Source organism: Dermacentor silvarum, chromosome 4 (genome assembly GCF_013339745.2).
Source record: "Dermacentor silvarum isolate Dsil-2018 chromosome 4, BIME_Dsil_1.4, whole genome shotgun sequence".
Classification (NCBI taxonomy): domain Eukaryota; kingdom Metazoa; phylum Arthropoda; class Arachnida; order Ixodida; family Ixodidae; genus Dermacentor; species Dermacentor silvarum.
The window spans coordinates 74,472,319-74,594,214 of record NC_051157.2 but is presented as its reverse complement, the minus strand read 5'-3'; the positions used below and the strand labels follow the sequence as shown (position 1 = coordinate 74,594,214).

The window sequence follows — 121,896 nt, the reverse complement described above, 5'->3', positions numbered from 1 at the left end:
GTCTCATGCCCTGTCATGCTTAGAAACGATGCCCACGCTGTTCTTGGCTCGGAGTTATTAAACTGGCTTTTAGCGTGTTTGGCGTATTTCGACATGTGTTGTTGCTTAATTGTCCTCAGACAGGCTAAACGCACTGTGCGCGAGTCGGGAAAAGCCGACTTCGCTGTACTGAATTAAACTACACGCGTTGTTTGATGCAATTATGTTCATCTCGACGTAATGGCGGGGCGTAAGTAAATTATATTAGATGCATAGAGTTACATCTCCCTGTACTCGAGGGGAGACTCCCACGCGTGGGATTACTCTCCTAGTCATCATCATCATCACCATCGTGTTTGTGATGTTTAAAAATGGCGGCAGAGTTCAGGTGAGTGCATGTGGCAGTCATGCTCTTGGCATTATTTCAAGTTTAAAGTCCTCTCTGTAATGCTTATTCGTGTTCGTGATGCAGGCTACTACAGTCTCGGCTTCATTTGGCTCAACGCCAGGTACAAGTTATATTTTCCCCCCTCGTCCTTAAACAGGAAAATAACTGTGTTACACCTGTCATCCTTTTCACTGTATCAGGGACCGTACGAAAGATCTGATGGGAGAGAGCTGAACGAGAGAAGACCAACGGCTTTAAACATAGGTGTGTATAAAATGCGGAAGATCTCTAAAGCTAGTCTAAATAACAAACTACCTACGCACTTTTCAGGTTCTATATCGACCGCTGACGGATCAGCGCTTGTTAAGATGGGGTGCACAACAGTAATCTGTGGTGTGAAAGCGGTAAGCGCTTGAAGTTAGATCGGCGGTGCATAAACTGCTTTTGTCACTATTTATGTTTTTTTTTTTTTTTGCTTGCACTCTTACCTTTTTTAAAGGAACTTGCTGAACCGGCGGTCACTACTCCGAAACAAGGGTTTATCGGTAAGTCCGGCGGGGTAGCGACACAGTTGTTTTCCGCTCACCAATGTGCAGTGTTTGACGAGTTCCTCCCACTTCACTGTATCAGCTACCCACTCCTTTTTCAGTTTCCTGGCATAAAGATGGTAGCATTTTGTTAAGACTCTTAAGCAGACCTTGTTTCTTGTAGGCTTCGGACTGGACCTCTATTTTCATGTCGATGCAGCCTTTGTCTCTTATTACGTGGCTGTGTAGCGTTAGTGTTTACGTTGTATCCTTGGCACGATTTTAGAGGCATTCATTATTGCCTGTGTGTAGCCGTTTTCACAACTTATGCAGTCAAGCTCTATTTAGCTGGTAATTACCTCAGTGATTGGAGGTGGCCTGATTTTAGAGATTGTTGGTTACAGCAACTGCCAGGCACATGCACAACTGTGCCTACTGAAGTGAGACTCCCTATTTCATTAAAATTGACTGTTATTACCGTGCAGTGCCAAATGTGGATCTGCTACCTCTCTGTTCACCAATGTTTAAGCCAGGACCTCCAAGTGAACAGGCCCAGGCTTTAAGCAAGATGATGCTCGACGTTCTGACCAGGTGATCATCACTGTCTACCTTTTTCTTTCATTTTAGAGGGTATGCATCTAGTAACCTTTTGAAAAATCTTCTATTGCAGTTCAGAAAGCGTAAACCTAGAGAAGTTGTGCATAGAGGAAGGAAAGGTACGAGTTTGATGGGCTGTTATCAGCAGGCTGCATTGACCTGTCTTGGTTGTAGTTGTCAGTGTGTTCATAATGCATATCAGGCATGCAGCTTTCACGATTGTTTCATTGATATTGAACTTCTGTTCTCTTTTTTTTTTCCCAGCTTTCGTGGTGCCTTACTGTTGATCTGACGTGTCTGGACTATGATGGAAACATGGCGGAAGCATGCATCTTAGCTGCCACTGCTGCACTCTGTTCATTAACGCTGCCCAAAGTGGTCACAAGCGATGGTGAAGTCAATGTGTTACTGGAAAGAGAGAAGGTAGATATTAGCGATGGTCCCCTGGCAGCCACATTTGCAGTCCTTGCAGATGATACTATTGTGGTTGACCCAACGCATGAAGAAGAATGCCTTGCTGCAGAGACCTTCACAGTCGTCTTGAATGCTGATAACAACATCTGTGGAGTTCACAAACCAGGCAAGTTGCTTGTTGTATGTCATTAAAATGTTAAGCCTAGTGTGTGTGCATGTTTTACCAAGCAATTTTGTTGCCTTGTCATCCGAGGGTGGCAACGTGGTCTTTTAGAAACACTTATACACAGTCCAGTCACATTAATGTGACCACTTGTCAAAAGCCAGAATAACCACCTTTCACAGAGCAGACTGCTGCGAGACGTGCAGGAAGATAGTCAATTAGGTTCCTGAAGGTGTTCGCTGGGATGTTGAGCCGTGCCGTGGCCAGCAGCGCTAGATTACGCGGTGGAGGATCCATGGTGCGAACAACCCGATGGAAGGGTCCAGCCTGGACCCTTCTGGACAATGGTTGCAGGGTGTTTGCTTTCAAAGGTTTCATGCCGTATACGCCAACGTCCATCTGTCCAGTGGAGCATAAAACGTGATTCATCGGAAAACGTCACTTGTCGCCACTCAGCGGACGGCCAGTTGCGGTACTGGCGTGCAAATTCCAGCCTTCGTCGCTGATAACAGCAGTCGGCATAGGTGCATGAACCAGGCGTCTGCTGCGGAGGCCCAGACGCAGCAACGTTCGCTGAACAGTAGTTTGGGAGACACTGTTGGTAGCCCCTTGGTTCATTTGGTCGGTCAGTTGCTCAACGGTAGCACGTCTGTTCGCCCGAACGCATCTCCGCAGCCGTTGTTGACCTCTGTCATCTATGGCCCATGGTGCACCACATTTGCCACGTCGCTGATTTTGGACAGTCCCATTAAAAAAATTTTTTTTACTTGAATATACTGCAGGCCCTTCACGGCCCGTGCAGGAGTGGTACAGAAACGATATACTTTTACCACGGCGGCACGTGAACAGTTCACAAACTTAGCCGTTTCGGAAATGCTTCCACCCTTGGCCCGAAAGCCAATGATCATGCCCGTTTGGACGTCGGATAAATCGCTCCGTTTCTGCATTATGCCAGTGATTGCAATTTTTCCAAAGCCCTCACACACCCTTTATATACGCTCAACTGCACTGTGCTGCCACCTGCTTTCTGTGATTGGTTATTTAACGTTGACGTTGAAAGTACGTGGTGGTCACATTAATGTGACTGGACTGTGTAATGCTCTGTAGAAAACTTTATGCATTTACTAGCTAAAAGAATTCAATCCAGGTACCCCACACCACATTTCAAATATTTTACACTCATTTAGGTGTGTGGCTCTTGACAAACGTAGATAGCTAGTAAAATAAAAAAAGTTTGTATTCTAGCATTCTCAGTGACATAGTACATGCTGGTTGTGAACTGGCGAGTGACTAGAGCTACATAATGTTTGGTTTGGCTTGCAAGTACATTACCGAACCACACTCATGTTATTCACCTAAGGCTTGTAGAACTTAACGCCGGTGCTGAACTCACTGTCTCCTTTCCATGCTTCATAAGTAAATTAGAGCTCTGAGGGGGTCTCCTGTAAGTGTCCACCTAGTGGACATGTCCATTTTGTCTGCTGCTGAAGTTCTAATTGGCTGGGCCAGGGTATGCGTCGGAAAGATACAGGTGCCCCCTGCCAATCAGCACATCAGCAGCAGATGAAATGGCCATCTCCACTAGGTGGACATTTAGAGAATACACCTCTGGGCCCTGGCAGAATGGTGCATTAGTGACCTATAGACCTCTTACACCACCATACCCATAGGTGCCACTGTATTAGGTCATGTGACAGCGCCCATCATTGAGCGCCTTCTGATTGGCGTTTTCTCACCTGTTTACAATGGCCATGGCAGCCTGAGGCACAGGTAAGACAGCCGCTGTTTCGGCCACTACGGTGAGCAGCGAGTGGGCAGACGACACATAACTATAGCTGCAGAGGCAGTGTAAGTGTACCTTTCATTTATCCGTTCTGGCTGCATTGTAGTCTGTGCAAGCTTACTGGCTGAAGGTGACATGTAGCAGCCTGATGTTTGCTTTTACCTTTTTTATTCTATTCATTGTAGCGGTAGACTTGAAAGGCTGTTACGGCCGTGTTCCTGTTGTCGTTAACTGTATATGCTACAACTTCGTTTGGGAATAGGCATGTATGCACGTGCAAACAATGCCTGTTTGCAACCTGCTCTCAACATGGTGGTTGGTTCAAGCTGCGTCATTGTTGACGCAACACTGATAACTTAATTTCGGAAAGATTTTCTGATTCTTTACCAGTGTAGATTAAAATGCATTTGCATATGCGTGGACAAAAATGTTGCAAGTAGCCGAGCGATCGCTCACCTGCTGTTTGATTTGCGGCGTAGGTAGAAAACTAGTGGTGCCTGCCTAATATTCCATGTTTGAGTTTGCTCCTGTGGAAAGTGAAGCAGCTTGAGTAAGTCGGTCTCTCTTGCGTGGGGCGGACGTGGCACCGACGTGCATGCTTATTGAAGATAAACATACAGTGATATCTTGTGCCAGGCGCAGCTGTTGCTGCAGGCGTTGTTAGCCTGGAAGTCATTGCCAGCAATCGGCTATTCAGCGCTGGCAGCCGAGCTTGTGTTCGCCTTGTCAAAAAGTGTGCATGACAAACAGTTGTAAACATGAGCACTCCTTGTGAATCTGAAGTGGATGCTCACACACCGTCTCATACCACACCTTGAAGTCTCTGACGCAATTTTTGCATTTCACAAAAGATCACCGTCTTCCTTCTGCTCTTCCACATTTTACAAAAATAGTACCATAGTACTAAGCGAATTGAATTATGTGGTTTTACACGCCAAAACCACGATTTGATTATGAGGCTTGCTGTAGTGGGGGACTCTGAATTAATTTCGACTACCAGGGGATCTTAAACGTGCCTCCAATGCCTGGAACACGGGCATTTTTGCATTTTGCCCATCGAAATGCGGCTGCTGCGACCGGGATTTGATCCAGCAACCTCGTGCTTAGCAGTGCAACGCCATAGCCGCTAAGACATCGCAGCGGATCAGTACGAAGCAGTCCCCGGACTCTCAGCGAAACGTTAGTGGAGTGGCCGGCAGCGGCTGGTGCCTGCTTGCTCCCAATTCAGAAGGCATTCACTGGTGGCACGCCTGTAGTGGCCCCTAGTGTGCTGTGAGCAGACTGCTCTCTCTAAAAGGTCTATATGGTGTGGTTTACAACATATGAAAAAAACTGAAAAGCCACTTCATTGTGCCTTGAATGTGCAGCCACAGGTACCTATCTGTGTAACAAAATGGAGAGAGTTCGTAGAACGTTCATGCCAGCACAGCTGTTTTGCAAGCATAGTAGGCCTGGAAAAAAAAAAGCATTGGTTCCAGGTTGCTATCCAAAGATGATACGGTTCTTATATGTGAGCTGTAGGTTCAATGTATTACATATTTATTAACATTTATTCTTCAAGTATGAGGGATTTGAGAAATGTGTAGTGGTAGTGGCTGTTTTCACACACAATGAAAAAAGCTGCTGTAGGAAGAAAGACATTTTTTTGTGGTTTATGTTGCATACCCCTCTAATGTGTCTATAAATTATAATTTATTGAGAGTGGAATGCAGTAAATCATCTACAATTCTCACCTCCCCACCACCACTGTAATGCCTTTTGGTAATGTGGGTAACAGATAAAATAAATAATAAACACAGCCACTGCAGTTTAGTAATACTTCTTGGCAGCTCCTGCAATAAAGAATGGCTGGAGAATCTCAAGTTGGCTATTCCCAGCTAGGTTTCAGTGCATATTTGTGTTTTATGAACCTAGACAGAGAATCTCTGGGCGGAAGCTTACCTTGTGCCAAGAACTACTAGTACAGTTATATCGTCTCATGCAGTGATTGGTACTCTTGGGTTTTTCGGAACCCACTTCAGCAACTAGCGATATGGACTATATGGCTGCATTTTTTTTTTCCAGGTGGCTTTGCACTCGGCACTGACCAGATGTCCCAGCATGTGGAAATTGCAAGGAAGCTAGTGAAGGACACTCGTGATTTGCTTTCTACAGCTCTGTCTAATGTAACTCAGTGCACTGTATAGAAGCAAACCGTCGAATACTAGTTCAATGTGAAAATAAGTTGTAAGAAAGATTTATTTCAGTGACAATCAACCTTTACTGAACATTAAAAATGTACACATTCAACGACAGCAACACTCAGGAAAAAAAAAAAGCATTGCTTTGAAACACTTCATGCAAGTTAAAAACTATTCTTTACACATTTCTTTTGTATGTACATATTTTGTCGCCACCACACACACCTCTACTGGGCAGCCTGCAGGGTTTGCCCAAGAAATACCTTTACAAAATTTGCAGTGTGGTGGTAACAAGGGAAATTATAATATAAAGTGTGCGAAATCCCTTGTTAAGTAAAAACAATGCATCGAGAAGAAAAAATAATGCTATCTACTTCATAAAAATCTCCTTGCCTGCTGAGTGGCATGATCAGTTTCTATGTACAACACTGGAAAGTCGTTTACAAAGGCAGCAACAGTGCTTTGTAACAGCAACAACACTTTCCCTGGCCATGTCTCAGTTTTGGTTGCCAAGATGAAGCATATTCAACACAACTGTCCGACGGCCTGCAGATGTTAAAATTTCCCTAAAAGTGAATATATACTACAGAAGACCACCCCCCAAAATGCAGGAACGGACTAACAATGCACTTCGTGGACCAGTTCCGACATGCACTGAAACTGTGGCTGGTTGCAAATTTTAAAAGTTTCCTAAAAGTGATGTAGAGAAAAAAAAAATGAAATGAGACATAACATAGAGGACCACTCCCCTCAAAATGCAGGAAGCTATGTGCTTGGTGGCCACTCTGAAGCAGAAAAGCATTCGCTGGAGATTTATGGTGTGCTAATGATGCATGGCATTTCTGCTGAAATGCACAAAACAAAGGAAGGCCTGGTTGCGGTTATGTTGTGCATGCAACCTAGAGGGACTTGGCAGAATTAAATGTATGCAGCCATAGTTGAAAAAATTGTGAAACTGGCCGCCTTTCATGCCTGAAACAGAACGAAAGGGGAGGGACCTGCTTACCTAAATAATAATAATAAACAAGGTAAAGACAGCCTGCTTGAAAAAACATCACAAATGTTATAGGCCAACTGCAACAAAATTTTAGACCGCTTAACAACCCTAGTTTCAGACAGCAAAATTTTACGTATGAAATACGAGCGGATGCATTCCTGGAAGAAAAGCAAACACCGCCAATATGGCTTGCTGAAAACGACGCAAACCCAGAACGCCGAGAACCAGTGTGGCTCTCCATGGCACAACCTCCATGATTTGGTGGCACCCACGGTGCGTCGAAAATCTCGGAGGTCATGTTCTGGGATTTGTGTCGCATCTGCTGACCACGAAGTCCATGTGTCATCTGCTATTTAAAGGATGTCAATAATAAAACTGGACAACTATCAGCCCTGATGATTTGCCAAGATTGCTTCGATAGTGTATAATTATATAACCAATTATAGCCAAAGTGAAATTTTGTTGCAGTTGACCTTTAAAAATGGCTCTCGAGGCATCGCTACGAGCAATGCTATGTTTTGCCGGACTTTTTGCGACTGCGTTGCCTCGCAGCAGCCCCACCGCCTCCGCCAGGCTGCTGAGAAGCTGCACTGTGCGCTTGAAGCTGCAGCTGCTTTTGCAGGGCCATTTGCAGCTGCTGATTGTGCACAGTGGTTGGTCCTGCGTGTAAAGAAACCATTGCATGGTCTGTAGTAATGCAAACAATTTAACCGTTGTGTCATACATGTTAGCTTTGGCGCAACATGGACGAATACAAAGATAACGCGGTGTGCCTAACCCTTTCAGTGCTGTGCCCGAGCATATGCACACCTCTGGCTGCGCCCGAGATAATTTGTGAACGTGAACCATCCATAGAATGGTTGTGCCATCTACTCAGGGTAGAACTGAAATTTAGGTTTTGTTTTATTCATGGCATGACAAAGCTTATCGACTGTTGCTGTTGCTCGTGTTTTTCCCTTTCCAACATGGCGGACCGCTGCAAACAGCCCGCACATCTTTTTTTTAACAATGAAGCAATTAAAAAGCTTTGATTTACAGGACATCAGTAGTAATTACGAAGCATCTTCAGGGAAAAATTAGTGACAAGGAGGCCATGTTGCCAAAGAAACACTAAATATACAAATTAGGATTATTAATACACGTGCCCTAATTGCCCTTTAAATTTTCAAACTTAGGAATCAGTAAGATGTTATTGAATTTGCTACACTTAGGAAAAACACCTGACACCCAAAGGGTTAAGCACACTGTGCTATCATCATCTTTGTATTCATCTATGTTGTGCCTGAAGCTAACATGTACAACTCAACACATCGCCCAACAATGTGTACTAACTGTTGCATACAGTTGCGATACATAAAAAATTGGCCCCGTGAGCAATCTGTGCATGGATCCTAGTCTTGCACACTGCTACAAAACGGTGACTGCAAGTTCTTCTAAAGCCAGATTGGCCGATAACGGGAGATGTGGAGCTCAAAAACAGCAAAGGAGAAATTGCTTACAGTATGCTTGTAAGCAAAGTATCCTGGAATAGCTTAAAAATGCATAGTTGCTGTTTATTTCTTCTCTCCTCGAGTTAAATATTTAATTTAAGAGTTTTCTTGGACTGAAGTAAAGGAGTGCAAACAGGATGGAAGAAAGTGAGGTGGCACAAATATAGTGCAAACTTCAACTAGGCTATTGGCTAGTTGAAGTTTGGTCTTTCGCATACCTTTATTTTCATGCTCTTAAATGCCCAAGTGGTGGTGATGGGACTATCGTTATTGCAGTTATGGTTTTACTACAGAGACAGTTTAAAACTTTACTTTCACAAAAATGGGAGAGAGGTTCAAACCTGGCAAGAGTGCTCCTATGTTGATAGTCACAGAAGCAAAGGAACATTCCAAGGGCCCGATCTCTTCCACATAACACCTATATACATTAAAACCTTGTTAATATGTACCCCCTTGATAAGTAATTCCAGTTTAAATATAGTCTCGATGAATCCTCGACCCTGTCGCTATTGAACTTAAAGGTGCCCTGAACCACCCCTCGGGCTTGGTGGAATAACATAGTCCGCGGGTAGCATATGCTGCTGTGAACATCTCAGCCAAGTTTTGCTGCCATACACAGTGCATGGAGCTCACAAGCGCTCAGAGCGCGGTCACCCTTTCTCTCAAACACACTCTTTTTAAAAGAAGCCTGCTCCTCCTTCTCTTCTGGGCACTTTATTTCGTAATAAAGAAACTTCCCATACGCAGCTGCTATTGGTAGCTGTGGTTAGCTACGTAGCGTACATACTGCAGCCGCCGCGGGGTGCTGCCACGAGTCCACTGGCTAAGTGCACTGCGGCTCGCTGAGGACAACCGCGTTTAGCTTACGTTTAGCTCGTCGTAGGCACCAAAATCGAAAGTCATGGCGTCTACGTTAACATCCAAAATGAAATTTAACCTGCGCACCATGGTGATATTTAAAAGGCAGAGCATTGTGGGCACGCCCCACTCCGCCGTAGCCTTCGCAGTTCAAGGCATTGAAGATGGAACGGGAGCACAGCAGAGGCCATTTTTGATTGCCAATAACTCCTCTTCTGCTGAACGCGTTGAAGTCCTTTTTGTGGCTAAGCATTTCTGAGATATCCTATTTTTCACTTCAAGTGCCATTCTCCACTCCCGATAAAAAGTGGTTCAGGGCCCCTTTAATGCATTGGCTGACTGCTTAAGCCGTAGTCACTTACCGCATGCCAAAGGGTTAGTGCGTAGTATTTACTTCATTTTTTGGTGCGTAAGAGCCTGGAGCCAGGGAAATGTGTGCGCAAACCATAGATAGTGACATCAAAACATGGTGGTCATGACGTGTTTCCTGCTCCCATAGCTTCTGGCACTTCTTGGTTATTCATGATGACGACGTGGAAGTTGGTAATGGCCCTTCCGTTTCCCACGCAGCGCGTGCATTTACCGTCATGACGCCGTTTGCAGAGAAGTGGAGCCTGACAGAGAAACTGGCTCGCGGCCTTGCTTAGTTTGAGGATGCTGTCGTCGTTGCAAGGCCGCCACGGCAGCAAGTAAATTCTTGCGGCCTGATTGCAACTAAAACTTGTCTTCGTGTGTGTTTCGGTGAGAATTAAGACGTAGTTCTTTTCTCGCCAGTAAGTCTACAGCCGCTCATCTGCCATTGTCGGTTAGTATAATTAGCACATTGCAAAGTGCGCACCTGATCCATGTTTCCCGTCAACTACGTATTAACAATGTTTTACTGTACCTAAGAAAGTATACGGCAGCACAGCTGTCGCCGTAGCTCAATAAGTAGAGCATCACGTGACATGCGGAAGATGTAGGTTCTGCTCCCGCTGCTGATAAATTGTTCACTTTACCTTATCATTTCTACATTTCAATTAAAAACCACGCGTAATTCCCCCTATGCTATTCTTGGCTTCATTGTCTTTTCACTTCCTGCGGTTGGTACTAAAAAAAAAAAAAACTGAGCCCCTTGGATTTACTTGTTCTTCCCACCCTACAATGTTAGATCACTTAAGGGAGTGCATGTGCAGACATCACACTACGACCAGCAATCGCCCATAATCTTGCTTGTTCCAATTTTCCTCTGCAGCACAAAAGATCATTCACGGGAGTTATTGTACGTAGCTTACTCCTTCCAAAATCTGACATTGTCCCAATCATGACTGTAAGGCTGACATTTTTTTGTAACATGCAAGATTCCCTTGGGAATTACCAAACCAGAAAACTCAAATGTAATGGCCTATTACAGGACACCAGTTTCATCGATGACGACCCATCTACATATTTAGTTTTCGTGTCACTCTGAGCTGATGCGGGAAGTCTGAACTGGGCACACTGTCATCTAGGCAGTTTCCAGAGCTCTGCTTTGTGCCATACAGTCAAACCTCGTTAATACGTACCCACTTAATGTGTAATTGCGATTTAAACGTAGTCGCGTAGATTCACCCACCGAGCCCCCATTAAACCCCATGTATTGGCTGACCGCTTAAGCTGTAGTCGCTCATTGCCGACCAAACGGTTAGTGCATACTACAGTTAAACCTGCTTATAACAAACCTCCATATAACGAATTCCTCGATATAAATAAGTTTTTCTATTCCCCGCCGTTACTCCATAGAATTCACTGTGTTTGAGACCTCTACATAACGAAGTGGCAGCGGGAGACCCCGTCGAAATAACGAATTTTCCCCGCCGACAACCTAGAGATTTCGCCCCAAATTTAGTCATTTTTGCGCGAGCAGCATTCGGGAGCACCTTCTCTGCCGCGACGGAATGCGAAGCGGCGGCATCGCACTTAGCTGCGCTCGAATTCACGGCGACTGCAGGCGGGCGTGACCTTTCCACCTCCCTTCATTCAAACCTGATCCCGCCGCTTGCTGCAGCTGGCCTAGCTCGCCAAGCCGGCACTCTCCTTTTCCAGTTGATATTGCTGAAGAAAGAAAAAACATTATTTTTTTTTGAACGCGCTGGCAGCGCCACTCTTTGGTTACTGTGCAAGTCTCTGCGCTTCACTTCACTAACCTGGCACTAGGTGACACTATAGGGCCGTTTATAGTCCGACTTAACGCGAGCGCGCACGCTACGCCACGTTGGCGAAATCGACCCCCTCTATAGTCGAACGCACCGGCGCAGCCAATGTAACCGGCGGCTTCCGATGCGCCCTGATGGGCCCGGCGCCGAATTAACTCCTGACCCATTCGCGCGTTGGTTGTGCCGACTGCACCGACCCACAATGCCATTTCGTGCGAAGAAATAAAGGCGCCCACGCCGCTTTGCCGATGGTCGCAGACAGCCGTTCAAAGCGGCGCGCGGGCTTGGGATCGTTCTGCGCATGCTCTGAAGACAACAGCCGACGACGGCGCACGCGTCGGAGTATAGAGGAGATAGTGTTCGGCTGGCGCAGCGCAACCGGCATAGCGTGACTGCCCGCAAACGACGCTGGCCCGCGCGCCGATAACGTCGGACTGTAACGGGCCTTATACGACGCCATCGGTAAGCGGTAAGAATCGAGTAAATACGGTAAGCGTTTCTTTTTCAAATTTTCGTGCCGAACCTGCATATAACGAAATCATCTTTATAACAAAGTTTTTCAGGAATTTGTCAATTTTGTTATATCCAGGTTTAACTGTATTTTTGTTTCTTATCTACACGCACAGGCACAAAATCGGCAAAATCTCATGTGCGCTGACGTTCGATTGCCGTGTTGCGACACCCGGACGACAGTCGCCAGCGATAGTAAACTTAAAACATGGCCACCATGACGTATTTCCTGCTCATACAGCTGTTGCAGATTTCCGCGCACAACAGCATAGCCTTCGACATTTGCTCCCGGTAACGTGAAGAAGCCGCTGGTAGGAGGTGCGAATTCGCTCTCGCCGTCAAATTCAAGTAGTAAAAGCACAGAAGCACATTTTATTGCAAAGTGCATTTCTGTCGCCACCTTGGACGTCGCTTTGAGGTTCCGTATAAAGTCCAAACTACATCGTCGCCGCGCGCCATATGCTGTATGTGCGAGTGAAAGCTTGCGAGGGTCAGTCGCGTGCGCGAGGGAGAAAGGCGGGGCGGAAGCGTGCTTCTTCTGTTGCGCGCGAGGCACGGTGGGGGAGGTGAGAAAGGGAGGGGTTTACTTTGGCGGCAGCCGCGCGGCCTCCGTATCTTAAAAGCGATCTGCAGCGTGGAAAATGTGCGTGCCCTCGCAGGCCTCATCTTCATATCTACAGACAAAGTGCAACTAAAGCCGGTAGCTTCGTATGTGCTGTGCTTTCGACGTCTAAGTCGCGTTGAAGCGAAAGGCAGCACGCTCACTGCTGCTGCCGCGCCTCCTCACTCCAGCGTTTTGAAAGTGAATTTCCGCGGTCATCAAGCGAGACGTGTTAATGTTCACCTGCGCACGCATTATACCGTGCTTGTTAATTTAGTTGGTAAGTGGGGCCTCATGGACAAACTGGCTCGCGGCCTTATCGAGTTCGAAGATGCCATCGTCGCGGCAAGGCCGCCCCGGCGGCAAGTTAAGATTACCGATTTTTTGCTGCCTACCCGCAAATAAAGCCTGTCTGAGTGCGTGTGTTTGAGAGCATCGTGACGTAGTTCTTTTCCGGCTGGTAAGTAGCCGCTAAACTGGCATTGGCGGTTAATTCGTACATAGTTTAGTGCGTACCTAAACGTCGTTCCCGGCCAACTATGTATTAATGAGGTTTGACTGTACTGGACTGCACCAGGAGGGCATGCAATCTTTTTTTTTTTTTTAACCAGAATGAAAGTGCAGGAAACGTCGCCACTTGACAGCAGTGGCATTTACTTGTTTTCATATACCGAAGTTAAGTAAATCAAACCCAAGAACTAAAAGAGCACACGAAGTCCCAGTGTGGTCGGTGAAGGAGCATCACTAGTTCACTAGAAGTTCACTAGGTCACTAGAAGAATAAGAAGGAGCGTCACTAGTTCAGTCAAACATGCATGAGGAGAATTAAACAGGCACACAAGGTTCCAATGTAGTAAGAGATGTACTATAGGCCCACAGACAGGAATGACCATGCGCACATTTTTACAACAGGTTGGAACATATTCTACTACAGTCACACATTGCTAGACACAATGTACTTTTGTGAACTCTATAAGCAAGTGTATTATGCGCATCAGAGTGGCTCGAATCGAAACTGACCTGACTATTGTGGGCTTCAGTAAGCCTCGTGGAAAGAAATTTATTTTTCAATAACCTGTTTCTGAATTGGCACTAGGACGTGGTTTCGGTTTCCTATCTGATTGAAAAGCTCAGGCAATTTACAGGCCAATTTTTTTTAGAAGGAGTATGGAATTCACACATTGTGAGCTGCCTTTCTCACTTTGAAATCTGTAGGCTGAACATTGGCATCTTTGATGGGAGATAATGTGTCTTAGATGCATTCACTGTCCCCTTAGCGCTGCCAAGACATGCTGTAGCAACTGGGGTCACGATTAGGGTCACCATTGAGGTCAGGCATGTGTGTGCTGACCTGTCAAGTTCTAATAATCCGGCCAAAGCCAATTTCAGGATCAAAATAACAAAAGAGTGTATGGGCACTAGGAAAACCTTCAATCGAGATCACATTGGTTAACTGAAGTTTAATTAATGGAAATGTACAAGGGCTATGATTGACTCGCACACAATAGTGTGCAGTATAGTAATGGTGACTATCAAGACAAGGGGCACACAGCTGGAACTAGCACAAAATTGGATACATTAGCAAGTCCACAAGTATTATAGGCTGGCAGTAGAACACTGAGGCATGCGTGGCTTGGGTGCAGCTAGTGCAATTTCTTTGTGGGTATGCATTCTGACAGCAGTTGGTGCAGAATATTGAAAAACCTGATGCCTACCTGTGGCATTGTTTACAACATTAGACGCAGCTGGGGCCATCTGTCGAGGCAGCGTCCCAATCAGTGGCAGTGTCTGTTGGCCCCCTGGAACCTGCAAGCAATACACAAGGACGATGTCATGTTTGGTGGTGTTTTTTGGCGTGCAGTTATTTTGTTTCCCTCTTTAGCATGTGTGGCATGTTGAGCATATGTGGCATGTCAGCCTGCATGGCCTATGCCACATAAGCTGATAAACTTGTCAAATTTGCATGTCGCAGCAATTCAAGTACTTAACGCAGTGCAACCAATATATTGAAGGCCTCAACTCGAAAACCTCCTCTGATCTAGGTGGATTACCGTATTTATTGGATTATAAGGCAGTCACGATTATAAGGCGAGGGTGCAGTTCGGGAACCCAAGAAAAAAAAAAAAAAAAAAAGAAACCTCAAGTATGCAGACTAAATAAGGCGACATATAGTAGCCGACGGATTATTCAGACTCGGCAGGGATCGCCTGAAATGCTGAATTACTAACTCAGCCAGAACGCAAAATGGCGACCATGAAATGGGGGGGGGGGGGGGGGGAGCTACACCACATGTAGTGAAAGTTATCTGCAAATTTTGCCTTTAGGTGTGGCTTCACGGCATAGCAGCGCGCGCTGCCGTAAAGCCAAACTGTAAGGAGAAATTTGCAATGCCGTCAAGCCACACCTAGAGGCAACATTCGCGTATAAGGCGGGGGGGGGGCGACTTTGAGGCTATGGATTCTGGAAAAAAATCTTGCCTTATATTCGAATAAATATGATAGTTTTAATTGTACTTGTTGCCGTCTTGTTTTCAGAGGTAATCTGAAGTAATATTTGTTGCATTCTTGCTCTGACCAGCTGCTGTGGTTGGTTGGGTAAAGTTTGAATGTTGCAGTAAACTGTGTGAACACACAGGCATGGCCATAAGTTGGAGGCCCAATTAAGCAAGGTTGGTTCCAGCATTTCCAAATCACTTTTGCAGTGAGTGTAAAAATCACTATGCAGAAATTTGTGCAAAAGGGAGAAAGACACGAACAGAGCACGACACAATTATTCAGCGCACTTCATGGAGTGCCAGTTGTTTGCTAGCACTATGAATGCTTCACTGGCACTAGACTTCGTATTTCATTCGCATGCCTCAATCTGCAAACTACTGTGCGAGCGAGAGTTATCTCTATGTTTAATGTCTCTGCCACAGGTGGCACTGTTTGCTGAGGAGCTGGTGGTGCTGTAAAATGGGTGCACACTGGCTATCAGTCTACAGGCCTATACAGCTGAGCCTCTATACAATGAACACTGATACAATGAAGCAAGTCTAAAATATTTCTTACTGATATTTGCATGTAACGAATATAAGTCCCCTTGAGGAGTGTGCACAATTGTGCATGCCAATATAGTGCATCAAAAGCAAAAGCACCGACGAAAATAATGATATTTAAAACATGTCATACACACATTGAAATGCTTCTGATTAGACGTGCGCTGCAAGTTTGAATAATATGTGTAAAGTGTTTTAGTAAAATGAGTTGGAAGGTAGACGGCTGGCCGTTTGCTCTCGGTGTCAGTATGCTGTCATGTAGCAGGTTCCCTTTGTTTTTCAAAAGGCGCCTTTTTTGAGTGTCTGGATAGGTGCTTACTAAGTATGCCAGACATGAAATAGTCTAGTTCTCAGATCTGATGTTTTTGTAGAAAGTTCCTGCATGGAGTCCACACTTTGTAAACTTGACAAAACACACTGAAGAATTTGAAATCCCATTCTGCAGCTGTATGCTTTACACAATTCGAAAGATGCAAGAAATGTGGTGAAGCTAAATTTTCAATCGGCAGAATAGAATGGAGCCAGAAGAGGACATGCTTATAAGCAATACAGGATATTGACATGCACACATTGTTTATCTCTTTCCTGTCACTATTTTTCACCAGCTAAATGCTGTTACAATGCTATTGCTTGGCACAAGACGCCTACTGTACATGTATCGGAACCTTCCTGAATGTTGTCACCAATTCTATAGCAAAAAATCTTGTCTAATCAGATTGCCTGCCAACACAAATAGCGGTGTACAGTGGAATCTCATTGATACAATTCTGCGTAATACGTTTTTCGGGATAGTACTTTTCTTTTTTTTCCCGATAATATGATTTGGTTGGATGATACGATTTTCAGATGATACATCTTATTTTCCAGTTCCCGTGAAGATTGTATCAACAAGATTCCACTGTACATCCTGGAACGCATGCGATCGCCAGCAATTATGCTGGAATGTGTAATGAGTCGTATCAATAGCCAATGCATTTGACCCGTAGATGACCGACAACTATGCTCGCGACTATCGTTGCGCTTTGAGTGTCACTTGTTTTTCTAGGCACAAGTTCACCACCCAAGAAAGAGTTCAAATTTGTGAATCACAATTTTGGCACAGCCTTGTTCTTCACCGTCGGCACAACGTGACGGTAATAACAAAAATTCTTTTGCATTAGATATGACTTCCTTATAAATAAGGTTCGACTGTATCATTTTACTGGTTGCTTTTACTGTCCTGGGACAAAGAACAGCCTCCCTACCTGGAGCAGAGAGACAGGTGTGGGATTGCTGCGGACGGCCTGTGGCGGGGCAGCCTTCAGCGTGGGTGCCACCAGCTGGGCTGTCAGTGTTTGTGCCCCAAGGGTGGCCACTGTCAGCGGCATGGAGAGCACACCTGATGCGGGGCTCAGCACCGTTGACACTGGGTTCACCATTCCTCCTGCACAACACAGGTCACACATAAGTGGGCAGTGTACCATATTTTATTGCGATAGCAATTATATGGACACTTCAACCGGATTTCTGCCGTCGCCGATTTCTGCCGATTTCAACCCGTCGCCGTCGCCGTGAGGTTCCCTATAGATAAAATCTTCGCCGCGCGCCGTATGCCCGAGGGGAAGCGTGCGGGGACGCGCGCTATCACGGAGAGCGAACGCACTCAATCTCCCACGCGCAAGCAAGGAAGCGGGAAGCCAGCGCCGGAGGGAGCGGGGGGGGGGGGGGGGGGGGGGGCACTTCTACTCTGCCAACAACCGCGCTCGTCGCTCGCTCGCACCGTCGCTTATCTCCACACGGCTCTGACCTTTATGCGCCGTGCATTCGCCGCTCAGTTTCCGTTGACGCGATAGACCGCACGTACCTTCGCCCGTTGCTGCGGCGTATGCGCTTGCTGCCAGCGTTTTGACAGTCGTTGTCTGCAGTCATTCAGTGTGATCTATTCATGTTTGTTTGTGCGCGCTCACACCACGCTTGTTCAATCAGTTAGTAATAGTCGGGCCACATTTTCCAACGCACGCTACACATGCAATGCTGCCCGGGTCGGCAGTGCAGCGCTACAGGTGTGTCCCTTCGCACGCGCTGCCCACGGGAAGCGCTTCTCATCAACACCACCGTTTCACACGCGCCTTCTCGTGGTCATCGAGTCTCTCTTCATGTCGGTCTACTTACGCCGCAGCACACCTGCTTACTTAATCAGCTCATGTTTACTACAATTCATATTGCTACCAAAGCCGCTCACCTTACTTCGTATGACATTGCTGTGTTGCTATCGCATTCATTGCTTCGCCCTTAGGGCGAAACTGTGACATTTTTTGTGAATATACTAATGTGGGGTATGACTTTGAGAACTAAAGGCACATTACAGTGTAGACCGCTTATAACGTAAGTCGCCGGAGTCGCGAATATCCGTACTATAACCAGTACCGCACTATAACCAAAGCAACAATTTTCAAGGCCCGCACAGATGCAAAACATGTGCACCGAGCCGCCACGCGTATGCGACAGTCGAGGAATGCAGCTTAAACGTTTGCATCGAATTTACAGTCGAATCTCGTTAATTTGAGCCAAATCACACGGCGGCGCCTCCGACCGGCATTGCTCCGGCACCGCCATAGAGTAAAAGCTTAGGAGAGACCCCTCAATGTTGCGCGTGAACAAAAAAAAAAAAAAAAAAAGCTGCGGAAATTTCACTCTCTCTCAAATAGCAAGGTCGCCGATTCTGCGTTGCGCCGGAACATGCGTGTACGTACCGACGTCTCAGCCATGCTACCATAACCACGCGTAGAAAATGGCAGTGAACCCTTCTTTCTCCTTTATGCTTCCTCTACTTTCTAGTCACGTGTTGACCTTGCACGCTGCGGCTATGGCGCAGAGAGAAGCAGCGGCGATGTCCCAGGCCGGCCAACGAAACTGCCCACGCCGGTAAACGCCCACTTCCCGATAACGGCGAAAAACGAAACTTCGGGGAGCTGGCGCCGGGCCGGCTGGAGCGGCAGCGCCTGCACGGCGGCGGGCACGCACGGTGACAGTCGAAAGTGAGGGAGCTACGAGGGAGGGCGAGGGGAGCCACCGAAGCGGCGGAGTTGCCGAGGCGGAATCCGCTTCCCTGCCGCCCTCCTCCCTCACATTCCACGATCTCCGCATGCGCCCTTTGCCGTGCTGTGCCGGCGCCGCCCGCTCCCTGAAGTTTTGTTTACTGCCGTTATCGTGAAGCGAGCGTTGGCCGGCGTTGGCAGTTTCGTGGCCCTCGCTCGCTATGCGCACTGTGATATTTCACGGCTCGCACTCGAGATTCTGGTCCCAGCCTCACTGGCTGTTCGTTCGCACCACGTGCCCTTCTCCTCCACTTCGTCTCTCTTTCTTCCTCGATTGGGGCGCCCGTTTGAGGGGAGCGTTCGCCGTCTCCGCTGACTTCCGTACTCCCAGGCAGCCGCACTGTAGCCGGTATTTCGTTTCCCACAACTGCACTATAAGCAATACGTGCATACATGGAGTGCTATGGGAAAATTAATGGGAGTCTGAAAAGACCGCACTATATCCGGTCCTGCACTATAAGCGGTTACGTTATAAGTGGTCTATACTGTATTACTGTTATAAAGGTGGCCTGATGCTGCATACAGTAGCCATGACCAAGAACTTGCCGAGACAAAAGCTGCTCTGTAAGCTTAGGAAATGCTGTAGGAAACAGTGAAGGAAATGACAGAAAAAAGAACTACATATGCAACTCTGCTTCTGGCAGCAAGCATTATCTATACTAGCAACAAGTGAAGGGCACCCACATTTCCTGTGATAAATACATTTCCACAAGCGCTTCACAGCAGATTTATGTCATTTACAATGTGATGACTTGGTATCACGATGCATAAAGATGGCTCACTCAGACATTTCCGCTGAGAAGTGGTTGAGGTTTATTATTTATTACACGAGGATTCTTGTTACATGCATAAAGAAACCTGCCTTTTCACCATCGTACATAGCATCTGAATGTTTGGAATTCGATACTTAACTTAAGTTCTCTGTGAAGCTTGCACAAAGTGGTGTGTCTCATCGCATTCCAACGTCGCCAACGCCAAGTTCTAGTTCATTGTGAAGCATGCACTAAGTGGTGCATCTAATTGCCTCACTGCACGTGTTTTGTGCTGCTAAACATGCTCCTACTATGCTGTTACTTATATAGAACTGCTGTGGTTCAATGATTAGAACAAGTGGCTCGCAACTGAACAGTCATGAGTTCAAAACATTGCTGGGAACAGATCTTTTTCTCTGAAACAAAGCTTTTTTTATACGGGCATTTCTGACAATCTTAGCCACATGAGTTCCCTCGAGTAACCCGTGCAATGCGCCCTTCCAAACATTACAATTTAACAGGGCCGATGCACCCATGCTAATGGAGACTGATTTGAAGAACATAAAATTAGTGAGTATATTTTATGTAACTGCACAGTCTTCTATAAATTGCAGGTTGTTTTGGCCCACACCTCAAGGGATTGGTTGCATTTCACTCGAGCCAAATATTATCGATTCATGCAAGCATTATGGTTCAACATGTTGTAACTTTGAGTGCAACATGAGTTGATGCATTATAGTACGTAAACTATTGCATAACAGGGATAAACCGGCATAACTAACAGCGACAAAAGACTGTCAGTGACAAACTTGTACAATCACGCCACTCTTCTGTGCATGTCATAGGTGCAACTATACTAACCAGAAGACACAATGACAGCAGATGGTGCCATGGTTGCCACATTTGTTGTCTGAGCTACGCTCGCTGCAGACTGAATATTCTGTACAGATGAGTCCTGGATCTGCAAAGAAAGCAAGCGTGGTCCTTATATGGTCAAAAACGTTTAAAATGCCTCATGCTGAGAAGTATAAGAGAGCGCCCCCTGACAATGTGATGTCAAAATATCAGTGCCCTGTATCGACAGTTAAAACACGGTGGTAAAAGATCAAGCTGACTTCAGCGATTCATGTGGCTCTTTTACTGTGACAGCAGTTACTTCTCCAATACACTTCCAACACCGCCTACTTATGGCAAAACTGCTGTGATCCTGCGCAATCTCGATGGACTGCATGCAATGCTGAAAAAAAAAAAAACAATGATGGAAACGAGTCTGGTGGTGGCACAATGATGGATGCCACTGCATTGCGAAACGGATGGAGCAAGTCCTGCTTCAAGCTCTTCGATGCTTTGCGCTGCTGTAAAACGTTGCATATTTTATCCTAATGCAGGCAGTATATACTAATGAAATGGAGGAATAGACAAAGCAGACCACATTTCTAGCTCTTGGCTGCTATCACAGTAACATGTAGAGATATTCAAATATTAGAAAGCGTTCCAATTCTTCCATTGAGCGAAATGGGCACTCTTGTTTACAGCTGCAAAAGGCGCAACTATGACTTAGCACCAGAGCAATATTTTCAATTCCTGCGAATAAGCTCCCCTAATCTATAGTAGCTGCTAAAGGTGCTCACTGCTAATTAATTCCTTATCTTGGTAGGCAGGCTTATTACTCATTTTCAGCTTAAGGGAGAGACACTGCTCTTGGGAATCAGAAATCGGCCGAAATAGCTTCTTGCGTTCCTTTGCTCCAGGTTAGTGTAGGGCATTTATTTTTGCTTGATTGAACTCCTGCATCATCCTTGATTGATAGAGTCTTTGCCACAATCACCATGAACATGCCATGATATGTTTTTTTGTTTTCTCAAAAGAGCACTTCCGAGGGTGTCACAGTTTTGGAGTGATGACATCTCTGGCTCTACTAATCCTATCACAATAATTCTTTTTTTTTTTTGTCAGAAATGTAGACAATTGGGGAATGCAGTAGGTTTATAATATGAACACATATTATTACAGAAATTTTCGAAAATAATAATTTGTCCTGGGTGTTACTATGGGTTTAAGAAGTTTTACATGCTATAACAATGGCCTGAATTGGTCTAGAGCGTTAATTCTTGTAGCACTGCAAACTCTGATCATTCAACATCATTTTGATATGGCAGTCTCTTTCATAACAACCAGCATTTCACAGAGAGCTCACCTCCAAACTAGCTCACACAAAATCATAACTTTCTCTATATTTTAAGAACTAGTACTTGTTGCACAGGAGTATCAATTGCATATTTGAAATCAGTATGTCAAAATACATAGGTAACACAAATTTGATCAAAATGCACCCATAAATAAATTTTGTTTGAAATGTTTTTTAAGTGGAGTGTCCCCACTTAACTCTTTCCGTACCGCGCCCATTGGGCATGGTTAGCCCTCTATCGATGGTTTGAAACGCCGCTTTCGAGACCATCCACGCCGCTCACGGACATACTGCACTATTGGACGTGAAGGAGGAGAACTATATTTTAGTTTTCTGAGCAGTTTGCTTTTTTCCCGCTAGGCGATGATTTTTAAATGTGCTCCAAAGTTTCGCGTTCGTCAAAGGAGAACGAAAAAATGGCCCCCTGCTATCGATGGTTTGGAACGCCGCTTTCGAGACCTTCCGCGCCGCTCACGGACACACTGCGCCATCGGACGTGAAATAGGAGAAACTATATTTTTGTTTTCTACCTAAGCAGTTCGCTTTTTTTCCCACCAAGTGGTGATGTTTAAATGCACTCCAAAGTTTCGAGATCGTCAAAGCAGAACGTGAAAATGTCCGGCTCCGGAAATGGCGCGCGCTTCATGTCGCCATTCCACTGCCTCTGCGGCTGATATTATCGACACATCGAATAACAGCGAGTCAGAGGACGCTGACTTTTCGTTGGACTTTTTGAGTCTGAAAGCGACGACGACGCAAACCAGCTCGGAACATCGGTGGCCGCAGCCCGGCACGCCCAACTGTAGTGCTTGCAGTTAAATTTTTGTAGCGAAATACCTGTTCAATAAAAAATTTAGATTTTTTCGGAGATAGTGCCTAATAGACGGCAACACATTTTGCATATCTCATACTTTTTGTAACATTTTTTTCTTAGTAGATACAAGCGTGTCTTTAGAAACTTTGTTCAATTTTATCGCACAATATTGATTTTAACAATTTATATCTTTTTTATGACATACATCTCGCTAATAAAACTTTTATGCGTGAAAAGTGCATTCATTTTGCTTTTTGTTTATGTATTACATTAAATATTGAGTGCAGTAGTTCCTTCAGAAAAAAAAAAACATCTGCCATAACATACAAAAAACACCTATTTTCCCCATGGTAGGGAAAGAGTTAAACACACACATACACAAGAGGAAATATACAGGGTGTTTCATTTTAGCTGCACCAAATTTTTAAACATTGCCTGTGGCAGATAGCACAGTTATAATCCTTGATGTAAACTAATCGATGAGGCGGCCATTACTTCCACGAGAAATCAGAACGCCTAATTGAGTAATTAACATAATTACGCTAGTCAACTTTTTAATTAATGATTTTACGGCACATCTTTCAATCTACGAATTATAGCCTTTGAGTTCGCAAGGCGTATCCACTTGGAACGAATTCTCAGGACTGAACCAGTTTCGAGATATTAATTTTTAAAGTGTCCGACGAAATGTATGGGCGTTCCAGTTAACTTTTTGAGGAAAACGCTGTTTTATGCATTGAAGCACAAAGTTAACTGGAACGCCCATGTATTTCGTCGGACACTTTGAAAATTAATATCTCGAAACTGGTGCAGTCCTGCGAATTCGTTCCAAGTGGATACGCCTTGCGAACTCAGCGGCTATAACTCGTAGATTGAAAGATGTGCCGTAAAACAAATAATTAAAAAGTTAATTAGCGTAATTATGTTAATTACTCAATTCGGCGTTTTTATTTCTCGTGGAAGTAATGGCCGCCTCATCGATTAGTTTAGATCAAGGATTACAATTGTGCTATCTGCCACAGGCAATTTTAAAAATTTTGGTGCAGCTAAAATGAAACACCCTGTATGTGAAGCACTGAGTACATCTGAGACACATACCTGACCATGTAGGCTTCCAGTTGCTCCAACAAGCATACTAGATTGTGTCACGGGCACCATGGTCAGTGAAATAGGCACAGGAATAGCGGAGGACAAGTTCACGCCCGTCAGAGACATCTGCGTGAAAGATGAGCATTATAAACAACAAAAATTATCAGCTTGGATCCAGCTGAACATGCTTAATATCAAATGCACATCATTTTTTCTTTACACTGTAAATTATGATAATGATGGTGGTGGTGAGCCCTGTTTAAGCTTTGAACGGAAAAACCTATGTGCTGATTGTGTGATGTAACTGAACAATAAGTTCCCACATACAAACAAAAAGTGAAACCGGAGCTATACTCTATATTAATATACATGGAAAAAAGTTAGTTATTAAATCAAATTGTGAAGTTTGATGTCCCAAAATGGTCACAATGGGTTATAAGGAAATTTGCAGTGGACACATTAGGTTAATTTTGACTACTTGTAGTTTTTTAATGTGCACCCAAGCCATGGTACATGAGAGTTGCATGAGAGTTCCCCATCGGTTTACAGCCGCGAATCGAACCTGCGACCTTGTGCTCAACACAAATGCCATAGCCATGGAGCCACCATGGCGAACGGGGGGAAAACAAAAGTTCCCATGAAAGCTCTTATTTTATGTAGGTTGACAAAACTCTTTTATTTCTGTCAGTCACCATGGTGGCCTTGCAGCAATGACTACAGCCAAATTAAACCAAGCAGTAGCTCTCACATTGATGGATGGAAACACATTTACAAATGCTATGATGCTTAAATTTAAGGTTACGCAGGGTCGCTCACACAAGATATGTCATTTTTCTCATGCTGTGCCTTTTGCCCAGAAAAAAAGTGATGTAAGAGGCACTTTGTCTCATCTGCAATTGAAAAAAAAATTTAGACGAACTCATCAATTTACTTCCACATTCAATCAATTTCAAGCATGTTTAAGCCTAAAAAAATGCTTTGCCAACTGCTATTGTGACGACAACACCGATACATACAACCCTACTATGTGTTGCTAATTTCCAGCTGCTGAATTTCCAGTGCCAAAGTAATAATAATAATGCAATGGTGAGATAGTCTAAGCTCCTCCTAGTCACGCTGTTTTTTGCATTTTATTCTTCAGCTGTAATGGCACAGAACAAAAACGAGCATGGAACCCTACATAGAGCAGCTTGAGGGGACCACACAACTGTCTTAGGCACAGCCTAAGCTCAAAACTGAAGGCTGTAGTATTGTCAACTCGTTTGTCTAGTTAGTTTGCCAACTTGACTGTCTAGCTGAAGAAAAGCTATGCCCCTTCATCACTGAAATCCTAAACGCCCATAAGGGGCACGGTAATATTCAGACAAGTCGTATGAGCAAATGTGCTGAGGCCACAGTGGCCCTTTGACATCTTTAGAGCGCATAGTATTTACATTCAGTTTACATCAAACAATAACCAAAAACACTACTGCACAAAGCAGTCTACGAAAGCTGTCCTGTGAGTGCATTACTATTCTCCCCCACCACAGATTGCAGAGTCTTTGACAGATGGTAGGTAAAGCACAAATTGACATGCATAAATCAAACTTTATGCTCACTGAACATGCAAGGTTCATTTTGTTTTCATTCTGGTGGAAAAATTGTTCAAGCAAGCTTCCATTCAAAAGCCAAGCTTACCAAATTATGCAGGCCCACATTTTGAGGTAAGCTGAGGTTAGGAAGGCTGACCACCTCAGGTGACTGTGCTGCCAGTGTGCTTGAAATAGTGGTTGCCTGGTTTGGCTTGCTAGTAGCGTCATCAGGACACACTGCAAAAAAATAAAAAAGCCCGATGTCAGTTTTGCATTTGTGTTTTTCCTTGCAACGTTGAGATATCACTTGGGCATTCCCCTAATTTGTACTCAAATCCTGTGCCTCTTTGCTGAACAGCTTTTACGTGGAAATAAATTTACACCATTTTAATTGAGGACAGATCACTGCCAACAGGCACGCCATGGTGCCACTCTGCCCATTTCTGGGATCCATTAAGTGTTATGCTAGGAGCTGTTATGTTAGTATGAAATATTTAGTAGGGATGGGTATCAAAAAAATAACTTAATTAACCAGGACCTTTTAATGGATTAACTAATTGATTAATAGATTACCTAATTGATTAGATTTACATATGCATGTGAGCTAAGGAACTCAGCAGCCCAGAATCAATGACTGCGCTGGGCAGTTCCATTGCAATGTACCCCCCTTCACATGACGTAGTGACCCTATTAATACAATCGAATGAATATTCACATAAGCAATGCTCAAAATTGGTTATAACTTGAATGCCATTGTCAACGGTTGTCACTTTGTGCCATTGCAAGTCTTATACAATCTTTCGCTACAAGTGATGACCACTGTCAAATCATTAGCACAAACAAGAGCTGCGGAACGAGGCAAGTTCAACTCGGAGCCTGCGTCTGGCCGCTGCTTCACTGAACGTGAGACAACTCAACTGCATTACGTGCTTCCAGATGTCGTGAATAGTAGCCTATTTTCTTTTTTTGTGTGAATCGACGTAATGAGAAATAAAAAATTATCAAAATGATGCAGTGTGTGATCGTCGGCTGTTGGTTTTGAAGCACCGTATGCTACAGTTTCAAAGCTAAGCTGATTATGCCTAGCGGCACCCTTGGCACTTGCTTGGCACTGATCCGACAGCGGTGGGTGGTGGTGTGGATCACACTTCCCAGCATCATGACCATGCACAACTGGCGAACGCAAAACGCTCCCGCGGCCTCCACCACCACAAAATTGTAAGCAAACTAAAGCACAACATGAGCAAGAGCCCGTAAACAATTTCCCTGTGCTGTGGCAGTTATAAGAAAGATTGAATCTGCATTTTTGAATGAAAATATTTGAATAATAGCTCTTTGAAAATAAACTGACCTCAGAGATGAACCTGTCTTTTCTTTTACAAGTAAAGAACCAACTTTTTTTAGATTTGTCAACATCTGGCTTGTAAAGGTTTTGTAAAGGAGCCCACAACAATACAAACTATTCGCTTTGAAATTATTCGACACTAATTATATTTACTTCAACTTTGCTTGGAATCTAAAAATTTATATTTGCACAAGCCTATTAATAATTTCCCATATGCTTTACTTGGCTTCATTTGATTGTTATTAATAATCAACATAGCATCAGAGTTTCATCAAGGTTACATCGTGGGCTGTGAGGGACACTGAAGTTCCTAAAGCATGCATTGAAGTATGTGTCGTGCAGTCAGTTCTAATTATGCTCGTTTTTAAATGCGATAAGTGCATTAGGCAAGGGCAAGGAATGCAAGGAAACTACTGCCGCTTCAACATAAAGGTGGATTCTCTCACCGGTGTGACCAGAGTCAGGTTCCAGAACATTTATGTTCAATGGCTCTTTCCTGTGAAAGCAAGGAAGATGCACAAATAAATGCTTCAAGCTACTACCACAAAAAAGGTTCAGTACTAGGCATATTCTACATTTGAGATACCAGAATCCGATTCACTGTGACCGCTCAGTTTTTTTTTTATTCAACCACACACAGCGCCTAATTAAAGTACAGTATAGACCACTTATAACATAACCGCTTATAGTGCAGGACTGGATATAAAACGGTCTTTTCAGACTCCCGTTAATTTTCCCATAGTACTCTATGTATACGCATATCACTTATAGTGCAGTTGTGGGACACGAAATACCGGTTACAGTGCGGCTGCCTGGAAGTTCGGCAGTCAACCTAGACGTCAAACGCTCCCCTCAACCCACAAATGCCGTATTTACTCAAATCTAACGCGCACTTCTTTTCCGATAAAACAGGTCCAAAAATTGCGTGCGCGTTAGAAGCGAGTACGACCCTAAATCTGCATTACCATATAGCCGTCGACATTTCAATATGTCCGCCTCGCACGCGCGTCGAGCCTAGCTACCGTAGCTTCCTCCACGTGCTTAGGCAATAGTCTACCATCTGTCTTGATGTTCTCTGCGTCTGCTCTATCAGCATGAAGTACCGAGTTCATCATGATGCCACATTTAAAAGGAAAGTGATCATGTGTGTGGAGACGGACGGAAATCGGGCCGCATCACAGGCATTCGGAGAATCCGAAACTTGCGTTCGGGACTGGCGCAAACAGAAGGAGCGGATTTTTGCCAGCAAAACAATGCTGAACGGTTTCAGTGGACCGAAGCAGGACGTAATCTGCGACGATCCACTTCGACGATACGATCGCCTTGGCCCTATCTTGGAAGCAATCTCCGACAAGGAAAGTCCGCCACGCGCCATGTTTTCGCCGCTTATAGGTCACGTTAAAGCGAGAGACATGATAGCACGAAGGTCAATTCGCTCGCCGCGCTTCGTCGCTCGATCATTTTGACAGTTCGTTTCCGCGGTCAACGAGCGAGATGTGTTAATGTTTGCTTGTGCGCGCGTGACACTGTGCTTGTTAATTTATTTAGGAAGTGAACACAGAACCTGGAGCACGGTGACAGCGACAGCAGAAATGCACCTGGAGTGTCCATTACCACAATAAAATAGTTGTTTTGGTTATAGTGCCGTACTGCTTATAGTGCGGATATTCGCGACTCCGGCGACTTACGTTACAAGCGGTCTACACTGTACATACAACCTCAATTATTGAAAGAAATTGTTGTCCACGTGACTGTAGCATGAAGCTACAAAGGAAACCCATAATGGTTTCTGGGAAAAAAAGAAAAGAGCTTTGCAGTTGAAGAAAAATTCATTCTGATTTGGGGATCAAATCAAAGACTAATGCCTGAGCTGCTAACCAGGAGGCTAGCAGATTGCATTGCGAGGATGAATCAATCTACAACTCGAAGCACAGGGAACCTTAATTATTACATTATGCTCTCCATACAGACTGTGTAGCTGCTAGTTGAAGGTCGTGAAAAGCTCACCCTTGATATATGTTCATACCCATAGACAAATACATGGAGATCTGGCGCAAGATCGCGCGCTCAGGCTGAACCGACGGCAGCATGCGTGAAGCGGGGTTTGCGGGTACTGCGAATGCTCCGAACTGATGAATTTGCAGAACACAGCCTAAACTGACAGAGTCGCAGAGTCGAGGTCACACGCGCGCTATCTGCACTTCGCGATGACGGGCATCACGACGAGTTGTAAAAAACAACTACAGTCGAGTCCCGCTATAACGAAATTCACAGGACACGCGAAAAATTTTGTTGTGGCAGAACTTTGTCGATCCGAAATTAGTATGTATATACTGCATATATACTGCATATTTATGACAAAATCAGCAAGCTTGGCAAGCTTGCGCTTCCCAGAAGTTTTATTTTCAGAAATCAATCAGCCTGGATTTCTCACGCTTCACGGCAAGCAAAGGCGTTATGCGAGTGTCACAGTCCATTAAAAGAGCCATCGCAATGTCATTGTCATGGTCTCTGATAACTTTTCTGATGAGGTCAAAAGGATCTATTACTTTCAAAGCAGTCGCCGGAGTCAGAGTGTCTAGCTGTGTCAGAGTGTCTAGATGAAAACGAGACATTGCCATCTTGTTGACAACAGCAGCTGCAGCTGCCATTGTAAGTAAAATTGTTCTTGATGTGCTTCACCGGACAAATATCTGCTCTTTTTTTGCCTTTCACCTTTCAGAATTTTACTGAATGTAGTATGGGTGTGGTATATAAAGTTCCCTTTAGGTGTGGCCATTTCTACGTAGGGCAAAAAGGGCGGTGTATCCATCAGAGGCTAATGGAACATAAAAGGTCGTTAACCGGCGGATCGCCTTCTAATCTTTCCTTACATTGCCAAGACTGCCAAGATTGTAACTGCACGCCCGAGTTAGATGAATGCGCGATATTGTATACGGCATAAGAATGAAGATACGTGTCTTATAGTCGAGGCTTGGTATATCAATAATGGTGGAAGCGCGTGCGTGAGTCAGCCTTCGATTACCTTACATAAGGAAGAGATCAAATGCCTCAAGAGTTATCTCTCACGTAGACTGGCACGTGTACCCGATTGACACGTGGTGCGACCATTCCAGAACATGCGCAGGTGAGTTTTGTCTCCTTCTTTTTTCGCCTCAATGCTTCCTTAAGTTGATAGTCAGCGTTCGTGTTGTCCACGTCTCTTCTCTTGTGTCCGTGTCTGCACGCCTTCCCTTTTTTTTTGGATTATGCATTACTTTGTCAGTGTCATGCGAAGACAGTGGGTCCGTAAACATTAAACTTTCCATGTTTGTAAATTTATATGGATGCAAACGTCCCGCTCGCATGCTTCGATTCTCAGATATGCGCAGCTGCTTGGTCTACACGTTCTGCACATGTGCATCTTTTGAAAAATATCGGTTTAGTTATATTGCGGTACGATTATAGTGCGGACATGTGCGACTCCAGTGATTTATGTTATAAGCGGTCTATACTGTAGTTAGTTCTACAATGTGCCATCAGTGAAGCACTAGCACCCAATACAATGACCTCCAAAGTTCTTACAATGGTGCGTGGTTTGAAAAACCACACAGTCACACAGAGAATCTCAACCGTCTAACCAGTTTGGAAGGGCTTCAGATGACATCTGGCACCCGAAGTGCAAAGTGCTGAGTGTGTTTTGGACTATGTTTAAAGGGCAACTCCGTCGATTTTTCTATGTCAACAGATGTCGATGAAATTCGCTAGGTACGTTCATCTGCACACTTCCATCATGTCCTCAAATAAGCAGGTTTGAGAATTGCACAGATTTTAAATCACTGAGAATCACAGATTTTAACGCGGCAGTTTTTAATTGAAACTGATAAATATGGTGCATAGTTAGCGCCATGGAAAAAGGAAAATATAGGAGGGAGCATTACGTCACGCAGCCAGCCTTGGCAAGTGAACGCTTCGTGTAGCCAGCAGTGGTGACCCAACACGTGACGTGTTGGGCCACCACTGCTGGCTACATGTCGAGATTGCCTCTTGAGTCGAGATCATGGAGAATCGAGATTTGCCGAGACGTTTGGTTACCCGTAGTTTTTATTCGGTGCGTACTTGGCCGGCAGCTGCTGACATGCAGGAAGGAAAAAGATTTTTCCTTGTTTTTTCCTACTAGCCGCGCCAGTAGCCAACTTAAGTACACGAGCGACGTCACCATTTTGACCTGTGTCGTATCGGTAGTATCGGTATACCGGTGTATCATGAGCGTGCGGCGTGGCGTTATTGTAATGGCATCAAACAGGCGATGCCACAATGGTGCCGCTTTCTAACCAACAGTTGTGCTAGCTGTAGAGGCATCATCAAACGTTCAAGCCGGGCGGGGCTTCGGCATCGATGAGAAAAACGTCCGTCGTTGAAGGGGGCAATGGTGTAGTATCAGCGCACGGCGTGGTGTTATCGTAATGTCACCTAACAGGCGACGCCGCTTTCTAACAAACAGTTGTGCTAGCCGCAGAGGCATTGTGAAACGTTCAAGCCGGGCAGGACTTCGGCATCGATGAGAAAAATGTGCGTCGTTGGAGGGGGCATTGGGAGATGCTATTTGCATGTGCCGCAAGGAGGGATGAGAAAAACATCCGTCGTTGGAGGGGGTTGGCGGCAGAAGCTTCTTGCGTGCACCGCAAGGAGGATGACATTTACCCAGGAACTTTGATCATGGGCTCCTTCAAAAAGTGCAGCATCTCTAATGCGCTTGATGGTACTGAATATAGTGCAATGTTTGAAAATGGCAGCGATAAGGAAGATAGCAACAAGGCTAGCAGCGATGATGACGTAGAATGAGCTCGGCATGTTTATATTCAATAAACGCTGTTTTTATTTTGTGAACCCGGTCCTCACTTTTTTGTTCGGCCTACATTCGAGGTAACTTTTTTTTTTTTCTGGCTTCGAACTTTGGGGGGGTCGGCTTAAAATCGGAGTCGGCCTAGATTCGAGTAAATATGGTAACTGCCTCGAACAGCCTACCTTACCTCCTCCTCAGTTACAGGCTACATTGTGTATGACGTCAGGAGTGTTCCATACAGAGAGCATGCCGGGCTCATGCAGACGACAGCGTGGAGGAGCTGACGATCGTGAGCTAGTGCTTGGCGTGAGAAGTTGCTGTCGTGAGAAGTTGCATTCCCTGTGGACGCAGGCAAGTGATAGGGGGCAGTAAGTGGTGTTACGTTGTTGGCTGCATGAACTTCAGCCTTTGCCATCTGCACACACAGTTTGAGCTGATGCCAAGTGCGTTCAGCCGAGTTTAAGCCTAACACAGTCGCCAAGTTCGTGCGCTTACTGCTGGCGGACCTGAGCGACTGTCCTGAAGCTAATTAAGCCATTGGGATGAAGAAAATCGCTTCTGTAGTTCAGTTTTGACCATACGAATTTGGAATAAACCATTCCTCATTTCGTACAGTGCACACGCAAAAAGCTAGAAGCGACGACACGACGCACTATTAACATCCGCACGTTGCCGTTCTCGAAGACGGCCAGCTGCACTCGCCCGCGCTTCCCTAAATTAAATTTGACTATGTACATGGGTGTATATTTACGTAATAATTTTGTGCTGACTCATTATCTAGCTTCCAAGGTGCACTGTTTGCCTCGTATCGCAAATGGGCAGCAAGCGAAGACCCCTTCAATACTGCAGTGTTAACAACTGCCTCGTTCAGCTGCCAATGGTGTCACATAGGTGTTTCCATGCGAAAACTATGTGTTCTGTAAATAAACGATCACATGCACAAAGTCCTCATCTGTGTCTACTTACAGGGCACATTATGTGCATGAAGAGAATACGAAGAATGATAAGTAGGCAGCCATACTACGGCCTCCCGCTCGCTGTTTATGAAGGTATGTGGTCGCTCATGTCAACGTGACTCAGAGTGATGCAACAGTGCTTACATGCACAAAATCAGCGTGTTTTGCTATGTTCTGGCATTAATTGATGTCACCGATGAGTGGCTAGCATTATATCTAAAGCGAATTACGAGCGGTCGCTTTACCTGACGATGTAAACAAATGCATCGAATCGGTGCTTTGGACTGTCAGCTGCGTTCCTGCGGGATACAAATGCGGAAAGTCGTTCTCCACATCTTACAGCGAGTATGTGAAGCGCTTCCCTTAGAAGGGATAAAACACCTAAAATAGCAAGCAGCGCGTACAAAATCAGTGGTTAGGGCTACGCTTGGTCTTCATGTTGCAGCGGGATATGTTGCGCATGGGCGCTGGCTCTCGTGGTGGTGGGTTGAATGCGAAGGGCATTCCGTGGCTATTGAATTCGTCAGAATCATAGCTGCGACTGTTTGACAGATCCGAAGAGGTGGTGCAGCTTACAATGTCACCCGAAGGTCCAGCGTGGTCACGAATCAGCTGAGCGTCTGCTCTTCGCTAGTTTCGTTTGCCCCGCAAACGAGACCGGCATGCCTTGCACGCCCTCCCCGCCGGGGGAACACTTGTGACGTCACACAAAGAGGTTCGCTCAGCCGGTTGTGGTCAGGTTTCGGTTTCGTATTTCCGCTTTTTTGCTTATGTAAAATTATTTTCGAATTTGCGGAATAATTCGACTATCAGACGCGTGCAGGGGGGGGGTCTCAGAAACCTAAGTACATTTCATTACCTTGACATGGTCAAAAAATCGCCGGAGTTGCCCTTTAAGCCCAAAAATGAAACAAGCGGCACATATCGCTCATTGCTTGCATGCAGTCAGTGTTGATCGCACTTTAACAGTGATCTATTGACAAAGAAGTAGATGCCATAGAAAGTAGTAGAAAAAGTGGGAAATTGTGAGAAAGTAGTGGAACTTGCTATTGTTTTTCTGGAAGACACAAAAAATCAGTAGACCTACTGACGAATAAGCGGCTATGGCAACACTAGATGAGATGTGTGTGAATGATGTGCAAACCTGTTCTCGGCTGTAGCTTGCAGGGGTGGCGATTCACTGGGCTGCTCTTGTGCCTTCGTGGTCGGAAAAGTTGCCAATGATTCAAATTGTTCATCCAAGGCACCGTACAGGCCTTGGGTGTGGTTGACCACGGGTGGTTTGCCAGGGACGAGGTGGGTGATCTTCACAGCCTTGCGGCCCTCTTCGGTGAAAATCTCTCGGAACTGGTTCAGGTACCTAAAGTTGAAATTATACTCTCATGGCTTATGTCAAACAACTGCACATTATCTGTTGAATTCTTTTAACCCTTTGGGTGCCGGATGTTTTTCCAAATTGCAATAAATTCAATATCTGCCTAATTAACACAGGCTTTAACGCAGGCTTTAAATTCAAATGCTTTTTATTGGTGATATGTTGCTAAGCACATCAAAAAATATTAGATCTGGAAATTCAAACAAAAATTTGGATTACGATAAAGATATTAATAAGAACAATTTGTGTTCCTCAAGCAACATGGCCTTTCAGTTGCTGTCATTGTCCTTTGAATTTCTTCAACTTCTTGAATTTCGGCATTGTTAAAAAAACGCACTGGCTTTTGGCGCCGGTCCGCCACATTGGAAAACGAGAGACATGAGCAACTCTAATAGTAGTCAATAAGCTTTCGCATACCATCTTTCGTATAAAACAAAACCTACCTTAAAGCTTTTGTTTAACTAAATTCTGAGTAGATGACACAACGAGCCTATGCGCGTTTCACTTTCACAAATTACTACTAATCCATGACATCACAACGAGCAGGTACGGGAATTTTAAGGTGGCCATCGCTACCCATGTTCAGTTTTTTAATCTTTTATGGCTTATTAAGCACCCTCTCACGGCAAGACTGGCTTTCTTAATATATTGTAGATGGGCAATTTACATTATAATTAATTAGGGTTACATAATAATTAGGATTAATTAATTAGGCTAATTATAATTAATTAGGGTTACATTATAATTTATAGATTGAGAAAGCAAACACTCAGCTGTTAACTTCTAAGTAACTTTTCTGTACATTTTCTGTACAAAAACAGCCAACATTCACAAAAATAGTGAACTTATGGCAGTGCAAATGATGTCGATGGTGTTGCAGTTTAGGCACAATTAAAACAAGGGAAGGCTGGTTTTCACTTTCACCGGTAATACTCATTTTGTGTACGGCCTTTTAGCATATGTATTTACAATGCTGCTGCCATATAAATTTTCTGGATGGGACTAGCTCTTGGAGCATTTGTTTTCAACAATGACTGGTGTTACCGAAACAAATAGTAGGACATTGCAATGACAGGCAAAAATGGAAAAAATGAAAGGCACCTCATAGATTGTACGTACCTGGTAACATTGGCTTGAGTGCCAAGGTTGAATCTGCAAGCCACAAAATGTGTCACTGAGTTGTCAGAGCAACAGGTACACTAAAAACTTTACATGAAGAAAAATTTAAAAAAATGGTGCCCATAATGAAAGCGCTTTCCTCTCAAACCTACAATGGAGGCAGACCATTGCAAATTCTTGGTCTTTTAAAGAACTTGGACTCAGCAGTATTTTCATCGCTACTAAACAATAAGTATATAACAGAAAGTTGCCGCCATCAATTAATCATACCATCTGTACAATTTTATGCATGTTTATAACAAGGAGATTATCCACCAGAAATTAATAAACTACCAATGAGCATTAGGTGGCTTACAATGAACTTGCACGTAAGCTTTTTCATAGTCTAAAATATCTATGCAACTGTAAGCTTAATAGAGGCCCTAACATGCCTTTCTGGTCACACTGACTATGCAATTCTTATAGTAGTACATTCCATTTGTGATGAATTCATTAACGATGCTCCCTAGTTGCTTTTCGACCTTTGGCGCCTCTGTACTACAACCACGACAACAAAAGCTTGCTCCTATGTTCAGCATTTTTTTATTGATTCTAGCACTCTCCCTTGGCAAAGACCTTGTTTCATAATGTTTACTTTTACATCTGTCAATGTGAACTTTTGTTTCCAGCTTTCTGAACTCTTTATGCCCAAATATTCATAATGCAAATGACCACGTGTACTCAAAATCAGTATTTTTCTCTTCTTTGATACAATCAACTCAGATTAATTCAAACTTCTAATGGCCTTAGCACTTTGCCTGAACGGTCTAAATTTGAACAAAACTTTGTTCAAGTCAAAATTATGGCTTATTATTCAGCATGTTGGAATCGCAAAATTTCAAAATCGAATCTAATGCGAATGTTAGTACTATGGGAAAGCTGTCGTAGTGGGCTCCTACTACTCTCAATTGCGCGTGCCTTGCACCTTTTCTTGTTCACATGGGATCTAGCCGCTGGAAAACATATACGATTGCAGCTCGGCAATGTACAGAACATTGGTGCTAAAGATCGTGTTTTCCAGGAACGTATTGATACGGAACAGCCGCCACAGTGTGGTTGCACTGAAGAGGAGGAAGACGGCGTGTTCCCGATTGATACAGGGTCACCATCTTGGCCACCGTTCGCCTACGTGTAAATACAGGGTGTTTCAGCGAACACTTTCAAAATTTATTTAAGGTTGCCTGTGGCAGATAGCCCAATTCTAGTTAATGAGCTGGTCTACTCAATGAGGCGGACATTACTTGCGGAGACAATTGAAATGCATAATCGACTAATTAACAAAAAATTACTAATTAAGTTTTTAACTAATTACCTGATGGCCCTTATTGCAATTTACAAATTGTAGCCGTGGAGTTCGCAAGGCGGATCCACTTAGAATTAATTCTCAGGATGACACCAGTTTCGAGATATTAATTCCCGAACTTTGTGGAGAAATGCATTGGTGTTCCAGTTAATTTTGTGCTCCAATGCAAAAAGCGACGGTTTGTTAAGAACATAACTGAAACGCCAATGCATTTCTGCGCAAAGTTCAGGAATTAATATCTCGAAATTGGGGTCATCCCGAGAATTCGTTCCAAGTGGATCCGCCTTGCGAACTCCACGGCTACAATTTGTAAATTGCAATATGGGCCGTCAGGTAATTAGTTAAAAACTTAATTAGTGAATTTCTGATAATTATTCAATTATGCATTTCAATTTCTTGTGCAAGTAATGTCCACCTATTCGAGTAGACCAGCTCATGAGCTAGAGTTGTGCCATCTGCCACATTTTTTTGTGGCAACCTTTAAGAATTTTTGAAAGTGTTCGCTGAAACACCCTGTATATTGTAAATAGCCTTGTGCATCAGCTACACTTAACATTACTGTCGGAGGAGGACGTTCCCCATACCCGCCATGGAGCTTTGCAGTGGTCGCAATGCCGACAATGCCACTTCGGCTCATGCTTGCGGCCCTTCATCTACGCCAGCCGCTACGCCTGAAGCGATGACCTACATCACCATTCCCCCCCTCCCTCGGGGTCCTGGCGTTTTCACCGGAGTCGGCAGTCCTGATGTTGACGACTGGCTCCTCTTGTACGAACGTGTAGGCACCATTCACAGGTGGGATCCGACAATTACGCTTGCAAACGGTCTTTTCTACCTCGATAGAACTCCACGGGCATGGTTCCAGACTCGCGAAGAAATCATGAGCTGGATGTCTTCAAAGAGAAGCTCCGTGACCTTACTGGCAATCCGTTTGGTCGCCAACTCCATGCAAAGAAGGCCCTTGCCACATGCGTACAGACGTCGACCGAGTCCTACGTGTCATACATTCTCGACGTCTTGGTCCTTTGTAGCAACCTTTTAAGGACGAGACATATAAATACCGCTCAAAAATGCTTATGTTCTATTTAACTGTGTAAAACACACCGAGGATAAGCATAATGAACAAAACGATAAAGTACTTTGCAGAAACTTTTACAGCAAAAGAGGAGGAACACCAGGCAGAAAACTGGAAGTGGGCTTCACCCCAAGCCACCTATGCCTTGGTTAGGAATTTATAAAAACAGATCTCATCATATGTGGCCCATAGGTGTGCCTTTCATTTGTGTTATATCACAGGAGCAATACCACTGCAGCCGGAGATCTTGCATCAGTCTGTTTCCTCTCACTGTGCTGTCAAAAGAAAGTGAGTCGCGTGCCAAACTTCTTCCTTGTCCTGTGTTCCAGCTCTATACCAACAAATGATGCTTGCCGCCTGTCATACACTCATGTTGGCCAAAGACATTTAACCAGCAACTTCGTATTAAATACCTAAACTCAGCAAGAAAAAAATTTTTTTTTTCTGGTATGGTGCCTGTAGCCAACATTCATCCATAAAGAATTAGCCGGTAAAAAAAGAAATGTAACTGTATTAGGTAATTCTTTGTGTTCTCGATCGTAAACGTTGGTGCCGGGAAATCGTTTGAAGCAGGATTGTATCAACAAGTTTCTACTATGTCTCTTTTTACTTAAATTCTGAATTATAATGGGCAAGGCTGGTATAATGTGCAATTTATTTCCCTCTGTTTTATTCCTTTCTTCATCACTGCTCATAACAGGCCGATTGTGGTAATAAAGTAGGTGAAGCACAGCTCTGACCATTAACAAAGTGTAAAAAGGAAAGAAACTGAAAAGACTGAAATAGAATCATCAGAGATACACATTCTGGATTTCTTTTCTTGCTAGTTTGTTTTTGCTGTATTCTATTTCATGTTGACCATGCAAATCTTAGCAAGTGCCCCATGATAGATGTGTGCCATCTGCCACAGGGTTCTCAAAAGAAGCAACACTCACTCGCAGCTAGTGCCCTTGTTATGCCCTTCCCGATCAACATAGAGCCGGCCAAAGAACTGCTCATCGGTCGGCCGTTGAAGGATGGTGACACGGGTGAGCTTGCCCGTGCCTGGCTCTGTCTCCAGCACATACTCCTGCACTACCAGCGGCGTGTTATCCATTGTTGGCTCAGGGGGTTCTATGACGCGTGCCAGCTTCTCCACCTGCGTGAGCACATACACCAATGAACGATCACCATAAATATACTAAGCCATTGGCTGACGAAACATATTTGATAAATATTGTTACCCAAAGCTCTTCACCACCCTGCTACTCCCCTGCTTTCGACGCCTCTACCTCTGATTGCCACTATGCCAGTATGCAACAGTTAGTGCACAGTGGAGATCCGATACACTTCAATAATGCAGTGGAATAATTAGGAAACCTGTTCAGATCTGCTCTCTCCAGGTCATAATTTAAAGCATTTGGCAGCATTAACAATATTTTATCCATACAAATGATGTCGCAGCATTTGTCAAAAAGGTTCAATGTAAATGTAGCATCCATCCCAGGGTGAGTGAATGTGAGTGAACAAACTGTTCAAAGAAGCACAAGGTGTAATTCGTTGAATGCAAGAAGGCAGTGCAAGTACACAGATATCATAGTGCCATTATAATGGCAGGGGGCACATGAGCATTCAATATTGGCAAGGAAAGAAATGAAGAAAAAAGAAAGACCTTGTAAGATTTTGGCTGTTCACTCTTAAGATCTCAAAATTTGTTCGACTTAAAATAAAATTACTACTACATGCCACAATGAACTCAAAAGGGAAACACATACTTGAAGTTTACTATAACAAGCAAGTCAGTCAAACGAGCATGTTGGCGGCAACCACCGTTTCATAAAAAGGATTCGCCATTTTTGCATAGCTGTGTGTAGCTAATAATGGCAAAAAATCGTGGCTATGTGCATGCACATAGAGATACAGCTGCTTTCTGATAAACTACAGATGTCACTGTGCCATCCCATGTGCCTGATTAGTGTGTGCATTGCTAACACCTGTCTAGGCAAAAAAGGAGTCCAAAAATGTTCCTACACAAAGAACAGTCTCAAATACTTGATAGCATGCTGCCAGATGTAATCATGTACGTTTTCAGACTACCGTGATACCATACTATTAGGTACAGCAAAGTAATACATACCACAATGTTATCTTCAGATCCCTTCAGCTTTACATATGTCATTAATTACTGGTGTCCCGTGCCAGTGTCATACCAGCAATGAGTAAAGTGGCATGCAAATATTTCCTCAAACAGAGAGTCAACATTGGCAATAAAAACAACATCAAGATGACAACACTCATGCGATTGATAACACAGAATACAATTACCTCATCATTTGGGGGCACTGGCATTGTTGCCCTTTTCTGCATCCACACATCAGCCTGCAAGAAGATAAAACAGATGTAAAATGCATGACAAGCAATTTAATTTATTTACACACAAGCATAGAAGAGATCTACAATAATGTAACAATAATATTCCAATTATTTTCCTTTTCAATGTTTGTCACAGGTTCAAGCAGCACTTCACTTTCATTATCAGCATAATAAACTGGTCACAAGTGGCAGATGATAAGAAAGAAATAGAATCAATCACAATGAATCTTTGCATTTACCTGGCCCATTTTAGCCTGCAGCACTGAAGAATTACAACAGAGGAGTGGGTAGATGATTAGAAGGAAGACGTAATGCAGAAATAAACATATGCTAGAACATAATTTGAAGATGCAAGATTATAACTCGGAAGGAACAAAAACTAAATCTTGGGGCTGTTGCTTATCAATAGTGTCACCCACAAACCACTTGTGCAAAACAAAAAAGTATGGCTGTAAGCTCAGAAAATATCTTAATTTACCAACTGGGTAAATAGAAAACAATCATGTTAACTCTAATTAAATTGCTCTCTAATGTACTATATATATTTTAAACTCAGGATTAAGAAAAAAATATTGGAGACTGATATTAAAGTTATTAATTGTGGACAAATATAGTTTCTTGTTCCTTTACTTTTATTCCAGGATATTTCAGCATTGAGACTTTTGGGGAATTTATGTCCATCTTTCTCAATAAATGATTAGGCTATTCCCAGAAGACAAACAATAAAGTTAGCTCATAGGGAGCGTTTTCTAATTCTCATTCCTTTACAGACTGTTCATTTTTGCTAACAAAAATTAATGCCATCAGAAACATGCAGTAATTTCACTGTCCACACTGGGGGCACGGACAAAAAGGGGGGCACGACATGCGACTCAGTCCAGCACACCTGTTTCGAAGGCATGGTTGGTAATGGTGGCTTTGCTGGTACCCTCTTGCGGTACTGCACAATGAAGTCATGCGCCCTCAGGTATGGTGGTGTAGCACACTGCTCCAACTTTTTCCGACGATTGATGGCCACTTGGCTGTGTTTCCTTGCCATCCTATAACAAGAAATAACAATGAAAATTCTTGCCCACAGGCAGTTATAGTGTCCAACAAAAAGCCTCTCAGTCACCACAAAGCAACCTTTGAAATGTGTAAGGCTATGGCATAGTATTTGCATTTTATAATTGTTCTTTCATTAGCCTGTATTGGAAGAGGCACTGACGATGTAAATGTGTGAATCTGGCAAGTATGAAGAATGAACTTGAGAGAGTTGCCTAAACACAACAAAAGTGCAGAAACTCGTGTTAAGTGAAGGAAGCAAAACAAAAGCAGCGTGCAAGTCCGCATTATGGAGAATATTGCAAAAATAATTCTAGTAGTGCATGCTTGGCAAGTTACCAAGTTATCTTTGAAATGAGTGCTCGTGGCAGTCTGTCATAGAAACAGGCATTGCCAGTCGAGTTTTGACACCATGTAAAATGTGTCAGTGCGGTCATACTACTGCCTATGTACCAGTATAGCTGGTGCATAGGCATGACAGCATGATAGCTTTAATTTTCACTGGCAAGCCTCATCAAGACACACGATTGTAAAGGTTAGGGTATGCCATGGTCATGCAAGGCAAATCATAGAGCTCTGCTCTAACAGACATCTACAGCTCCGAGCTGAGGCAATTCTTAGATTATGGAAGGCCTGAAAGCTTGAAGCTATGATGTCGCATTAGGAGGCAGGTGTTACCACTGGCAAAGCGCATGCCATGGTGACATAAACATGGGCAAGTTTATGAGCATAGACGTAATTCGCTGCAGACGAGGAAACACTTAGCTGCTACTGCTCATAATGGGTCATCAACAAGCCCAAATTGCCACTTTGGTGATGCGCAAAGTAGGCACTATGTGGCACTGGTCACTCGTTGTCCCTCTAGTGTGATGCCACGACTGCAAGCTTCTATGTCTCTTACTATCTAAGAGGCAGTGACAGAATGACCATTCAGAAAGCTAAGCACCTGTTGATCATGTGACTGCTGAGGCGAGCCTTTTTGTGCTGCAGCCAGTTGGAGACGACAGCCACGCCCACTGTAGGCTCCAGGCAGAGAGGCTCCGCAGTGGCCATGACCAATGCCGCTTCCAGGTAGAGCTTGTCTTCGAGACTCCATGAGTGGCCATCGCCTCGTGCCACTAGCCCCACGTCACAGAGCACAGACTGCAAACACATCAACTCGAGCCTCTTGGTGTGCATTCAAGCCACGGTTAAGCTTGAATACTCACAATGGCAGAGATATGGCATAAGCAGTTGGCCATGTAAATTAACGCAGCAAAAAATTAAGCAGATCCAACACATATAATGGACGTTATGTAAAGCAAGGCTTTGTATAATGCTAGTGCTTAAGTTTATGCTGAAGTAGTGCTGAAGTCTCAATACACAGGAAGTTTTGCACATTTCCATTAAAGTACAGTTCCATTTCACAATCAAAACTCCTGTTCTTATGCATAGAAGTACGATGCTATACTTGTTGAGTCACCATGCCAACATGGCAGGCAAGTGCAATGCGGATAATAATTCACTATGAAAGCTGATGAAGCTCAAGTACAGTGGAACCTCGTTGATGCGATTCTGCGCGATACATTTTTCAGGATGAGACATTTTTTTTTTCCTGATAATACGATTTGGTTGGATGATACAATTTTCGGATGACACACTTTATTTTCTGGTTCCCGTGAAGATTGTATCAATGAGGTTCCACTGTATATGAGTAACATATATAGAATTGAGCCTCAATATAACGAACCTTGATTTAAAGATTTTTTAAAAGTATATTCCAATTCTTAGCTTCACTGAAGAGATCTCTTTAAATCGCAATCTAGCAAAGGGATAGTGTGCTGCTGTTTACATAAAAATAATGTCCTTGTGCACTGCACGCACCATAATCTTTTGACAGTTTGAACAATATTTCTCCTACATTAAAGTGAAGAGAAGATGAGAGTAAAGGCACAAAGCTTGACAATGGTCTCAGGCCCCTCAATTACAAGTTCAATAGCAGCATCTTACGAAGAATTAGCGTAAGAGCATTTGTGTGGGTATAATAGCATAATATACAAGGACATCAACAGCATATATGTACAGGTCATATAAACACAGCGATGCACAGATAGTACTGAGCATCCTGATCGCGTGCACAAAAGAACATTTTGAACATTATATTACATAATGTGGTATTAAAACAGACACTTGCCTTCATAACAAGCAACTAAGAGAGAAAAAGTAGTTGAGACAGACTTCATGACTCAAATGCACCTTTCTGTGGCTGTTTCGACTGACAGTAATAGGAAATTGAACGAAGGCACAGCTCTCATCCCCAGCTCTGAGGCAACTTTTGCTGCTCTTGCTGTACGAAAAATACAATGATCGTACCCATCTGTACATTTATCGCTCAAGCAGCATGAACGGGTCTGCAGGATCAGTTACTTTTCTTGTGAAAGTCACCACCGTAAAGTTTAAGACATCTCACTAGACGATATCGACAGCCACGGAGCTTACTGCTCTTCGTAGCGCCTTTTGCCTAATTCACAAGAAACCACCTCAAAGATGGGACTGTTTTCAGTGACTCCAAGGCAACTCTACATTGCTTGCTTTCCACCTTATGCCGTGGACCCTACGAACAACTAGTTATAAAAATCTAAGAGCTCCTTCATCGCCTCGTCGAGCAAGGACACAGCATCACATTTCAGCGGCTCCCTAGAAACTGTGGTGTAATGGGCAACGAAGATGCCGACGAAGCTGCTCGATCTGCTCAAGAAGATGGTGTGCAGGAACCAATCCTACTGTCAAGTACAGATGCAGCAGTGAAACTTCGAGTGCTTGCAAATGATTCCACACAATCATTGTGGAACACATCTAGTTTCTAGCACACACGTCTGCATCGACTGGACTCCTTTCTTCGACTTCGTCTTCCACCTGGACTATCCCGACCCGAGACAACAGTACTTTGGCAACTGTGACTTGGCATCACTCTTACAAAATCCTTTGCTTTCCGCATCAAAAGGTAAGATCACGTAAGATCAAAAGTAAGATCCGCAGTGGTCACGTGCAGCGTGACCACTGCGGCAGCAAGTAAACTATTGAACATTGTCCCCGATACAGCGCACACGGGCAGTCACTCGTGACCACGCTGCCCCCTCTTGAAGACCGGACGCTTTCGGAGTAGACAGTCCTGGAACGCTGGCCTTTACAGTCAACACACCACAAGTTGGTCAAGGCACTCTTGAAGTTTTTGCATTCGAGTGGCCTATTAGAAAGACTAGTTCTCACGGACGTTCCCCATCTCCTGTATTTTTTCTTCGTGCCTTTCCTTTATCTCTCCACTATTCTTTCAGTCTTTCATTTCCCCTTACCCTTCCCTCAGGGCAGGATAGCAGGCCAGAAATAAAACATTGATATGTCGCAAATCCTTTTACACGAGATCATATATATACCATAAATAACAAAAGAATAGAATGGCCTTTTATCAAACATTGCTATCGAAACAGCTAAATTTCAAGAACTTATACAGATTCATAACATCTTACTAGTGTTTGTTCTGTTTTATTCATGTATTCATGCTTTGTTTATGTTTCTATGTTATTTATCTTTACTGTGTCATTACACTGGCATTGTAATTTCAATAGCTTTTCTTTCTTTGTTTCTATGAAAGGTAGATTATTCCATGCTAGTATTATGTGACTCGTTCTGTTTGGCCCAATGTGCACGCTTATTCGATTTCACTTTTGAATTGTTTAGCATAGTTGCAAATTACAGAGTTCACACACCCCATGCTCCCCTCTATATAATACTTTAAAGTTGGTTGACTTTACGCTAATTCGATTTTACGCTAATTCGGAATGAGTGAATCTGTAGTCATGAACATCTGTAGCGTGAACTCACCTGAGTGGTTGGTTTTAGGAGAACATAGTGCGTGGAGAATGTGCCCATTGTTGGTAGACACCTCCTGTGGTCTCGCACTTCAACGACTATACAGCCGCTGTAGAATACTGGTGCCTAGTAATAAGGTAAACAAGACGTGCAAATGATAAGTGCATGACATGTGCTGAGGAAATGTTCACATTCTTTTCAGGTGTGCAAACTTTAGGCCACTTTGCACACCTAAAGTAAGAAAGCATGGCATACCTGAGATCTTTCCAAAAGGTCAACCAGGATAGGCGGAAGCTTTGGCGTGGGAAAGAAAATAACAAGAGTACAAGGGTATTGTTAATACATTTGAGCATACTCTTACTACTATACTACTGCTGTTACCGCCACTGCAAAAAGCCAACTGCAGATGCAAAGTAATACAGCAGGTTGGGCGATTTGGTTTCTATTAATAATCAGAGCAGAGCGCGCAAAAAGGGTCGTAGCCTCTATTATCTGCTGGGTTTTATTCTGACATGTATATACATCGTATGATTTCCTTAATAAACTTCAGTTGTGAGTTAGCACTCATCCTGTCATCTAAGTTTATCTTATCATCCATCTTGTCCTCATTCTCTTCTTGCACTCTCTACTTTCATTATGAACATGTGCAACACTTTACAGTTGGCAAAGCTGGGGCAAAAATAAGAAAACAACTTGCTAAAGCATGTTATATCATAAACTTTTTTTTTCTCTATGAGATAAATTTTTTGTGATAGTAATCCATGGTGAAAATTCTGTAGAAGAAGGCACAAAAATTAGCTTTAGGTGTTTATATGAATTGAGAATGACATTAAATTTTGTTGTTGATCATGTATTATAATTTCTTTATGATTAAATAAGGAGAACTCAGTGCAATTGAGAAGGTCGTATTGATGTAACTTAACCATACAGATAGAGTAAAAAGTAAATACCACATAAAGCACTCAATGTCATGTTCTTGTGCAAAATATTAATTAATCTAGGCACCGTGCACTCGTTCTGTTTATGCTACTTTCTTTTTCATTTCTGTGCGTGTTATGTGGGCCATAGAGAGAGTGTGCATCTTGTCTTGGTTAAGGGAAAAAATTAAAAATAAATGCACCATCTAGCTCAACAGGATGCCCCAATCAATGGTGTAAGCGCTCTGTGGCTTAACTGTGCAGAGTTTGTTGGGAATTTGTTGATTTGGTGTACTACAAATGCAAAGATATGAGTGTAATGCACACACGTGAACATATTCCACTTGCAAATTTTCACAATGTCGCGCATGAGTGCAGTTTCCCCCTAGTACCATGCTCCGCTAACTTTTCACACAGTCTTGCAAACAAGTGCGCTCCTTGGAGGGGAAGGGATTTATAAACAATCCAACAATAGCACTGACAACTTACCTCTTCGTTGTCGATATACTGAAGCAGTTCGCTTTCCTGAAGTAGTGGGAAATAAATAAATAGAAAAGATTGTCGAAACATGAATACACTGAGCAAATAAGTACTCGTTGCATTATTTGCTCATGACTCAATGACTACGGCTAAGGACTTCTACCGTAACGCACCTCGTAAGGTAATCGAATAGTTTCCGTTTCTGTGCCATTTCTGGTTTTCAGCATGAGTGAATAGCCTTCGTTGCCGGCGTAGAGGTTCAGGACGAGGCAATTCAATTTCTCCTTGGACACAAGCTTTCCCAACAGATTTGAGCCATTGTATAAATTCTGCGTGTAAGTGACGGTAAAGGAGACAAGTTGTTACAACAGTGAATGACACCAAGAAAACAGTGAATATTATCAACGTGAAATTGCGAAACCAACCTTGTTCCTCAGATTAAAATTGCATTCAGACAAATATAGTTCAGTTAGCTTCTGTTGCAACGATGGGCTGCAACGAAACCGAAATTTCAGCATTAAGGTCAGCAATAACTTGTGCACACGTAAAAACAGGTTAAGCGATACACTTACTATTTTTCTTTACGATGTTCGCGACTTAGCTTCCCAGGCTGCTGTTTGGCTGTTTGCATCAAGAGCTGTAAAATAGGACGTTTTACATATCCCACGAGGAAAGATGTGTGCACGCGATTAGATGCAAATTTACTTACGTTTGCCTGTTGAAGGCATGAGGAGATCGTAGTCATTGATGACATAGAGTCAATTAAATGGGTGATATGCGAAATCTAGGCGCATAAAAAACAGAAATTAACTGTCAGAAGGTTGTCTGACACGATGACCAGCGATCACAGTCACAAAGTTCGCGCGATTCCGTGTGAAAGCGTTCCAAGTACTCACCCGTCAGCTGATGTTTACACACACGCACTGGACTCGCTCATTCGAGCGTCCGTTTACCTTGACAAATGAGCACAAACACATTGTCTCTGATGAGCGCATCTTTGCGCATGCTTGCTAATATACACCTATGCTAAGATCAGCAGGACGTATACATAACGATGCGCTCCAGATCATTTTGAGCGCGTTTCGAGGAAACTCGCTAAAAAAACTCAGCTTCGCAAAAGCCAACTACGGCACCATTTTGACCAATGTCATCAGACGCTGCAAGAATCGCGGTCAAATTTTGTCTAGCGCAGTGTCTGCGCATTTAAAAGATAATATACCGTATTTAAAGAAATAATACTTTAGAATTATTTCAATTTATTTTTTAAACATAATAGGCACAGCTAAATAATACTTTAGCGTTTTGGCTTTGCTTGGCCGCGTTCGTCGGACGGAGCTCAGCAGTCAACAAACGTTGTGCGACTCTTTTTCGGCTGACTCTTGGAGCCGCAGCAACGGTGAGTGTATTGGTTTGGAATCTGTAGTAATCCTGGTTTAATTATGTTATTTAACTGTTCTCCTTAATGTGTGTTGATTATTAAAGCGCCTGTAGTTTGTTTAATGCACCGATTACCTCAATATTTAGCGTGTAACATTTATTATTGAACGCTCAGATCCACGCTACCTACCTTGGTTGAGACGTGCAGTAAACCTTGGATTTTGTGTGCTCTTCAGGATTTATCTTTTGTGGCACTGCAATCAACAGAGCTGCCGTGTGCATACTTTTACAGATGGCCAAGATCAAGGGCGAAGGGAAGCGCGAGAAGCGCGGGAAGTCTACGCTCAACGAAGTTGTCACGAGAGAGTACACCATCCATCTCCACAAGCGGTTGCACGGTATTGGTTTCAAGAAACGCGCACCCCGTGCCATCAAGGAGATCAGAAAGTTCGCAGAGAAGCAGATGGGAACCTCAGACGTCCGAGTTGACACCAGGTTGAACAAGTTCATCTGGTCCAAGGGAATCAGGTGAGTCGGCAGCGTATTAGCACGGCGACGCACGACCGCGCACGTCATGTCGGGTTAAATTTTCTTGTCGCTCGTACGTCTGAGCGTAGAGATCAAGTCCTGAAGTACTTGTGGCTGTCGCAGTTGGCGACTTTGACTACGTTACATCGGCCTTGATACTGATTCCAGCTAAACTGCGAGCAGACTGCTGCCAGCTTTGAAGTCTGCAAGAGTCGCCCACAAAAGACATTTTGTGCTGTTTTGGCTGCATATTGGTTTGTGAACTGCTGTAATCTGTAAATACTTTTCTTAGCCCTTAGGAATTTAAGGCTACCTTTGTCGTAATACAGGCATTGGAATTGTAGCCTTTCGGTTTCATTTGCCCTGCAATGAAAATGCCATCTCACTGTATAGAAGGATAAGCAATTTCAGTGGTATCATTTACAATTTTAGGCAGTCAAATGCTTAAGATGTGTCTTGTGCGTAAATCTACCTGCAGCTACACAGCAAAGTGTTGGAAAAGCGGTTTTTTTTTTTTTTTACTCTACCGTACATACCTTACGAAAGCTCCTTGGTTTTCCTAAAGGAGGAATCTGGTAATGCTGTCTGCCTTTTCTTCTCTTGGTGGCTTTTGCAGTCTTTTTTTTTTTTAACTTGGGTCAAATCGTATTGAGGTTGTTTGTCTGTCCTTCCTTTTTGTGTGCACCCGAGACACTTGGACTCTCACTTTGAGGTGTTCGAGAATATTACGAGCTGGTGCCAAAGAAACGGCAGGTGATAACTACCTGACTGCCTTTGTGAAATGTGGGCACCGGGATTTAACACCTGCCCACACAGTTGCTGTAATCTCCTCACACCTTTGCTGGCCCATTGGGAGAGTGAGTGGCTTTGTCGGTGTGCCCTCCTAATCAGTTCTGTTAACTTAGCGACTACATGTCCACGGTGTCTCAACAGGTATGTTTGATTTGTTATCCCTGACTGCCCATTGCTGTCCATTGTGCTGCTTTCACCCAATGAGTGTTGGAATATGCAGCTTTTCGGACAATCTGGGATGACAAATTGAAGAGACAGTGGTTATGGTCTGCTGAGCATAGGGTCACAGGTTCAGTGCCTGGCCACTGTGGCTGATTTCGATAAGGACAAAATGCAATAAATGTTAATGTGCTGACTTACGTGCATGTTTACAAACTAATCTAGAGCTTTCCACTGTGGCCTCTCACATAGCCCTAGTGTTGCTATGGAATGTTTACTTCCCACAAATCAGTGACTACAGATTAGGTATCGACAGTCGCAGTGTAGCTCATCCTGACCTTGCGCTAAACCTCACCAGCAGAATAAGTGGCTTCCAAGTCACTAGAAATATTTCTATTAGGCATTAATGTAACATGCTGTAATCAACCTGCAGCCGTCATGGTAGCTTAGTGGCTATGACGTTGCACTGCTGAGCTCGAGGTTGCGTTTTTCGAGCTTGGCTGCGGCAGCTGTACTTCATTGCATAAATGCTCATGCATGATACTTTTGAGTGCGTGTTAAGAAACCAGAGGTAGTAAAAAGAAATTTCATTCACTGTGACATGTCTTGTATCCCCTGTGTTGCTTTGGAATGCTATATTCTATCAATCAACCTTTTGTACAGCCCCAGCAAAGCTGAAAAGCAATATTTTTCTTTAATTTAAAATATTTTGTTTCTTTTCTTTTTTTATGACAATATGCATGACAAAGCAAATAAGTGTTTCTACTAGGCTTTAAATCAGAGTCTCAGCACAAACTTGGAAATGAAGACAAGTCGTTATTAACCATCTGCGGTGTAGGCAATGTGAGGCAGTGTTCATTTTCTCGGAGTGCAGATGAATGATGAAATAAAATATTTGTGGGGAAGCAAGCGTAATAGATTCTCTTGTGCTTTCTTGTACTGTCGGTATCCTCTCTCTCTTGCACGCTGTGGCCCTTCTCACAGCACATGTGCTGTGTTGGGATGTTATGCTGCAGAGAGGTCAGAGTTAACGTCGGTGTGCCTACTTCACTATGCAGGAGCGTTCCGTTCCGAGTTCGCGTGAGGCTGGCTCGCAGGCGTAACGAGGACGAGGACTCCCCCAACCAGCTGTACACGCTGGTCACATACGTGCCTGTGGAGACCTTCAAGAGTGAGTGAACACTTGCTTCATTACTTAGCAATTAGGGGACACTAGATCAGCTCAGAATATAGTATTACTTCAGAACTTTCTTAATGTTTCTGCTGAAGGAAATGAAAAACCATTGGCAAAGAAAATTGAGGCCAAACTTTCCTTTCTTGAATATTGTGCACAGTCTTCGATGCTGATGACATCATTGTGACATCACAGGTTATCCTAATTTCACATAGTTGGGCCACTTTTGTGCAGAAAGAGTTGTAGGGAGTTGACTTGCTGTGTACGAGCCTTCTTTTCTATTGCAGTATAACTGTTGTATTGATGAACCGTTTCACTTGCCCTGAGAAGACACGTTGCAGAGACCTGGGGGTGTGGGAAATTCTAACTTGCATTGCCAGAGGCTTTTGCTTTTGGTGTCCCAGAAGTGAAATCTGCCATATATTTGCCATTTTAATATCTTTTAAAGGAGCTGTTAAATAATAGGCTAGATTGGTAGGTAATAGGTAACACATCTGAGATGATGAATGGCCTACCAGATCAGCGATTTGGTTCCCTAGGAAAATGAAACATTATGATTGGCGATAATACTGCTTTTGAATTCTTGAAGTAACTTCCTGTTGCATTGTATAGTATTAGAGCACTGCGTGGGTGTACCATAATTGTTATAGAACAGTGAATTACATTTTATATCAAATTAAATTAAGTGCTGCTTTTCATTTAGTAAAAGGATCCTAAGTATTGGGAGACTGCAAAGGGCGGCCCATAGTTATTTCAGGAGAGTTCATTGGTGGGCTAATTGGTGCCCTGTCATTAGAACATTAGAAACGCACAGGAATGGGACAAGACAAGCTTGTGCTTATCTCCCTTTCTTCCTTGCTTGTGTATGTAGCTTTTATTTCTGTGTTTACGTGAATGATAGCTAACGATGATGCCGTGTCTTCACACACAAAGAAAATGCAAGACACTGCTTCGTGTTGTGTTACTGTGTTGCTTGCTACAGCACCACTTACTGTTTTAAAGGGATGCAAACATAGTGAGACCGGCCAAATAATATAAGAAATTTGTATATAGGCTGCCTAAAAGAGAGCCATTCTTATTGAATGACCGGAAATTATTGAGCACCAGTTATCTGCCTCCTGCATGTCCGCTTCGGTGCCCCTGCGCAACTGCAGTAGAGTCATTTGGAACAATCTTCGCATCCATTCTTCTGTTTCCCTCGAGCATCCAGTAGTTTTCTTATCCCTTATATCGTATTTGAAAGAAATGAATATTGGGCGACTTCGGATAGCAAGGACTGCTCAATAGTACATATTCGTAATTTCTAATATTTGCACATCCCTTAAGAGCTTGCTCTAGATGTATAAATGCAATTTTCTTTAGTTCAGTAAAACAGCCAGAGATGTAGGGACTGCAACATTTTTTAGGGCATGGGCAATATTGTTGCTATTTATTGCACATAACAATGTGGTCTGTTGTGGGATTACAAAATGAAATTGATAATTAAAATACCGACAAATAGCTGTGTGACGAATACTTGCAGATTGAATGCCGAAATGTTTGAATGTAAAAAAAAATGAATGATAGCCTTGTTGATTGTGACTAGCACTTGCCTTTTTTAAAAGTGATGAGAAAATACAGCTCAAGTACCACAATTAGCAATGATCTTGGCTTGCAATCTCGTGACTTCATAGCCTATCACATAGACTTCGGAACCAGTGACACAAAGGAATGCAACAGCCCGGTTGCTATTTGCAGAAATTGTCTTCTAGCCATGCACGTGCTACACAATGCAGTGGTGGAAGTGCTGCTCCAAACTTCAAACCCCGATTTTAACATGCCTGCGACATCCGTGACCAAAAGAAAAGAAGTCTGAAGAAATGTATATTTCCAACACTGGGGGGGGACAAGCTCTTTATTAGGCCTGTGCTTCAATCACTTTTGCTCTAGAAAATCGCCCTTTCACTTTTGGACCACAACATCCCGTCTTCAGTGCCATCCATCTCGCTTGAAATGCCGCATTCCAGGCTGCCTTTGTCATTATAGAGGCATTGAAATTCCAGCCTTTGGGTTTCTTTTGCCTTGCAATGATAATGCTATGACTACACTTTGTAGACGGATGAGCAATTTCAGTGGTTGTATTACTGTTTTAGGCCTTCAAACACTTGAGATGTCTTGTGTGTAAATTTAGCAGGGGCTACACTGCAAAGTGTAGAAAAGCGTCCTTTTCTAACTCTACCGTACATTCGTTTCCGTTTCCAGTCATGTGTATATAGTATATGTTTTCAAAGCAAATACATACCTTACGAAAGCGCCTTGGTTTTCCAAAATAAGGAATCTTGTCATGCTGTCTGCCTTTTCTTCTCTTTGTGGCTTTTGCAGAGTGTCTTTTTTTTTTAACTTCAGGTCAAATTATATTGATATTGTTTATCTGACCTTCCTTTTTGTGTGCACCCGAGACACTTGGACTCTCACTTTATGAGGTGTTCGAGAATATTACGAGCTGGTGCCAAAGAAATGGCAGGTGATAACTACCCGACTGCCTTTGTGAAATGTGGGCACCGGGATTTAACACCTGCCCACACAGTTGCTGTAATCTCCTCATACCAAAATTCTATGACCATAGCCGATGGAATCCCCCAATCCAAGCTTCCGCCACCCACCTTGCCACTTCCTTGATCGAGGCACACGTCAGCCTATTGCTGGCTATGAATGTGTGGCATCCATTCATCAGCCACTTACTATATATAAAGTGCCGAATGCGGTCCTTAACAGGCTTGTCGATACACACGTCTAGTGCCTGCAGCTGGGAAGTCATCCTGCCTGGTATTTACACCAGGTCTGTGTGGCAAGCTGCAAGCTTGTCCTTGACACGTTGGTCCAAGTGCTGAGCTAGCTAGCACCAGGCTTTTTGTGTCACACAGTCTATTCACTCTAGGACGGGCTCACTGTCCATCGAACCTTTCTCACTGACGCACACTTCAACACCTCGGGGAAAGTTTTCAGCCTTTGAGAGGTGTCTTGCTCCTAAAAATAAGATAGGGTGCCAACTTTTGGTCATCTGCTGTACAGGTCAGCATTGCCGTTACCCATGTCTTTTCATTGCCGGACAAAAGCAGACGAACTTGTTTGGCCTCAGTCGATTCCGCTGTTGATTGGCGGGCATATCAAAATAAACTGGAGTCTGGTTGGCGTTGCCAATGTGGCCAAGTTGATATGCGTTGCTGTGTCACATCGATTAAACATACCGCGCCTTAAAGAAAACAGCATCTGTTCAAATTCCTGCGGCAACTTCCTGCACGTCTCAGTCTGCCTTTGTGAAGAAAATTCTTTTTGCTTCATAAATCTGCTAATCCAGTTACTGTTTGCTTTAAACTGGCTTGTCAAAAGGCCTCGCCTTCTGGCAAATTGAAGGACCTTTGCCTTCAGCGCCTCTGCGGTCATAGCCTGTGCAATGCAGTGTAATTGGAAGTATTTGAATCTGCCTCCATAATGTAAAAAATTTATGCATCACTTTCAACTTCAGCGCTTCTGTTAGGAGTGTACTAGGCGAACTTGCTCAGGTCGACGTTTGAACAGTTTCTTTGAGACAGTTGCCATTTTGCTTCTGCTAGTTGGTAGTGCCATTGGAAGCGTTCTGCATGCTTTTAATAGGTGATAACCCAAACACGCTGCCATTCCCTGTTTCTTTCTGGCGGCATTCCGGCATCGCCCGCCAACTCGATTTCATTTCGGCTTCTTGTCGCCGTCATAAGACACTACATAATAGGAAAATGACAACACATATCTGTGGTTGCTGGGGTTCCACCAGTTCAATGCGCTTCAGGGTCTTGTGCCACGATTCGCACCGAGTGCGCATATTAACATTTCCCTCCAAAATGCCCCACTCAAAGAAGCTGCTGGCCAAGGCTGAATTCAAGGAGCGCAAACATTAGCTTGCAGAATCCACAAAAACGTCGCTGTGCATATCGGTTACTCCGGCCCCGCCAGCTTGGCACTTGTCGGCGTCTCGTGCTGCAACGCTTCGCATTACATAGCTATCAGCTACAATTTAGTCTGCAAAAATTTTTAGTCACTTCGGACCATATGTTTTTTCTCACTTTTTTTTACAAAACGTATGAACAAGGTTCTTCTGTTGTCAGCCGGTGCAAAGGATTTTTTTCGTAGGCTGCTACCTGTTGACTTATAGCAGATTTGCTGCCTCAGCATGGTATTTTGTAAGCTGTGCTAGTATTGCTCTTTGCCTTTTGCATCCTGTGTAAAGACTGTATTTACTATCACATAGCACTTATCCTGTCCCCTCCTCTCGTTTCTTTTTTCCAGAGCTCCAGACAGTCAATGTGGAGTCCAGTGACAATTGATGTGCATTGGGTAAAAATAAAAAGGTGTACAGAATTGTTTCTGTGATTCGTGCAAAGTGGTGGTGGTTTACATGCCTTACAACGAATCCCTAAGGACCATAAATGCCCATTCAACCATTTTGTCCGCTAATGCCAGTGTCCCTTTGTGGATGGCACAGAACGTTGTAATATGCAACTAATGGTGCTCTAGGATGTTCTGTTTTTCACATACCTGAAAAAACGATGCATTAGCCAACATGCAATACAATACCTATGGGTACTTAACGTGTTGCTGCCACTGGTCACCATTCAGCAAAGCCAACATTGCATAAAACAAAGCAGCGTAAGCATGATGGCAGCTGTTTTGTGCACTAAGATGCCTTGACTAGTAGCAATGTTTGCGTTTCAGACAAGGCAGTGTTTCCACAGTAAGATTGTATGGGTATAATGTAGATTTTCTATAGAATACAAATCCCCAGCTTTTTATTTTTTCCTTCCATCTTGGATGCCACTGCAGCCGGAGATCTTGGGATTGGTCTGTCATCTCTGACCATGCTTTAAAGGAATTGTGTCGTGTGCCAAATTTCTCCTACCTCGTCCTGTGTTCCTGCTCTAAACATGATGCTTGCTGCATGTCATTCAGTGTTGGCCAAAGATATTCAGCGAGAAACATACAAATAAATTCTTTTTTTCTGGTATGTTGCCTGTAGGCAACATTCATCAATAAAGGGTTACAGAACCCTAGGTAGTCAAAGTTGATCTGGAGTCCACCACTATGGCGTGGCTCAAAATCAAATTGTGGTTTTGGCTCGTAAAACTCCAGAACTTTTTATAACACTTTTTAACTTTCTCCCCTACTCTTAGAATTGTACGCGCCTTGTGCATGTGCCCGCACTTGTTTTTAGCCGCCCCTGCGCATCGGCTTGAGTGCTGTTTTCCAGCTCTTGGTACAGTGGAACCTCGCGGAAACGATTCTGTGCAATACGTTTTTCGGGGTGTTTTTTTTTTTTTTTTCCCCGATAAGAGTTGGTTGGATGATACTCGTACATTGAATACTATTTTCGGATACGCTTTATTTTCCGGTTCCCATGAAGATAGTATCAACGAGGTTCCACTGTAATTGTGCACTTTAATGTTGGCAGCATGCTGCTAGACGGGAAAGTGTCATTCGAAATTGACTGCAGAGTCGATCGCTAAATCTGCTGGCACAATATATATTTGATTATTTATGCAATATATGCAAAATAACATTAAGATGATCAATTGTCATAAGTGAAATCAAGACTGCATTTCTTCCAAGACGGTTGGAAGTGCTGAGAGCATAGGTGGCACAGTAGGTGGATACTTGCCTAACTCACTCGCCAATGTTTTTGCAGGCTCTCTATTCAAACTTGTGTGTACCCACGCTCATCACTACTCACTCGTGCTCATAGTTGCCAAATTTTACGAGCACCCACTCACACGTGTCCACTCACTGGTACTTACTGATATATACATACTTGCGTCTACTGACACTTGTCAATGGTAGCTCATGTTTATATACTTTCGTCGACTTACAATCGCCATCAGTGACTTGTTTGTACTAGCGTTAGCGAGCACTAACTCCTGCTCATGCTCGCTCTTGTTTATACTCTCTTCCAACTGGCCTCTGTGAAATGAGCGGAGCAAGTACAAGATGGGGGGGTGTGCTCGTGAGCGAGTATGGCTAGAGTGACAAAGCATTGGCACCTTAAAAATGATTGCTTTCATTGGCAGAAGAATGTTGGTTTCCATAAGCAGGGATGCTGGGAACATTTGAAATAAAACTAGTTTTCAGAATTGGTGCTTGCCCTGCTTTATTTTTGAAGCACTGTTATTGAGCCTACACATTCGGATGCAGCAAAGCGAGTGCAGTGAACCCTTGAAGGTGAGTGTGTTCTACAGTGAGCGACTGAAAATCTTTCCATGTGACTGTAAATGACAATAAAAGCGAAGTGTAATGTGACAATATGCCTGTCTGACGAGTATTAAATGTGAGAAGTAAACATGTTTTTGGTGTAAAATCCTGCAAAGTATTGTTAATTTTCTCTTGTGTTGCATTCTGAGACGTTCACGGGTGCATTATCAAAAATATTTACAGTTGCGGTATATTTAGGGAGCCTATACAGTAAGCCTATGATTTAAGAGATCAGGTCGTATCCATCTTTTCCCTGCTTTTTTTCTACCAGTACTCTAATCGTCTTTTGCTGATCTCTACGGCTGATCTGTTTATGTTTCCTTCCACTTTAAACCCAAGCGCTTCTGGGAGTTGCACGTTACCTACGGTTCTCGCTGGGTTGATCCCGTCGCATTCCATTAGGATGTGCTGAGTGGTCTCTGGATCTTTACTGCAGCATACACATGTCTCATCTAGTTCCGAATATTTGTTCCGATATGTTTTCGTCCTTAGGCAACCGGCTCGAGCCTCAAATAGCAAGGCACTGCCCTTTGTGTTATCGTACAGATTTTCCCTTCTAATTTCTTTCTTCTCATTCTTGTAAATCTCCATTGTCCTTTTCGTTTCCATTCTTTGCATCCAATTCACGGTCTCTATTTCTCTCACTTTCTTTCTGATGACCCCTGGTTGTCTATTTACAATTTCAATTATCCTGTACTTGGTTGCCAACTTCCTTGACCTCTTCCTCCATTCTGTGTCCACGCTTTTCATGTAGAGATACTTGTGCACTTTAGCCGCCCATTTATTTTCATCCATGTTCCTGTGCCTTTCTTCAAAACTAATTTTGCTTTGTGCTTCTCTGACTTCAAAAGAGGCCCAACCCATGTCTCCATGCACTGCCTCATTTGTCGTATTACCGTGTGCTCCCAAAGCCAACCGGCCTACTGATCTTTGGTTAACTTCTAAACCCACCAATATATCCGATTTTAAGCATATAATGGCATTTGCGAATGTTAGCGCTGGCACCATTACTCCTTTCCAGATTCCACGCACCACCTCATACTTATTGTGGCCCCACAGTGCTCTGTGTTTCATTAATGCTGCATTCCGCTTCCCCTTTATTTTCAGATTATCTTGGTGGTTGCTTGAGTAATTCTTTCCTTCGTTTATGTGTACGCCGAGGTACTTATATTGCTTCACTATGGGTATTACTTGCTGTTGAATTGACACCACGAAGTTACTCGTGTGTTCATTAAAGAACATAATCCCTGATTTCTCTGTGCTAAACTTAAGGCCTAGATTTGTCGCTTCGTTCCCACAGATATTCGCAAGTATCTGTAAATCTTTTTTATTGTCCGCTAGTAGCACAATGTCTAGAAAAACACCTGCCAACAGCGCCCTCTGTGTAGTATAGTTTCTGGTAGTACCTACTATTGCGACAAACGTACATACTGGATGCATCTTGCTTTCAATTAACCGCAGCGTCACACATTTCGCGCATTTGAATGCTTTATCATTTCGCAACATCGCGGCACGTTGCCTCCTCGCCGCGCTGCCAGAGTGGCACAACGTTGAACTGAGAACTCCAGGAAGAGACATGCACCACGTTGGAGTAGCGACCTTGAACAATAATGTGGTCAGTGTACCTCCATCCATAAGGACAATATTTTAGCGGCAGTGGAAGCACCGTGACAGAGGTGTGTGACTCGTAGGCATTGATACGTACGCGCTTACGCCAACTGAAGCTAGATCTAGGTTACGTACGTGCTTTGCTGTTAAAAACAGAAGTTGAGCGATAGTAATCAAAACTAATCACTGTCAGATTGCGCAATTTAGCTTCGGTATCTAGAAATTTTCTTTGGCGTGATGAGGACGACTCGCGCGTGAAGGTGCGGGCTCGATCTTTTATACATCGTTAGTTGACACCACCCTGCTACAGTCGCGTGACAGCTTCATCTCCGATTATGGATTTTGCTCGTAGCGCCATTAATTTTCCATTTTTTTTTTTATCGCGTGGCCCGCCGATTACAGCGGTAGCAACGTTGGCGATAACGCCAGCGGGCGGGGTGCGAGTCGCGGCAGAAGCGGTGATATGAATGGAAAACTAAATGGAACATTAGAAAATACGGTCTCCGAATACATAGCGTTTCATCTATGCCAGGACAGAAAGCGCCGCTAGATAAGGTAGCATGTATCGTTCCGCGCTATGATATCAGTCTTTCCACGTAATCGCCCAAGTGGCCCAAGCTAGACTCAAACTTTTTCTTACCGACATGGTAACCATGGGAACAGCATACATGCATAGTTTTGAACATAACCAATATTGAATTCTCAATTGCTCATATATATAATTTCGTTATTCACCAGATTATTAAACCCCATTACGCGTCATCTCTGGCGATCCCTCAAAAGACTGCCTCGTTGCAGTCAACCAGCATTTTCTCGGCAGTCCTTTCATCATAGGCATCAATAATTGTGTCATGGCCGCTATGGGCACGCAAGAAAGTTTGAAATCCGATGTGGACGATGAATACTCGCTTATCGTGACTTGCCACGAGACAGTGCACGTGCCGTTGCCTCCTGCTTACATTGGTTCTGAAGGAAGGGGAATTAAAACGCTGTTGGAAAGCTGGAAAGGACAGTATGTTGAGAGGTGCGTCACATGTGCTTTCGTCGAGAGATGGTCTGCAATCTTTTTGCGCACACACGTGATCGCAGGCTTTACAGAATGTGCTAGGCACGTTCATTGTCAAACAGGAATTTTCGCTTGTAATCCATCTTTTATCTAAACCACGTCTGCAATAGCCAGTGCACGACAGGCTGCGCTATATAAGCTTGGATCTTTGACATGTCCTGTGAGCTCCCGCTTCTGCAACCTGCGATGATTGCAAGGGAGTAAAAAGTGGTTAGAGTGAACGGATTTTCACTTGCATGATTAGAGTTATTTGTGTTAATGCTTTCAGACTACACGGGGTCCTTCTGGGATACGAGAACCTCAAGTTCGTTGAAGCGAGTGGCACGATTATTGACGACCAGCCGTTTGTGCACCAAGATGTTGTCGGAGATTTTCAAGTTTTTAGGCCAGAGACTGGTTCTATCGTACGAGCTCACATCAACAGGTAGCGCATTTTCTCTTGCGTACATGTTTAATGCATGCATCGAGAGTCATTATATAACATGTTAACCGAGAACCGCAGTTTTCATTGCCCGCCACTCATTAATGTCCCTCCGGGACACTTGAGATATGAATAAGTAAATAATTAAATGCGCGCGAATAGTATTCACTATCCAGAAATGGCAGTTTCTTGCATGCACCATGTACGTAATCGACAGTGCTTAGGTAACTAAGGCAGAAAAAAAAAAGGGGGGGGGGGGGGGAACGAACAGAGTTCACCAAAACAAATTGCCATTATGGGCAAAGCTGTGATTGTCCTTCAAGTTAAACTGGACAGCTGTTTGCGAACTGTTTGGAACATACTTGACTATGACATAAATATGTTTTCTTTTCCCTCTGCAGAATGAGTAAAAACCATGTGGGCTGCCTCGTGCATAATTGGATCAATTTATCCATCCTGTTGCCCCCAAATCCTTCTCCAGAGTTGTCGCGATACCTCAACATGGGACAGGAAATACTATGCAAAATAACGTCAGTGTCAGTGTACCGTCACAATGCACTCAAACTTCGTGGCTCAATCACATCTGAATGGTTTGTATGTCATATTCAACTTTTTGTATTTTAATGGAAAAGAATGCGCTTGAGTTTCTGTCATGCTGTGCAAAATGAAATTGCAAATGCTAGTGCAAAAGTGTCACCGAGTCCTTTTATCATTGCATTCTACCAATGCTAACATATGGGGCAGAAACCTGGAGGTTAACAAAGGGGCTCGAGAACAAGTTAAGGACCGCACAAAGAGCGATGGAATGAAAAATGTTAGGCCTAACGTTAAGAGACGGGAAGAGAGTGGTGTGGATCAGAGAGCAAACGGGGATAACCGATATTCTAGTTGACATTAAACGGATAAAATGGAGCTGGGCAGGCCATGTAATGCGTAGGATGAATAACCGGTGGACCATTAGAGTTACAGAATGGATACCAAGAGAAGGGAAGCGCAGTCGAGGACGGCAGAAAACTAGGTGGGGTGATGAAGTTAGGAAATTTGCAGGCACAAGTTGGAATCAGTTAGTGCAAGACAGGGGTAATTGGAGATCACAGGGAGAGGCCTTCGTCCTGCAGTGGACATAAATGTAGGCTGATGATGATGATGTGTGACGTCGGGAAGTGTGAGGCCACCACCAGCGCTGTCTTCTCCCAAAAAGTACGAAACCATGTATGACTTCTTGCTTCGTATGCTCTGGCCCCAAATGGCGCAGTAAGGGTGCCGCTGTTGAATTGTGCTTACAATTCTTTCTCTCATGCGATAAAAGCAGCACAAACCAGAGAACACCTGCAGAAACCATCTGTGGCTGACCACCAATATGCACATGTGCGAACAAAACCCTGCATGGCAACCATGATGTGTATTTCCGGCTCCTGCCAATCACTTCCACCACACAAAAGTATGGCCTTCAAGATTGGCTTTCGTTACTCCAAGGGAGCCATTACTGGGGGGGTGCAATTTCATTTTGTCACCAGTTAGTGTTGCCAGACTGCTGTGTGATTTTGACAGCAATAAAAAAAAAAATCTAATGAAAATTTTCTACTGTACTTGCTGTGGGAGGCATACTGTTTAGGATGCAATGCATAATTAAAGTTCAACAGTTTGATGTCATGGCCCCTTTAATTGGTAAAGTGCTGCATGTATAACGTGGAAAATATTGATTCGGTTCCCACTTGTGGGCAAGTTGTCTTTTAGGCTACTTTTACTTTTACTTTTACTTATTATTTCTACATCTCAATTATCGGGCTTCATTGTCTGTTTTCTTCATACATCGTTATCATGTCGTTTTTCATTCTGGGTGCCACTAACTGCAGGCAATTGAACTTGCAGTTCTGACAATACATGGTAAAGCACGAGTGTCATGGTGCTGGAGCTAAAAACAAAGTATTGTATGCCTGACTGGGCTTGTAGTGTCACAAACATAATGAACAACAGCATAACAACATACAAATGGCAAAATAATAATGACAAGTGTAGCATTATAGCAGTAAATTTTTGACAATGTCAAAACATATCAAAGCCCCCAGCTAGCTACTCGTCTGAAAAGCACAGTTTCAATCTTTTTCTTAAATTGGAAAGAGATGGAGATTGTTCTATGGGGGGGGGGGGGGGGGTGTTGAATAAATCAGGCACGTCATAAAAAAAAAAAAAAAATGGAATCTGCCATTTGAAGACTGTATGCTGTAATTTGTTCTGTTTCTTTTTTTGTTTATGTAATTCCTAGTTCTTATAGTGAACTGGGCATAATATTTGTATATGTGTAAACAAAGAAAATTCTCGGGATTGATCTTAAATTTTTAAAATGACAGTGCAGATAACCTATGTTTGTATAGATTGTAAACTTTCAATAGATGTTCCTGGTTGGAAACAAGCAGAAGTATTCGCATGTATTGAAATGATGAACAAAGCAATCTTTTTTTTTTTTTTTGCCTGTGGATTGATGTCTATATATCATATTTATAGTGGTTTCCCAAATCAGTAAACATTAGTGGAGCCGAGAGTGAAAATTATAGCCACCTCACTATTTATTTATTTATTATTTATTTTATCCTCAGGGTTTGCACATTACAGAGGGGAGGGGCATATTACAGAGAAGAATTGGAGAAACAGTTGATAGAGTAATAATAGGGAGCATGAACAATCGACAAATTCATACAAAAATGTACAGCTGCAATAAAATGACAAAATAAACAACAGAAAAATGTTCCCACGTTGCCAACTCTTCTAAACTTATTGAAAAGTTTATGAATTCGGGCTCTTTCTACAATTTTTTTAATGTTGTGTCAAGCTTTATGAAAAATAAACTCTGTTCGCCAAAAGGTTTAAGTGCAAAATGCCATATACTAGAGGGGTGCTTGCTTCGAGAAAGTTTGTTCAGACAAACTCCTGAAGACGACGAAATTGGCAAAAGCAAAGTCACTGAAACAGTGTGTTGCTTGTCAATATCCGCTGTTCCAAATTTGCTGCTGCTTCTGTGTCGCATCTAAAGGTGAATCTTCGTTAACAAAGTGCATATGTATCCCACGAAACGTGTGCTCGGTACAAATTTTTAGAAATGTGTACTATCCAACCCACTTCCTTTATTTTGCAGTGTCTGTGAAATTTTTACTAATGTTTAGGTTCACCAGATGGCAGGTATGTAACGGTATGCCTTTGCCTTATTATGTTGCACAGCCTCAAGTTAATGGGAGACACCATACCGCTGATACAGACATCTTACGACGAAGAGCTGGTGGAATACGAGAGCAACTTTGGAGATGACTGGAACGATAACTGTGGCTCTGACGCGGAGGTCGGGGCACAGTCGGAGCTGTGCTACCTGGAGCCCGATGAAGACTTTTCTATGAGGCCACGGGGCCAGCTGCTGCCAGAAGATGGCTCATTAACCTCGATGGAACCACCACAAGTGCTGCAGTCACCAGAAAAGCCAAAGAAGAAGAGGAAGAGTGTTGGCAAAGAGATGCAGGCCAGTGTGCATGCCAGTCAGTCAAGTGACGCACCGGTGAGCCAAGACTCAGAGTTTTCGGCTCCTGCCCTTTCTGACTCCGGAAAGACAAAAGCCAAGAAAAAAAAAAGAAAACGGGAGGATGATGGTGACGACGGTGCCCCTACAGCTAAGAAGCGAAAAGAAGAGAAGAAAAAAAGAGGACAAGAGATGAACGAAAGGTAATTATACCTAGTTTATTTCGAGCAACCTTGCTACATTGAAGAATGGTGAGGCTGAGCAATCATGATGTGATCCATTGTAAGCAGTGCACAGACAGAGGAGGTCAGCAAAGGAGTGTTTCTCCTTAGTCACCGTCATCAGTTTGCATGCTGCTTACAATAGCTACTACAGTTTATCTGCTGCGTGGTTTTATGTAATGGTCATCCAGTAAGCTTCTATGCCATAGCATTCGCAGCAACACTTGAAGTCTGAGTCTGTGTATGCTATCTGCGGAAGATTTCCATTCAGTCACTGCGACACATTCAGCCTATTGACCGCGAGATCAAGCAGAGTCGCTGCCTGGCGGACACTCACTGAACCACGATAGTGTAGATGGAGCGTCACGTCATCTGCTAGCTGCTAACGTTTTACATGTGCACATACGGTGCACATATCCTTTAATGTTTGTTTCGTGGTTGTGTGACCGTCATAAATGGTGGTGTTCATTTTTTTTTATTATGTAGAGCCTCATTTGGCTTTGCGCTGTAGCCTTTGTGCTGCAATAAAATTAGTCACTGCATGTGTCGAGCACGTGAAATGTGACCGTCGCGCTCTCCATTCGTCACAATCATTTAAATTTTATTGAGCATTGGGATTTAAGCATTAAAAAAAAAGGAAAAAAAACATTTGGCATACATTTTAAATAATTGAAGTGGTTGCTGCGATACCTGAACGCAGCACTTTAGTGATTCCTTCGGGTGATGCATTGATCATTCTGCAATCTGCAACATGGCAGAAAACAAAACAGATAATTATAAGGAGGACTTGAAAAACGTATGTAAGACGCACTTAACTAGCTCATTGAATGTTGTGTTTGAGCAGTTTATGGAATTCCTTCAGCCCTAATTGTTCTTATATTTGGCAGACAGGTTGTTGCATTTATGCAAGAAGCATAAATGGTTTTTGACTGGTGGAACACCCTCAAACCTCTTAATGCATTGTTGAGAGCACAAATGTACTACTCTCCCTATGAAATATCAAAGAACCGTATCGGCCGATGGAGGACGAGGTGCGAGTTACAGGAAAGTCTGCCTCCAACATAATTTCAGTGGCACATATGTCAACCCTTGATACCTCACAAGGACAAGTTGTCATATTTAAACTGCTGTCCTCAACTGAAAGGGAATTGACAAGTTGATAAGTTGTGTTGGTGTTGCCATTGCTAGAGCATGTATAGATAGAGTCTGTGGGTGTTTAAATAGGGAAATTTCGAAATCAATTTGAATACGAATATTAAAAACAAATGACCTTCAAATATTGAATATGGAATATTTTCTCATTTCTAAACAGTGAAAAAAGAAAGGTTTATTCTCATCATGTCATATAGTACTGCATGTGATGAAGTTTGTAACTGGACGTCCGGTCAACTGAGGAACTTGTAAATGAGAAACAACTGCTTTCAGTTATCTGACGCCACCTGACAATGACAGTAATGAAACAAGGAAACAGCACATCACCAGATATATTTAGTAAAGTGTTGCGTTCATTGAAGGAGACAAGTGTGATACTACAGCACCACCTATTGTGTTAAAAGGATGCAAGTATGGTGAGACCAGGTAAATAATAAGTTGCCTTGCCTAAATTGAGACAACAAATCTGTGCAGAAACAGCACAAAAATTCTGGACATAAGAAAGGGACAGACAATGGCACTATTGTCAGTCGCTTTCTTATATCCTGTTTTATTGTCCTGTTCCTGCTTAAGTCGTGAACCAACCAGCCTAAATGCATACGCTTCTGCAACAAATTTTGGTTTTGCGTTGCTTAAAAACGATTCATTCTTATTGAGTGCCTGGAAATTGTTGAGCAGAAGTGATCTGCCTGTGTGTGTTTGCTTATTAACTGGTGCCTCTGTGCCGCAGCTGTAGCTCTCCATCTCCATATAATCATTTGTAACAGTTCTCACTTGCACCGGTCTTCTCCCCCAGGACTATAAGTGTTGTTATCCCTTGCATTCGAGCAGTCGAGCAAAAACAAATATTTTATGATTTCGAACGGTGAATTTCTGAATCGCATAGCAAGGGACTGTTTGATCTGTATTTGAAGTTTAAAATATATACACACCCTTAACACTATCCTTACTGTTTCCTTGGTGTCCTTGTTTCTCTGTCTGCTATTTAAGGGGCCCTGAAACACTTTTCCAACTAGTCATTGAGTGGCCTCACTATTAAAGGTCATCGTCTCGCTAATGTCATGCCACAACATTTTTTCTAATCCTTCAAGTAAAAGTGGAGTTGTCGCACCGATACAGAGTTTTTTCTCTCTTTTTGTCTCCGCTAGCGTGCTGAAAGCTACACAGGATAAAAGCCAAGGGGGCGAAGCCCCGCCCAAAATTTGAGTGTCTTGGCGGTGAGAGAGTTCGTTGTGGCACTCCGTGGCGGCTGCGGTAGACTAGGCTACACAGAACGTGGCTGCTATCTCGAGAGGCCACGCACAGCAGCTATGCGCAACTGTTGTGTGTAGACCGGCAGTGCAAAGATGATTTTTCTGCGTTTTGAGATCGCAGGCATATATATGTTTCATTTATTTAACTCAGATTTAGCAATTCTAGTATTACTACTGAGAGTGTTCTCACGATCATGAAAACAGCCACTAGCTGCTGGTGGGTCCAATGTCGTCATGCAGTGCCATCGCACTGCATGACGACATTGCGGTAATATGAGCAAGAGACTTTTTGCTGTTTTTGACACGAGATTGTAAGTTCCCTGATGCATGCAATGCAGTAATATTTGACTCGCATGTTTGCAGGAGCCTCTTGTACAGATCAGTAACTTTTTCTTACTATGTTCAAAAAACTGTTTCAGGGTCCCTTTAAATCAATAGTACTGCATGTAAAAATTGAAGAATTTAGCCGCGAAGTGTAAGGCAGTCGGCCTCTAGAATCTATGCAAGAGTATATCTATATAGACCGATTACTCACAGGGGATCATGATCACGAGAAGGAAATTTACTGAAAAATAGAAATGGGTTGGAGGGTGCACATGGCAGGCATTACTGAGTCATGACTGGCAGCTTAACGCTATCCTTAAAAAGAAAAGTACAATCCTTCTACCGGTACTAATATATGGGGCAGAAACTTTGAGGCTTACGAAGCAGCTTGAGAAGAAGTTAAGGACTGGCGCAGTGAGCATTGGAATGAAAATCTTTTTTTGCTCTCAGTTCAGCCTCACGTTCAAGAAAAAGCACATACTTTCTTACTTTAAGCGACTGCATTTCCACTTTTCCTAAATTGTTAGCATTTTGTAATCATTATCTAACTCATCCAACCTAACTTTAAACAAGACTGAGGTTCAAAGGAAGTTTGTGGTCGAACAAGGGATGCCACAGGCTGGCTGTGTCACATGAGGCCTAGGTGTCTCATTCTAGCTAAAGTACTAGTTGGCTCTAATTTGCAGCAGTGCTACCTTATGCTTTTGTTATTAATGTCTTAAATCTTGCTTGCAGGAAGAAAGAGAAGAGGCAAAAGAAAGAAAAAACGCTAAAGATGGACACCGAAGACAATGCCAGCAGCACAGTTTCATATTCCAGTGACCGTCTGTCAGCTTCCGAAAGTGCTTTCATCAAAGACATTATCAAGAAGAAAAAGAAAAAGGAGAAAATGCCAAAGGTGGACATTGAAAACTTTGGCAGTAGCACAGCTTCGTTCTGCAGCGATCATCTCTCGGCTGCAGAGACAGCTTCAATTCCAGGTACTGATAAGAAGAAAAAGAAGACTCTGAAGATGGAAGTTGAAGACATTGCCAGTAGCACGGCTTCGTTTTGCAGTGACCGTCTCTCAACTGCTGAAACGGCCTCTATCCAAGACATTGCCGAGCCGATTACCATAGAGCACGAGTTGACCGTGTCTCCCACAAAGCATAAAAAGAAGCACAAGAAGAGCAAGAAGGAAAATGGTAAGGTCCCCAACACATTGTGGTCTGGTCCTTAGTGCGCTCCCTTTCCAAGAAGAATCTTGTCGGCACCAGCCAGATGAATAGGGAAAGGCAAGCTGTTCATGCAGGCAAACATGCAACTTGTACGCGAATGTCATTTCATATTTCGCTCATTTTCATTTGGAATCAGCACGACCCACCTGCATGTGCTTCAGCTGTTTCTCGAATTCTCTTATGAAGATATACCTGAATGCTTCCTGAGAAAGCCATTGAATTTTCACTTAATTGATGGTCACCAAGCTTCTATTACTTATTGTTAATTCATAAAATAATAAATGAATACCAGTTGCAATGCCTCACTGGCAATGCTATTCTACTGCTGAGCATGAGATCATAGATTTAATTCCTGGCCGCAGTAGGCACATGTGTACTCCATCTCACAAGTTGTTTGCAGCACTGCCTAAGGTACAAGGCGTACACAGGCGATATTCTTGAACAGCAGAATGCAGTTCCAGTTGGAACTCTCTGATTAATGGTGGGAATATAGACCTTTGTTTTTGCTTGATACATGATACATTACAGCGATACGTTGCATGCTAAGACCTTTGCACATTTACGTCGTATCTCGTGAATTCAGCAGCAGCTGAGCAGACGATGCAACGTGGATAAATACATCTAGAGGGGCACTTGGCCTTCCCATTGGCTAAGGAGTCTCACAGCTTACACAGTGCTGCAAACAACTTGTGAGATGGAGTATATATGGGAGTGGGTCCAAAATAATCTGGAGCTCTCCACTACAACATTTTTCTTAGCTTAGGTGTTCCTTTGGTACTTTTCAGCCCAAATGAATATAGTACATCGGCAAATTTACATGGTAACAACTTTAGCACAGGTTGCTACCATAAAGCAACTGCGTTTACTGTGACATCAAGGATTTAACCTTTTTTTTTTCTTCTTTCCGTATTTTGGCCGTTGCAGTGCAGTAAAAGCTAGTCTTTAGCTAGTTTCCATACAATGCAGTTAATCATTATTGATAAATAATTAACTTCGCCCAAACAGGCGCCATCAAAATCCATGACATCACGACTGGATTTTCATAAGTTGCGTCAAAGTACATGATAACAACCCTCCTTGGCTTATTGTCAGAATTTGGTCATAGCCTTGACTGCATGGTATGAATAAAAATTTCGCTGTTTACTTGCAGGTTTCTCTCTAGAGAAAGCACATTTCATGGCGTAAATAATTTTTGCACTAGAAGACGCAAAGAAAAACGATTTTTGCAATGCATAACCAACTCGCCCAAATCACCACATTTAATGCCTATCAAATATGGAAAGTATTGAGAAAGGGACATAGTCTTTCGCTTGTAGTCATGGCATGAAATGGTCAGAAGTTCTGTTCATAGCCCCTTTTAGTACGAATTCTTAAAAGCATTGCTATAAGTATGCAAATAGACTTTTATTTTGCAATACATTATTTTTGGGAGAGGTGTTGTAATCCTCGATAATATCTTATACTAAGCTTGTAAATTTTTTTTTTTGCTTTGTTAGAAAGCTGTTGGCATCGTAGTTAAAGCATGAAGCCTCACTATCTGAGATGTGTAACAAATAATTGCATCACCTTGAATGCAGTCTGCTAAAGTGCAGTGCACCTTCAGACATGATCTAGGAGACTCGTTACATTGCGGAAATTGAGGGTCGTAGTAACATTGTACCACATGCCACTCACCTGAGCACCTGTCAATCTAGAGCAGGTAGTTGAAGGCTACACAACGGGCAAAGCTTGCTTTGTGCTGGCAATTGGCTCTTCCATCCTTTGTCATTCTGTGCTTCTACACATTTGATGCAAGTTTAACCTGGTTTCATGTTGTTGATCTGAAAACATAGGGGGTCACACTCACTTTCTCACTCTTATTCCGTCAGCATCTCAGTGCATTGACTTTTGGTGTGTACCATCATTCTGTAGGTGCACACATTGGTAGCCTTTGGTATCACATGACTGCAACCTTGGCTTTTCGTGAGGTAATCATCCTGCTGCTTCTTGTCCAAAACTGCGACACTTGGCATGCAGTTCGAATTTGTTGCTCTAAAAGGTGGTGCAAATAATTTTTTGTTGCGCTGTCTCGTTTTTTTATCTAAATGTGTGGAGATGCTTGGCATCAGTGGCCTTGTAGGCATTAAGTTGTGCATATCATCAAGAAAAATTTTGGCATAAGTTTTTATAAAAACAAGCTGTGCTCAAATAGAAAAAAAAACAACAACATTGTTTTGATGCACCCCACTTTGTTTTTTTTTTTGTTTTTTTTACTTTTGCAGGTCCATCATGTGATGCTGGTGTAGACTCGGTGTGTTCAGATGTAAGTTTGAAGGTGAAGAAAAAGAAGAAGAAAAAAGACAAAATGGAACACTGACAATTTAGTCTTGAGAATGTGAGTACACTGGTATAAAAATTGCAGTAATTAAAAAAAGATGTACAGTCAAACACCTCTACAATAACATGACCTCTATAACGATGAATTCCACATGCTCCCACTGAGTTCCTTTCATATATTTGTATTGAGAATGCCCCTACAGCGATGACCACTACAAGGAACTTGTGTGTACAACGAAGGAATTTAGGTGTACCAGCACCGGCACTTATCTGCAGTGCATATAGGGTGCACCGGTTGACATCACAGCAAAGACCGCATGGGACGGTCTTCAATTCCCCCCCTCCCTCCTCCTCCACACTTCACTGACGTGATAACCTGCTCGGAACTGACAGTTGGTGACATCATTGAAGCCATCAAGGCCAGGAAGAAGGTTAAGGCCAACAAAGGAGGCAACAGTGGCACTAGACATTGTAACTGTGCTTCACACCACTACTGGGTTTCGCTGTGGAGCATGTTGTGAACCTCGATGCCATAATGTTGGCAGCAGTCACGCATTCCATTGTATGAAGCATACAGAACCGAATGTCTTTTTTCACTATATATCTTTAGAATTCATGTTAATTTTTTTTTTTAATGTGCTTGGCCTACTCCATTTCAAGTGGTACAGGTTGTAAGGAATGATTTGAAGGTCCCGAGCACTTTGTTGTAAAGGTGTTTGACTGTATATCTTTTTATTCAGGCCCTTTTGTTTTGCTTCTATAAATTCTGATGACCCTTTTAATTTGTGTTTGTTTTCAGGTTGATTTTTAGGGGCGAATGAATTGCTGCTCACAGCTGGCCACCCGAGAGGAGACTTGAGAAGTCTTGTTATCAAGGCCATTTTCTGCTCCTCCTAATGAATTGAAGCATAATTTTATGTCACACTTTTCACAGAGTTCAGGCTACCCTGAAACATGTCATTGTAAATTTCATTGTTCATGTCACAATACATTGCATGTTTTATTTTTCTGTTAACACATCTGGACAGTCATGGTTGTTTTACTTTATTCCATAATTACCATGCCCACTTTTTATTGCATTGCCTTTTTTTTCCGCTTTAAAGTTAATGTGTTTTCACTAAGTGGGGTACATTACTAGATGCATCAGTGTGTAGCAGCATCGATGTCGAAGAGGATATGGAGATGTAAGCTCCGATGAGTCCCTAAAGAGGCAGAGATGATGCTCCATTTGGATGTGTTCATTTGATCATGAAGTAGTGATTACTTACTATCATTGGTTGCAGTGAATAAAGGGCATTGTCATTCTCGAGCCAACGCGGGACTTTATTTATTATGGTGTGCTTAGCGTTCATTCGACCACAGTTTTCATAAACGTGTCGGTGACAACCTAATGCTGCGGCTAATATACTGTTTTTATAATAAAGTTGCAGTTTGGCCCAAAAGGCTAAACTGCAACTCGATTGCGATAGCAAATTATTAGACAGCTATACCACGACCTACTGGAACTACAGACCTGCACAGATGTCCGGCTTCTATGGGAGCAGCTTGCGCCCACTTTCGTTCAACCGGTGGCCATAGGTGGCGCTTTTATAACCTGTTCGTCTGCTACTCGGCTGGTGGCTGGGCGGCGTTCGAATGTGTGCGCCTGCTCTTCTGTAGCGGGCTGCTAGCATATGTGACAATTTCTTACGAAGACAACAGCAAGTATGTCAAAATTGTTTAAGTGTACTCACTGTAGTGGTATGTAATAACGCGTAAGATAGTACACGAATTCTTTCTAGGTTTGCTATTATGCGGAAATTTTGCGCCGCTCCACACAAGAAAAAACAAAACAAAAAAAACTCACTGATGGAGTGATTGTTTACGTGTTTGTTCGGCCCGTCAAATATGCATCGCAAAGCTTTTCTGAAACTGTGAAAACTGATGCTAGAGTCCTTGCTTTGTTCTGATTTACATGATGGCACACAGCAAAATACCACAATGTGATTCGTTTACGTTATCCCATCTGTAATTAACTCAAGCAAGCTGCGTGTAGCTATGGCTGAAGTTCCATGCCTTCTGCAGCGTCTGCAGATTCACGCAGTTTGTGTGTGGTCTGCGTATACATATCGTCTGCGTGATTCTTTTAAATGTCTTTGTTCATATCAATACATCAAGTTCTTTATTATTGTATTTCTTTATTACTCTATTGTACTATATTTTATTCTATGAATCTTCTGGTAGAGTGTACTAGAACATGCTACTTCTGGTAATCAGATTTTTTTTTCCTGTACTGCGAAGGCAACGGGAGGAAATGTTATCGTCTGCCGGCTGTACTCGTTGTTTTCCTTTCTTGCACCGCTCTTCCTACTGTACCTCGTGATTGAAATGAGAAGCAATCATTCGCAAATTTTGCTTTCTTTTTTATTTTCGGGAATTTATGCATTTACAAACAATGTAAACCATCTGTGGCTGCAGAAATAGCGGCACGAGCACTGGAACAGATCGCGGAAGCAGACGACAGCGAACAGGTTATAACTAGCGCCATTCTGCTCGTACGTTCTGTCCCTAGCGGCAAAAGGGGTGAACTAGACTAGGCGTGCTGGAGCAGGGAGATCTGTGCAGGTCTGTAGTTCAGTAGGTCGTGAGCTATACGAAGTAATGTTAGTTTTATCGGACGTGTAACGTGTAAACACTCGCTTACTAACAAAATTAACAAGCATAGTGTCGCGCGCACAAGCAAACATGAACACAACTCACTCGACTGAGGACACTCGCTGTCAAAACGCTGACGTGAGGAAGCGCGGCAGCCACAGCGAGCGAATTGACCTTCGTGTTGCCTCTCGCTTCAACGCGAACCAAGCGGCAAGAACACAGCGCACAAGAAGCTATCAGCACTGTGCCCCCATCGCAGACCGCTTTCAAGACTGGGCCCGCGCGGCCGTGCCATACGTAGCCGCCACCATTGTCGGCTCACCCTCGCACGCTTTCACTCGCACACACAGCATACGGTGGGCAGCCACGATGTTATTGCGCTTGGACTTCATACGGAACATCACGGCGACGCCGACGGACATGCGCCTGGAGTGTCCATATAATTGCTATCGAAATAGTAATGCGACCATATAGTGAGAAACTCTGTGAATGCGACAGTCAATTGCGTCCGCTCATTTCTGTGACGAAACCATAGAATAAAGAACGAAGAGCGAGACGGTGCAAGTGCTGCGCGCTGGAGCCAGACGGGGCAAGTGCAGTGCGATTGCGAGGGGGATAAGCTCTTTAGGTTGCTTAGGTTGTCACTAACAAGTGTTCGCGTTAGACTATTTCAATGTCATATAAATATGTTAGATCTGAAGAAGTTACTTGGGCATGCAAGGCCAGCAAAGCCACGAATATTTTCGCTGTCAAGCGAAACCAACGCCTGGAGATCGTCGACCAAATATTCCCGTTCCTGCCTATAAATGTACCTGAAGATTTCGTTTGCGCTGCCTTGGGGTTTTGACATAAGCATACCTATGAACGTAAAACAACCAATGTCTCCTTTACCAAGGAGGCATTGAAACAACATACCCAAATAAAAAAATATTGTTTGTGGCGCCCTCTGCTTCAACAACTGCAATTTTAAAGGCGTGATCGCGGGCGACGGCTTGATCGGCTCTCGGAGCATGCGCAGTCGGCGAAGACACGTTTCACGCGGTAGGATTGCTTGTTTATATTAAAATAAAACTGAGGTACCAGCTGCCTGCTGAACCGTTTTCCCGTCGAAAATGGGTGAGCCACTTCAACAATCTATTTGTGGTACACGGCGTAGTGCACCTAAGGTAACCGCCGGTCAGTTGTCGAAGCCGATGAGAGCGTCCGGTTCCGAGTACGTTCTGTTCGGAATGGGAATTCCTGCTTGAAAAGATCATGCTATAATGACAATATTAAGCGTCAATCTCTCTTGATGTCTAATGACAAGAAGCAGGATGCCTTTGTACTGTACGCAAATTTGCATGTAACTAGCTCGGAACATTTGTCCGCCGTCGATTTACATCGCCCAGGGTATGGTGGTTTAGGAGTGCGGCCGCTGGCTTGACACTTGCCGTGTCGTGCCTTGCGTGCTCTGCAGTCGCATAGAAAGGACGCGGTTAACATCTAGCTGTGTAAATTGATTGATAAAAATCTCAGTTCTTAGTCGAACAAGATGATCCTCGCATATCGCAAGATCAGAATGTGAAATGCCGGGTCTTGGAACTGGTGTTTCACGAGTGAATGGGAACAGCAGTCCGAGGAAACGTAGGCTGCTTGTAGCGCTGTTAAATTTATCGTTCTGCCATACATTGACCCTGTTAACACACTATTTAGATCACACATGACCGATCGTTGATTTCTAGTATCGTGTTCGCTATAGGTCTGCAAGATCGTGAGACAACTTAATTGTTTCTAAGATCCTGCCTGCTTAGACCTCCGGATTCTAAGGTACATTTCAACATGCGCAACTTAAAAGTTGCTGATAAGTGATAAATACTTCGTTCAATAAACCATGAACCCTTCACTGCGATGTTGTACAGCTTACCTGCGCACGTTACATGGAGCCTTATGAAAACCGACCATGGCATCCTCCTTTGTAATGTGGGCTCGGCGACAAGTGTGTGGTCTGACAGTGCAAAACTACATAGCGGCGTTCTGTGTAAAAGTAACCTGAAGTATGCAACGTGATAGCTGAGTGCGCTTCTTGTGATGCCGAATAGGTGGGCTTCTGAGCTACTTCAGAGGCTTGCTGGGCAGTCGGGAGATGCGGATCCTGATACTGGGTCTGGACGGTGCTGGGAAGACTACCATTTTGTACCGGTTGCAAGTCGGCGAGGTTGTTACAACCATTCCGAGTGAGTCCAGTCGATCACGTTCTTGGAGCAGATGGTCGTGATTTCGAGTGTATTGTAACCTCATGAACCCAGTGAGGTACTTATCTCGTTAAAGGTGGCAACTCGCCTAATAGTCGAATGTGTGGGAATCCAGTTTTTTTATTCACAACAGGGTTGCCTGCATTCACTTTTGAATTTATGATTAGTTGTAGCCTTGAAACTTGTCACAGACAGTGAAAGATAAGTTTTCCTAGCGGTGTAGTTATCTTTCCTTTGCTTCGAAAAAAAAAAAAAAATTGGAAGGAGGTTTGTACACCATCACTTGGATGTCTGTTAAAAGAGTACTAACACATACCTTTGAAGTTGTAGAAACTCTACCACACTCTCCCAGCACGTAAAAGGATGCAACATAGCAAATGTGAAGGTTGGAAAACACTTCTAAAATGTCTTAATTTGATGCTAAAGTTGATCCATAAATGTCAGATCTGAGATCTGGTATCATCAACATTAGTGTGATGTATGGGATCACAGAGAGCAAGATTTGGTAACGTCATGCAGCAATAAGGCTAAGAATGATAACGTTGCTCTTAAACGAGATGACCTGCATGCATTTCTTCTGAGTGTGCTTACATGTGAAGCTGCAGCAATTGCAGGAACAAAGTGTGCCAATGTTCCGTAACGTAATGATGCACCCACCTTCTGAGTGCCGAAACCAAAACTGGTTTGTAAAAGAAAGTAGTGCAGGAATTGAGAGTGCTCTGACACTTGCGGCACCTTCATGAAATGCAAAAAAGTGACAAGTCAAAAATGTAATATCAGTGCTCGATGCTTCTGCTGCACGGCCCTGCATTTTTTTATGCAGTTCACAGTGTTTGCTCAACTACGTTGGCAAGCTGAAAATGTGATAATACTAGCTGAGATTATGAATGTGTTAACATGGGAACAGCGTTACAAGGACAGGACATGTAAGCATGCCAACACTAATTTCCCATCTGTAATTTTCTCTAGTTACCATTCTTTGCATGCACCTGCTTTGAATGGGATGTCATGTCCCCTTGTACGTGCTCATTGCTTCAGCACTTAAACCTGCATCTGTGATCAAACATCCCTTCTATACTTGCGGGCAACTTTCTGTGGCAGTGAAGGGAAAACTACTAAACTCACCAGCCTCTGCAAATGTGTTATTGCGCCAAATATTCCCACAGAATTTGACAGCACTTTTGGTTTCTTGGAACAGAAACCGAGTCATTGTAGCTTCCATGTGCAGTGGTTTCGCATTCACTCATATATGGAAGAGGAATGGAGAAAAATAACCCAAATTTTACACTGAGTGGTGTATTTGGACCTATTTTTCTGTTGTAAATAAGAGGTTAATCTTTTCTGATCCCCACCTTAAACTAATGCTGATGAGAGTGTGGGACCATTTTCAGGAGCACCCTTGCTTGCATGTGCTTAGCCTGTATAGCTTTCCCTTCATTGCCACATAAAATTTGCAGGCTTTGAAATTTTTCACTTTATTAGGAAGATTTTGGGCTTTGACTTCATTATTTCTGCTGCTGCAGTCATCATACTTTGTTGCTATTTTCGTTAGGAAAGTATAAATAGGAGTCTGGAGCTGTTCTAGTAAAATTTGCTACTCCATGGCATCACAGTTAGTGGGATGCAAGTTATAGTGTGGGCCATTTGTACAGGGCACAAATGTGCACTGTTGTTCACCAGTAAGACGGAGGTGTATGCAGCAGTCTTATCAGGCTGTTAAAGGCAATTAAGTATGCCTGAAATTTCAATACAGAAAAAAAAAAAGCAAGGGCAGTTGTGTATACTATGTTAGCTGGATTATTTCAAAATTGTCAAGCTAGCTTGTAAGGTGTTGATGCAGTGGAGTGGCAGGACAGGCAATTTTAATTTGACAGGCTTCTACTCTGCTAGGGTTTTTCATGAGATGAAAGGCTCTTTTGGTTCCTGTTATGATGTCCACGCAACTATTTAGCATTAGAATACAGGGTCAGCACTACATGATTAAAATGAGGATTAGGGCTGCCATTACTCAGGTAAAATTGCAACATTAAGGGGTGAACATAACAGTGAAAGAACGCTGTGTCCACAGTGTGCAAAGAATCTGAACAAGCTATGTACCAACAGTAATGGTCCTAATAGAGCGGCAGCTGTTGTGCAGGGGCAGTCCTGCTGTTCAAGCACTTCATGCAGTAGAGAAATGTTATGGCAGCTATGTATAGAGTAAACAGCATTGCTGGTGTCAATCATATTTTTATACTTCATGTGGCAAATTACCTTCACTGTTCTAGTGTACATTACCATGACTTGAAAAGCAGACATTGTAAAATGAGCAGCCTTGGAAACTTGCATATCTGAACTACCCACCGGAAAGTTGGTGAAACCCAAAGCTCTAAGTGCTCAGTAGTATTGGGCCACAATGCACAGTCATGGTTCATAGGGGAATAGTCTGTCTAGTGTTCACTACTAGCCACTGCATTGATTTGCACACTCCCTGTCTGGAGACTGGCTTAGAATAACTAACATATTTACGTGGGCATGTTTAGCAATGTTACAGTTTGTTGTTTACAAAAACATTACCTTTTAAGCAACCCCATGTCCTGAAGTAGTGTTGGGACTTCACTTTTGGTAACAATGGCTACCATATGCACTGTATTTTAAATTTCACTAACCGAACAACAGTGAAAAGAAACTACTCACTGCGTGGTTTCCCCATCTCATCAGTCATAGGTGTTTTATTTCTTGTTGAAGTCTACTAAGTCATTAAAAAAAGAAAGCCCTTACAACACTGTTTAATACATATGTCGTTTTTTTCTACTCTTTGCATTTCAGCTATTGGATTCAATGTTGAACAAGTCACATATAAGAACCTCAAGTTCCAGGTGTGGGACTTGGGTGGTCAGACAAGCATCAGGCAAGTTTAGCTATTCCAGTTGGCTATTTCAATGCATTGCACTATTACATTGTTCCTTTCTCATCGTGTTTTTTACGTAGTGTGCTACGGGTGCACTTTGAACAGTTATATTTGATGTTGCCATGCTTCTCTTTTGCATTGCAGGCCATACTGGCGGTGTTACTTTTCTAACACCGATGCCATCATATACGTTGTTGACAGTGCAGACAGAGACCGTATTGGCATATCTAAAGAAGAGCTAGTTTCCATGCTTGAGGTGAGGACACCTTTTGTCTCAGTGTGCATCTGGAAAAGCCATAGAAAAAAGTGTTAGTGTCATTAAAAAATGTATATCAGATCCTCTTTATGCTGTGGAAATGGGGCTTCTGAGAGACTGTTGCGGCTCTCAAGAAAGACACCGAGACCACGGACTGCTAATGTTTAATCTTCTTCTGGAGAAGACGGGCCAGCTTTGGCACCAGGGCATTCCAAGCATGTGTAACAGAGCTCGGGCTGTCCCGCGCCATAACCGGGGTTTTCATACCAGCGAACAAGATTCCCATTGGCGTTATTATGCACTTTTCGTGACGTTTCTTTTTGCAAGTGTTCTTTGCTCCGTGGTTCAGTGTGATCACCAGTCCGTTCATCAATGCTAAATGCTCACTGCTTGTGATAGATATAAGTTGAGATTTAATGACATTAGTACATTTGACACATCATTAAAGACAGATTCTTGTATATCCAGTAATGTGACAGTAACCACCATCCTAAGCCAACAGACACTCACTCACTCACTCGAGGAGAGCAGAGGGGATGAACTTCCTTTCTTTAATTAACATGGCTTGTAAATAAAGAGAAAGGAAATGGAAAGTATAGAGAAGACAACTTGTTGCCATTGTTCCTGGAGGCAAGTTGCCCTTCTTCACCGGTGACAAGTTGTATTATCCCGCAGTGTCATTTGCTTTAATAAGAACATGTGTTCGAAATTATTCCCACACATAAAATAATTTATGATCACTTCCTCAAAATAATTAATTGATGACTTCCTCCACACTTTTCCGGACTTTGATGCTTGTTTGCATATGGTGGATACCTTAGTAAATATCAAGCCCTTCAGTTCCCTGGATTATTCTTGTGCCATGGCACAATCTGATGCATGGATGGGCATAAGCACAGCAGGGGCAGCAGGCCTCAGATAATGAAGCTTTCTCCTTTTTCGAAGAGCCAAGCTTTTCGAGAAAGAATAATGTGTTTGTAAAGTTATAATACTTGTGGAACAGGATAATGTGTAAGCCTAGACGGTTGATTGGACTTGAATCTTCTAGCTAATTTTGCCTAAGCGCTAATACCTTGTTTCGCATTTTGCATGCTTCTTGTGTGGCAGGAAGAAGAGCTGAAGAAGGCTATTCTTGTGGTTCTTGCCAACAAGCAGGACTTGGACGAAGCTATGACAGTGTCCGAGATACACACAGCACTTGGTCTAGATGCACTGAAGAACCGCACGTTTCAAATATTCAAGACCTCCGCACTCAAAGGAAATGGCCTTGACGAAGCCATGGAATGGTAATGAGGCTATCAGAATTAATTTTTATGTTGCTGCTTACGTGTTTCTTGATGCTTCGAGCAGCAGAAAGGGCGTTGCGGCAAAATTTGTCAAAAGTGTGTAGGCAAGGACAGTGGCATCTGTGACCTGTGAAGTTGTGTAGACCAGAAATCACAGGCTTGCCATTACTTTGAAAGAGCTTGTTTTGTTTGCTTTTGCATTGCATGTTTGTACACTAACCTTATATTAGAAAACAAAGACATTATATCACAATAGTTATGCAGTTATTTCTCACACTTCCATGATGTAACGAACATATCACATACCTTGGTGCAAGGAGTGAGCAACATCGGAGAGCAGGATGGAATATTAAAATATATTTGTTACAAACTACAGCTCTGGCTAGCGCATTTCTCGGTTCACATAACAGTTCTTGAAACTCTTCAAGATGACTGTGGATCAAACGTCATTTTCAAGGTCTTGAAACATTTTAAGTTTTCAGTACTGCAGGGGTGGGACTCCTGCGCCAATTGCGCCGTTTTGATACAAACGCTAATTCCTGTGCCAAACATGGAAAATTGACCGAAATTGCGCCACTGCTGCACCAGAACAGCTTCGGCATGTGTACTTCGGCAGTGGTCGTGAACAGCGAGCGGACTCGTTCTCCAAAAAAGAGTACAGCCATCCACATTCTGCACACCGCCGACGGCGCTTCCTGCACAGTTTCTCGTAATTTTCGTGCTCGTGAAACGACTTTTTGGCTCCTCCGGCAAGGCCGGCGCGTGCGCGGCCACTCCCGGCTGTTGTCGCTGCTGTCGGAACGACCAGGGCCGCTGTATTTAGAATGTACTAGAATATGGTCGAGTAGGCCGAGGGGCGCGGCGCTCCCTAGCTGAGGCGCAAAACAACGAAAAGTAGGCTAAGGGCACTGCGAGTGAACGTGAACTAGATGTTAGGGAGGCACGTGCCGCAGTGGGCGGGTGTCTCTGTCTCCAGGGCCGGTATAACGTAAAACTATTCTGGTCTGTGTTTACGATCATATGGGTGAGGCTTCAGCCATTTTCATCTAGCACGGACTGAAGGTAAAGCATCAATTGTGTTAGCAAATTAGTAGACAGCTATACGAAGTGTAGTAGTTTTATCGAGGCAAGAACAGCACGCACAAAGGCCCACGAGCCGTCTGCAGATCGCTTTCAAGTTACGGCACGCGAGGCCGTGCAAAGTACGCAGTTATTGGCAAGAGTAGAAGCCCCGTCCCTCCCGTGCTGCCTCCCGCTTTCCTCCCTCTCGCGTGCGAGAAGGAGCCGGGATCGTCAGTTCCCCTTGCGCCTGGTCGCGAAATACACAGTTGCTGCCGGAGCACAACGCCCCCCCCCCCCCCCCCCCTTTGTCTCCTCATGGCATTTCACGCGACAGAGACGGTGCGTTTGCTCTCCCCTTTCCTCCCTCGCGCGTGCCAGATTGAGCCACGATCGTCGGCTACCGTGGCGTGCTTTCACTCGCATATACAGCGCGCGGCCACGGTGTTATCGCCCTTGGACTTTATACGGACCATCACGGCGATGGCAAAAATGCGCCTGGAGTGTCCATATAATTGCTGTCGCAGTAAAATGCACTGTAGTGTCCATATAATTGCTATCGCAATAAAATGCACTGTAGTGTCCATATACCGTATAGACCACTTATAATGTAACCGCTTATAGTGCAGGACCGGATATAGTGCGGTCTTTTCAGACTTCCGTTAATTTTCCCATAGCACTCCATGTATACACGTATCGCTTATAGTGCAGTTGCGGGAAATGAAATACCGGTTACAGTGCGGCTGCCTGGGAGTACGGAAGTCAGCAGAGACGGCGAATGCTCCCCTCAAACGGGCGCCCCAAGGAGTGCTCGAGGAAGAAAGAGAGACGAAGTGGAGGAGAAGGGCACGTGGTGCGAAGGAACAGCCAGTGAGGCTGAAACCAGAATCTTGAGTGCGAGTCGTGAAATATCACGGCGCACATAGTGAGCGAGGGCCACGAAACTGCTAACGCCGGCTAATGCTCGCTTCACGATAATGGCAGTAAACGAAGCTTCAGGGAGTGGGCGGCGCCAGCACGGCACGGCGGAGGGCACACGCCGAGACCGTGGAATGTGAGGGAGGAGGGCGGCAGGGAAGCGGATTTCGCCTCGGCAACTCTGCCGCTTCGGTGGCTCCCCTCGCCCTCCCTCGTAGCTCCCTCACTTTCGACTGTCACCGTGCGCGTCTGCTGCTCCAGCCGGCCCGGCGCCAGCTCCCCGAAGTTTCGTTTTCTGCTTTTATCGGGAAGCGGGCGTTTGCCGGCGTGGGCAGTTTTGTTGGCCGGCCTGGGACAGCGCTGCTGCTTCCCTCTGCGCCGTAGCTGCAGTGTGCAAGGCCAACATGTGACTAGAAAGTAGAGGAAGCATAAAGGAGAAAGAAGGGTTCACTGCCATTTTCTACGCGTGGCTACGGTAGCGTGGCTGAGACGTCGGCACGTACACGCATGTTCTGGCGCAAAGCAGAATCGGCGACCTTACCATTTGAGAGAGAGTGAAATTCCCGCCGCGTTTTTTTGTTTTGTTTTGTTCGCGTGCGACATTGAGGGGTCTCTCCTAAGCTTTTACTCTATGGCGGTGCCGGAGCAATGCCGGTCGGAGGCGCCGCCGCGTGGTTTGGTTCGAATTAACGAGATTCGGCTGTAAATTGAATGCAAGCGTTCTAGCCGCATTCCTCGACTGTCGTATACGCGTGGCAGCTTGGTGCACATGTTTTGCATATGTGCGGGCCTTGAAAATTGTTGCTTTGGTTATAGTGCGGTACCGCTTATAGTGCGGATATTCGCGACTCCGGCAACTTACGTTATAAGCTGTCTACACTGTAATTGCTATCGCAATAAAAGCAGTTTGGAATAGTTTTATGTTATACCATCCCAAAGTTTACTGCTGCTTTCTGGGTCTGCGGTGACATATGGTGACCCAGAAATTATTTGCATAACTGCATAATTTGAGAACATTTTCTGCTATCACCATGAGCGTCGGCGCGGGAATATTTAGTTCGATAGTATTTTCGGCTATACAGAAAAGCTTGCACCGTGCCACCGCTCGACCCACTCTTCCATATTCTTGTATGCGATAACTACAAAGCTCGATTCTACTATGCGCTTCCTGTTGGTTTATTCTGTGTTTTGTCGTAGTTTCCAAGTGTGCTGCCATATTCCATTGTCCCACCAAAATTCAGATTCGGTTGCTTTCCAAACTGCTTCAAAATAAAATTTTATTTGCCCCTAATTACTCCAAGAGGAATTTAGTCTGCTCCGCACTGCTCCAAAATGCAATTTTGTCTGCTCCAAACTGCTCCAAATCGCAGTTTTACTTGCTCCAAAAATTGCTCCGAAATGACTTTGGGCAGTCCCAACCCTGGTACTGCTTAGAAATAACTTTAGTCTAATTTTAGAGCATTCAAGCTAAGCTTAGTGAATTTCGTCAGGATGTCTGGCCACGAGATTGGTGCATCCCAAAAGCCGAGGCATTTCAATACAGTAGAAGCTTTATTGTGGTTGGTGGTTTGCTCACAAATGCACGCAATGTTACTGCAACTGTGTGAGTTAGTGGAAATGAAGGCAGAGGAATGTATGCATTAGTGATGATAAAACTGTTGTCTGCTTTTGTTCACAAAATGGCATAACATGAGCATGCAAGGCTACTATGGCATGTCTTATAGTAGTTTTTTAGATATTTCTTCAAAGCACATCATAGAGTAATTGGACATAATTTATTAGCTCATTAGACTTCTTAGTCAACTTATGTCATTATTACAGAGATTTTTAGTTTTCAGCAAAAATTGTCAAGAAGCAACTGCAGCTTCAGCTTGAGAAGAGCTTGACCTCACACATCTGTTACAGTAACTTGAAGCGAGGCGGTTGTAGCCCATGTGTTTGCAGTTAAAACTATATTGTGCTCTGCTGTGGCATTTCTTTATCTACTACTTTCACTGTAAGTTGCCAAACTAGCTCATTTCTGTAGGCACTATGTAGTAAGCTTCCTAATGACCTGTACTTTGCTTCATCCTAACTGACAAATGCTAAATATACTTCGAAGTTCTGTGCAAGTACATTCGCAAGCGAAAGTTAGAGAACATTGCACCAGCAAAAAATGGGAAATTTCTTAAGCATAACCACGCAGTGTAGCATTATATTTCAATGCATTGCATTGGTTGAACACATGCACATGTGTACCTCTTGATTTCATCCTGCATTCCTAACTGGAAAAGAAAAAAATAATTTTTTCAATGCTTCTGGGATTCTCAAAACCTTTGCTCGTGAGTGTACATTACGGTTGTCAAGGTACATATTTTTGACTTGTGCACTTCCATGACAACGAAACAAAAATGTCCTGTAGCTGCTGCTCCACTGAATTGTACTTTCTTTCTTTTTTTATGATACCAATGTCTGCTTTTATCATATTGCCATGTAGTTTGTTAGGACTATGTGTTATATCAGCTTGTGTTCATCCACCACAGCATTTTGTCCGTCATTAAACCAAGATCACTGCAAAGGAGTGCTAATTTGGGCTGGTTGGTATTCATTAAAGCTACTTAGAACAACAGCGCATAGGACAGGAAAAATCGAATGAACGACCATTTTATGTACTGTTACTCTATTTAGCTAAACCAGTACCACTGCTTCTATGTCACAATTAGACCTTTTAGAAAAGCCCTAAGCCGACTTTCCGGAAATGCATATTTTCCCAAATATTGCAGCTCATGCAATGCTAAAATTCTGAATAATGTAGTGCATTGTTATTGCTTTCTTGCCTTCCTCGCCATTATATTTAATGCACAAGAACAATTAGCGGCACGCTAGATTTATTGTAATGAACCTTTTAACAGTCTGTTGGCTTCCGTATTTTGGGCAACTGTGCGTTGCAGCAAAGCCAGCTTAGCACTTTTCTAAAAGGTCTATTGTGGGCGCTGGCTATAGGCTGGCTTAATAAGCGGATACTCACTCATGCTCATGTGCACTCATACTAGTCGGCATTCAGTCACGTTTCTATTCATGCTCACCAACACTCACTTGCATTCATAGTCGATTCTGTTCACATCGGCACTTACTCATGCTCATTGTCATGTCAACTCCCACTCACTGGCACCTACTCACATACATGCGTCCACTCACCGATGGTCACTCGCATTGATACGTCCACTCCCAAACTGACCATCACTCGCATACTTTTGTTTGCAGTCACGTCAACCGGCACCCACCCCTGTTTATACTTGCATCCACCTTAACTCACCAACACACCCAATCATACTCATGTCCAATCTTACCCTTTGTCACTCACGGACACTCTATCTCACTCCTTTGTAATGAGTGTAGAGGGAGTCAGTGTACTCGTGAGTGAGTATGCTGACCTATGGCACTGATGTCACTGAGCCGTTTCCTCATTTTCAGGTTATCAAATGCACTTACCAACAACAAGTGACCGACGATCAAGCAAAGAGGGAGGCTTCAGCCACGCCAGTCCACCATCATTGTCACCTCAAAGTGCGCGCTTGCGGAGAAGTGTGGAAAAGAACAGTTCCCGAGGCTGCCGACAAAAAGCGAGAGGAGCAGCGGTGCAGAAGAACTGGCTGTGCGCAGCTTGGCGGCGCGGCGTGTGGCCACGCTTGCGTGCCACGCGTGGACCCTGGTGCACATTGGGAAGAAGGCCTTGGAGTGTGTCGCTTCTCTGCCATTCCCCATCTCTAGTCTGTGCCGAGAAAGCGAGGAGAGCCGCAGTTTGTGTTTTTGTCCCCTTGCTGAAAGCTCCTCAATAGCCCCGACATGTCGGAAACATTCCTGGCTGGCTGGTTGGTCGAATTGTTTTGTATCTTCTGGTTAGGTGACTGTGTAATTGAAGCTTTTTTTTTATGTGTGTGTCTTTTAAGTCCAAGATAAAGCTGAGTGTTTTTCTCTTGGACTTCTGCCTGCTCATTTGTTTTATCCTTTTCTTTTTTTTATGTAGCAGCTTGCCTATAGTGAGAATTGCTCGTAAAATTTAAATGGCTCTTGCCCGAAGAAATTTTGTGTGGTGGGTGGTGATATAGCCGTACAGTTGGATACAAATTGAAATGTGTGGAGGTGCAGATGCACATGTTCATGAGTGGATTGGTGAGGTGGGCATCCCCAGAGTGGTGTGTGTGCCTTGGAAAAGGTACCTATAAACCACTGTGCTCGAAATCATTTAACTTAAAGTGTGTGAAGTGTGGTTGTCATCCCATTTAGTGCATGTAGACACATGCCAGACTAACGCTGTTGTCGAGCTGCACCCACTTGTGAAATGGGACTCGTGGTTATTTCAAGACAGGAAGGTGCTGAAAGGTAAAACCTTTTCAAGAAAGAACATTGGTTTTTCTTTTTTGTACATTGATGCCTCCGGCTGTTAAAGTTGACGTAGTATGCCCTCCAGTAGCTGTGGTAGCCTGGTGCTAGCAAACTATAGAATATGAACTTGGTTGTCTCCTTTCTAAGAAAAATATTTATGGAAATTGCTGCTTTGGGTTGCCGAATGCTTTATCAAATTGGTTTAATTTATTGGTTTTCTGTGAATTCATCTCTCGTTCATATGACATCTTCTTTGTTGGCTCAATTATAGTATACATTTTTGTGTCAAAACCAGCATTAATATTCAATACGGAGATACATGGGTGAAGTAATTTGTATAACTGTATTTTTAACTTTGTACGGGAAGATGGTTCTGAGCGAAATATTGCATACGGCATTTATGCAAGTATTCTTTTGTACATTAATAACATATTGAAATGTTTACTTAAGTATGTGAGAATTAAGGATCACATTCAAGTGCAGTTCTGTGAAACTAAGGGTTCATGTGTATCTGTAGATTTACTTGAGGCACAGATAACAGCATTATAAGTTGCATAGCTTTCATTGTTCTAAACAAACTATAAAGGGTCCTGTGCTCACAGTAACTCACTGAAAAACATGATGGAGTAGTGAACTTGTATGGCAGTGTGTTTTTATCGGAAAATGCTTGACATACCACATCCTACAGGGCTGTTTATTAAAGCATGTCTTCGCAGTTATATTTTCTCATTTGTCTCAAAAACGCTGCCTTGGTCTGCACAGTGTCTAGCTTTAGGCAGGCAGCATTAGGAACATGAAATGCTCTAACATGTACTTGTGCAGGAAGGTGTTCAATAACAAGCTAAGTGAATGCATTTTTCTTATTTGTTGTGCAGCTGTGGACTTAGCATAGGCACATTAATTGCCAGAGTAGCCATCATTTCTAATATTTTCTGAGTTACCTGCAGCCATAAATATCTGAGAGCTTTATAAATTTTGCAATGTTTTGCAACCTCTGCCTTTTTAGCAAAGATGCTGTGGCCTCTAGGTATGGGGGGGGGGGGGGGGGGCGAGCTTAGTGCTGATGCTGTGCCCACTGCTATAGTGACTGAGATGAAGGATGACTAGTATGGCAAAATGAATGCACACAGTGTGCAGCTAATTACTGAAAAACGGGAAACTTGTCACCTTTGCTGGTATGTAAAGTTTCGCCTTGTAAGCGCACACCCATGCCAAAGCACCGTTCAGAGTATATATGTCATATAAAGGCAGCCGGGAATGTGAAATAAAGCTTTCTTTTATAAATGAATTTTTTTGTGATATTGCCAAGGTTGCTTGTTACTTGGTTGTAAATTGCAACTTTTTAACTTATGCTTAGTTCATGTGGAGTGTTTCATATAAAGTTCACTTCTGCTGGAACATTTACTAATATGGAAATTTACTTAATGACTTTAAGCTCTCCTGTGTTTCTTGGGTATGGGGTGTCTCAGTATGGCTGGACTATTTCACTTGCTCTCGACTGGGCTGCTTGGTGGTCACATGTTAAATTTGTGGCCTCCTACATGCGTACAAAAGGCAACAGGCTGTTTCAGCTGAGATTATTCTCCTGCGCGTGTTGGAATTGGAGCATCAATACCGAGCACTGCTTCCAAGTACTTCAAAAGGAGTAATAATGTGTTGCTGAATTAGAAGACGTCATTATCTTTGTTTTAGAAAGCCTTTGGCTCTTCCCATATGAAGTATGTTGTATATGTAGAGGGAAAAAAGTGGGCTTTTGGACCCCCATGTTGGGCTATCTGGTTGTTTGGCAATCGAAGGACGATGCCATTAATGTTGCACACTCCCCGCCGTCTCCTGTCATCCATTACTGCCACCCCATTAAGTAGCTCTGTCATAGTAGAGATAACAGCGCCACCTACTAGAAGTCGGCTGCAAAGCTGGGCGTTTCCAAGCTTGCTGCAGATGAAAATTCGCCCGTGCCTGATTCTGTATGGAAACTGGCAACCCTGATAGCAATAGCAGGTGTTGAAATACAGTCTAACCTTAGTTTAAAGGGCACCTTACCAGGTTTGAGCATTGCAGACAGGCAATTGCGGTAGGTAGACAACGCAGTAACAATTTTCTCTGCAAAGTATTATCACGCCAAAATTGTTCAAAATTCAAACAAGCCCGCACATTCTTGAATGAGCTTTTGGGGTGACGATGGAGTGGCGTTATGCACAGTTGATCCGCGTACACAGGGCGGCAGCAGCGCTAATTCAGGGAATCTCCTTGAAACGAAGTGCATGCAAAACAGCTTCTGGAAACACGCTGCGCATCAAGAAGATCGGGTGACAGAAGGGGCCAGCAGTCGTGTGGGGTGGGGGTCGTGACAGAAAGAAGGTGATTATTGGAAGGCAGAACAATGTTGCTTGCAGGAGGGGGAGAGGAATAAGTGGTTATAAAAAAAGATAAACTGTTACTGTCTCGCACACTCGTGGCCACCTCAACCGCCATGCTTGCGTGCGCTGCGTTAGGCCAAATGAGAGGGTATCCGCTTCTTTGCATGTCGTTTTATCTATCTCAAGGGCTTCATCACTAGAGAGAGAGGCGGGGGGGAAAAATGATAAATAAAAGGCAGGGAGGTTAATCAGGACTGAGCCTGTGGTTGGCTACCCTGCACGGGGGAAGGGGGACGAGAAGATAAAGTCCACTTGATATCGCCGACGTAGTGACAGTTCTCTGCTCTATATCACAGACGGTCAATCAGTGCGGTAGCCTTCAGAAATTGCAGCAGCGCTTTTGTAGCTGCGATATATGAGGCCATGTTCCGACGATTGTTCAATGGGAAACGTTTTCCATTTAGCTGATTTAGAGATGTGCGAAGGTCATGACACATTTTCGAAGGATGTGCAGGAGCTGCTCTAGAGAACTTTAGCATAGCGTTATCGTCTTGCCGATAGCAGCTGCCACAACTACGTGTGCTTAGAGTTGCTTAGAGTTTCGGTGGTGAGTTTACCCTCCACGACGTCACAAACTCCCATCCTTCACAACAGCGACAATAATAATGAAGCCAGCACGTAGTCTGGTGATCTGGCAGTGGAACTGCAGGGGGTTCCGCAACAAGCGCGCCAATCTTACACTATTTCTGCAGAATCTTAACGAGCTCCCTGATATTATAGCCTTGCAGGAAACACACGGGAAAGTAACTCTACCAGGATACAACACGTTTCAAGACCCTCGCATAGTCAAGCCCAACACTGCCGTACTTGTAAGACGGCACCTTTCTGTTAAATGGGAGACATTCAGCAGTACTGACATCCCCCACGATTTCATCGAAATTCTACCTAAAAGCCTCAAACAACCCACCCTATACATGTTGAATGTTTACAGCCCTCCCAATGCTCGACAACACCGCTTTGTTGAGCACATGCTTGCTCAAGCCAAAGCTAACGCCAATAAACAGCCGCTAGTTGTAATGGGCGACTTCAATGCCCCCCTTCAAATGTGGGGCCACTCTGCATCTACCCCTAAGGGAAGAGCTCTGTGGCAGCACATACAGAATCAAGGTTTCACCATCCACAATGACTTTACTCTTTCTACCCGGCTAGGAAATAGCGTCAGTAGGGATACATCCCCTGACCTCACCCTAACTCACCGCATCACTCAGGTGACGTGGCAAAACCTCCAAAACAACTTAGGAAGCGACCATTACATCCTCGAACTCCGCGTAAATTTCAAGCACAGACCACTGGCCATGAAACCACTAAGGCTTACCAATTGGACGGAATTCAGAAAATCTCGCTCCAACACCAACGAAGAAGACATCACCGACATAGAGCAATGGGCGAACGCTTTACAAGCAGATGTAGAGGCCCATACCACCACTCTCCCGTTAGATACACCCTTGGCAACAATTGATTCGAAGCTCCTACACATGTGGGAAGCGAAGCAAGCCTTACTCAGGAAATGGCTAACAGCCCATTACAATCACAAAATCCAAATCAGAATCGCCAAATTGGACTCTCAGATTGAAAAATACGCAATCAAATTGAGGGCACAGCAATGGACTCAGGTTTGCGAAGGAGCGCATGGTCATCTTAGCACTAAAAAGACCTGGCAATTGCTCCGGCACCTGCTCGACCCCACCACATCTAGGACGCATAATAACCACCAGATCAATAAACTGCTACATGAGCATGCAGCGGACTTGCCGACAATGTTCAGTAACTTGGCTTCCAAACATATGCCCCCTCCTACGCAAATCCCCATGCCCGACTATACTGGTGAACCCAATGAGGAACTTTGCAGCCCCATCACAGAAGCGGAGGTTCGACATGCCCTCAACCAAGTGCGAACTACCACGGCACCAGGTCCATACTTTGTGACAAATAAGACACTTCGCAACCTCGATGAGCAATCCATACGCAAACTCACCGAGTATTACAACCACTGTCTCGAAGAGGGCGAGATACCCCAACAATGGAAAGCAGCCAAGGTGATCTTCATTCCCAAGCCGAATAAGCCAATTCACATTGATAACTTCCGTCCCATCTCTCTCACCTCATGCATAGGGAAGATGTTGGAGCACGTAATCCACCTACGCCTTTCCAAATACATCGAAGATCATCGCTAGTTCCCCTCGGAAATGACTGGATTTCGCAAGTCTCTTTCTTGCCAGGATGTCATGCTAAGGCTCAAACAAGATATCATTGAACCGAGCGACGCACATGACACAAAAGCGTTGCTCGGCCTCGACCTCAAGGGAGCCTTCAATAATGTGTCCCACTTGGCCATTCTACGCGAACTTAACAGTATAAACTGTGGAGAGTGAATCTACCGCTATATATGCAGCTTCCTCACGAAGCGCACTGCAACGCTCCAATTAGGCAGCGAACAATCAGGTCAGATACGTTTAGGAAGCACTGGTACGCCGCAAGGGGCAGTACTCTCCCCCCTCCTCTTCAATTTGGCTATGCGACCTTTAGCTTTCACTCTACAGAAGATTCCCGACCTCCGATTCTCACTGTACACGGATGATATTACGCTGTGGATGACCGGAGGTTCGGACGGGCACATCCAAGACACCCTCCAAGCAGCCATTGACCAGATCGAACAAGTAGGTCACGACTTGAACCTTAGGTGCTCCCCCTCCAAATCAGAGCTTCTCCTTCTGCCCCCCACGAGACGCTTCAGGACATCGCCCCCGAATATCGACCTCACAGTTGAAGGGCACTCCATACCCCAGGTAGACAGGATAAGGGTGCTAGGACTTCACCTTCAAAGCAACCGAGCAAATCAGCGTACCTTGCAAGCACTACAAACAACAGTAGATAACACGCTACGCCTCTTAGGAAGGATCTCCAATAAACACGGAGGGCTTCGAGAGAAGGAACTGATTCAGCTCATCCAAGCTTTTGTCCTAAGCAAAATCACCTTCGCACTACCATATCTCTCACTCTCTAGGAAGGAAGCGGACACTGTAAACTGCTTGATCCGCAAGATACACAAAGTCGCTCTTGGTGTTCGGATTAGAGCATCCACACAGAGGGTGATGGCCACAGCCACAATTAATACCTTTGAAGAATTAACCGAAGCACATCTATCATCGCAATATCACAGACTCTCCACCACTGAAGCTGGGCGTGAGATCCTGAGACAACTTCACTACGCTCCACCACTCAACGAGAACAAGCGACATCAACTTCCTCCGAACATACACGGCCAATACCACATCCAACCCCTACCCAGAAACATGCACCCCGAATTTCACGTCGAACGCCGGAAACTTCGAGCCAAGGCGCTACAACGCAGCTATGGACAGGCGGAAGGAGTTTACTACGTGGACGCTGCAGCCTATAAAACTAAACATCGTTATGCTTTAGCGGTCGTAGACAAGCAGGGCAACACTGTTCGTTCAGCATCAGTCAGGACCACCTCAGCGGGCGATGCAGAAGAGGCCGCCATCGCACTCGCATCGGGGCTACCTGATTGTGATGTCATCATCAGTGACTCGAAGACTGCTATCCGGAACTTCAGTAGCGGCTACATTACAAACCTCGCGCACTCTCTACTAGTCGCTCACCCGCCGAAAAACTACATCGCTCTCATCTGGACTCCAGCACATCAAGGACTACCAGGCAACGAAATGGGTCATGCCGCTGCTCGAGGATTCACGGACCGAGTGGACGGAAATGTGGGCCTTATCCCAGAAGCCAATGACTCCCAACAACAGACCAATAAAGACGCACTCATCACATTCCATGAAATTTGCACACATTGCAAACACCAACGCCTCACGTATCCACCTCTCTCTGTGTCAAGCACGCGCCAGAGAGAAATATTGTGGCGCCAACTATAAACTAGCACTTTTCTTACCCCACGCACTTTGCACTTATTCTTTCCCGACACATACCCGACACCCAAGTGTCGCTTCTGCCCTGTCCAAACAGCAGATCTCTCCCATATAATGTGGAAATGCCCCATCAAATATCCCCCCCCGCAACCTCAAACCATTAATTAGTAGCGAGGAGCTGTGGGAGACTGCCCTGCGCAGCTCCGATCCCACCCTGCAGGACCGAGTCCTGAGGTGGGCTGAGGAGGTAGCGGAGGCCTACCACGACTGGTAGGCGGACGTCTGGCAGCAGAAGGTGCTAAGACTGGAGCACACAGGCCTCCCTCTCCCCCCCCCCCCCCCCCGGCCCCTCCCCTTTCTTAAAAAGGGAAATAAAAGTTCATTCATTCATTCATTACCGGAAAGGCTCCGTCCGGCAATAACACAACAAATGGCAGCCGTCACACTGCGAACAAAATATAATCGCTCTTTTATTATCGTTTATTGAGATGAGTGATTTTTTTTTTGACGCTGCTTGGCCTAAAGGAAATACATCGAGGCGGGAAAGTGACTTTTTACCTAACAGATGTGCCATAGCACTGTACAGCGTTGATGAACGCTAAAATGTGTGGCGCCATCTGATACATATGGAAATTAATACGTTAGCAAATATAACTTGCATTCATAATTCTAGTTTATTTCCCATATTCGTTCCCTCGCTGCATTCTTTGTTGGCTTCTTACGGCTGCAACCTTGTAAGCACAAAAAGTTCACCGACTGATTACGATACTCCCTAATGCGAAATTTGAGCGCAGCTGTGCTTTCATTTCGCGATATATTGGCTGGTGCGGACAATCTTTCTCGTGCGGCACGTTGCAAACGGAGCGAAGTGTGGCGCGACGGCCTCGCTAATCGAGAGATCGCGAGAGGAAGCGTATGGGTGACGCGTGGGCGCGATTCAGAGCAGCCGCCGCAGACAACCTCCGCTCATGCAGCGCTTTGTTCCCATACAGACGACGCGCGCTACTCTGACGCCATCTCGTAGCCATCGCCGCAAAGCCCCTCGTTCGTGGCTACGCTTTTCTTCTCACGCTTTCTTCTCTACCCTCCTGCGCTTTCCGCCTCATAGTTCCGCTGCACCCTCCTCGCGCTTTCTTCGCTCTCGCCGATTTTTTCAACCCCGCTGCGCTCCGCGTTCGCTCACATCTTTCGCTGTGCTCTTTCGTTCGGTTACGCCGACGCTAGCCACAGGAACAGGCTAGCGTCATGCTTGACTTAATATAAATGACACCTGGCGTGAACGTGCCGAAGACGCTCATTGAGTTTCTGTTGGTGCGTTCACGACAGGCGTCACTAAGCGTGGGCGTCAAGTTAAGATGCCTTTCTGAATACGGGAGTAAGAGCTGCGTTCTTCTAAAAGGATGTCAAATGCAGGTTTGTAACTCCATCACGCTTATTATCTGTGAGAGCAATAAATGAATCTAATCCTTCCGTCACGTGACATTTCAGAGGTCACTTGTAGCGGATTACGACAGTCACGGACAGCAGTAAAAACTGCAGCGCATTCTTTATGAATGGAATCAACCTTACCTAAAAATTTTATTGTGATGGCACTTATACGGATATCCACGTGCGCTCACGCCGTTGCCGTTGGGAGTAAAGGAGCCGTCGTCGTGCTTATCTAGGTAAGGTCCCTATAGTTAAACGAAGCACGGCCGCCTGGATCGGCGCGCGCGGCCCAGGCGGCCGTGAACGAAGTTTTCTACCTAAGGGCCTTATACCTAGGTGCGACAGCGCATTCGCGGCTCGCGCGGCACAGCTACCGAGCCCGCTCGGATCGCGCTCCGACTCTTGGAGGTCACGTTATCTGCAGCGGATGTCATTCAAGGCGAGTAAGCGAGGATAGATTCTACTTCACTGTAGCGAGGGCGAGTCGAGAAGGATGGTGCCATGGTGCGCGCTGTCTTCCAGTGCAACTATTGTTGGAGGTCCGGTGATGTGCTAAGTTTCGGACTTCGGGGGGCGGCGGCACTGGGCACAATGAAAATTTGGCAGTTTCGCCGGACACATTCACAGCGGTAGCAAGGTTTAACGTTGCGCGCTCGAACTTCTCGGACGGTGGTGCTGAAGCTCATGTAGTGGAAGGCAGAACGCTCACCATGGCTTCGGTACCGAGCCGATTGAGCGGAGCGCTGGCGGTGGGTTTTTGCAGTCAAACGCACTTTGCGTCTCTGAAGACCCTCTAACCTTCCGCGCACGAGTGGCGCATGCGTCATCGTTGGTCATCGATAGCGGCACATCATGACGACGGCGGTAATGGCGGCAACAAACGCACTTTGGGACGCGCACGCTCCTCATCACGCCAGCGAGTGAACAACGGGACACCACGCGTGAATGCACAATAATTAAGTGAATGGTAATGGCACTTTATACTGCCCATAAACATACGAGCCTCGCTTAGCGTACTATTCTATAATACTTGGCTATTGCTGTCAGTGCTTCGCCTTCTGGTTGAAACTGCGACTTCCTTTTACGTTGGACCTGCGAAAGGCGTCCAGAGGAGTTTCTGTCTTGCCTGGCGAAATACTACGTACTAACACTGGAGCCACGCAAGACACAGAACACATACTCCTTGTTTATGTAAATACAGGATGCCACGTGATTGCGTGACCGCTGATGGTAAACTAAATCTATAAGCAATTGTATATATATAAAAAAATAAAGCTTGCAATAGCTGTATCCGCTTTTGTACAAAACTGAGTGGCACCACACTCATCAATGCAACTGTCAGTATAAGTGAATAACTCTTATTGCAGTAGAGGATACTATATGTATGTCTTAGCATTAACTCTGACAAAATTAGAACTGGCTCCGAACGTTTTGCAAAGAAATAATTATTCAATGTCGAGATGGTGATGTTTCTCCACTTATACTATGCAAGCCAATAGATCTCTGAATCCGTTCTCTGAAATAAGCACCCTGTAAAATGGTAAAATTTATGGCATCTTTTTTTTTTTTCAATACCTCTCAAAGCCTAGAATTCTAGAATCTATATGCTTGCACCCCCCCCCCCCCAAAAAAAAAAAAAAAAAAAAAAAAAAAAAAAAAAAAAAAAAAAAACGAGAAGCTTTTTTATTGGCATTCTCTTGGAAGGACCTTTATGCGAAAATCTGCGAAACCGCCGTCGTTCTCAACAAGTACCTTAGCGACCGCTATCAAATACGATTCTACGTGCTCCACAGGTGCGTGACACACAGATAAACGGGCGAAGAGATCGGGAACACTCGTAAGCGGTGTTTTTTTAAAAGTTGCACTAGCAATTGGCAGTCAAAGCTTCGTATTTTGAAAATTCTCACATTCTAACATCATCATCGTCATTATTGCATCTCCCATCGGAGCCCGCCGCCGTGGCGCAGTGGCTGCGGCGTACGTAATTCTGCGCATGAAGCCCAGGGTTTGATTCCCACCTGCCATGGCCTTGTTCCGAGAGGGGTCAGAAGCTCTCGTGCATCAAGCTTGTTGCTCGTTGAAAAACACTAGGTCGTCAAAAGTAACCCGTAGCTTCCGACTACGGCGCCTCTCATACGGGCAGATTGTGATTTTCAATGTTCGCGAATTCTTTATTGCACGAAAGGTTTCACTTTGTGTGCCGTGTAATACTGAGACCCCATAACTCTTGTAGGAATTGTAAAAGAGCCTGAACGGTTTTATGCAAACATGGTGAGCGGGTGAAGGAAGAAGAAGAAGAAGAAGAAAAAAAAAATGGGTTGCGTCCTCATTGATTGAGCGGTGCAAGCATGAAAGAGCGAAGGTTAGTTATGTAACAGATAAACGATTTTTGCGATGCCAGTGATCTGTCGGTAACTTGGTCCACAACACCGTTGCAGCATACGAAAAGGGAAATGGCCCGTAATTAGTACGACACTGCCCTGATGTTCCCGCACCAGCCCGCCATGGACGTCGTGAATTTTCGCGGTGTCTGCTCGAGCCTAGTTAATTTTTTTTTTCGCGTGGTGAAAATGGACTGCACTGTATTCTAAAGCGGCCAAAGGCAGAACCTAAAGAGTTTCGAGCACTTTCACTGCGCCAGAAAGGCCCAAATGCGAGAAATGCTCTGAAATTCGTGACATCGCTAGAGTTTCGGTGCGAAATGTACAAAAAAAAAAAAAAAAAGGAAGTTGGGTCTTCATTTTTTTTTTTTGTTCTCTTAACACCTACCTATCGCAAAACAACGAAAATCGAGTTTTTAAATACTTTCTCAATCTAGACCGATTTAGTGTTTCTATTGATGTCCCTTTAATTACGGTTTCATTTGCAAGTTAGGCGCAGAGATATGGAACGAGAGATATCTTTTATTCGGTTCCTGGAACGGAAGACCAAGCGTCGCAAAGGAACCTGAAATCAGTGTAAGAGCCGCGTCAATGCTGTCGCGCTTGGAAGAGAACCAGCTGCTCGCCCGAACCGTGCAAGGAGGCATCACGTGATGCTATAGCCGCGGTGTCAAGTGCGTCTTCCTGACACGGATCACCGGCCTGGGCTTAAGGCCCGTTGCTACGAGCGCTCCTGGAGCGCACTTGACATTCCTAACGTCACTGTGACTAGCTTGTGACATCACAGCGTGTGTTTCGCCAACGTATACCAAAGGTCGCAGGCACGGCCGATTGCGTCACGACAGCTTGTAATGTGAACCCGCGAAGCTCTGCTCCTCTCTCCTCCAATACCCCCCTCTCCTTCTCCCTTGCAACGCTCTCCTCTCTCTCTCTCTCTTTTTCTCGCTGCCTGCAGTTGTTTCGCGACTCCTTAGTGCACGTATAAGCTTTCCGTTATAACTCTCCGTGCGTCACTCGCCGATTCTCGGAGCCAGCTATCGTGTGTCGATAAAGAAACAACCTGTGTCGTGGATTCTCTGATCGCGAGCAGCTCGGGGAGACGCGGCATTTATGCTCAGTTTCGCTAGGTTTGAAACATAAATCGGTCTCGTTGCCCTAATTGCGCGGTTCTCGTCTAGAAAGAGCCGCGCGAGAGTGTATATACGCGATATCAATCACAGGTCCGAGGTGGAAGCGCGATTTGATCACATTGTTGCGCTGGTATTGATATGCGGCTAATATATATATATATATAATCCACTTTCAATTCCATTATTCTATCATTTCTCTAGTTCATTTAGTAAGTACAAGTAATGTCCCCTATGTTGTCCTTGGTGTCTGTTGGCTTCTTATGATATATATAACAATACAGTCAATGTAGCCGCATGAGTTGAAGAGGAAGGAGTGTGAGCGGAGAAGGCTAGAAAGAGAACGTTTTGGCCCGTCTGAGGCTCGCCCTGAAGCCTGCTTAATAAACCCCGTTTTTCTCGCGTCGTAACAATATAATATATCTATACACACACTTGTTTTTTCACTCACTTATGCCGAGGTTTGTGTGCTACGATGTGCGCGCACAAGACTCGAAGGAAGTGAGCGGCCTTTTTTTTTTTTTGTATGCAGCAGTACATACATTTCTTTCATTAACAACGATACAGACCGATAGTTATATATTGGCAATACACGTATGCGGGATGCGCGTGATCACAGAATAGGTGAACTCGAAGTTATGGTGGACAAGTGAGAATAGCTATAGACCAAAAACCTCCTTCAGCTAGACCGAGGAGGTTTCAAAACCTCCTTGAGCTAGACTTGGCATGCGTGTTCATTGGTCGCGCTTCCACATGCCGCTGGTCATTGTTGTACAACCGTGACCTGATCCTCTGAACGTGCACACGTAATTTTTGCAATGTGCTTCGGTCTTGCAGCTTTTCTGATATTCTTAAAATTCACGTGATACTGTTCCAAAAGGCGCAGGGCAGGCATGATCGGTTATCTTGTTTTAAACAGTTTATTAGTGCGAAGTCAATTATTGACAAATTCGACGAGCTTCGCCATTGACGCATTACACGTTGACGAACAGTAAGGTGTTTGTCCACGTGTTCGACTGTCCTCCTGTACGTTAGACTGCGTGGTACATGTTTCTTGGCAGAAATTATGGCAGTCGTTACGGCACTCCGCACGCTATAGACTCTTAAATAACGTGTGTCGCTATTATTACAGGGTTGTCTTCATGCTGTTCCATTGGTACGATGCGTCCGCTTGGTTTAGGTCCCTGGTCACAAATGATTCTTTTTTTTTTTCTTTTTTTCTTTTTTTTTTTTTTTAGTGAGGCTGCCGACGCCGTCGCTAACAATGCATCGATTTTCGGTCCGGTTTTGACTGCTCCGTTGGTAGCGTGTATGTATATGTCATATCACGAAATCATGTGGCTTGAATCCTGGGGCGTGTAATAATACAAGCTCTGTAGGATCATGCGTTCGCCATAGTTCTGTAGAGAATCAACACCTTTCACGCCGACTTGAAACACCTGCTTGAATTTTTCGGGAGAGTTCATTGACGTAAGCATTTAATTAACTTTTATCTACGCAAGTCTAACATGGCTCTGTTCACTCTACGCTTCTACTGTAATGACGATGAAACATTCACTTTTTCTTTGTATTCTGTTGCCACTCTTCTGTTAAAAAAAAAAAAAAAAAAAAAAAAAAAAAATCTAGCTTTTTGCCATCTGTGACAGGATCAGCGGTTCTTGCTATCTGACCTTTTAAAGCCTACACGGGTATAGTACATCTGCTTCGCAGTACGGTGTTTTTACTTCAAATTTCCTATCGTGCCGATAGCTTAATTTTTCACTTCATGCAGTGCAGAATTTTGTTCTGAAATTATTTCCAGAATGTTCACTTCAAGTTTACTGGTATGTCTGCAGCTTAATTTTTCACTTCATGTTCCTTTAACTTTTAATTTTGTTGTCTGAAAACATAAAAATGGGATACTGAATTCTCCCGCTTTATACTTTCATTAATCCTGCATACAGGGTGTTTCATGTAACTTGAGCCAAACTTAAAAAAAAAAAAAATGCGAATACCACATAGCTGGACCAAACCAAGGTAATGTTGTTGGCCGTCGCTTGGAGATTCTCAGATTATTTTTGCATGCCGCCTAATTTGATAATTAGTCTTAATTAATTAATCAATGAAGCTCTAAAATATTATGATTATATGAAAAGTGTCAATGCGAAAATTGTAGAGCAACGTGAAAAACTGTCGATACAGCTTTCTGTTGCTCAAAACGTGCTACATAAAAGTGTTCTTCTGACCGTGAAAGAAGCCCACGCATACATTCAAAATTGCCGCGCGACTGCCACTCGAGGCACTTTGCGTGTATTCGCGGGCTTCTTTCACGCTCGGAAAAACACCCTTATGTAGCACGTATTGAGCAACAGAAAGCTGTATCCGGAATTTTTCATGTTACTCTACAATTTCCTCATTGATACTTTTAATTGAATTATAATATTTGGGGAGTTGATTAATTAAGACTAATTATTTAATTAGGCGGAATGCTATAAATAATTCGAGTATCTCCAAGCGACGGCAAACAACATTACCTTGGTTCTGTCCAGCTACGTAGCATTAGAATAACTTTAATGTTTGGCTCAAGTTAAGTGAAACGCCCTGTATACGGTTCCACTGTCTCTAACTTTAACTTTTTTGAGCGGCAGGACAAACACAATCGCTAACTTTCAACTGAAGGTTTAGCATACTGAGGACGTTATTTATACTTAAAGAAGCCATACGTAGAACCCATATGCCACAACTAACGTACCGAGAGCAAAACAAACAGAAGGTGACAACCGCAGCACGCATCGAATTGGGAAAAAGAAATGCAGGTGACGCGCTGGAATACGTGCGTCAGCCTAGCCATCACCTGAATCTTTAGTAGCCATCAGTAAAACATATAGTTGGAAGCTATCGCCAATGCTTATCTCTGTTAAAACAATGCTTTCTTTGCTAACCCTCCTGGGACTTTCCTGACCTTTGCTGCTGCTGCTCTCTTGCTGAGTATCTCACATAAAAAATAAAATCAATTATTGTGTGCCCGATGGTGGGACCAAACATCGGGCCCCCAGCACAGCGCGCTAATGTGCGCGAGAGCTCATTAGCGCGCGCACCCGTGAGCGAGCGAGAGAGAGAGAGAGAGAGAGAGAGAGAGAGAGAGAGAGAGAGAGAGAATTGAAGTTCGGTCTTTTAAATTGGTCTGGTTGCCTGGACGTAAAGGTTTATTTATGAACGATATGGCTGATAACCTGGCCAGAGAAACCTTCAGTGGTCCTATGGATACTTCTCGCGACAACTTACATAACTGCTGCTAGCTTCAGAAGGCGAGGGATTATACTAATGTAATGCTTATTTTCGTCACGCCCATACATGACGGTGAATACTACATTTCACACACGAAAAATTGAAGTACGTTTCACTCGATTACATTGTCATATACCTGTCTTAAATTTTTACAGTCACAAGGCCAGTCTAGCACCCTCCCCCTAGCTGTGCCCATTCAGTAGAGGCGATGAAGCGATCGACCATTCTTTTTCTCATTCTGTCGCCGTTTCTCATTTAGGAAAAAAAAAAAAAAAAAAAATTAGAAGAAACGTTTCGCATTCCGCACATTCTTTCTCCTTGAGCCTTTCTTCTTGGACGCTGCCGTGAAGGAATTTTTACTTGTTTCAAGACGATTTTTTGACGAATTATTCTTACATTATGTTATTATTCATTACTTCAGCTCTTGCTCAAAATTTCCGGTATTTTTAAAATAAGAACTGCAAGTCTTTCCTAATGCCATCCGAATCTTGGTCCCACAGTGGGTATGCACCATCAGTAAAGGAAAACCAAGTAAGATCGATCTATTTAGTATTAGTATTACTATTTAGTATTAGTATTAGTATTTAGATTTTAGTATTAAAAATATTGCCTAATTCCATCCAAATCTTGGCCAATCCCCCGCAGTGGGTATGCGCCATCAGATAAGGCATACCTTACCATACCATACCGTACAGAGGATCATTATCATAATTATTCCGTACCCACTAATCCCCCAGAGTGGTTATAGGCCACTACCTCGCAAGGTTCTTCACCTACGAGGGACTACGCCTACTACGACTATTCTATATACGGAAGTACAGGCGTAACCATTGGACGTTCCCTTACTTGAACATCGTCAGCGTAGTACATGTTCTATTCCACGAATTATCCTATTACGCGGTGACTTCTATACCTGTGTGCGTATAAGTGTCTGTGCAACGCTATGGTTACGAGGGGGACGGCCCGGGATGCAGTCGTATATATAAGCGTCTTGCATATGCCATGGCATGCGTCCGGTTATAGGCGACTTACCGAGATTACAGGGAGCCGCCTTTATTGGAATCATTATGTCATTACGCTGTGGGACGTGGGGGTCCTTGCCGACAGAGTCTCGAATCCTGATGAGTATTGTTCCGTCCTCGGAACCTTCAATTTCTTTGTGTCCGCCAGCTCCTGCACGGCGAATCTTCTCGTCGATAATTCCGCGGTGAGTATATTAGCCACTGTGGTTGTACAAGTTTTCGACACTGCCAGATATGTCTGCGTGAGGATGACTTGTGGTCTATCCTGCCGAAAGCATGTGCGCACGACGCCATTTTCCCGGTGCTGCGTAGTGCACGCCCCACCAACTGCCATGTTGCGGAACTTCGGCGATAGCTGAATTATCGTTAGTGTGTGCGGATCCCAATTACACGTGGCCTCAGTGGTTTGGCTTTGATACACAGTGTTGCCGGTTAGGTAAAAGCTTATTTTTTTTATCCGTATGGTGAAAGCGTGACTTCCGTTGGACGCTGTATCGACTTGACTCTATATAGGTTCTCGTTAGTTTCACAATCTGTTTGAATTCACGCTATAGATTGGCGATTCCCCTCTCAAACCGCGCGCGATCGGTAAATAAGCATTTGATACTTACAAGCGAATACGTACCTCCGCCCGAGCAAAAATAAAGACGCTATGCGAAGTTATACAAGTATCGCCCCAAGAAAAGTACTGCGCTCATTTATTTCACTTTCTTATGCACTCTTCCGTACACAGGTAGAACGAACGGCAAACTGAACGTGTTGTATTGGGTTGGGGGGCCAGCACGCTAAGACCACGTGAATGAGAATCACTGGCACGTCTGTGTGCGCATGGTGCAGTGAACTATTGCCTCACTGTACCGCCTGAAGCTAAGTGTGCCCGAGCCATGTTTTGTGCCTCCCAATTGGTCTTATACTTTCCTGGATACCCCCCCCCCCCCCCCTCCCCGCGCGCGCGCTTTTTCGCAAGGCGGTGGCATAAGAGGAGTCGCCGAAATCTGAGAAAAGTTGAGGGTCTCTACAGTTGAGAAGCACGGCAATGACGGGACACAGCGCTGACTATACCAACCGACGATAATTATTACGGCGGCCCCAGTATACATATCGATCAACACCCGAGTAAGGCACCAAAGAAAGGATCCGGCAACAATCCATGATCGCGCTCATTTGCTGTAAATCAGGCTTGTACACTTCACAGAAAAAAAGTGTTAGAGGGACCAATTACTGCCCCACCCAAATAATTGTACAATTACTAAAAAAAAAAGCAGTCGATTACTTTTACGTTACTTCCTCCCAACTTTTAGAAAACAAATGCAATAAATAGAACGAGCTGACCTGGGTCTTTCAGTGCGTCATCTAGCTGCCGCCCTTCACAGGTTGTTAATCTTCGCTAACCAGTGGTTTTCAAAGTTTTCGTCAGTCATCTTACCTTTTCTTTCTTTCTTTTTTTTTTTCCTGAGGACAACAGCAGCGACACTGAAAACTGATAACACGAGCCCATCACAAGCCTTGGCTCCAAAGAGAGAGAGAAACGAAGAGGGAAATGTAGGGAGGTTAACCGAGGACGTGCCCGGTTGGCTACCCGGTACTTGGGGAGGGGGAAAGGGCAAGAATAGATAAGGAGAAAAAAGACAAATAATAGTCAGTCATTCGAAGAGTCAGTCACAGAAGAATCTCTGCTGTCACAAGCGTTCGTATATAATCCAGCATCCTTCACGAACTACAGAAGAACTTTTGTGGCCTTTTTCATGCAAGAGTGCATATAGGCCATAGTCAAATGATCCGTTTGCTCCAGAGAAACTGCTGTTCTCCATACGTGTACTTCACGAAAGCGCGTCAGTTTTGGGGCAATAATTTGAGCTGTGGCTCTTGAAGCTCTGTATTTGAGAATTACTGAATGGCGTATACCCGAATCACAGGCTCCAGAGGCTGTGACGTTCTGCTGCTGATCACGAGGTCGCGGGTTTGATTCCTGTCCTCTGGGGCCGCAATTCAAGGAGCAATGAAAAAAAAAAAAAAAGCAAAACCGTTCATGCAACTTAGGTGCGCTTTCAAGAATCCCGAGTGGCGAAAATCAGCCAGGAATCCTCCACTAAACGGCGCGCTTCTCTACGCAGCTTAGTGACGTAAAGCCTCACCAATTCAAAATGTACGCGATGCAATAATTTTGTAAGCTGACATGTATACGTTTACGACAACATGCGTATGCAGCCTAGTCGTTTTAAATGATCCTGGCATCAGAGGAAGAAAGTGACGCGTGTGTTATAAGAACGCATAGATTACGCCGTCAGACGTGTGTGCCTGCAGCGTAATCAATCCGTATTCGTTCCGCAGGGCAACAACATTACGGCAGCGGCAAGGTTGTTTCAAAACTTATTCAGAAACAGTACACGAATGTGACCACGATCGTAACGGTGGGTGTACATTACGTGAAAAAAAAAAAAGGAAACTTCACATTTCATTCCTTTCCCGGCATAGCTGCTTGGCTTCTCAATGCCGTCGCAGAGGCGGCACTGCTTTTTTTATCCTTTCAAGCGAACATACGTAGCCCCATGGTTTACGCCGCATAAGAAACGTGTGCTACGCTCAAGAGTCAGGACAATCTGTTGATAAAGTGAGATTTCTCTTCACATTTCAGTGGTTGAAGGCATTACGCTGTTGAAGGCATTGCACTATTGAAGTGCGATGTCTGGACTCTTGAACCGCGACAACTACAGGTATTTGCACGATAATGTTGGCGTCACGTAAACGGATCACTAATAACCGCCTTTGGCTTAAATCTGACAACATTACATGATTTAATTTGTGGGTATACTACAAATCTGAACATTTTCACGACATCAATGCTATTTTTCAGGCATTCATCAAGAACCTGGTCTTGGTTAGCTAGATATGTCATTTAAGCAGGAGGCAATTCATGTCTCAATGCAAATGCTATCTTTTTGTTTAACGACACTTCGATACCAAGTCGCGTAAGTCGAGTTAACATAACAACAAGGAAGTTCTATAAATTTGTTTCAAGTCAAACGGGAAGCGTATTGAAATCGAACTCTTCCAAACTTGTCAGTGCAGTCAGTTACACATTTCATCAAGTCATTCTGCGGGAGAGAATAGTACAGGTCTTTTAAGTCAATAGAAAAAGCAACAATGTTCCTGTCTTGCCAGTCTTTGAAGAATTCCACCACTTGTTCAGATTGAGTAACCAAAGAAGAAGAAGAAGAAAAAAAGTAACTGGCAACTAAGTATGAACAAGTGGTGGAGTTCTTTAAAGACTGGCAAGATATGAACATTGTTGCTTTTTCTATTGACTTAAAAGACCTGTGCTATTATCTCTCGCAGAATGACTTGATGAAATGTGTAACTGACTGCACTGATAAGTTTGGAAGAGTTCGATTTCAAAACGCTTCCCGTTTGACTTGAAATAAATTTATAGAACTTTCTAGTTATGTTAACTCGACTTACGTGACTTGGTATCGAAGTGTCGTTAAACAAAAAGACAGCATTTGCATTGGGCCATGTATTTCCCCCTGCTTAAGTGACATTTCTAGCTAACCGAGACCAGGTTCTTGATGAACACCTGAAAAATAACACTGACATCGTCAAAGTGTTCAGATTTGTTGAATTATTGGGAATAACGAATCGGGTAATTTTGACTCGGTGGTTTAAAAAACCCTACCCTCGTTCCCTGAAGTGCTGTGCCCTGTGTCGTTGACGCATGAAGTGCCCATAGGCAATTTTATACTGTATTTAGACTTGGGATTGTACTTTTCAACACACAAGGTCTGCTGGAGTTATCAACCGAGAGGCAGTAAGCCAGTCCTACCATTTCCTTCCACTCATTCAAAACTAGTACAACGCGCAATAGTAACATCTTGTTTCAATAATTCTCTCATGAAGTCATGTGACCACAAAGAAGAAACCAGTTTCAGGGATCAGGCCAAGCGCCTGGCAGATTCCGGTTACCCATTGCGTATGCTCACCTCGGTCGCAGAGGGATTGAGCAGGAAATATGAAACTGCCTCAAAGGGAAGCAGTAGCACTGCTGCAAAGAAAGTTGCTGTGGTACCATATATTCATAGTATTTCGCATAATCTCAGAAGAATAACAGGAAAGTCGGGGGTGGACGTGGTTTTCTCTGCCCCTGCAGCGTCTACAGAAGCTTTGCAAACAGGTTAATTCAGGGAATAACAAGACGAACGCTTGTTCTACTCAACAGCGCAAACAATTTGTAACCTGCACTCATAACGTTATCTATGCCATTACGCTTTCGTGCAAAAGAACGTATGTTAGTCAAACTGACAGATGCATTAATCAGAGACTAAAAGAGCATCAGTATAACGTCACTAGAGTAATCTCTGGCCATTTGAGCATTCATTGCCGATATTGTGGCTGCAAATCCATGTTTGAAAGTACTTCTACGGGTATTTTGTATAGGGCTCATAGCAGGATGGCAAGGGAGATTGTGGAGGCCTATGAAATTGCAAAATTTGAAGAAAGGTGCGGGAGCAAGCCTTCAGTGGTGTCGCTATCTGAAAAAGAGATTCCATTCCTCAGTTTATCGCTGTAACAGTGTATGTTTTGATCATGCCTTATACACGTGTATGGTTTATCGATATGCACCACTGAATGTTATTTTTTTTGTCTGGTTTGCTTCCGCTCGTTCGGTATATATTTATCAGTGCGTGCGAAAATAACATCTATAGTTGAAAGAAGCGCTGTCTCTGTGTGTTGGTTTCTTTCTTCGTCCTCGTTCAGTCACGCTTACACATTCAATAATGGATGCTAACCAACTAGCCCGTCACCGTGTTTTAACAGACAAGAAACTTCCGATGTAGTGGCGTGTGTTATGTTATGATTAGGTATCAGGATGTCCCTGTAACATCATAGTTCTTGTAACACCGCGACTGCTTGTAACTTCCCATTTGAATTCTCGAAAACTAAGAAAAAGTTCAAGAATTGACGCGTGTACGAACCAAGATCCCCCCCGGCTCTGAGGTGGGTTGATGAAGCTCTGATGGGGCGCAACCGAATTGCATTTGCGGTAATATATATATATATATATATATATATATATATATATATATATATATATATATATATATATATATATATATGGACTTACTCTCAGAGTCCACGGAATAGCTTTAACGGGTCACATTTCTTTTATGGTTAAAATACAGTCTTACATATGCCCAATAATAGGTCGGCAGAATATTCGGAACTCACTCAGACTCGATCACAAACTTTATTTTTTGCTTAAGGCTCACTCGGACTCGCACTCACCAAAATTCTACTTAGATGTAGTCTCTCGGACTCAGACCCACGGGTCCGTCTGCGTCTGAGTGAGTCATGAGTGACTTGGCTTGGTTTGGTTTGGTGTCTATGGATATCTCTCAACCCAATACGAGGATCGGCCACGAATCGGGCGCCTGAAGCTGAGCGTCCCCGAGCCATCTTTTGCGCCTCCAAATTGGTCTTATACTTTCCTGCCTGACCCTCCGCTTTTTCCCAAGCAGGCGGCATAAGAGGAGCCGCGGAAACCAGAGAAACGTTAAGGTTGCCACTCTACGGTTCAGAAGCAGGGAAATGACGGGACACAGCTGACTATACCAACTGAGGATATTTATTACGGCGGCCCCAGTATACATATCGATCAACATCCGAGTAAGGCAACAAAGAAAGCATCCGGCAACAATCAATGATCGCGCTCATCTGCTTTCAATCAGGCTTGTACACTTTACAGAAAAAAAGTGTTACAGGGACCAATTACTGTCCTGCCTAAATAATTGTGCAAATACTAAAAAAAAAGTCGATTACTTTTACGTTACTTCCTCCCAACTTTTAGAAAACATCGAACAAATGCACTAAGTAAAACGAGCTGACCTGGGTCTTTCAGTGCGTCATCTAGCTGCCGCCATTCACAGGTTGTTAATCTTAACTAACCAGTGGTTTTCAAAGTTTTCCTCAGTCATCTTACCTTTTCTTTCTTTCTTTTTTTTTTTCGTGAGGACAACAGCAGCAACACTGAAAACTGATAACACGAGCCTATCACAAGCCTTGGCTCCAAAGAGAGAGAGAAACGAAGATGGAAAGGTAGGGAGGTTAACCAAGGACGTGCTCGGTTGGCTACCCGGTACTTGGGGAGGGGGAAAGGGCAAGAATAGATAAGGAGAGAAAAGACAAATAATGGTCAGTCATTTGCAAAGTCAGTCACAGAGGAAACTGCACTGTCACAAGCGTTCGTATATAATCCAGCATCCTTCACGAACTACAGAAGAGCTTTTGTGGCCTTTTGCATGCAAGAGTGCATAGGCCATAGTCGAAGGATCCCTTGGCTCCAGAGAAACTGCTGTTTTCTATGCGTGTACTTCACGAAAGCGCGTAAGTTTTGTGGCAATAATGTGAGCTGTGGCTCTTGAAGCTGTGTATTTGAGAAGTACCGAACGACGTATACCCGAATCAGAGGCTCCAGTGGCTATGCCGTTCTCCTGCTGATCACGAGGTCGCGGGTTCGATTCCCGTCCTCTGGGGCCGCAATTCGAGGAGCAATGAAAAAAAGAAAAACCATTCATGCTTTTAAACTTAGCTGCGCTTTCAAGAATCCCGAGTAGCGAAAATCAGCCAGGAATCCTCCACTAAACGGCGCGCTTCTTTACGCAGCTTAGTGACGTAAAGCCTCACCAATTCAAAATGAACGCGATGCAATAATTTTGTAAGCTGACATGTATACGTTTACGACAACATGCGTATGCAGCCTAGTCGTTTTAAATGATCCTCGCATCAGAGGAAGAAAGTGACGCGTGTGTTATAAGAACGCATAGATTACGCCGTCAGATGTGTGTGCCTGCAGCGTAATCAATCCGTATTCATTCCGCAGGGCAACAACATTACGGCAGCGGCAAGGTTGTTTCAAAACTTATTCAGAAACAGTACACGAATGTGACCACGATCGTAACGGTGGGTGTACATTACGTGAAAAAAAAAAAGGAAACTTCACATTTCATTTCTTTCCCGGCATAACTGCTTGGCCTCTCAATGCCGTCGGAGAGGCAGCGCTGCTTTTTCTCATCCTTTCAAGCGAACATACGTAGCGCCATGGTTTACGCCGCATAAGAAACGTGTGCCAGGAGTCAGGACAATCTGTTGATAAAGTGAGATTTCTCTTCACATTTCAGTGGTTGAAGGCATTACGCTGTTGAAGGCATTGCACTATTGAAGTGCGATGTCTGGACTCTTGAACCGCGACAACTACAGGTATTTGCACGATAATGTTGGCGTCACGTAAACGGATCACTAATAACCGCCTTTGGCTTAAATCTGACAACATTACATGATTTAATTTGTGGGTATACTACAAATCTGAACATTTTCACGACATCAATGCTATTTTTCAGGCATTCATCAAGAACCTGGTCTTGGTTAGCTAGATATGTCATTTAAGCAGGAGGCAATTCATGTCTCAATGCAAATGCTATCTTTTTGTTTAACGACACTTCGATACCAAGTCGCGTAAGTCGAGTTAACATAACAACAAGGAAGTTCTATAAATTTGTTTCAAGTCAAACGGGAAGCGTATTGAAATCGAACTCTTCCAAACTTGTCAGTGCAGTCAGTTACACATTTCATCAAGTCATTCTGCGGGAGAGAATAGTACAGGTCTTTTAAGTCAATAGAAAAAGCAACAATGTTCCTGTCTTGCCAGTCTTTGAAGAATTCCACCACTTGTTCAGATTGAGTAACCAAAGAAGAAGAAGAAGAAAAAAAGAAACTGGCAACTAAGTATGAACAAGTGGTGGAGTTCTTTAAAGACTGGCAAGATATGAACATTGTTGCTTTTTCTATTGACTTAAAAGACCTGTACTATTATCTCTCGCAGAATGACTTGATGAAATGTGTAACTGACTGCACTGATAAGTTTGGAAGAGTTCGATTTCAAAACGCTTCCCGTTTGACTTGAAATAAATTTATAGAACTTCCTTGTTGTTATGTTAACTCGACTTACGTGACTTGGTATCGAAGTGTCGTTAAACAAAAAGACAGCATTTGCATTGGGCCATGTATTGCCCCCTGCTTAAGTGACATTTCTAGCTAACCGAGACCAGGTTCTTGATGAACACCTGAAAAATAACACTGGCATCGTGAAAGTGTTCAGATTTGTTGACGATTTTTAATTATTTTGAATAATGAATCGGGTAATTTTGACTCGGTGGTTTAAAAAACCCTACACTCGTGTCATGAAGTGCTGCGCTCTTTGTAGTTGACGCATGAAGTCCCCATAGGCAATTTTATACGGTTTTTAGACTTGGGATTGTACTTTTCAACACACAAGGTCTGCTGGAGTTATCAACCGAGAGGCAGTAAGCCAGTCCTACCATTTCCTTCCACTCATTCAAAACTAGTACAACGCGCAATAGTAACATCTTGTTTCAATAATTCTCTCATGAAGTCATGTGACCACAAAGAAGAAACCAGTTTCAGGGATCAGGCCAAGCGCCTGGCAGATTCCGGTTACCCATTGCGTATGCTCACCTCGGTCGCAGAGGGATTGAGCAGGAAATATGAAACTGCCTCAAAGGGAAGCAGTAGCACTGCTGCAAAGAAAGTTGCTGTGGTACCATATATTCATAGTATTTCGCATAATCTCAGAAGAATAACAGGAAAGTCGGGGGTGGACGTGGTTTTCTCTGCCCCTGCAGCGTCTACAGAAGCTTTGTAAACAGGTTAATTCAGGGAATAACAAGACGCACGCTTGTTCTACTCAGCATCGCAAACAATTTGTAACCTGCACTCATAACGTTGTCTATGCCATTCCGCTTTCGTGCAAAAGAACGTATGTTGATCAATCTGGCAGATGCATTAATCAGAGACTAAAAGAGCATCAGTATAACGTCACTAGAGTAATCTCTGGTCATTTGAGCATTCATTGCCGATATTGTGGCTGCAAACCCATGTTTGAAAGTACTTCTACGGGTATTTTGTATAGGGCTCATAGCAGGATGGCAAGGGAGATTGTGGAGGCCTATGAAATTGCAAAATTTGAAGAAAGGTGCTTGAGCAAGCCTTCAGTGGTGTCACTATATGAAAAACAGATTCCATTCCTCGGTTTATCGCTGTAACAGTGTATGTTTTGATCATGCCTTATACACGTGTATGATTTATCGATATGCACCACTGAATGTTATTTCTTTGTCATGTTTGCTTCCGCTCGTTCGGTATATATTTATCAGTGCGTGCGAAAATAACATCTATAGTTGAAAGAAGCGCTGTCTCTGTGTGTTGGTTTCTTTCTTCGTCCTCGTTCAGTCACGCTTACACATTCAATAATGGATGCTAACCAACTAGCCCGTCAACGTGTTTTAACAGACAAGAAACTTCCGGTGTAATGGCGTGTGTTATGTTATGATTAGGTATCAGGATGTCCCTGTAACATCATAGTTCTTGTAACACCGCGACTGCTTGTAACGTCCCATTTGAATTCTCGAAAACTAAGAAAAAGTTCAAGAATTTACGCGTGTACGAACCAAGATCCCCCCCGGCTCTGAGGTGGGTTGATGAAGCTCTGATGGGGCACAACCGCATTGCTAATATATATATATATATATATATATATATGGACTTACTCTCAGAGTCCACGGAATAGCTTTAACGGGTCACATTTCTTTTATGGTTAAAATACAGTCTTACATATGCCCAATAATAGGTCGGCAGAATAGTCGGAATTCACTCAGACTCGATCACAAACTTTATTTTTTGCTTAAGGCTCACTCGGACTCGTACTCACCAAAATTCTACTTAGATGTAGTCTCTCGGACTCAGACCCACGGGTCCGTCTGCGTCTGAGTGAGTCATGAGTGACTTGGCTTGCTTTGGTTTGGTGTCTATGGATATCTCTCAACCCAATACGAGGATCGGCCACGAATCGGGCGCCTGAAGCTGAGCGTGCCCGAGCCATTTTTTGCGCCTCCAAATTGGTCTTATACTTTCCTGCCTGACCCTCCGCTTTTTCCCAAGCAGGCGGCATAGGAGGAGCCGCGGAAACCAGAGAAACGTTAAGGGTGCCACTCTACGGTTCAGAAGCAGGGAAATGACGGGACACAGCTGACTATACCAACTGACGATATTTATTACGGCGGCCCCAGTATACATATCGATCAACATCCGAGTAAGGCAACAAAGAAAGCATCCGGCAACAATCAATGATCGCGCTCATCTGCTTTCAATCAGGCTTGTACACTTTACAGAAAAAAAGTGTTACAGGGACCAATTACTGTCCTACCTAAATAATTGTGCAAATACTAAAAAAAAAGTCGATTACTTTTACGTTACTTCCTTCCAACTTTTAGAAAACATCGAACAAATGCACTATGTAAAACGAGCTGACCTGGGTCTTTCAGTGCGTCATCTAGCTGCCGCCCTTCACAGGTTGTTAATCTTAACTAACCAGTGCTTTTCAAAGTTTTCCTCAGTCATCTTACCTTTTCTTTCTTTCTTTTTTTTCGTGAGGACAACAGCAGCGACACTGAAAACTGATAACACGAGCCTATCACAAGCCTTGGCTCCAAAGAGAGAGAGAAACGAAGAGGGAAAGGTAGGGAGGTTAACCAAGGACGTGCTCGGTTGGCTACCCGGTACTTGGGGAGGGGGAAAGGGCAAGAATAGATAAGGAGAGAAAAAAAATAATGGTCAGTCATTTGCAGAGTCAGTCACAGAGGAAACTCCACTGTCACAAGCGTTCGTATATAATCCAGCATCCTTCACTAACTACAGAAGAGCTTTTGTGGCCTTTTGCATGCAAGAGTGCATAGGCCATAGTCCAAGGATCCCTTGGCTCCAGAGAAACTGCTGTTTTCTATGCGTGTACTTCACGAAAGCGCGTAAGTTTTGTGGCAATAATTTGAGCTGTGGCTCTTGAAGCTGTGTATTTGAGAAGTACCGAACGACGTATACCCGAATCAGAGGCTCCAGTGGCTATGACGTTCTCCTGCTGATCACGAGGTCGCGGGTTCGATTCCCGTCCTCTGGGGCCGCAATTCGAGGAGCAATGAAAAAAAAAAAGAAAAACCATTCATGCTTTTAAACTTAGGTGCGCTTTCAAGAATCCCGAGTGGCGAAAATCAGCCAAGAATCCTCCACTAAACGGCGCGCTTCTTTACGCAGCTTAGTGACGTAAAGCCTCACCAATTCAAAATGTACGCGATGCAATAATTTTGTGAGCTGACATGTATACGTTTACGACAACATGCGTATGTAGCCTAGTCGTTTTAAACGATCCTGGCATCAGAGGAAGAAAGTGACGCGTCTGTTATAAGAACGCATAGATTACGCCGTCAGACGTGTGTGCCCGCAGCGTAATCAATCCGTATTCGTTCCGCAGGGCAACAACATTACGGCAGCGGCAAGGTTGTTTCAAAACTTATTCAGAAACAGTACACGAATGTGACCACGATCGTAACGGTGGGTGTACATTACGTGAAAAAAAAGGAAACTTCACATTTCATTTCTTTCCCGGCATAACTGCTTGGCCTCTCAATGCCGTCGCAGAGGCGGCACTGCTTTTTCTCATCCTTTCAAGCGAACATACGTAGCCGCATGGTTTACGCCGCATAAGAAACGTGTGCTACGCTCAAGAGTCAGGACAGACTGTTGATAAAGTGAGATTTCTCTTCACATTTCAGTGGTTGAAGGCATTACGCTGTTGAAGGCATTGCACTATTGAAGTGTGATGTCTGGACTCTTGAACTGTTACCACTACAGGTATTTGCACGATAATGTTGGCGTCACGTAAACGGATCACCAATAACCGCCTTTGGCTTAAATCTGACACATTACACGATTTAATTTGTGGGTATACTACAAAGCTGAACATTTTCACGACATCAATGTTATTTTTCAGGCGTTCATCGAGAACCTGGTCTCTGTTAGCTAGATATGTCACTTAAGCAGGGGGCAATACATGGCCCAATGCAAACGCTATCTCTTTGTTGAACGACACTTCGATACCAAGTCGCGTAAGTCGAGTTAACACAACAACTAGGAAGTTCTATAAATTTGTTTCGAGCCAAACGGGAAGCGTTTTGAAATCGAACTCTTCCTTGTCTGTGCAGTCAGTTACACATTTCATCAAGTCATTCTGCGGGAGAGAATAGTACAAGTCTTTTAAGTCAATAGAAAAAGCAACAATGTTCCTGTCTTGCCAGTCTTTGAAGAATTCCACCACTTGTTCAGATTGAGTAACCAAAGAAGAAGAAGAAGAAAAAAAGAAACTGGCAACTAAGTATGAACAAGTGGTGGAGTATTGGCGTGACCAATTGCTGCCCCACAAAAGTAATTCTGCAATTCCTAAAAAGTAGGTGATTACAATTACGTTAATTTCTTACCAACTTTTGGAAAACATTGCACAAAGGCATTAAATAGAACGAGCTGACCTGGCTCCTTCAGTGAGTCCTGTTGCTGTAGCCCTTCACACCTTCTTTATATCTTCACTAACCAGTGCTTTTCATAGTTTTCGTCAGTCATCTTACCTTGTTTTCTTTCTTCTTTTTTTTTTTTGTAGGGAAATCAGCCGTGACACTGCAAACTCCCTCTATGCGCGCGCTGGAGAAAAAGGCGGTGTCGTAACGTACGTACGAACACCGTATGAACACCAACAAATGACGGGAACTATCCAATGGCAATAGAAAAAAAAAAAAAAAAAAAAAAAAAAACATTCGTCGGCCTTTCCACTCCGTGAAGATGGTTAAGCAGTGAAGCTGAAACGTGCGGCCCCGGTGTTTATCAGTGGGTTAATCCCGAGGGTTCATTAAATTATTTCTCAATTCTGAGGTTACACACACGTTCGGCTGCGACGGAGAGAACAACATCACTGACGGTATGGCCGCAGTCCGCCGTTGTCGCTTGCGTTCGATGTTTCGAGTTTGCTCGACGGCCTGGTTAGCAGCATTCTCCCGCCATTGCCGCATGCGATTCTTCGAAATTAAATTGCTTCAAAATTAAATCTGTCCGTTACGTAAGACAAAGAATGGCTCGTACCCCCTTAAGCAATGGCTCATACCCCATAAACGCGGCCCCCCCCATTACGATGACAGAAGAGATGTGAAATTCTACGCTGGAATGATGAGCGCCAGCGCAGCCAGCTACGGAAAAAGACGACGTCGACGAATGCGGGAGCAGTGGCACGAGCGCGTGCCGAGCACGAGCACGAGCGCAACCCGAGGGGCGCCAAACGAGCCAGCTGCGGAAGAAGACGACGACGCTCGAGCCAATGCTGATGATGATAGTTTTCTGTACACAGGAGATTTCGCCTAGCCATATACGATTTCGCCTAGACGTATAACGCTTCGCTTTGAAAGCGAAGTTTGGAGGAGGAGAAATAAGAAAGGAAAGGCAGGGAGGTTTACCAGACGCACGTCCGGTTTGCTACCCTACACGGGGAAGGGGTTTAAAGGAATGAAAAGAAAGGAGAGAGGGTTAATCCCGATGGTTCATTAAAGTATTTTTCAATTATGAGGTTACACACACGTTCGGCTGCGACGGCGCGCGTTCATACTGAGAGTACTTTCTTCCCTCTCTCTCTCCTTTCTTTTCAAGCGAAGTTTGAACTCTCTGTACATAACCGTTCTGACGTGGTGGCGTTCGTGCCGCGTAGAAACACAAAGGTATAGCGATATAAAAAATTGTCGCAGTTTCACCCTAAAGGCGAAGCATCAATTGCGATAGCAAATTAGTAGAGAGCTATACGGAGTAAGGATAGTAGTTTTATCAGCTGTATAAACTTGGACATGCAGCAGCACCAGCAACGCACAGAACTGTTGTCGACGCCGTCGGCGTTTTGCCCGCGTTCGCAACGAACGCGCGCGGCGTTGTTGACTGTTGCCGGTGCCTCTGGGGCGGCTCGGAAGTTTTCAACGAGATCAGAATAGGACACTCGTCGAGCAGCGTCGGAAATCTTACCCACCTTCTCGCCCCGCAAGGTTTTATTGCGATAGCAATTATATGGACACTCAAAAGCAGATTTCTGCCGTCGCCGTCGCCGTCGCCGTGAGGTTCCGTATGACGTCAATGGGGATGAAATTGTCGCCGCGCGCCGAACGCTGTATGTGCGAGTGAAAGGGCGCGAGGGGCGCGCGCTTTCACGGGGAGTGAACGCACGGCGGAGAACAAACGCGCGTTCTGTGCCGTGCTCCCTTAAGGGCTGCAGAAGTAGGCGTCTCTTTCCTCCTTTACAATCACCATATATGTAGAGCAAACGCGCCTTCTTTTGACGTGCGAGAGGCCGTGGGGGAGGGGGGGAGGGGGGGAAGGGAGGAGACGTTTAGCTGCGGCACCAAGTGCCTATTTATATCAGAGGCTCCGGCAACAGTCACCAACGCCGCACGCATTTTGAGCGAACGCGGGCAAAACGCCGACGGCGTCGACAACAGTTCTGCGTGTTGCCGGTGCTGCTGCATGTCCAAGTTTATACAGCTGATAAAGCTAATATCATTACTCCGTATAGCTCTCTACAAATTTGCTATAGCAATTAATGCTTCGCCTTTCAGGTGAAACTGCGACAACTTTTTTATATAAATACGCATTTGGTGCCGCCGCTAAATCGTCGCCTCCCCTCCCTCCCTCCCGTCCCCCACGGCCTTTCGCGCGACGGAAGAAGTCGCGTTTGCTCTCTCTCTCTCTCTCTCTCTCTCTATATATATATATATATATATATATATATATATATATATATATATATATATATATATATGGTGATTGTAAGGGAGGAAAGAGACGCTTAATTCTGCGGCCCTCCAGGGAGCACGGCGCAGAACGCGCGTTTGCTATCCGATGTGCGTTCGCTCCACGTGAAAGCGCGCGTCCCTCACGCCTTTCACTCGCACCAATGCCTCCTAAATTGCTCGCACATGCAGCGCCCGGCGCGCGGCGACGATTTCATCGCCCGTTGACGTCATACGGAACCTCACCGCGACTATAGTGCCTATAGAGTAAGTATATTCTAGGCACTATACCGCGACGGCGTCGGCAGAAATTCGCTTTGGAGTGTCCATATAATTGCTATCGCAATAAAATGCGGTGCCTACCACGCATGCCAAGCGACCTGCCTTTAAGATGAGGAAGCGCCGGATTTGTGTGTATGAGCATGCGCAATTCTCGATGCTGCTGCGTGGCACAACTGCAGACGTTCTATTGAAGTACTCAAAATGGGCGTTTTCGGTTACAGCTTGTCTCGTCAATAAATTAACTGGTTACGTGTGATTGGTTACAAAAAAAGTAATTGAATTACAGGGAGCATTGCCGAGTAAAAAAAGGTAATCGATCAATTACAAAACCACCATGAAATGTAATTGCTTTCAGTAATTTATTACATATATTCGTTGCTTACATTTTTGCTTTCAATCGTTCAGATACGAAATGTTTCTTTCGAAGAGTACGAGTGATGGCGTGCTTACGCATGACAGCCATGCCTGGTTGATTTCAAGCGCCTCCAGGATCTCTCGTGGTTGCTGATCTCGCTATCTTGCTAGACTTCGCGTTAGGTTAAAGAAAGGACCGGCACGCACACGTGGCACACTGCACGTACCGAACTGCTGCCTGTTCTAGACCTTTATTAGCTCCCATGTTAGCCCAGGCGCTCATTGATGGAACGTCCTGTTTGGCCAACGTACGAACCGCCGCAGTATAAGGGTACTTCCTATATACCATGCCACCTCACATGAGATCAAGCATCGCTAGTGCTTATCGCAGGCATTAGTTGTTAATCACCACTGTGTCTTCGTCGCTAAGCCTTGTCCCGTCCTTGCTCTCAAAAGTAATATCTTGGAGAGGGCTAGTTGGTTTATCTTCGATGTAAGCTTCAACAGCGCGACCGAAATCAAGACAAAAAAAAAAAAAAAAAGAAGAAAAATCGCAGTTTCGTTTGAAGGGCGAATCATTGGTAGCAAAGTATTAGACAACGACGCGAGGTAAGGTTCATAGCTTTATCGGCCGTTTACTTTCCCCATCTCGTCAGATGACCGCGAACGCTCACTGTCGGAACGCTGGCGCGATGAACAGCGCAAACAGAGGCGAGCAAGCGCTTCGTGCTGCCTCTCCCTTGAGCGCGTCTCAGAAACTCGGGATCACGCGACCTCCAGCAGTAGGCGCCTGGGAAGACAGCGCGCAGGAAGCCATCAGCCATCCCGGCTCGCTCAGCCCTTGTACCCACTGTAGATTGCCTCCAAGATAGGGCGCGCGGGCCGCGTATACACTCATGCCGTGTGGACAGCCATGCGCTGCCACGGCGGGGATAGACGAGCAGATGTGCGCTCACGCTCACGTGCAGACTTTTACACCAAGTTCAGTGCGTCTTCACGCACTTTGCGGCCACAGAAGATGCAATAAAATCTGTTGTAAACTTGCATGGCAGCTCGTTCGAGTCGCACCACATTTTCGGACCTCGGAGCGGCGCTGCTACTGCTCTGAGCGCAACGAAGGCGCTTTTAGTATACCTCCGGAACACGGGCTTGAACCAGATTCTCTAGAAGCTTGATGCTTGGGCTTGTTACTCGTGCATGTTGTGTGTATTTGTGTAATGAGTACGAGTGCGTCATTTCATGCATCACCAATTTCATCTGGAGTAGCATGCCATGCTTACGGCCAGGCAAACCTCTCCAGTACGCATTAAGGAATGTCTCTCTCTCTGTATGTGTGACGTCAAATACACTTCCACTGACTATTGATCAATTTACATCCACCGTGTGTCACAAACCTCGTCAACGAAATTTAAACGCTGGAGGTGGGGTCATATGCGTTGCTCATTGTCCCCCGACTAAAGTGCCGAAGTATGATTAAGATATTGTTTCGGCATTCTTCTTGTTCACCTTTTCCGTCTCGGCTTTTCTTGCAAGTAAGGCGAAGTTCTTTCATTCCAAGGTCTGTCTTCCACCGACTTCTGTCGAAACAGCGACAAGGATTTACGCCATTGCTGGCAGCTGGCACACAGTTGAATCATCGTGCGTGTTTAATCATCCTGCTCGCTTGCATCGTGCTCGAGTCGTCAAGGTCCACTCTCATAATGCCCATCAGGGCCGGTACATAACACAAGGATTCCTAATTCGCTAGATTATAGCCCTTTGTTATCATCCACCGGTACCAGCCGGCCGATCCCAGTAATAAAGTGGGTGGAGCGCCAGTCGGACCACTGACGATGCGCGAAAAGAAATGGGTTTGAAATAGAACCGTTACTTTATTCCGGCCCAAGGTCACGCGTATTCACAAAATAGTTTTTTTGCGGTAAAACTGTTCGTTAGAGCAGATGTCAGCTAGTGGCGCTATTGAACGTATTATTAGCGAAGGCAGTAGGCCAGTATAGCAAACAGTACTTCCGAACGAAAAAATATAGAAAGTTGACCTCAAGGGCTGTACTCACAAAAATCTCTTACGCCAATACTGTTCGGAAGAGCAAATGCCAGCCAATCCCGATGCTGGACATATCATTAGCAAAGGCGGCCGGTCAATTGCGAAGACCGCTTGCAAAGGATAAGCTTTGTGAATTCGGCCCCAGGTGTAAAAGCGTCTGCGTTCAAGTGTTTTGATCTTGCAGTTAAACGGTCCTGCACTTTCCGTGTATTTTTAGGGCAAAAGTTTGCTACCGCCACAGCGGGCCTGGTGCCACTCTGAGTGCCTTAGAAAGAAAGAGCGCTCTTGAGCTCCACGCAATTTGAATTTCGTGGAATATATGCGTTTATCGGCCTGTAAAAGACTGAGGAGGCCCCATTTGGGTACCTGCTCTTGAGGTTGACCGTGCTCCAAATAACTTTTGTGGCCAGGTGTGCAGTCGGTGGTATGGTGTGTATGTGCCATGGAGCTGGTGCGCAACCGTGAAAGTATGCGCAATCACCATGTCGACGACAAAAATTAGCTTTGGAATTTAATTGTTTAATTGCGTGCGTTATCGATAGTTGGTGGAAAAGCGGCTGCTTCTGAGCTATAGTAGCTTCATATTGACTAATTTCAAGCAGCAGAGTATACAACTTTATATAATGGCACGGAGAAGACGAACCGGACACAGTCTTGTGTCGTGATCGTCAGCTTCGTGCTGTTGTGGTTTTATTCTGCTGTCTCAACTTAGTCGACGTAAATCGGTTCACATTATCAACTACAGTCATCGCCGAAACGAAAATTTACGTGTTTGCGGTGCAATACGAACGCTCTATATATACGGCCTATACGTAACACGCATAGCATAACATACGCTTACCACTCGCCCATGTAACGTTCTCTTGACGTTGTCTTAAGTTTCGAATTCACTGTGCACGTAATCGGACTTATCGGTCGGGCTGTTTACAGGGACCTCTGCAAAACTTTCGTTCCTCCAAGGCTTAAATGTTGAGAGGGAAAGCGCCCCTTTCTCCGCTGAGGTTTGAAGCGCCGGTCGTGGAACGAGAGCATCTGCAGCAACGCCGGGCGACTGATTGTGTTACTCGTGGAATACATTCGAGGCTTTTGATTGAGACTGTCCATGCGCTCTTGTCTGCGTCGCTAAATTCCTCTGTCATTGATTCTAGCGGTGATTTCAAGCTGTTATAAGTCAACTAATTATACCTGATTATTCGTACGGTGGCCACAGAATCCCGTTCTACATTTACGAGCGCGGTGAACGAAGGGCCGGAGCGCGCTCCTCCTCGCCTAGCGAAGAAGGCGGCGCTATGCGGTGACGCAACGGGATTTCTGAGCACCTCCTCGACGTGCCGTGTCTCTTCCGGCCCCTTCATCGATTCGAGGGGAAGGACTCAGGACGATGATGTGGGGGTGGCGAGTGGCAGTGAGCTCGCAGAGGAGGAGGGCAGACAGCGCGGTCACGTGGTCCATTATGGCAGCTGCATGTTGCGCAACCTGTTGCTCCGCCAACGGCTCCGAGCTCCCGGACACGCAGGGGTTTGACAGTACTGCTCCATCGGTCGCCCGTGATGTCTCGACGCCATGGAATTCGCTGCTGCCTAACGGATAACTGACTCTTTCTCACATCTTGCTCGGACCTGTCTTTTCTGGACATCGTACTCACCCACATTCCAAGTGAGCACGTGCGCTTTATTTATTTCATTTTTTTTTATTCATCTCGTATACCGGGGCGATGCTGAGGTTCGGCGACGTATAGCGCAGGACGGCTGAACCTGTGAACTTTTGTCGAGTCTGGCGGACCGCGAGCTTATGTCATTCACGAGGAGAAAGTGAGCATGCGCGTGGAAAGTGTACTACACGCCTTCGGCCCGAGAGATTGAACGTATTCTAGTACTGCACGCTGCCTGTACGCGTATAAGCGGCTGCTTTTTTTTTTCTTTTTTCTGAAAACACATATTCGCGTAAGAAATCTATACGGGTTTGAAATTTTAGGGCTGCCGTTACTACACCGTACGGAAACGCATCTGGCCACATCGGCAATACTTTCCGTCCGGCAGAAGGCACGTATAGTTTCAGTGCTCGGTCTATACGACTAGTGTAACGGATTATCGTATTATCCGTATGGCTAAAGCGGCAATACGGGACTGCCAAAAGTCGGAGAACGCGCTTGGATGTGTGACCCACATGCTTAGTGCCGCTGTCTCAGAAAAGTTAAAGCGAGAAGAGGAACAGGACAACCTTTTTCTGTTTCCTTCTCTCTCTTGTTAAAAAATTTTTCTGTGCCGATAGCGTATGACGAACGAGTAACGCGAAAGCTTACTGCTTGCTGTTTCGATTTAGGGAAGTATGCGTAGGATTCGGCTTTCAGAAAACACATATTAGAAAGGTTAAGATAATGCTCCCTTGTCAAGAAAAAGTCAAAGAGAAACGCTATATCACGGCTGATGGCTGTTCGTTTTTGATTCGCAAAGGGCAGACCTCACTCATATAAGGATCATTCGAGGCATCACAGATACGCTATCTTACCGCTTAATACGACTGTCCTTACATAATATGGGCGTCTGTGCTTGTATCCTCCTCCTTTACGTATAACAGTAAAAGGACAGCTGTTACCGCCCACAGTGTTTCCATAATCGATACGTTTGAAATAATGAGCTACGCCAAGACTACATTCACAAAATAAGTCAATTGTTTCTTTACAACTACAATGCCGGGAGAGCAAAAAAAAAAAAAAAAAAAAACGACGTTGCGTTTTTTTTTTCTTCTAGAATTAAGTGGCTGATCCTGTGGAAGTGATTCGCCTCCTAAACATAAGCCTGACGCGATGATGTAATGACTGGCGTGCTCGTGTGTCATAGGCCGATAACTCTAAACGACAGAACTTGTCTTCAGTGGCATCTCCTGTGTGCATCGTTCATCTGAAGTCTCGCATATAGAAGCAAATTTAATAAATTTAGTGCGCCTATTCATTCGTGTGCTTCCTCGTGTGACATGCGCAGTAGTTTTGCTGTTATAATATTGTGTCATATTATGAGGAGATTGAATTCAGAGTGACGGTAAATAAAGTGCTTTTTTTCTTTTTTGAGGCCGACGGTCACATGACATTACCATGGGGGATGCCGGTTACACTGTGAAAGACAGCTAATAATATTATATTTAATTGATTCAATGCAACGAAATTTCTCTATAGAAAGCCGCATGTCTGCCAAGCTATATAGGCCCATCTCCACTATTCCCATTCTTGATTGGCATAAGAACAACACACACACACACAAAGAAATTTTGGAAGATTCTCCGCGATATTGTGCTGGAGACGTGCGCCGTGATCAGGTGCCGTTGATGGTCTATTTCTATTTTCTACTACTATACAGGCTTCGTCACCTTCTACTGAGAAAGAGATAAGTGCAAGTATAACTTTTTGTGTCAACATCTAACGGGAGACCCAGACATGTCTTGGCGAAACATTGACATGGTTTTAAGTAGCGCTAGCTTGGCGAAACATAAGAACGAAGAAGGGAGACACACACCAAGCGCTACATCGTCTTCGTTCTTGTGTTTCGTCAAGTTAGCGCTACTTAAAACCATGCTTAGTGCAAACCAACTTGCCCAATTCGCACTTCTATTAAGAAACATTGGATTCAGATTTCTGCTTTCTCCCTTGCTTTGCACTCACAGATCTTCCAAGTCAATTCTCGATCTTTCAAGCACGTTTTGACCTGCTTTGTATTTATTTTTCGTCAGGAATTTTATTGCGATAGCAATTACGGGGACACCACTCCAGCCGGATTTCTGCCGCTGTCGCCGTCGTCGCTGTGATGTCCCGTTTAAAGTCTAAGGGCGATAACATCGTCGCCGCGCGCCGTATGCTGTATGTGCGAGTGAAAGCGTGCGAGGGTGAGCCGACGATGGTGGCTCAATCTCGCGCGCGCCAGGGATGAAAGCGGGGAGGAAGCGCACCGTCTTCCATCCCGCGCTATTGACCCTTTCCGTGGCGAACCCGTGGGCACTGCCATGTTTGATCACGTGGTGACGCGTCCATTGCTTGCCTCAACTGCCTCCGGTGCCTCCGTGTTTACAATGAATGTGCATGACGCCGGTGCGGCTTAGCAAAGCT

General features: G+C 44.2%; 5 protein-coding genes across 5 annotated transcripts; 4 read left to right on the top strand and 1 right to left on the bottom strand.

Annotated features, from left to right (window-relative positions):
- The first annotated feature begins 329 nt into the window (after window positions 1-329).
- Window positions 330-7,135, top strand: LOC119450246 (exosome complex component RRP43-like). Its single transcript, XM_037713633.2, has 9 exons — window positions 330-367; window positions 452-488; window positions 568-631; window positions 698-771; window positions 867-912; window positions 1,380-1,485; window positions 1,565-1,610; window positions 1,756-2,071; window positions 5,916-7,135. Exons 1-9 carry the CDS (start codon window positions 351-353, stop codon window positions 6,035-6,037), a joined length of 828 nt encoding a protein of 275 aa, XP_037569561.1. The 5' UTR covers window positions 330-350; the 3' UTR covers window positions 6,038-7,135.
- LOC119450245 (transcription factor SPT20 homolog) lies at window positions 6,072-47,024 on the bottom strand. Its single transcript, XM_037713632.2, has 21 exons — window positions 46,764-47,024; window positions 46,577-46,651; window positions 46,440-46,504; window positions 46,293-46,359; window positions 46,041-46,196; window positions 45,877-45,912; window positions 44,726-44,764; window positions 44,483-44,596; window positions 41,568-41,764; window positions 40,464-40,617; window positions 39,530-39,583; window positions 38,161-38,363; window positions 34,809-34,841; window positions 33,459-33,674; window positions 26,980-27,029; window positions 25,295-25,425; window positions 23,627-23,743; window positions 20,388-20,487; window positions 16,942-17,120; window positions 14,376-14,466; window positions 6,072-7,688 (listed from the first exon to the last, which is right to left on the bottom strand). Exons 2-21 carry the CDS (start codon window positions 46,619-46,621, stop codon window positions 7,540-7,542), a joined length of 2,196 nt encoding a protein of 731 aa, XP_037569560.1. The 5' UTR covers window positions 46,622-46,651; window positions 46,764-47,024; the 3' UTR covers window positions 6,072-7,539.
- A 101-nt stretch (window positions 47,025-47,125) lies between these two features.
- On the top strand, window positions 47,126-54,271 carry LOC119450247 (60S ribosomal protein L31-like). Its single transcript, XM_037713634.2, has 4 exons — window positions 47,126-47,263; window positions 47,537-47,772; window positions 49,782-49,894; window positions 54,200-54,271. The coding sequence occupies exons 2-4, from the start codon at window positions 47,537-47,539 to the stop codon at window positions 54,235-54,237; spliced, it is 387 nt and encodes a 128-aa protein (XP_037569562.1). The 5' UTR covers window positions 47,126-47,263; the 3' UTR covers window positions 54,238-54,271.
- Window positions 54,272-58,585: 4,314 nt separating this feature from the next.
- LOC119450242 (DNA-directed RNA polymerase I subunit RPA43-like) lies at window positions 58,586-70,544 on the top strand. Its single transcript, XM_037713625.2, has 7 exons — window positions 58,586-58,784; window positions 59,095-59,250; window positions 59,649-59,837; window positions 62,464-62,955; window positions 66,438-66,886; window positions 69,181-69,293; window positions 70,035-70,544. The coding sequence occupies exons 1-6, from the start codon at window positions 58,612-58,614 to the stop codon at window positions 69,273-69,275; spliced, it is 1,554 nt and encodes a 517-aa protein (XP_037569553.1). The 5' UTR covers window positions 58,586-58,611; the 3' UTR covers window positions 69,276-69,293; window positions 70,035-70,544.
- A 1,992-nt stretch (window positions 70,545-72,536) lies between these two features.
- On the top strand, window positions 72,537-84,470 carry LOC119450243 (ADP-ribosylation factor-like protein 1). The gene is made up of 6 exons (XM_037713627.2): window positions 72,537-72,985; window positions 73,948-74,082; window positions 76,909-76,990; window positions 77,135-77,246; window positions 78,354-78,532; window positions 83,963-84,470. The coding sequence occupies exons 1-6, from the start codon at window positions 72,982-72,984 to the stop codon at window positions 83,991-83,993; spliced, it is 543 nt and encodes a 180-aa protein (XP_037569555.1). The 5' UTR covers window positions 72,537-72,981; the 3' UTR covers window positions 83,994-84,470.
- The last annotated feature ends 37,426 nt before the right edge of the window (window positions 84,471-121,896 follow it).

What these genes read in the sequence shown, in the direction of transcription:
- LOC119450246 (XM_037713633.2), top strand. An exon ending in TTCATTTGGCTCAACGCCAG is followed by an intron (nt 489 to 567) that starts GTACAAGTTATA and finishes TCACTGTATCAG; the next exon opens with GGACCGTACGAAAGATCTGA. An exon ending in TCCGAAACAAGGGTTTATCG is followed by an intron (nt 913 to 1,379) that starts GTAAGTCCGGCG and finishes ATTACCGTGCAG; the next exon opens with TGCCAAATGTGGATCTGCTA.
- LOC119450245 (XM_037713632.2), bottom strand. Translation starts at nt 46,621, where the DNA reads ATGTCATCAATGACTACGATCTCCTCATGCCTTCAACAGGCAAAC. An exon ending in AACAAGGGCACTAGCTGCGA is followed by an intron (nt 34,842 to 38,160) that starts GTGAGTGTTGCT and finishes TGTGGCTTGCAG; the next exon opens with ATTCAACCTTGGCACTCAAG. An exon ending in CTGGAAGCCTACATGGTCAG is followed by an intron (nt 20,488 to 23,626) that starts GTATGTGTCTCA and finishes CTTTCTTTGCAG; the next exon opens with ATCCAGGACTCATCTGTACA.
- LOC119450247 (XM_037713634.2), top strand. Translation starts at nt 47,537, where the DNA reads ATGGCCAAGATCAAGGGCGAAGGGAAGCGCGAGAAGCGCGGGAAGTCT. An exon ending in ATCTGGTCCAAGGGAATCAG is followed by an intron (nt 47,773 to 49,781) that starts GTGAGTCGGCAG and finishes TTCACTATGCAG; the next exon opens with GAGCGTTCCGTTCCGAGTTC. An exon ending in GCCTGTGGAGACCTTCAAGA is followed by an intron (nt 49,895 to 54,199) that starts GTGAGTGAACAC and finishes TCTTTTTTCCAG; the next exon opens with AGCTCCAGACAGTCAATGTG.
- LOC119450242 (XM_037713625.2), top strand. Translation starts at nt 58,612, where the DNA reads ATGGCCGCTATGGGCACGCAAGAAAGTTTGAAATCCGATGTGGACGAT. An exon ending in AAAGGACAGTATGTTGAGAG is followed by an intron (nt 58,785 to 59,094) that starts GTGCGTCACATG and finishes TAATGCTTTCAG; the next exon opens with ACTACACGGGGTCCTTCTGG. An exon ending in GAAGAGCAAGAAGGAAAATG is followed by an intron (nt 66,887 to 69,180) that starts GTAAGGTCCCCA and finishes TTACTTTTGCAG; the next exon opens with GTCCATCATGTGATGCTGGT.
- LOC119450243 (XM_037713627.2), top strand. An exon ending in GGTTGTTACAACCATTCCGA is followed by an intron (nt 74,083 to 76,908) that starts GTGAGTCCAGTC and finishes TTTGCATTTCAG; the next exon opens with CTATTGGATTCAATGTTGAA. An exon ending in CTTGACGAAGCCATGGAATG is followed by an intron (nt 78,533 to 83,962) that starts GTAATGAGGCTA and finishes CCTCATTTTCAG; the next exon opens with GTTATCAAATGCACTTACCA.